General features: G+C 41.5%; 1 protein-coding gene across 3 annotated transcripts; it reads right to left on the bottom strand.

The window, feature by feature from the left end:
• Nucleotides 1-656: 656 nt before the first annotated feature.
• LOC137148041 (USP6 N-terminal-like protein) lies at nt 657-116,303 on the bottom strand. Of its 3 annotated transcripts, none has more exons than XM_067540487.1 (15): nt 116,233-116,303; nt 64,579-64,890; nt 46,259-46,332; nt 45,351-45,436; nt 43,753-43,792; nt 41,844-41,924; nt 31,188-31,295; nt 23,964-24,073; nt 22,700-22,748; nt 20,533-20,653; nt 19,083-19,177; nt 16,492-16,557; nt 13,694-13,793; nt 10,906-11,058; nt 657-7,654 (listed from the first exon to the last, which is right to left on the bottom strand). In XM_067540487.1, exons 3-15 carry the CDS (start codon nt 46,322-46,324, stop codon nt 5,940-5,942), a joined length of 2,790 nt encoding a protein of 929 aa, XP_067396588.1. In that variant the 5' UTR covers nt 46,325-46,332; nt 64,579-64,890; nt 116,233-116,303; the 3' UTR covers nt 657-5,939. The 3 variants fall into 3 exon arrangements, with proteins under 3 accessions (XP_067396588.1, XP_067396589.1, XP_067396590.1); XM_067540488.1 differs by lacking the exon at nt 116,233-116,303 and adding an exon at nt 106,898-107,074; XM_067540489.1 differs by lacking the exon at nt 116,233-116,303 and adding an exon at nt 71,106-71,158.
• Between the last annotated feature and the right edge of the window lie 5,593 nt (nt 116,304-121,896).

Below are 121,896 nucleotides of genomic sequence, written 5' to 3'. Positions count from 1 at the left end.
TATAAGAACCTGAACAGAAAAGACAAGGAAGTTACTTGTAAGTACAATAAGCTCCTGCAATGGTGGTGGGGAGTGCCTGAATCTGACATGGTCATTTGCAGCAACAGCCTGAAATGGAAAAATGTAAGTTGATTGGTATGTAAAACGTTACATTCACAAACAAACAAACAAAAAGTACTATATCGGCCTGTAAACAAGGCATTGCTCCAATGGCTCTGTCTAGGGCTGCACAGAGCTACTTAAAATCCAAGAGCATTTGTGCTGGTCTCCCACAATGGGGCAACTGAGAAACCTCCAAACGGCAGGCCCCCAGCCTGACTTCAGTGGGATTACAAATGGGTTAAATTAAACACCTAGGTAAGAAACGGCAGGATGGGGTCTTTAGGAGAGGGTTAGCTATGAGATTTTCCACACTTGAAGCTCCCCATGCCCTGAGAGGAGAGGGTTGAATGCAAAAAATCAGGGCTGTGATTGGGTCTCATGGACGCTGTGTCATTTTTAGCATGCAAAATGGTTAGAAGGGAGTTTTCTGGGTTTTTCCCTAATAAAGTTCAGTTTGCTTTTATCAGTCAGGGAAGCTCTGCCCCTGAGGCAGCATCTGGGCTCCAGCACAGCCCTGCCTCTTTCCCCTCAGTTTTTCTAAGTTATTTGACTTGGACTCAAAGCGGTCAAGGGATTTGCTTTGTCAGGTCTCACAGCCAATGGGTCAGCACCATAATCTACCCAGCTCCCTGACTCTTGGTCTAAACCACAAGGTTCTGGCTATATATGAAACCTGGGAGTCCTAGGAAATCAAATAAAATAACTACAGGAAGCAGAGTGTCACCTTAATGCAGCTTGTTTGCAAGCATGGACCAGTGCTCATACAAGACATGAATCTTACAAAGGAAGTCCCCATAGCAAAGAGATAGCAAACCCTGTTCTCCTCTCAGTACCTGCTCAACAAATTTGCATTGGTAGTGGGAACCCAGTGTACATGAACTTAGGAGAACTGAAACCAGCCAAGGCAAGTTTTGCAACCCCTGCGTGATCTTCAGGTCATGAGGGCTGGGGGAATGAGACACAGACTCTTATTGGCCATACATCAGCCACAGGCCTCAGTTCTACAGTATGAGGTGTGTTAGAAATGGTGATAGCTGGGGTAGGGGAAGGAACACTGTGAGCACTAGTGATTTTGAGTTCCAATTTGAGAATCTTAGAAGGGCCTGATTTTCAAAGGCTGGGGCCTGAGAATCAGGCCCCTTTAAAGTGTCTCAGAGGTACTAGTCATGTTTGAAAATCTTGGCCCCAACGAGCAGAGAAAGCCTACCGATCTGGTGCTGGGTCACACAAGCCCAGAAGACAGGCTGTCTGCACATTCCACACCAGTACAAGGGCATGAACTAAAGACTGAATAAAAGTTGTAAACCACTTGAACCTTCCCATATACACGTCTCGCCTTTGCCTCTGAAATGCAATCTTTGGAACGAAGTTCCAAGAGCAGTTTAGGTCCTCGGCAAGGTAGCCAGTAAAGCCTTTGTGCAAGGACACTGAAGGAAAAAGTCAAGAGTCTCCACTCTTAACGTTATGGGAATTCAAAGCAACTCCTATTGCTGTGGGAGAAGAGTCACACTGCTGTAGCAACAGCTCCTCGCTCCCCCTCAGAAATGCACTCTGTCGCAGACCAGGGAAACTGCCTTCTACTCACATTTTGGAGTAAGTCCAAAAGGCAGCAAATGAATCAGTTTGGAGCAGGATTGGGGGTTTGCTCAAACTCTGTCCAACTGAAGGGGAGACACTACAAGGACTGATGGCACTTGCCCCCTCACCTTTAATGAGGACTAGAGGTCCCAACTCACAATGCTACCTGGCTGCTCAGACTATGAGGAGCATGGCATGCTGTAGCTACCAATGCTCGCACATTTTTTTAACTGAAGAGGAAAGTGATCCTAAACCACTTTGCTGTACAGCAGCAGTTCTCAACCTTTTTTTCCCCAAGTACCACTCGGGCCAGGTACAGTCAGGTCAAGTACCACTTGACCCGACTGGACCCGACCCGAGTACCACTCAGGAAAAAAAAGGGAGGAGACTTGCGGCGGGGTTTCGCAGCGGAAACAATGCCCACCGCCAAAACCCTTCCGCCGTTTCCCCATTTTCAGCGGCAGAGTTTCGCAAGGGTGGGTGGGAGGGCCCAACTGGCAGCGCCGGATTCAGCGCCGCGCGTACCACCCAGCCCTCCGGTAAGCACCACCGGTGGTCGTACCACCGGTTGAGAACCGGTGCTGTACAGAGATCATTAGCAGCCTGATCCAAAGTACACTGGAGTCAACCAGAGTCTTTCCACTGACTTCAATAGGCTTTCGAACATGCGCTAACCTTCCACTTTGACTCCTATTTTAGGAGAACACTTCATATATATCTCAGCCACTACCTCTGTGAAGTAAGGTCAGAAAAACCCAGATAACTCTTGGATAATACACACGTGGAATTAGCCTGGCTGGCCTCTCCCAGTGAGAGCTTGCAAGAGAACAGGAAATGTGCACTCTGAATTCAAAGTACATTAGATGTTGTCCTAGCTGGCTAGTATTGTGCATTAAGCAACTATTCAATGTTCTAAAGATAATCACCTTTAAAAGTGTGTATTACAGGGTGACCTAGATACTCGCCATCTCTGACCTCACTGTGCCTGCATACACCAGAATGAACAGACATGGTGGGAGGAAGGTCAGGCTAGCAGAAAGGTGAAGGTAAAGGGGTTTAATCTCCTGTCAGATGTATGAGCTCAACTTCCGCTCAGGTCAGGTTAGTGGAAGTTACATGTGCAATTTGAGGAGAAAACAGACCCCAACACTCAAAAGCCAAGCCTAGAGAGAGACTGCAGCTACTTTAATGATTTCCATTGCCCACTGGCTTCTAGAGCTCAAGGGGAAGCACGCAGTTCCTAAGTAAAGGATATTGCTCATCCTGCTGAAATACTGTCCAGGTATTACACACAGACATATTACTCTCCAAACTACTGCACAGTTATTGGGAAATGACCGCTAAAATAAAAACAACTAAAGCACCTTTTCCCTATAATGGAAAATGACCCATGGTGTCTCAGAATCATAATACTTAGCATGTATACAGCGCTTCTACTCTTCAGACTGCTTTACAAACATTAAAACTAATTAATCCTCACAACACCCCTGTGAGGTAGGACAGTAAGTGTGCTTACTCCCGTTTCACAAATGGGAAGAACAGGCAGAGAGGTTATATGACTTGTGCAAGGCTGAAGAGGAAGTTGGTGGGAGATCAGAGATTAGAACAGGAGCTGCTGGCTGTGCTGTGCTGAGACCACCGAGAGAGAGAGAGAAATGGTGAGCTCCCTTAGCGAGCTGTGCTCTACACTGACATGTAACTACCACACACAGCTGGTCGCCTGTAGGGGTTCAGAAAGGAATTAATGCCCCCTACCCCCCCAATATATTCAGGGTGGGGGTTGGTCCCCTTTGGCTGGAGCCAGGACACTGGACAGGGTGAGGGCCAGGGCTGTGAGGTGGCACCAAACAGTCTCTCTCAGGTGCTTGGACAGCTGGTTCCTGCTCATACACTCAGGGTCTAAATGATCACCATAGGTGGGGTCAGGAAGGAATTTCCCCCCGTTCAGGTTGGCGGAGACCCTGGGGTTTTGTTTGCCTTCCTCTGCAGCATGTGAGTGCAGGACACTTGCTGGGATTATCTGGGTTTCTCTCACTAAATCATTTCCCTGCCCTTGCAGGGGCGTCAGGCACTGGTGCACCTCAGTCCTGCCCATTCTCTTCTCTGCCTGTGGCACATAATAGCCTAGTCCCCCATGGGCTGTAATAGTTTAATCTAATTTTGGTTGTTGGGTTTAGTGTGCAGGTGCTGGGTGGTGTTGGCAGCCTGTGACATGCAGAAGGTCAGAATATGGATGATCTGCATGTCCTTTCTGGCCTTAATCTCTAGGACACGTATTTAGGAGCTGATCCAAAGCCTGTCAAAGGCAATGAGAGTCTTTCGATGGATTTCATGGGGCTTTGGACCAGGCTTTTAATACACTTCTATTCCCTAAGGGAGCCTTTAGACAGTGTGTAGGGGACATGTATATATATGCATGCCTCAAGTATGATCTCAAAGCATCCTCAGATGTTGAAGGAGGCATCACCTATACGTAATTTTACAGAATCGAGTGGAATCAGGTTCCCCATGACAAAGCACGGATGTAATAACCATTCCTACATCTCTGTAGATTGTACTACAGTAATTCAACCACCTGGACCAGAAAACAGGACTGGCATTTTTCCATAGTGTGCTATGGTTCATAAATACAGAATATTTTTCTATTAGCTGTAAGCTTGCTTTTAAAGAAATCTGCACCAACTTCTTCATTCTTTAAGGCAAGACATTTGCATCTCTGGATCACAGGCTTTAAGCTTTACAGGAAAGGCCTCTTCTTCTGAATCTTTATGCCAAGATTTCCTTTCTTGGCAGCTTCTTGTTCTGTTGATTTACAGCCAGACTAATTCAATGAGGAATAGAGCCAAGGTTTTCAGAAGTTTGCCCATCTTCCTTTCTAACTCCAGTGTGGTCACCACACTGATACTTCAATTGCTCAACAGCAGGGACCAGTTTTGGCTTGGGCATTTGGTTAGAAGCTATCACAAATTGATTTACCCTCTTGTGACTTGCTAGCTAAAGCAAAAGACCAGCCAGGGCACTGTGCCTTCATTGCTCAAACAAGAATACATCCCATTTTTATTACCATAGCTATACAACAATTGGTCATTTACCAAGGCAGCCGCCTCCTTATTTTTCCTTTCAGTCAGTCGTAAGGCAGTGAGCCCGCTCACTGTCCTGGCTTCACAGAGAAAAGGACAAGAGCAGACAGGCAGGTTGGAAAACTGATTGCCGCTCTGCTTCGACCTTCCATCCCTGTCCCTGTCACACTTGTACAGCCCATTCATATGAGGAGCTCCAGGAATCCAAACAAACATTTAGTGCATCAGCACAAACCTTCTGCAGGTTGGAGGAGCATGGCACGCACAACTTGCCTTCAGCTTGCATTAGAAATTAACTTTGCTTTCTGATACTCCGAGCAAAATTGCAACCCAGAACAAACCCACTGAGAACAGAAGAGCTCTTCCGCACAGAATATTCAGCTTCTCTTCAGGAAGTCTCCCACTGCAAATGGAAGAGCTAGAGAACTAAGAACACTATATTGCCCCATTGCATTCCAAGTGAAAAGATGCAGTCTTTCCCACGGGACGTGAGTAGAGCTCACCTGGATTTCTGAACTAAAGCTGGATGTTGCATAGACTTTATGGAAGGCTGGTAAGAATACTCAGTAGCTTTGTTTGAAGGACTGTTGGCTATTAGGACCACGGAAAAATCTATTGCTGCAAAGGCCATTGAAAAAATGCTACTGGCCACACTGACCAAGTGCTCATTTGTTTGTAAAGAACGCCTCTCTCTCTCTCTCCCCTCCCTCCAAAGCTTCTCTAATTGTTTGTAAGATCAGCTCAAAATCCTCTGTGACACGTCCATTCCCAGGTTGACAGAAACTAAACTCTGGTTTATGAGACAAAGCTCTTGGGTTTATCAAAATGGAGGAAAAAACAGTTAAAACATTTAGCATGTTAACCAGCTTTGGCCTCTCTGCACGCAAGCAAGGGTGGGCCTGAAAATTAAAAGTGAAAGCACTTTGTGATTTGGCCACAGAAAAAAACCCCACCAACTTTTTAACCACCTCCTGGCACCAACGTCTAGCAGCCAGGGATCCAACTCCTACCCACCGAACATTCCCCCAAGCACTCGTACCAAACACAACTCAGCACAGGATCACCTCCTGTCTGTATGCTGGGCTGCACTGCCTTTCGGTTGCAAACCTCTTTCAGGCTGTCTCATGAACAGACAATGTAATTATATTGTTTGTTTCCCCTCCTTGCCTCTACCTCCTGCTAAAATGTCACCGATTTGGACATTTGCATTACGGAGGGGTAGCCTGAATAGAAATTGTTCTCTGAATGGGCTTTGGCAACCTTGGGTGGTATTTTTGGCTTTGGGCTTAGAGAGGGATGTGGCTCTCTCAATGCATTTAATGACTTCTGGACACACTGACTGGCAGCCACAGCCTCAAGTTCTGCAGCTATAGGAAGGGCCCCCTCATCAGCTGGCACAGAGGCTGCGCTCACATGACGACTGCCCTCTTGCAAAGGCAACGCCATCTTTTTTCGGTTCAAGAACTCCTGCTCCGTAGCATGAGCCACGTGAAGCGGGGTGGTGGTCTTTACTATTTTATAGGGGCTGAACTGCCCCTGTAAAGTCGGGGATGACAAGGGTCGGTCGTGTAGGCCCTCTGCCAGCTGAGCTGCCCCCAAGTCAAGCATAGATAAGATTGGCACACTGCCGGTGCCAACAGAAGGTTTCCATTGAGGAAGCGAGTTAAAGGCGGGGTGGCCCAGTCCTCCTGGCTGCTGTGCTGAGTCTATGCTCTCTCCTGAGTGCATCCCCAGATCTGCAATCTCGCTCGCAGATGCAGACTTGGGTACCAAGGATTTTAAACATGGTTTGTTCTGTGGCACTGTACCGCTAAGTTTCTCAGTATTGGGCACCTGCACAGAAGAGTTATCCTCTCTGAACTCCAACTCGGACATGTTATCATACTGAGATATGTTGGAAGGCCGTCGTCTACCATCCTGGAGAGGAAGAGGAAGAGAAACAGGTGCCTTCTCCGTACACAAGACAGGCACTTGTACTTTCTCTGACAAGTCACAAGGAGAAGACAGGTTTTGTCTTGGTGCTGAGAACACATCTGTACTGGGAGGCTGATGCTGCTGCTCTGGAGGCAGCGTAGCCCCTTCTGTCGGTAAACCCACAGGGAAGGTGGTTGCACTCGTGTCTTCAGGACTCGAGACATTTTGCACAGAAGCGTCTGAGGGGCTTTGTTCGGCAAGGGATGGAAGAGACAGAGTTTGGTTTGGCAACTCCTGACCTGCCAATATATTATTGTGATTGACAGGCAGATCTACTCCGGGGTTGTGGCTCTGGTTGACAGTGTCCCCTGCAGGGCTTTCCACTGCCATCCCTTCGGGTTGTGTTTGCTGCAGTGCCTGCAACTGAGCTGCCCGGGGAATGGCTTGGTTTGTGTTGCCTAAAACAGGTGAGGGGCTACGTTCCTGCAGTTCTCCTTTACCTCTCCCTGCACTGAGAGTCTGAGGACTCCCTTGCAAGACAGATTCCTTACTCAATGGAGGTGCATCCTGGCTCTCTGGGAGGACCTGAACCTCATTCTCTTCTGGAGGAGACAGCTCCTGTGATGGGGTTTCACCAGCAATTTTCTTTTGTGACTCCACCTGATTTTCTTCTCCCTGCTGGTTTTCCTCTTGGTTGACCTTTAATAGATTCTGATGCACATCTGTTGCCACTGCTGGTGAGAGAGGCCCATCCTGCTGCAGAGGAGGGGTCCTCTCCTTTCTTGCCACATTTAAATTACCAATTGTTTCATTCAGATGAGCAGGGCTGTTATTCAGAGGTGATTGTTTTGTATCTCTGTCAAGGTCGAGATCAGTGGCAGCCTTATTCTGGCCATTTGCTGCAATGCTGGGTTTCAGACCCATGAGATTTAGAGTATGCTCCAGCCCCAAGGGTTTCTTGGGGAATTCTTCAGGTTTTGCTATAAGGAAAAAAACACACACATTAAGCTCTTTTTCAAAGACTGCTTTAACAAGTCCAGCAGGTTATTGGGACGGATTCTGAACTGTGCCCAGCAAACATCAGCCCCTCAAAAAGAGAGGGGGGGGGGGGGGCGGCTGTTGTAATCACTCAGAATGGTGTTTGAAAACACAAAGATGGAGATCACACAATTACAGCTTTTCGGAGCCTTCGGAAGGTGATCAACCTACCTATGAGTGGTGCCATTAGCACACTGGCAATCTAGGAAGCTCAAGCACGATCCCAAGCTCATTTACTTCCTGTTCTAGCAAGTACGCTGCCTATGGCAGAACTTTCATTTGTAAACATTTAAATGTTTTGTTTTACTAATGGCTAATGCTGGGATTGCCACCAAAGGTAGTTAGGTACCAAAATGTCAATAGCATTTGCGTGCCTGAATCCCAGTCTGAATCTGTATGTAAGCAGATAGAAAATGGTCAGCCAATTTGTAGCTGATCATGGCCCTGCTGCTGTCTTCTTTACTCATGTGAAATAGGATCTCACTCAGATAGTACTCTCATTGTATTCCCTCATTTCCACATAGAAGCACTTTTTCATCTTAATGAAATGATCAATATCACAAATGCAGCCATAAATGAAGACAATGATTTAGCTTGGGATACTTGCTGAATGAGATACAACCTGGCTGGCAGAATCAGTCCTCGATCATTAAAACGTTTACTATTCCATGTTGTAATTATATAGTTGGATTTTTATGCTTAACAGTAACCTGCAAAGAAGAATAATTAGGTGTATGTCCTGATTTTGCTTCTTTATCATGTATAAAGGTGGCCTAAAAGAATTTAACAAAAACCAAAACCTGTTTTAGTCTCCTTGTTTTGTTAACATTACACAGTCAAGTCCTGTTCAGCTGAAAGATTTGACGGTGACAGGAGAACTAGTGAAATGGCAGCATCACAATATAATTATTAAAAATGTGTATTACAATAGCACCTAGAGGTCCCCATTGAGACTGCAACACCAATGTACTACTGCTGTGCAAATGCAGCAAGAAGCTGTCCCTACTTTGAACAGCTTACTAACTAAACAGACAAAACAGACACAGGGGGCAAGAGGGAAAAGAGAGGGCAAGTGACTGGCCCAAGGTCATAGAGCTGGTCAGTGGCAGAGCAGTAACAGAACACAAGTCTCCTGACTCCTAGTCAAATGCCCTATCAGTCTGACCACCACAAGTGCTTTCCCAGGAGTGAAAAGCCAGAACAGCGGAGAGAAGAGAGATTTGAGCCAGAGAATTTCCATACTTCTAGGTTGTTTGGGTTTTATTTTATTGTATCATTGTTAGCACCTATTTTAACATCAATGCTGAACCATCTGGATAAGGGAGGTCTTTGTTAAAGATTCAGAACTCCTGTCCCTTCACTTACAGAGTTAGAGCTCCCAAAAGACACCTTTTGAGGTCTCCTAGAGGTCAGCTCCCAAAAAGCAGGGAACACCAGACTTGACATTTCTGATACTGTCACAGTATAAACAAACAAAGCAAAGCTAAAAAACAAACAAAAAAGATTACAACAAAACATTTTTTAGGCCATTGTTATATATCCTAAAGAAGCAAAAACAAATAAAGAAACAAAAATGGCACAAACCCAAATCAAAACAATCATCATCTTGGACAAAGTGACAACAGACATGGGTACCAGTGGGTCAGGACTCCCGGGTTTTATTCATTGTGTGGTTCTGGGAAAGTCACTTAACCGCTTTGTCTCTGTTTAACTGTAAAATGATTATACTTTGTTGTGAGACTTCAGACAAGATTGAGTCTTTACACAGGGCAAGACGCACCTGATCATTCATTTGCCTGCGCAAAAGAACGGTGACTCGATCCCAGCGCTTTTCTTTGCTCCCCCTCTACTCCACAGGGGGACTAATCTGTGCCAGTTTCCTGCCAGGTGCTGCTAACTCTACTTCCTGCCCTGGCTCATCTCATACCCTGCCTACCTATGTGGGGAGAGAAATGAAGGCCTTATGCAGCCTGCTCACCCTCTCCTCTATGCACATACCAGGAAACTGGGTAGCCTGTAAAGCAAAGCAGAGGAAGGGGACACGCACGAGCATGCAGAGCAAATGACAATCTCATCCTTAAATTTTGCATTCTTTTGTCAGAGGAGCTCAAAGTTCTTTACAGACATTAATCAATGATCATGTTCAATAATGAATTCCCTGTTACCATATAAGAAAAGCATTTCCATGTGTGTTTTGTTGTCTGTTGGTCAGGTCAAACCAGAAATATTAGTCTGAACGTTGGGAGTTCAGATAAAAGTTAAACTGGATGCAAACCACCCTGATTTGAGATTGCAGAACCTGATTCCCCTTAGCCAATCTCTAGTTACAGCCTGACACAAGAATCCCTCAAAAAAGACTTAGTGACAACTGCAGACTAACAGTTCAGTGTAATCATGCTGTATTCATGTACTTATCCAGGTGGGGTTTTGTATGATGCATGATGAAGGATTTATGCTAAAGGGCCTCTATCTAACCACTCACCTGGACTACAGTGGCAATCATCATGGCAACTCCTGCATTATGTGATATACAACATTACCCCTCCCTGCCCTGTAAAGTTTGTGCCAGTGGCTGGGAAGTTCACACACCTAGAAAATAGTTTAACCAAAGCAACGCATGCAGGCCACAGCTGCAACATCTGGCTCAATTCAAACGTGCAAAGACGCTGCAAACACAACAACAAAATAACCAGGAGGAGCAGAGTAATCCAATTTAGGGTTAAAAAACAATGACAAATAGCACATAGGGCCAAATTTTCAAAAAGGGCTCGGGCTCCAATTTAAGTACTGAAATAAGCAGCTAGATTTTCAGAAGAGCTCAGCATGCCTGGTGCAGAGCTTTGATGAAAAATCTAAGTGTCTCCCTAGGAGCTGTTGGCCCAGGGGCTGTCTGATCCCAGAACACAACAGTGACATAAAGCCACCATTACCCAACTCATCCTATCTTTGCACCAAACAGATCTTGAACAGAACAGAGAACTGGGGTCACACAATTGTTTTTCTGCAATTCAGAAGGTGACAGCAGTTAGCCTTTTACTGCTGTTCTGAGAGAAAAGAATCCTGAAAAATTGCATTGCTCTGGTCCTGAAAGATATGGTTAGCACTGGCACCAAGGAGTTAATTTCAACTGCTTGGTCTACTCTGGGCTGTAGGGAAAAAAGTGGAATTAATGTTGCTTTCATGCTCTGCCTACCTGGGGGTGGAAGGTCAAATTTCATTTTACGCAATTCAGCCATGGATGTTTGCAAATGTTCAATAATAATATCATCTTCATAATGCAGAGAAGCAGAAATTCTTTCCTGCAGGAATTCCCGTAAGTCCTCCAGGGACATTTTCAGTAAGCGCTCTAGTGGACAGCAAAAAACACAGCAAAATGAGAGAACAATGTAGTATCATGATTAGATTTTGGGAGGGGTGGGGGAGAGCAGTGTAACTCCAGACAGTGTTTCTACTGGGTCAGCAGTTTTAATTCTATCAGTACAGGAGATCTGGTTTACATTCAAGTTAAAATGCGTGACAGAAGAGACAATGCATGGCTTCCTTTCTCCATGTGTTTTCCTGCCTGGTATTTATGGTTCTCTCAAGTCAATCTCTGGTCCCAATCCTGCAAAGATTTATGTTTGGGTGTAATGTTACTCAGGTGAGTAGTTCTCACAGACTTTGATGGGATCACTCAAATGAGTAAAATTATGCAGGTGCATAAATGTCTATAGGATCAGGGCCTGGGTTTGGTGACAGATGGTGTCTGGCTGTTCCTGAATATTATCCTTTTTACCTCTAGGGGGAGTAAAGCTGCACATTACAGACACCACAATGATTAACAGTGGATAGTGCAACCTAAGGTGGCTCAGCATAGATGTTCAGAGTTGGTGCTTCACACTCTTCTGGTATCTAATACATGATTTCACAGCCATCCATGATGGAGAGCAGCAACTGCAGTTAGCCACCTATCCCACCGCATTGTTCACCAAGGCTTAAGTTTTGCAGTTTTCCTCCTCTCTTTTTCTTTACATACAATACTTCACATACACAAACCAGTTCCTTTTAATTAAGGGCTTGTCCATATGGAGACTTAGTACACAGCAAATAGAGGTGTAACTCTGCCCTGTTCTAGCCTGCCATGCACCAACTGGCTGAGCGGACCCTGCTGCCACACACTAAAAGTTCCATAGTGCACTTTGACCTACTGCACAGATTTCTTTCTTGGTAAGATTTTTAAACAACTGTAGGAAATTGAGGATGGACGCAGATAAATAGCACTCGCCCAGTTATAAATGCACCTACACCGCTAATGTGCTAATAGTATCCACGTGATAAACTGCAGTTATCATGCACCTTTGACCATTTCACCTATACTCCATGCACTAATCCAGGGGTGGCCAACCTGCGGCTTGCGAGCCGCATGCGGCTCTTTGCTCATACAAATGTGGCTCTCGCGAGCCGCATGCGGCTCTGTGTTCTATCAAATGCGGCTCCGCGCATTGTATGGGGCGCCAAACATTTTTTAAATTCAAACGTGAAATTGACAAGCTGCCGCCAAAATTGATGGATCAGTGTGAATTTTCGGTGGAGGGTAAGGTAAATGTGGCTCTTTGCGGTATCTATAGCTATTTTTGGGCTCTTTGTCTCTGACTGGTTGGCTACCTCTGCACTAATCCATCTCTTCGGGATTTATTCAAACATTCTAAAGCTCAGAGCAGGTTCAACCCCCTGCATTTCTCCTGTCCCCTCTCAAAAAGTTACACTGGCCTAAAGCCCCCAATGAGTAATATTTACTCCTGCCCAGTGACAGATCAGATCTCTCTATCCTGTGACCCTGTATGGCTACAAATGAGAGCTTTGTACCATTGGAAAGAGAAGATTCTTAGCTTTCCAATTAGACCAGCAGGGCATGCCTTGAACTCCTGAAAGTCCTGAGGTATCTAACTTTAAGGCAATGAAATTTTTATGTACATAAAAGCTATTTTGGATCATTTTTGAAGTATTGTTATAAATATATTTTATTGCTGTCTCCTCTGAGTCCTGTTTAGTTAGACTAAGGAACAGGACTTTGCAGGAGAGATGCAAAAAAAAAAAAAAAAAAAAATTAAAAAAAACAAAAGCTAAACGGTCCCATTAACATTTTAAATGCTCTGTAAAACGCTCTTAAAATAGTTTTTCTATAAAGTGTGTTACATGTACAGAATACAGTAGCTGGTGTAGGAAAATGCGTTTTGCAATGGTTAGAGTTCTGTAGATTCTGTAGTTTTTTGTTTGATTGTTTTTTTAAGACTTTGAATGTTTCAGCACAGGAACTGTGCCTTCTTTGGTGTATTTACAGCACATAGCACTAACAGAACCAACCAACTAACCACAAAGCATTCATCTGCACCGCCAACATGCACTGAGCAAGGCAGGGCTCCTGGCTGCTGAAAGGAATTTCCCAGTGGCTGATGGAAGTCCTGTAGCAGAGGATGCACTGAGTAACCTCTCTTCTCTCCTTCCCTATACTGAGCAGGGTGGTATTTGGCCCTTAGTGAAAAGGCCAAAGTCAATGCTTGCAAATGCATAATTCCCCTCTGACCTTAAAAAGGGCAAACTTGGGACTGTGTGTAGTAATTTGCTCTCTCTCTGCAATCCTGGTGATGCCTAAAACTGCACCAGTCTGTAATGCCCAGTCGGAGTTGCATGGTATCATAGATGTATAACTCCAATGATACAGAGAAAAAAGCCAAACAGCCGACTGTGGAGCACCATCAGAAGCCAGAAATGACACGCTAACTTCAGACATGATGTAAATGGATGTAGCTTCAGGAGATGCGCCCGCTTTGGTCAGATCTGTTTCTTGGGCCAATTAAAGTAAAAGAAAAACTTTCAAAACAATGCTGGGCTTCTCTCTCTAAGCTCTTCCTGACTAAGGCGGTGAAATCTAAACCCAGGCTCTACCACTGTGATCATCCCTGCTGAATGGGGAAGTCAAACAATTCTGATGAGCAACTCACTTTTGTGCAGCTTCAGGATGGTGTACGCCATGGCTGTCAGAACTCGTTCTCCATCCAGGATATAGATATCCCACAACCGCAAGGTGAGAGTGAAGGGAGTCTGTTCACAAAAAGAAGCAGGTTAGACGATGTGACAATTTGGGGAATCTGCCTGTAAAATGTAAGGATTCTGGTTGAGATTATGAACTCTTTTCCCTGTAAATTTCTTTACCAATCTGAAAACTCCATCTGAGGATCCTTGGCTTCTCTCTGTGCTTTTGCCTTCGCGCTAAATCGAAATTCCAAAGGTGGGTGACAAAGGGCTATCAAAAGAGGGTCACTGACTTAAAGTGCTCTCCCTTTGACATGGAACAGCACTAAACAACCGCCCAGCTCCCAACCAGGAAAACAAATTAATCAGGGAAGAGCGCATCTAGCAACACTCTGTGGTCACCCTGTTGAGGCTGACCAGAGTCTCACCTGATGGAGGAGACTGGAAGGTAATAAAGGGCAGAAACTGCTCTACTTGTTCTGTCTCTTTGGCCATTTTTCACCAGCTTAAGATGAATGAAGCTGCTGAAGGAGCTGGGGAGGCAAAGAGAGGGGATCCTGCCAACATGACACACAGTGTGAGCTAGAGCAAGGGGAAATGCATGTAGGGTGTATTATTCTTGTACGGATCTGTGTATTTCTCATGCAAGTAAGTAAAGAGCAAGAGCACTGTAGAACTCTACACAGAGCGTCTGTGTGTTCTACGCCACAGCTCCCACGTGGCCTGTGAGTTAAACTCTAACCCTGAAGGATCCCACCTTTGGTGGAATTCTGGGAGAGGTTGTGTTTAAATGACAGGGGCAATCTGAGGAGTCAGCACTGGTTCCAAGGGTTAGGCAGCTGCAAGCCCACGGAGAGCAATTCTGGGCCCCAGAGCAGAACAGTCCCATCCCACCTCTTCCACCCACAGCCACACCCACAGTCCACCACTGCTCTGTCCCAGGCCACGCCCCCGCTCACCACCTCACCCCACCCTCCCACACTCCACCTACCCTGCAGCTAGTGACAACAGGGGAGGGGATGAGAGATGTGATCAGCAGTGGGGGGGGAGGGAGGGGGAAAGCAGGGGAGGAGAGGAGAGGTGAGCAACAGCAGGGAGGGCAAGCGGGGAGCATGGGAAAGGTTGCTAGCAGCAACAGTGGGACAGGGTCTGGGGTGAAGTGTGGGCGAGGCCACAAGTGGAAGAGACCCAGGCACTTTTAAATTGCTGGCCCCCTGGGCAATTGTCCCCTTTGTCCCGTCAGTGGGGTTGCATGGTTGCAGCTCTCAGGGGCAGATGATGCTAGACAGAGGGTCTGCACTCAAAGAGCACCAAGACTGGGGCAGTGCCTGGGCTCTGTTCAGACTTTGAGGCTTAAAACACCAAGGGATCCAGATACTGGATTCCTCTCCCAGCACTGTGGTGGTCTGCCAGCAAGGGGAATTGGACATGGTCTATTACAGATGGTATGGATACTTTGCCCCAATGCTATTCTAATTGCTCAGGTATGACTGCACATAGAATGTGCCATAAACATTCCTATTAACACCCGAAGGTAGATTCTTTGTTTTCAGGACAGATTTAGAATTGTGTGTGTTTAATGAGCTATAATTCTGGTTTTAAAATGAATGTTCACATGCTTGGATGGCCAGATAGTTGTAGTTAAGATAGAAACAGTGTTCCTTCTTTGGGACCACAAGGTGAAAAATACTCAGTCTAAGAAAACTTGCAAATGGATTTCCTACCTTGAAAAGTCATCATTATATTTAGTTTTGCAAGTATGTGAAATCTTTGCTATTTTCAAAGCTGGACATAAGAATCACCAGAAAAGCCCAACGGCCTATTTAGTTGGATGATGCTGGACCTGTCTGTCTAGTATATCAAAGCAGCTTTTCCACTGCACTGGTGGCACAAAGCTGCCCCAAAGCCAAGTGTGGGAATTCCACCAGTTTAGGGGAATCTTTTGTGGCACACACCCACTGTAGTGACTCCTATGCTACTCCCTGTGGCTATCATCACGGAGGTGTGGCTGGGGAAAAGAAGTGGAGCAGGCTCCCTTATACTCATTTGATCCTTGCCTGCTGGAATATCCTGTAGGGGTCACTGGCAACTGCTCTTATTTATGCCAGTAACCAGACCAATTTAAACAGAAGTGGCTTGATTGTCAAAGGTGCTGAGCAACCTCATTCCCCAGTGAAGTCAGTGAGATCTGCAGGTGGCTTAACAACTTTGACAATCAGGCCATTTCTGTTGTGATATCTAATTACAATATGGACTTAGGAGCCTACATTTATTTGCTGAAGTTTGAAAATGTTGGCTATAGGAGTTAATTTAATTCACAGTACACAACACTTTACAAAACTGTACTATAGTGCCTTCCATCCAAAGATCTGAAAGCTTTTTACAAATATAATAAATTCACCCTGTTGAGGTAGGTATTCTCCTCTTTATAAAGTTAGGAAGACTGATGCTCAGTGAGGTTAAGTGATTTAGCAGGTTTGTTGCAGAGCCAAAGAAAATAAAAGTTTGATTCCCAGGCCTATACTTTTGCCCAAAAAACATCTTTCCATCTATTATTCATGGTGCGACTGTCTCATTGGCATGCAGTTATTTTAAGCTTATCTCCTGCCGGCTATGTGTTTTATGAAAATATGCAAAATATCTTGGCCTATAAAATATTCATAGAATCTTATTAGAAAAAAAATATGTAAAAATGCACAGATACACTAAAGAAAATCCACTCTGGATCCAGCTTGGCAAGTGGAAGCTCTCCAGGAACAGCCCTCACCCGGTCAATGAAGCACTGCAGGAACCACTTGGTTGTGTAAATTCCTGTTGTCATCTGCTCCTTGTCCTAGAGTGAGACAGCAAGCAAAGAGATGTTTATTTCACTGGACAGATTGCTGGAGGCTTGTGTAAAATTCATGGGTTTTTTAATACTACGGTAATTTCTGGCTGAGGTCCTGGAAACAGTTTGTCATGCTCCTAATGGGTCTATGGAGCGTATTTCAGATGAGATGATGTTTCCTGTGCCTACTTAAATGACAGTAAAACCAACCCAAACCCTTGCCTGAAACTCTTGCTGAATCTGAGCCTCACGGTAGTTACATTTGTACCCCTGGTTTCAGTTGCTCCAGAAATACTTAGCCTCACACAAGTGCCAACATGCCACAGAAAAGGCATTTGGGCTTAAGCCTGTGTCTGTCTCAATTTCCAGACCAAAAAACTTCAGGTGATAGAAACACAAATTAGTCTAATTAATAACACTGGTTTTATGCCATCTTCCATTCAAGGATCTCAAAGTGCTATGAGTAAAGGCTGAAGGAACTGGGTATGTTTAGGTCGGAAAAGAGGAGATTGAGGGGGGACATGATAGCGGTCTTCAGATACTTGAAAGGTTGCCATAAAAAAAGATGGAGAAAAGTTGTTCTCTCTCACCACAGAGGGCAGGACAAGAGGCAATGGGTTCAAACTACAGCACAGCAGATTTAGATTAAATCTCAGGAAAAAGTTCCTAACTGTAAGAACAGTAGGACCATGGAACAGACTGCCTCGGGAGGTCGTGAAAGCTCCTTCCCTGGAGGCTTTCAAAAGGAGGCTGGGTGGATAGCTATCTTTCTTGGATGGTTTAGACACAACAATTCCTGCATTTTAGCCAGGGGGTTAAACTAGATGACCCCTGCGGTCCCTTCTAAACCTGTGGTTCTATTATTCAAACAATCAGACCTCATGATGCTCATCTGACATAGGTAAAAAGAGAAGCATCTTATAATAATTCCATAACTGCATGCTTACAGACAACACTGTTAGCTATACCACATTCACATAACAAGCTCCAAAACAAGCCCCTACTGGATGAGCTAAAGAAGACACAACTAACTGTACTGATATTAGGATTTATTGCCTCTGTGGGCTGCAGGCACTAGAAGGTGACAAGGTCCCACATGCTTGAGCAGCTTGGACACTCTATCCAATAGAGGGCAATGGCACACGGATAAGTTGAGGGAAGAGTACTAGAAACAAGGGGGAACACCTCCAGAACAATTGGTCCTCTCAGCTGCACTCACCATCAGTCCTGCAGGGATTCTAGGGCAGCCAGCTACATTCTCTTTTCCAGCAACCTCCTTTTTTCCCCCAAGAAAAACTCCCTGTATCCCCTCAGAGTCTCTTCAGCTTCCACCCCCACTCTATTACCTTCATTTTCCAAATGATTAGACATTATTTAACTGGATAAATCAGCCAGAAACAAGGATACAACTCTTACTACCAAGTGTTCAAACACAAATTAGTATGATCACATTATTCAAGAGGGTGTATGGTCAAAGTACAGACATAGGCCCCTCTTCTAACAGCAGACAAAGGACTGCACTTTCCCATACTCCATTTTGCAGATGTATTGCATGTTCTCCATTCAGGGAAATATGGTTACTAGTTTTACTAGCATGCAGAGTCTCTCGAATGCAGGTATTATTGTTCCTGTTGGCTGGAACTCAGTATTTATTCCCCCCCACACACATACCTCCATCTCTTTCATGACAGCTGCAATTAAGTGAAAACTTAGCCTGGCTCTGTTACATTTCTACAGCAGGAGCTATTTCAGATGATGGAAATATAAACAGTTTTTCCTGGAGACATGCCACCACGCCCCTCTAGGAATGCAAAAAACCTTTAGGGGTCTAAATATCAAAAATACAAAACACATGCAGAAAAGGAGGCACAAGTGGCACAAAATAGCTGGCTAATTGATAGGCCTCAGTCCCATACTGCAGATGCTACTCCAGCCAACAAATGGCCTTGTACCATCTGCTGGAGACAAAAACAATTGGAGATACTGAGCCAGCAAAATGAATAACAGTGCATCAATTCTCAAGTTTCCTGTCTCCCTCTGCTGGAAGGGAGGAAATGTGGACACAATAGAATTGGCATTGGAGCACGTTAAGTGAAAACAGATGTGCATCATGCAGCCAATACTGTAAGGGGTAAGCTCTGGGCTTTCCAGTATCTATAATGCAAGAAGATGATAATACCTTGTAGGTTTTATGGCCAGCATAACACAGCACTGCCCTTTTACTGTGTGGAATAACTCCTTTCACACACACCCTTGATAATTTTTCCTGTTCCTGCCTTTTCTAGGGAAGTCTTCAGATTTTAAAACCTCTCTCACAAATGCTGGTGGCCTGCCACAAAATCTAAACTGTTCACTTCGGAAATATCTAGGAGACAAATGAGTTGGCTAAATACCTGCCTCTTCAGTGGTTGAAGTAGTTGTACGATTAGGTGTATGGTAGGGTATGTATATATTTAAACAGAACTAGTTAACATTAAAGCAATTAATGTAAGCACAACAATAGTACGTGACTGTTGATGACAAAAAGATACCATGTGCTTCTTCAGCTTCGGAAATAGTTTGCTTAAAATCTGCTCATGATGGGCCTGAAATCTCTGCAGCTTTGGAAACCCGGGAATGAAAAATCCTTTAAAAGAAAAATACACAGAAGCTATTAGAAACAAACCCTAAAAAGCCAGGACAGATGTAGACCATGGGGCTGATTTTCCAAGATGCTGAACATCCATGTCTCCTGTTGACTTCTGCAAATCAGGCCTCAATAGCCTTTTGTAACCTAGGTTATACCCCTTCTACTTGGGCTGTGTCTATAATTCTGCAATATGCCCTATCCTGGCATCCACAACTGGTTTTTCATCCACAGCAGACCAGTCAAACTTTAAGCAGTCCATTACAGTTCCAGTCAACGTGAGCCGGATCCAGAGCCCATTGAAAGCAATGTAAAAGTTGCTGTGGGCTTTGGATCAAACCATTTATTTGCATGACAAGGTGTGCTCATCAGTACATCATCTCCCTGTGTCTAGAACTGGTTTAAACAGTGGTAAAGAGGTTCTACATGAAGAGAACACAGTATGAGCTTCCCCATCACTAGAATTTAGTGGCAGAAACATTTTAACCCAGATGTTGAAGGAAACTTTAATAAGGTCAGAGGCTAGCTCTGTCTTCCATGCATACCCACTGCTAAATCTTATATGCTAAGAGCTTTTTTTTTTTTTTTTTTTTAAAAAGCAAAATATGTGATGGTTTTATGACAGTATAAAAAAAAAGAAGAATTTGAGCAGTTTTTCAGGGCTCTCTCACCATGACCTTCTGTAGCTATTAATTTACACAAACCATCCTTCTTATTTTAAAAAAAAAAAGATCTATGCTTATTTAAAAGAAGATCACTGGGTGGAGACTTTTTTTTTTTTTTTTTTTTTTTTTTTTTTTTTTTTTTAAAACACTTCTTCAGTTTAAAAACCACAATAAGATGAAAGGATCTTTAATGTGGTTGGTGTAAAATAATACACCACATTTCCCAGAACACATCTGGATAAATGCATTAGAGAATGTATTCTATATATGTTTAAAGCAGTGTACTATGAACTCTTCTTAAGGGTAAGTCTCCACTAGACTTTATTTTTAAACCTAGAGTTAATTGATTGCCATGGGTATAGCAGAAATATTTATATCCTGAAACACACACACTTTTGGAAATGTTTTAATTACCTTGAGTCAAGAAAGTCCAGTGTAGATAAACCCTAAGTTATCCAATTATAAACTAGGGCCAAAACCGGCACTGTACTTCGATCATTTTGCACATAATTAAGGCTTTATTTAAACATGTTTCAGACAATCAGGGGACAAGAGCAGGAAGTGGGCAGAATACGCATCTGGCTGCTGATTTCCTCTTGCTGACCAAACAAGCAGCAGCATGAAAACTAATCAACCAAACAGTGAAGTCTACAGGAATGATTGCAGTTCTGCTTTTCTGCTAAGGCTTACCATGCATTGCATGCTTCTGATTGGTCAGTAGTTGTGCCAGTGCCCAAAAGGCATCTTCTTCATTTAAATACATCAGGAGGATGGCAGCAATCTGACTCATCCCTTGGCAGTAGCTCACTTCCTGGAAGGGTCAAGAGGCACATACATGTTTACATGACACTAGTTCTTAAACATACTGAGTTGTGCACAGGCACACATGACGTCCACCATTTTCATTAGCAAATGCACAGCTTTGTTTAAAAACATCAAGACTATTACTTTCAACAACTGGTAAGGGTACCTATGTCTCTAAAGATACACTTTAGGGATAGGATTTTCAAAAGGAAGCTGAGTGATCCAGGAGTACAAATCCCACTTACTTTCAATGGCATTTGTGCGCCTTAGTAACTTAGGTGCTTCTGAAAAATCCACCTGTAAAGCAGCCCCTTCCCAAGGGTCTTTTTTACTCTGTTTATTCTCAAATACACAGCTCCCATAGGATAATACATTATGCTTCTGTTGTTCAACTAAGCCAGCTCCATGGACCTGAACATCAGCTGCTATTCAATCTCTGGCTCTGTCCATACTGCGGTTAAACCCATGATTACAACAACTATGTCATCTAAGAATGACACGGAAAGATTTTCAGAGGTCCAGGACTCTAACTCCCAGGTTATTTCAATAGGACTTAGGTGCTTAACTGCTATTTGGGTCTTTGAAAAATCTCTCTCTCTCGAGTCTGTATCATTTAATTGCTAAATAGTGTCTTGTGAACTTCTACACCAGATTTGTATTAGATCAAAACAGCCAATCATTTGGGACATCACTTGATATCAGTGGATTCTGCACCAAGCCCTTAGTGTCAGCTTAACAGCTATGGAGGTTCAGCAAGTAAAACAGCAGTGCAGGTTTCCCTATGCTTCCTCTAGCTCAGACCTGAAAAGTCCACCTCTAGAGGTGAAAGGGTAGATCAGGCTCCATGGTATCTTTGCTGAGAAAACAAGCCAGCCTCCCAATTATGTGTGGGAGAGATATGGACACTTGACTTTGGGAACTGAACTGACCGAGTGCTAAATTCATGTCACATCATCAAATGTTACAACTTCCAGTCACGAGCTGCCTGAATTTGCCTCAGTAACCCAGAGACGGAAGAAAGTTTAGCTGAGATGAATTTGATGCACTTAGTGTCCAAGGACAATCCATGTTGTCACTACAGAAATTCCTGCCACATAAGCAGGCCTATATACTTGGTTTACAAAACTCTTTTTGCTATTCCAGGGCTGGTTACAACCCTACTGAATTCTACTGGACCTTTCCTGAGCACAGACTGCTCATTGTGCCCAATTGCCTGATGGTTCTGTAACATGGAGCTATACACGCTAGCTCAGTGCCAATCTCACTTTGTTTGCAATGAGTGCTAAAGAAATGTGAGCCTGAACTACAAAAATTCAGTCACAAACAACATTACAGCTGTTTAGGATGATAAACAGTATACTGCTCAGATGCTATTTTGGATTCCCTTAAACATGCCAGTCCAGTAGTAATCCAGTAGTCCCCTAAGTATGCTGGGAGTGCAGGGAAGACGCATTGGTTTTTTTTTTGTCTACAAATCCATATGCCAATCTAGATCTTCTGGGTCAACTGTCCTCCACTGGCAGATGGAGACAATTAATTTTGTAGTTCATTTAAGCATATTCTCCTCTAAGCCCTTCAACTGAAAATGATTAACACACTGTAAGAAGTTATGACCCTTCAATTATGGACGATGCCACTAAACACGGGGCTAGAAATCACGAGAAAGAGGGACAGATACTCTCTTTGGACAATAGTCCAGACTCCCAGGATAATCATTCAGGGGGAAAAAAAAAAAAAAAGATTATGGTAAAGGGCAGTTTATTTTCCTGTGTTGGGCTCCATCCAAATCAAGTATATCACAAGCAGTTGGAAATATGATGGGACTAAAACAGCTGTTTGAAGAACCCACTACCTACTGTATATGTGGCTTCTGAAGATAACTAACTTGGGCTCTTTCCATGTTTGCTGTCTGTAAAGATGTACCATTGGAGCGCTATATCCTGCCATCAGGCCTTCTAATATAAACACTTGGGGCCTCCTGATGGAAGATGAACTGTGAAAGTCACGAAAGAGGTCAACTCAGAACTGCTCACTTTTAGCTGGATCTACTTACCGTGTTGTAAACAGAGTATGCTGAAAGGACATGGAACAATGCTTGCTGCCTATGTAGAAAGAGAGGACATTAAGATTTGATAGTATGAGGAGTTAATATTGCACTTTAGCAAGTATTTCACAAAAAGCAAAGTTGTTTCTTACTGTATCTTCTGCAAGTTCCTCTGCTGAAACAATGCAAAACTAAGAGAACAACCTGAGGTATGCATTGCACCTCTTATGGCAACAGGGCTTGTCTCTCTTTCCCCAGTGGAGGAATAGCATCAGAACTACAAAGCAGTGCTAAACTATCCCATCAAACCAACAGATCGAGTAAGAAGACACGCACAAATATACAGCCTTCCGCACCCTCCCATTAATTTTTTATCAGTGCAGTCAGGCTATAAAACTCAGGAAATCATCATCATCTTGGTTTATTATTAGATATTTCCTCTCACACCTTCAGTGTTTGCTAAATAAGAGCGAGGGTATAAACATACAGTGCAATGAATAGAGGCTTAGCAACATGACTCCCATTAACACTAGTGGGTGCTGTACAGTTAAAAACCCTCTACTCCCAACCGTACCCAAATGTGTGGCACATGTCACCCCTTAATGTTGTCAGTGTTCCTGTACAACTGCCTCAGAAACAGCACAAATATTGCTCTATGCAACCTGGCACGTACAGGCATGTTAATAAGTAGGGTATGTAGCGCTGTTGTAGCCATGTCAGTCCCAGGATATTAGAGAGACAAGGTGGGTGAGTGAGAATAAGTAGCAGACATATGTAAAACACCAGTGCATCAGTTGCTGTGCAGCAACTTCAGTGACTGCACCTACCAAAGGTTTGTATTTTCATTCCATGAATGCAGCTATTTCCTATCCTTTTTGGGAGGCAGGGTAGATCCCTGTATCCTTGCTGGAGCCCTGACGATGTATCCATCCCCCCCCCCACACACACACTTTAACTCCCTGGGTTTCTTTAGGATCTGCATTGCAACCTACAGTCTCCTGGCTAAGAACTAGCAATCACAGAAAAACTGGCACTGACCAGGCATGGAGACCGAGCAGTCCTCTCACCACTAGACAAGGTCCCTCCAAGTCAGAGGCGAGGTGTGCTGACATAGGTACCACACATGCAGCAGCATTGCCCCTGTTATGAAGCCTACACTTCAGCCCTCGGGCGATCAAATTGATACCTTTGTGGTGGTCAATCAAGGGACCAGGTAGAGAATAAAATAAATTCCCAGTTATGAAGAGTTTGGAGACATGTGTCCAATACTCACTTAACTCCATAGCGATCCCGGAACATGATGTGGTTCCGAAAGGTGCGGTTGACATCTAAGTCTATCTGCTTGATTTCTGATGAGAAGCTCCTGGCTTGTTCTTTCATTTTCTGGATGGAAGTGAGGGGCAGAGAAAGGGAAACCATTAGGCAGCCACATATATTGCCTCTAGAAATAGAACATTTCAAGAGAAGAGACCGCTTCATTCCAGAGAGGTAGTTCAGAACCATCAGCCTGTCTGTAACTCTTCAGTATTTAATGATTACAAAGCAACAACCGAGTGAGAGAAACACATGCAGACTTGGAGAGTGAGCACAAAGCTGCAGTCTGTCTATGAATTACGAGTCTTGCTTCCTCCCCTGCAGCATTTTTATGAGGCTGCCGGAAAGGAAAAAACAACTCTTAGGAATGTGTCTGTTTCCATACATCTTTCCCGATGATACTGCACTCATAACAGACAGCATTTCAGGTTCATTCATTTCAGACAAAATGCAATCAAGAAGTCGAGATTTAACAAGGTTGGGTCCCTCCCATTTCTGATTCCATTACTATGGAAAAAAAGTGCAGAAGTGGAAATACGGAGTAGTCTAACAGACAGGAACTAGAGACATCGTCTGCCTATTAGTTTGCCATTTGGAGCATTGAGTCTGAAGCCACTTAACCCTCTCAATGCCGACATATATGCCAGGTACAGTAGAACCTCAGAGTTACAAGCACTTTGGGAACGGAGGTTGTGGTTTGTAACTGAAATGTTCATAACTGAACAAAACGTTATGGTTATTCTTTCAAAAGTTTACAACTGAACACTGACTTAATACAGCTTTGAAACTTTACTGTGCAGAAGAAAAATGTGGCTTTTAACCTCTTAATTTAAATTAAACAAGCACGGAAACAGTTTCCTTGCCTTGTCAAATCTTTTTTTTTTTTTTTTTTAAACTTTGCCTTTTTTTTTAGTGCTTTATGTTTAACACTGTACTGTGCTGTATTTGCTGCCTTCCCCCCCATCTCTGCTGCTGCCTGATTGTGTACTTCTGATTCCAAATGAGGCATGTGGTTGACCAGTCAGTTTGCAATTCTGGGTGTTCGTAACTCTGAGGTTCTACTGTACATGCAGACACTGTCCTCATCTCTGTTCAGAAGCATACCAGAAACATTTAGATATTGTGCTATTCTGTGCAGACACACACAATCAGGTACATTCTGAAGTTCTTGCATAGGAATTTTTTCCATTAAATAAATCCCATCACCAACCCCTAATGCTGTGCACGAGCAGTGCAGCAGGGCTTGTGCACTACGTTTCTTTCATGGTTTCTTTATTACTGAATTATCCCTAAGAAAAGATTAAACTGCACAGTCCTCACGGAAGTCTAGAATAAATCCTCCTCTTCCCTGCTGCTCCCCAAACACCAAATCTGAGCTCCCCAACTGCTCAAAGATTTCTATTAAGGGGCCATTTCAAGAATTTTTTTAGAATGGACTGTTTCTACTCAGATCTCTTAGGCGTATACCACGACCTAATGGATCGATGGTTGCTTATGAAGCTCTGCAAGACTGGGATCATGGTGCTTGACATGACACAATATAACAAGGCGGCTGTTGGTGCTTAGCAAATAATACATATTAATACAGGGGTGTCAAACTTACTTCCTATGGCGGGCCAGATTGTAGTTAAATGTAATACCCTCTCCCATAGCTCACAGCATCTTACCCGCCACCGAGAAATCTCGCGCCGTCCTACCCTTCGGTGGCAGCCAACCGGGGCTGGGTCAAAAGGGGTCGCGGGCCGTATCTGGCCGGCTGCGGGCAGGACCAAAAAGGTTCGCAGGCCGCATGTTTGACACCCCTGTATTAATACATAGCTCACAGTCCAATAGCAGAGACCCCTAAGTATTCTTATGCTAGATGCTATGCAGTGCAAATTTTTATGGTCTAAGCAGTTCCATACTGCTAATTACAATCTCCCTTCTCCCCAGAGAAACAAAAACTATCTAAAGCCTATTAACCCCTCCTGGGGCTTTTTTCCGAGTAGAGACTACAATGAACTATGAAGAGGGGTTCTGGCATATCTGCTCAGGATGAGGCCCAGACTAGTAGAGTTAGGAATAAAAGTTAAATACATAGCAAGAGTCCCTGTTTGTGAAGAGATTGCTGGTTTATCCTCTAAACCGCAGTCACTGAAAACAAAGATGGCATGGACTAAAAGGATTGTAATGCTCAGGGCCTATTATATTTGAAGGAAATCAAACCACTGGCATATGCTCACCTCATCTGAATACAGGATCCTGGCTCAAAGCTCCAGAGGCAGGTGAAAACCCCTCAAGCGCTTAACAAACAAGCCTCAGAGAAAAAATTCCTTCCCAGCCCCAAATGTGGCACTCAGCTGAAGTCTGTGCATGCAGGTAAGAATCACCATGCTGCAAGTAAGCATCTGAACTTAATTATATTCCTTAGATACCACTGGCAACAACGTAAAAATTGTCCTTTTGTTCTTTAAGCCCCTAAGGCTATTTAGTGAATGAGATGTTCTCCAACAGAATTTTGGAGCAGCTTAAAATCTAACCGCAGATTAGAGTGCACAGGACTGAACAGTGATGTCACACTGGAGCCCAACAGGAGGCTTCTCCTTAATATATAAGTGGGAAGCCTTGAGAATCAGTAATAGAGAGGCAGACTGAGAATAGGGAGCCACTGCTTTAAAGATGTTTATGGGTCCAATTTACAGTATCTCTAGGTTGCCATTCCTAGAGCGGCCACATCAATTTGAGTTTTGGATAGAAGAGCCCATCTCACCCAGATCTGGTGTCAGACTCATAAGTGACTAGCAGCACTGAGCTGCCTAACAGCGACTCAGGCACTGGCTGAAGAGCATGTGGGTTTTCCATCCTCCGCAGAAAATGTTCAGAAGCGATTGTGACCTTTACATATTGTGGCTTTTAGCAGTGACATTAACTCTGAACTTGAAAATGGGTTTGTGAAGGAGAGACACAAACTAGGGCCCATATAGAATTAGTGCCAGTACAAGGGAGAATGAAGGGAAGGGAGCAGTAAAACGTGACGCTTAGGAGTGGTTTAGTTTCCTAGCATTAATACCCCAAACACCCTTTCTTGCACCCCTGTGGCTTCTTATATTTTACAAGAAAGCAGTTTACATGAAGCATCTTTACTATATACACTAGGGCACTTTGGTTTAAGTTTACTAACCCATCCAGGCTCCTGCTGGTAGTTCACTCATTAAAGAAACAAAGTAACTCCAGTGTAATCAATGTTTCCTGTTTCCCACAAAAAACATTTCAGTGTCCATTGACTGGGAGTCCCTTAAGATGACACAAAGGGAATGAGGGCTGACACCAGAGCCATCCTTAGCAATGATTCTGACCTGCTGAAACACACCCCCTTTCATGCCCACTAGTGTGTTTGTGTATAATTACATGCTAAATGTACTTACTTGCTCATAGACTGCACTTGCTCTAAGGAGCAGTGTGTGCTCAGTGAATAGAACTGCCCATGGTACAGTATTTAGTATGCAAAGCAATCCTAAAGCCAAAAAGAACAAAGCTACGAAGATGCGAAAGAACAAAGTCACAACATCTTGAGATTTGAATGGCAGACACCTTGCACGAGGCCCTGAGCTCCTGTTTCAATCATGAGGGTTTATCTCCAGACCACAAGCAATGGGTCTAAGTTTTAAAGTAATTTGTTACTGAAGCTGGTTTGTTCTGCTCTGTTGCACTGTTTAACCCTGTAGGATGTTTAAGCAGAAAGAAGAATAGATGCCACTACCTGGAAGCACCAACTGTAAAACCCAACTTGACCAGTCCCATTTCATAAAGCTTTTACAAAACAAAACAGGCAAAAGTTGACACATCTGCACTTTTCCTCTGGCAAACTCCCACTTTTCCTCCCTTCCGTCAGCTTTAAAGCCATCCTGCCGGGGGATAGAGACTGTCTGGCAAAAGATGCATGGGAGATCAAGTTCCACACAGGAGTCATATTCCTCTCATGCTCAAACTCCCTCAGTAGCAGCTAACACAAAGAAACTTGTAATATAAATATATCCAGGTTGCTGCAGTAGCTTCAAGGGCACTACACCCAAATTGGAGGCCATCACTACAGATTGCATTCAGCCCTGTGCCTCATGGTCATAGTAGAATGTACGGGTGCCACTTTGGGAAGTGCTGTAGTGGCAACGTAGCAATGGAAAAAACTGGTAATGATGCTCACTAATCTGCATAGGGGAAGACAGGGAAGGCATTCTAAAGGCGACTCAATGATATCTTGGTAAAAGTTAAGCAACACAAGAGCAACAAAAATCAGAGCTCTCACTTGGACCACTTGGTGGCCAACATCAACAAGGACAGTGAGGTATCAAAACTAATCGAGAAAGAATATTTTGAAAGATAACATCTTGGCTGAAAGGAGGTCAGAGAGACTTAGGGAGCAGGTGAAGCCATAAAACCTGCCGTTGTTGGAGATCCTAGATAAAAAAATAACTGACCTGCTGATCTCCATAGAAGAGTCTTGGTTTGATCCTGCAGGATGCTGAGTACCTGGAACCCCCAGCTCCCACTGACAGGAAGGTACTCAACACCTCTCAATAAGAGCTCAGCACCTTGTAAGTCCTGGCCCTGTATTCAGAAGTTCCTCAAACTGGATATTCAAGGTGTTCCTCGTTATGTAGCGATCCCCATGGGTAAACATGGGAACAATAAGGACACCAGTTGCCTTATTACGATCACCCTGCCCAATGTTAGTGACAAGGAGAGTTCTGAAAACAGCATGAGCAGCTCTGTGTAAAGGAATTTCAAGACAACTCAATATTGGCCTCAATGGGGGCACCGAGAAGTCAATGCTGAGCATTTATGAAAATCCCACACCAAATATATTTTCCTCCACAGGCAAGGAGAGGCAGACTTTGGGCCCTCCAGGAGCAAGCACCATAGAGGTAAGAGCCAAGGCAACTATTTTATTCCCTGCACAAAAACAAAAATCCATGTTTTCTGAGAACTGGACCCTAACCCTCTTCTGGATTAAATTAAAATGAGAACTAATGACTGGCCTCAGGTGGCATCGAGGCGGTGGAAGATTACGAAGAGCTGCTTTCAGGGATTTGTGCCATGCAAAGCCTATTATACTGTGTGGCTTCTCTTTATGGCAGACCCCTAGGAAGTTTATCATTAAACTACTTGTGACTTTCATTTATTCAGATGATTTTACTCACTGTGCGGCATGGCCTGCTGGGGCTCTTCTGTACCCTCTCAAAGAATGGATGGTGAGAAAAAATGCCAGAGAAACCTCACTACCCCTGCTCATTAGAATGATCTTGGTTCCATGTTCTTGTATGTTTTATGAGATTACATACCAGCAAGATTTTTCCATTAATATCTATGCTTAAAAAACTGTAATAGGCAAAGAGTTATTAAAAATACTTGTGTCTACTGGATGAAACACTTAACTCTCTTACCCTCTGCCTCTGAAGTGTAACCACTGGGCTATGCTGCTTTTACTTTACTGTGTTATTCTTATTGCCAAAAATAATACAAAGAAGTTCAAAAGACTCCTGTATTGTACATCTCTTTTCTCTGGCATGCAGCTCCCTCCTGTCCCTGCCAGCATCTCTCCTTCAGCTGGCCAGAAGAAGTTCTAGACAGCATTGGGAGGTTCTCTCCCACAGGCCCTGCATGCTTCTTCTAGAATACTCCTATCCTCTATTGGGTTTGGGGAGCAAAAGACCAAGCATTCCTAGTCAATTGCACTTTGCCAACAGTTCCACATGTTCTGCAGAAATGCTACTGACCTGATGTCTGAAACAGAAGTGAAAGAAAGTGGAAACCACAAATGGATGACCAATGATGGATAGCGGGACAATCACGGAAGTGCCATGAAGGTGGGTGGGGTTGATTAGGATGCAAGAACAATTATTGATCTAGTGATTCCATGAACTGCATGCAGAAAAAGATGCTCTAAAATAGCCAATATGTTTCTTGTTAAAATTATTTCTATTACAATCAAACTCAATAAGCCGTCTTGTTCAACTTCTTGTTTGACACACACGGACAAACATTGTTTATTTCATGCCAAAAGAGCCCCATGAGATCTAGCTTTATAAAGAGATTTAATGGGAGGCAACGGAAACAAGACTTTTCTCCTATTTATAAAAGGAAATCCTGTAAATTGAACAATGTTTAATAGACTATTTCAAGAGGATGTTTCTATATAAAAGGGCCAAGGATCTGAAAATAAAAGATACCAGCCATTTCAACCCGAGCTGCCAACATAACCAAATTTCAGTGATATAGGGGTGTGGGGGTGCTAGTTTGTAAACCAGAACTCCTAAATACACAAATCCTGAAATGAATTTTCAACTATGCAATTTCCCCTTGACTTCAGTTGGGTCATGCTGCTAAAACCCTTTTCCATGTTGGTTTGAAAATTCATCTTTCACACTCCCCTGTGCAATGAAAATATAACAGCAAAAACTATAGTGGAGAAAGATTTTGGGTATCTAAGTTTTGGGGGACTTAAGACACTTTAAAAAGGTGTCAGAAAACGCAGAGCACTACCCTTTAAGTTGTCTCAAGTTAGACTTCCCACTCCCCAAAAACACTAGTCACTTTTGAAAATGTTGGCCACTATCCTCAGTGATCAATTTTATGCTAATACAGCAACAACTAAAATTTCTGTTGGCAGAGTCCCAGCAGTTCAGGTTGAAGTAACTGGTATGCCAGAAAGAGCTGCTGGATTTAGGGTCCCATCGACATCGTGGGGTAGAAGGTACAAGTGGATAAAAAGTATCTATCCTCTTTTTATTTTCACTCTGTACTCTTACTTTCAGCAGGTGTGAAGATAGAGGAAGAAAGGCTTGTGGGACAGAAACCTGACAGTCTCCCGGATCACTAAAGAGAAACAGAACAGTGAACGGAGCAGCAATTCACTCCTTAACCCATTCACTGGTGGGAACCAAACATTAACATCCATTGTATGGTATTTACTACACCACTGCCTACTGGACAGGGGACACAGATGGTATTCAGTCTCCCTCTCCAAAACCCCTCCATCAAGAGAGCACACCCATCCATCATCTCCCACCTTCTGATGGCTCAGGCTGCAAGAGCGCAAAGATCTCAGGTCTAAATTATCATGATATATCAGAATCCCAGCAAACTGGCCACAGGTTTATCCACATACACGCATCCCTTTGTGACTGTTGCTCTGAAGGCATCATACCTCATACTTTCCTTCATTCTCAATCTTCACCTTCTCGATGTCCAGCAGAAGTGACCAGACTTGGCCTCGCACCTGCAGGGGGATACCTTTGTAAACCCTGCGGAACATCTGCAGATTGAAAGGAAAACATGACATTAATGACACAAGCCTCCAAGACACACATATTTCAATCTCGAGGAGACCATAGACATGGCAGAGAGTGATCTGGCAATTAAATGACCCTTCTTACATTCTCAGCCACTGCTAATTCCCTCTATGAGGTCAATCCAATCCAAGTCAGAGCAGGAGCACTCACATTCTGTAAGAGTGCAAGGATCTTCACTGGAATGCTCCTCTGCAGACAGACAGACTGTGCTTCCAGAGGCAGCATGGTGCCATGGGAGCCAAGAGATCTAGGTGTCTTTCCCAGCTCTGACACTGTTTTGCTGCGATACCTTGGGCAAGTCACTTCACCTCATTGTGTCTCAAAGATACTTTCACAGAGATGGTGATAATTCTCCATCTTTATAAAAGCACCTTGTGATCTATGGATTAAAAGTTCTATGTCGGTGCTAAGCATAAGGATCACATTTAAGAACACACAGTCAACTTGAAAAAGAAACGCATTCTGAAATTTGAGTACATATTGAAGGAGCCAGACAGCAACATCCATACATGGATCCCTCCCCATTCTGCAAGAGAGAACTTGGGGACTTTGGCAGCACTACCCCATCCCTCCCCATTGACGCCACAGGCAGCTGTCTGGCACAAAGGTGAGGGTGAGGACGGGGCAAATTGAGCACAATGAACACTGGGTTCCCGCTGGGGAGCTTCTCGGAATGCATCTGCATTGAAGCTGTGCTGTCCAGGAGGAGGTGGAGCTGTGGGGAAGGAGAAAGGCTCAGGGCCTCAGCAGGAATGGCCCAGAGCATGTGAGATACTCCCCAGGGAACCCCAGGTGTGTGAAGCACCTCACCACCACCAGCCTTTAGTGTGAAGCAGTCTTCTCTGTGCCTGCTGTGGCCCAAGGGAACAGTTTACATGCAGCTTGACTAGCACAACTCAGGATCAATCCTTTATAGCCTCACAACACAGAGATACACAAATATAAATTTATTATCAAATATTAAGATTGAAGACATACTGAGTAAGGATACTGGAAAGAGAAAAGGTTACATATAAAATAAAAAGTATTAACACGCTTCTTAGAATCTAAACTTAACAGGCTAAAATCCTTGTCTAAAAGTAAAAACAACGAGAGTCCTGTAGCACTTTAAAGTCTAACAAATTTAATTTCTGCAGGCATAAGCTTTCATGGGCTGCAATCCACTTCGTCAGATTGCAAGAAATAGAAATCATATATATATACACACATACAAAGGTAAGGAACAACAATGGGGAGGGTAGGTGTTAGCGAAGTCCATTCAGTTAGACTAGATGAGGCCTATTCACAACCATTGATTAGGAGGTGAGAATGTGTGAACAGTGACAATTACTTCTTGTAATGAGATAACCATTCCAAGTCCCGATTCAGACTCAGTTTGTATCAAGTTTGCATGAGAGTTCCAGCTCTGCAGTTTTTCGCTGAAGTCTGTTTTTGAAGGGTTTTTTTTGTAGAAGTATGGCACTTTCAAGTCACCTACAGAGTGTCCTGAGATATTGAAGTGCTCCCCAACTGGTTTATGGATGTTACCATTTTTTATGTCTGATTTGTGTCCATTTATTCTTTTGCACAGTGACAGTCTGGTTTGGCCAATGTACATGGCAGGGGGGCATTGCTGGCACATGATGGCATATATTACATTAGTAGATGTGCAGGTGAATGAGCTCCTTATGGTGTGGCTGATGTGGTTAGGACCAGTGATGGTGTCACTAGAGTCGATGTGTGGACAGAGCTGGCAATGGGGTTTGTTGCAGGGATAGGTTCCTGGGTTAGTGTTCTTGTTGTATGGTGTACGGTTGCTGGTGAGTATTTTCTTCAGGTTGGGGGGCTGTCTGTAAGCAAGAATAGGTCTGCCTCCCACAGCTTGAACGAGTGAGGGATCATTTGCTAAGATAGGCTGTAGATCCTTAATGATGTGTTGGAGAGATTTTAGCTGGGGGCTTTAGGTGATGGCCAGTGGTGTTCTGTTTTCTTTGTTGGGCCTGTCGTGTAGTAGGTGACTCCTGGGTACCAGTCTGGCTGTCTATTTATTTCTTCACCTCTCCAGGTAGATATTGTAGTTTTAAGAATGTCTTATGGAGATCTGTAGGTGTTTGTCTCTGTCTGAGGGATCGGAGCAAATCCGGTTGTATGTTAGGGCTTGGCTGTAGACAATGGATCGTGTAATGTGTCCAGGGTGGAAGCTGGAGGCATGAAGATATGTATAGAGGTCAATTGGTTTTCGGTATAGGGTGGTATTAATGTGACCATCCTTTATTTGTATCGTAGTGTCCAGGAAGTGGATTTCTTGTGTGGACTGGTCCAGGCTAAGGTTGATGGTGGGGTGGAAGTTATTGAAATCCCGATGGAATTCTTCGAGGGACTCTTTCCCGTGGGTCCAGATGATGAAAATGTCATCAATGTAGCATAGGTAAAGGAGAGGTGCTTGGGGATGAGTTCTGAGGAAGCAGTGTTCTAGGTCAGCCATAAAAATGCTGGCATACTGTGGGGCTATGCAGGTGCCCATAGCTGTGCCACTGACTTGAAGGTATAGATTGCCCCCAAATCTGAAGTAGTTGTGGGTCAGGACAAAGTCACAAAGTTCAGCTAAAAGTAGTTTCTCACCTAAAACAATCGTCCAGCATCACCATCCACATGGCTGGGATCCATCATTCATGGACGCAAAAAGCACTGTCCTTTTTGCTCCCTCAGTGATGGATGACAGTGTACCTCTAGACAAAAGCTGCTGTTCTTCTCCTGTTGATTCCCCATCCCTCTGTTGACTCACATGTAAATAGCGCTTCCATTGTTTTAGCTTACAATGCTTTATCTACACATGAACCTAGGCAGAGAGGTGAATATACATGCCTTTGTCTGACTCAAAACCTGTTTGTCATTTCTGTTTTGGACAGAAGTTTTAAAACATTTATTTAGCACAGATAACATCTGAAATATCATCCGTACACATATCACACAATGATTATGGAGGATCAACATGATCCTGGCTTTAATTTAAGATCTCACACAACATGCTTTAGAGATAAACATTATGACAGCAACGCATTGGATGTAGTGAGTTTGTCAGGCCCATCAGGAGTTGCTGACAGAGTAGCAAATCCCTTGCCAGCTGGCACCAATGTGTCACATCATCATCCAGGTTTTGGGGAAGATTTTGTCCTGGGCGGTGTCTGTGAAGATTCCCTGACAAATGGTTTGTTCCTGTGACTTTAAACACAGGAGAGGATGACCTGGGCTAAGATACAAGGAACATTGATTACTAATACTAGGAAGGAAGTAAAATATTCTAAGATAATTCTAAAATAAGAAAAACAAAAATGCAGGATTGTTTTTAGTCTAATCTAGTCTCTTCCATTTTTCTCTTTTTAAGGTCAGTTTTTCTTGATGAATCAATTTCTTTCTTTAGTCATCAATGGCAAAAAGACAAAAAACATTAACAAATGTTTCATCCCTTCTATCAAACACAAATGTTCTTTAAAAAATTCAAAATGTTTTTGTGATGCTGGCAGGTTAGATGCCAGCTCTTGCCTAGCCTGCAGATATTAGCTAAGAACTGAAACTCATAGCTGGAGACCAGACAAGTTCACCTGTGTTAGTTTTGATCAAAATAGATATTAGTCTCATAAGAATGTATTTAGTATTTAGACTCTGTGAAGTGCTTGTAAGCTGCTGTATGCATTAATCTCACTTGTATCGTCCGTATTCCAGGCTATAAGAAAATATGTAAGTTTTGCTTTGTAACTTTGAAAACATTTGGTCTGAACTTGTGAACTCATGCAAGAGAATCGTCCCCCATGCCCATCCCGGAGGACTATCAAAATTTAAGTGGGCCATCAAGGAACACCATAATACAAAGGATTGGTTAATAGCTTTATCGCACCCATGGAGGAGTACATGCAGAAGGCCATCCCATCCCATTACTCTGAATGCTGGAAGAGGTAAATAAAAATAGTTGATATGAAGATTTTTCATCTCCTTGCTGTTTACACTCTCTCAGGGCCAGAGAAACCAAAATGATGCCAGAGATTCTCAGGGGTTACCTCCTGGGTCCACCCTGAAGCTGGTACTGATTATGACAACAGGTTTGTTAAGTTGAGAATTTTGCCATTAGCACATGAGAGCAGTGCTCAGTGATCTGCATGTTGGCTGTCTAATGTCCTCCAAAGTGGAATTTAAAGTGTTGGGTCTGATTTATGGAACTCTCAACAGCATGAGCCCCTCCTACCTCGGAAAGACTGCATCTCTTTCTGTGCCATTCTGAGAGCAGCGGTGACACTTGTGCTGGACCCACCTTGCACATAGAGTGAGCTGCTAGCAAGGTGTCTTCTTTGACAGCACCACATCTTTGGAATTCACTCCCCTCTGGCTGAAATAGCCTGAACCCACTAACATTCCAGCCACACTACAAAGCTCACCTATCTGAGGAGGCATACGGGAAGAGAGGAGAGGAGCAACATAAAGGATGGGAGATGATGCTTTATGATATGTGGACTTTTGTTTTCTGAAGTGGAGTGGCCAAAATGGGACAGGGATCTCAGTTTCAGTTATGTGATTTTGGTACTGTAATTTTTAGTTAGTGGAAAGGATACACCTAGAGTCCAAATCCAAATAAATAATCACAGTCCATAATTCAAGTGGAACCTTTGGCTTGCTCTCAGATTTTGATATCAAGATTGTTCAGACCTGCAGAGGGCATTAGACTCCCCAGGTACAGACTCTTTTTCCCAGAGCAATGCAGTTTTTTAGCATACATCTGCACTGCAACAGAAGCCCTGTGGCACAGCCACAGCTGGTCCAGGTTAGCTGCCTCAGGCGCAGAGGGCTAACAATTGTAGTGTAGATGGAGGTCTCAGAGCCGGACCTGCAGCCCGAGCCTAAACATCTGCACTGCAATTTTTAGCCCCACAGCTCGAGTCACACAAATCCAAGTCAGCTGACCTGGCTGGAGACTCGGTGCCATGAGTTTTGTACTGCAGGCCAGACATACCCTTAGACTGTTTGGTTAGGCTTGAAGCAGGTAGGAGTTAATTAAACAATTAGCAGACTGAGGGAAATCTCCAGCACTCAGAAGTTTATTCCCAAGGGAACTTGAATTACCCTCTACAGCCCTGTGCAGTCCTGAAATGGTTCAAGGAAATTTTATTTTCCTGTAGGAAGTTAAAAGCGGCCTAGCTTTGAACTAGGCAAACAACTAATTTATTATCCCTGATTGTGATAGCAATGAGAGCCCACTTCCTTCTGCCAGCCACAAACTACTCCTTGCAGTGGGATCAACAGGATTGTGTGTGAAAAGCTAATAGACACCTCTGGACCTGAAAGAGCAACAGGGAATGGAAGCGGGTGGGTAGGAGGACTTTCAACAGCTGACAATATAAGCTGACAATGAAATCTCACAACCAGGGTATTTACAACAGTGTTAACAAGTTCGCAGGTCTCAAGCAGCTTAGATGGATGTCAACACAAAGGTGAGTTTTGCCTTGTTAAAAATAAAATTCCAAGGTGTATTAGCAGCCTTCATAGGAGGGTGATGAATATAAAAAAGCTAGAAAAATAATGTATACAGGGGAAGAGATTTAGAGGTGAAGTTACTTAAGATAGAGAAGTCTTCCAACGCTGCTTAAAATCAAATGATTTATACAAGATTTTCTATTAGTCATTATAAAAGCAGAGTCAATCAGCGTGACTGATTTAGTTTAGCATTACTAATCTTATTGCAAAGAGAAGGTAGGCCTTTCCATTAGTAGTTTCCCTAACAAACTGTTCCGCTCGCTATTGATGTATATTACAGAGATCATTCAGGACAACAGGTTGGAGGGTGTCAGTGAAGTGATAGGGAAAGGAGAGCATTAAAAAAGCAAATATGGTATTATAACTGCAGTGGAGCTGGAGCAAAAATGATTGACTGCTCTTCACAATCAAATTAAGCAAGTGGATTTTACTTTTGTAATTTATTTATTTAGAAAAATTTTTAGAGTTCAGAGTTAGAGTTTAGAGTTCCAAGTCAGCACATTCCCACACTGGAATAGTACTACTTAGTTTCATGGTTCCCAAGCCCAGCATCTGAACTGCTCTCAGATATCCACTGACATCCACTGATTCCAGCAGAGGGAATATCTGTGCAACTTCTAAACAAACAATAAAAATGCATGAGACCATTCAGCCCTCTGGGCCAGGTGATCTCAGCATCTTTAACCTGAAAAGCAATGCAAATGTTGTACTCTCAGTGAAAGGATATTACTGTAGATAAGGGAACATCTCTCTGCTTCTGAAAGCAGAGCTGAGCTTTGGGTTGTATTCCCTGTAATTTTATATTTAATAACATACTGCATGACAGTGTAGCTTGTTCTGACACGTATACGAACCAGCAACACCAGCTGCACAGGTTTCCCCATGTATAGCATAAAGGCTCTTTCCAAATCTCTGCCAATGGAAGCATCCATTGGAATTGCTAGGGTGGAGTGGGAGCAGAACCAAAGATTCTTTATGTTTCTGTATGTCATCTGGCTTATCCTTTCCCCACTCCCTCACTGTTTAGCACTTAATGTTGCTCCTTCTGAAGTCAATGGGAGCAGAATGTCAGTTCTTTGGCACTGGGACAATGTCTTATCTGTCTGGAAGAGTCATGAACGTTTATGGTTCATTATAAATAATTTCATTTATTCCATTACAAGAGCTCTATGCTTTTCAGTCACTGAAATAAAGGAATGAGAGCTCAATCTCTCCTTAGGAGGGGGCAATTTAGACCCACATTTATTCTACTCATACAGAAATGCTGTTAGCCCAATAAGTTATTGTAAATTGTTGATCTCAGAAGTCATTAAACTAAGGTCACAGAAACACTTGTGTTAAAAAACTGATCAAGACCCATGTTAAACTTTCTGCTCTATTAGGGCCCCAACCAGTTGCAAGGTACAAAAAGACACAATACCATCTTTGCTGATGGTACAGATGCAGTAATAATTGCTTAGGACAATGTACAGCATGAGCCAACGGTACAGTGGAGCAGCTGGCTACTGAGTCTCCCTGAAGAACGGTCATTCAAGTCAGATTCAGACTTGCTTGCAGAGATATGAAGGATCCGCCCACACAATCCAATGTGACCAACAAATTGAAGCTGGATCCTATTCAGGTTTTTATATAGTCTCATTACTGTTGTTTCTGAGAATCTCACAAACATTAATTTATCCTCACAACACTCCTGAGAAGTCAGGAAGTATTAACCCCATTTTATAGCAGGGAAACAGCGTCAAAGGGAGATTGTAATTTGCTTAAGGTCACAGAGACTGACACAAAGCCAAGAATTGAAGCATTGAAGACAGATTTCCTGAATCCCAATCCAGGGCCTTCACCACAAGGCCACCTTTTCCGAAGGATACTACCTAACAGTGCCTCAGAAGACATAGCTAAGTGGCTCTCTCTGCTTAATTGTGCAATGCCTTACACAGGGAGAAAAACATTCCCTGCTGACTGCAGCAGCAACCCATTTCATACCCTGAAGTGAGAGTGCTGATTACACGCAGCCTTAGCCTGCTTAGCTATAAACATTACATTTCATGTCCTTTAATTTCATCAAGTGACCCCCTTTGCATTATGCATCAAGTTGCCTTTAACTTTGGCATTTAAGTTGCTAACCCTTTTCTAGCCAGGCTATTATTTTCAGATATTGCACTTTTTCTAATGTGCATTTGTATTTACATGTAAAGGTCCATATTTTCACACTTATAATTGTGGGTGCCCACCTTAAACTCCTTAGAGAGCCTGGCTTATGCAAAGGTGCTGAGCACCCACCATTGGAAAAATCAGGCCCCATTAAGATGTCTCAAATTGGACATCAAAATCACTAGTCACTTTTGTACATGTAAGCAGAAATATTATTGCGTCAGCTCTTTCTTCTTTCAACTTGAAATGCATGATAAGAGAATTTAAAACTGTATTGATGGTTTAATCAATCACTTCAATTTAGAAGTACAGATGTGAACTCTAAGCCAAATATTGCAGTCTTTACACAGGCAAAACTTCCATTTAGGTCAATACATTTTGTGTCAATAAAAACTAAGAGCTAAAGAACCTGGCTCAATCCTTTTAGAACAGGACACTATGTCCAATAAGATAGCAACTAGTTATTGCTGATTTTCATTTAGAGGAATTATCATGGCCACTGGAGGGCTCCCATATTTTTCCCTACTAAGGTTACTGAGTGATACAGAATGACTAAAAGAACACCGAATTGAACAGAAGGGCTATAAAATTCAAACAAAGTGTGCCTCTGCCCCATTCATACTAAGAGCGGGATCAATGTAAAGTATGAAAAATCTGTGTTTCATTCCTTCAATAAAATTGAGAATTTTTAATGCATCTTCACTACTGATTGCTCTATAACTACAGCTCCTATTAAAATCATTTTGAATGTGTAATCACGTGACTGTTCTGATGCTTGGTAATGTCAAGGTCATCATTGTCCCACAGTCCCCCATCTATTTAGATCCTGCACAGATGGTCACAATAATGTTTGTTCTTTAACTGGATTCAAGTCCCTATAAGTTTCTATAAAGACTAGAAAAAATATATTTTTCATGCTTCTATTGAAGGTCGTCACTCAAGAGCAAACAGTTGTGTAGTTTTTTGTATCTTCCACTGCGGAAGTAGAAAAAATATATCATTTTCATACTACCAAGTCTAGAGAATAACAGGGAGGAAAGAGCAATGGAAATCTTTTTTCTTTAGAGGGAAGAAAATTAAAGGAAACGGCTAATATCTATAAAATTATAATGGAAACACTACTATCGCTAAAGGCTTCAGATGTCTGGAGTGCTCTGCTCAGGATTCTGTCCCAGACCAAAGGCGGTTGAGAAGGAACTGAGGGTGGTTGGACTGCACAACGCTATTTTTTTATTTTATTTTATATATATTATATATATATATATATGCGCGCGTGTGCCACTCACGACATGAGATGGGGTGGAGCACACGTGCAGTCCAACAGGCACTGCTACTGAAAACCTCTGATCTCAGGCACAGGAGACGCTACTGCACACACAGTGGCGCACCCATAGGTACACTACTCAAAAAACATGGAAATGTTGGGCTGGAAGAGACCTCAAGAGGTCATCTAATCCAGTCTCCTGTGCTGAGGTACGAGCCAGTATATCTAGGCTATAGGTATATGAATACTGACAGATTTGGAAACTTAAGCACAGAAGAGTTAAATGACTTATCCAAATTCTGAGTAAGTCAAGCAGCATAGCTGAACTATAGAACCCAGGAGTCCTGTCCCCCAACTATTAGACAAGGCTCCCTGCACTTTGTTAATTAATGTTATGTTGATACTAATCAGAGTTACGCACAAGCAAGAAGAGAACAGATGCATCAACAGTCTGGACTCCCTGCTAGGAAGCAGCTGCAAAATGACAACTGTCAATGAACACCCACCACCGTTCACACATACAGAGATAGTGATGTGGTGACAGGTTTTTCTTTTTTCATTTGAAAATTCAGTTAGAACACATACATTTCTTTTAGTAAGTACTTGGCTGAGGCATGAGTAATATTTCAGACATATAAAGCGCAAAGAATTCAGAAGTGCTTCACACATCTCACATACCACCAATGAAATACAACCATTTTTGAGTTGGAGAGCAGTAGGACAGTAGGGAGAGGGGAAAAGAGCAGGAGAGGGTATTTTTGCAGAGACACCAGGAAAAATTCCTACTTTTATGAGAAAAGTTATGGGATACTTAAGGTCCCCACGGAGCACACAGGACCTTGGGTGTTTGAATTCTTATCCAAGGTTATGCGCACATCCTCACAGAGTACTCTCATCAGTGCAGCTTTGGTTTAATGTTCCCCTCCTATTCCACCTACAACCTAGAAGCTGAGTAAATGTTTTTGTACTTGCACTGTGATTTTTAGATGACCCTTAAAATAGCTAGTTTTTTCATAGCCGTTCTGCATAAAATGTATTCTCTCTTATATTTTGGCATATTTGTGATGTTCACACAACAACCCAGTTAGCAGCTAAAGGGATTCAGACAATCAAATTAGTAACAGGATACATAGCATACAGGTAAATCCTAGGCAAATAAAAATATCCCCCATATTTATCTCTTAAGGAAAGTGGCTTAGAATTCTAGGCTTTTACCCACATTTTCAAGGGGCTTCCTAAATTGTGCATGTACAGGAAGCTGTGCGTATGCATGCAATGTCCATTTAACATGCACAAGAGCCCAGTCGGGCTCACAAGCATGGCTTTTTTTTTTTTTTCCTTGCACAAAATGGACAAGTGCAAAATTTGCAGGCAGAGTTTAAGAGGCCCTCTTAAAGTTTGGCCCTATATGCCATAACAGTCAGCACTCCTACAGGTAAACCACTGATTTAATTAAAGTTTAAAAATAAGAGACATTTTTCAACAGGTCTCCAGTTTCTTTATATACCTTTAGAAAAAATGTCTAGCACAAAGGGAAGAACCTCACCATCTCTCCCCTATAGTACTACAAGTGTTTGTTTTTTTATCGCCTCACCTTGTCACTGTGTCTGTATTTGCCCCATTTCTTCAGCATCTTTAGCCATTTGTCCACTCGTTCAATCTCCTGCAGCTTTTGCTGAAAAAATCAGTTAAAAACAAACATTACAGAAGAAGGTTTCTCGTGAAGGCACAAAACTCCTCATCCTCATTCAGTTTAACTTATGATAATGATATTTCATATTCAGGGCCTCACTCCACCCCTTTTGCATCTGCGATAGAGGAAATAATTCAGGGAAAGTACTTAGAAGAATAGACTATTTTTACACATAGTAGTGGGAGGAGAGGGGAGGAATAATCTTGATATACAATTATTTCAACAGGAAAATTCCTTGATAGGTAACAGACACTTCACAGTTCATCCAGCCACAAATTACCCAGTGTTGTGTCTATCTGGTGGTAATTTAAGCCCAATCAGAGTCCTGGTCTCGAAAATGGACATTCATGTTACCACAAACCAGAGTCAAATCAGGACCCTTGCTCTCAAACGGCAGCATCTTTACCAGCTGAGATCACTCAACCCTTACCATTCACAATCCAAGTATGTTATAGGGTTTTTTGTTTTGAGGTGAACTCTAGTTTATTTCCAACTGCAGTGTAGTTGATAAGAGGACACCACTTAGAACCTTTAAGCTCTGTGATCTCAGAATAAAAAGTGTATTTTATTAGTTTTATTCTTTTTTTTTTTTTTTTTTTAATTTGGGGTTTTTGAACTTGTAGAGACTAATTGCTCAGCAGTAAACTGGAGCAATCTAGCCCCTCCTGAAGTGACGGAATGGGATATAGCATCGCGTCTCAGCTGAATCAAGATGTTTAAAAATACTGCATCTGAGTGGAGCTCTCCTAAGCTTCATTAATGTTTCAAAATGTGGGCTCCCAATACTTCACTCTAGAAGCTGATCCTGACTCTCTCTCACCGCAGCACTCATTTAATCTACACAGAGTAACTAGCCGTGCCTGGAGAAACGCAACTAGCCAAATGGTTTAGCGCTCATCACAGGAGGATCAGAAACACAGAAAAACTTGAAAGAGACATGAATGGGGAGCAGGGTACCCAAAAACTTTTCAATTTTTCATCCAAGGAGGATCTAGCATTTAGGCTGAGACTTTCAAAGACTTTCAAGGCATATGGACTGGATGCCCATTTGATTTTAAACTGTAGTCTGTTTAACTCTGCCACCCTGCTCAAGGAGAGCAAGAGGCACAAGAGATGAGACCACTCTCCCAGCAGGGGCTGACTGTTAACCTCTTTCCTACCTCTAAGTCGTAAATAAAATTTTATGATTTCATTGAAACAAGAAGAATAAATTATCCAAAGTCTGGAACAATGAAGTAAAAATATCTAAAAATAAAGAAACAGAAAGGGAAAGGAAACCAGATTTGAAAGAAAAAAAGAAAAAACCATTAACTGGAAGGTCTGATCAGGCCTGTTGTGAACACCTCACTTCTCCTTTATGCTCTCACACTGCTTCTAGTAAGGAAATGTTCCGCAACTTCATGGCATTTTCCTACCCTCCAGTCCCCTCCATATCAGAACTGCTGCACAGGACTAGATGAACTCTCCAGCTTCCCCCTCTCCCTACACTGCAAGCTCAGCTGCCATATTGAGAGTTCCATTGCTTTCCCATGTGCCTTCTAGGCTCTCCTACAGAGCTCACATCTGTATCACAACATTATGAAATCTACTCCTCACCGAGCACTGACTTCCTGTTACTGTGCTAAGGTGTCGCGCTCCATTAACTTCACAGCACCAGCTTAGAAGATGCTGCTTTGTGTATTTTTTGGAGCAAATCTGATTAGTGGGCCATGCTACAAGATCTGTGTTTGCAATTTAAAAAGCGGACCCGATTTACCACCATGTTTTGCAAGGGTTGATCCACATAGGTAGTAAAGCTAACTGCTCTTACCTTCTCTTCCACTGCACTGCGGGTTGGCAGCTCATGCTCACTGAAAGATTAAGGATTTGATTGAATCAACAAGCAAAAAGGGATACAGAACACAATATGCCGTAGAGTGCAAACAGGCAGTCTAAAAATGACTACACCCGAGGAACCAAGGAAAAATTAGTTGCCTTATAGAGATAGTCACGCAAACCTTGCAGCTATTTTAAAGAGGCTGCTTAGTAGAGCGGATCAGCAATTTTCTGTCAATGGTTTTTCAACAGAAAAATGCAGTTTCCATGGGAAAAATGTTTGATTTTGTAAAAATTTTTATTTTCTGTTGGGAAAATTGAAACAAAGTATTGAGTTTCAGGTCAGGTCGACAATTCAAAAGTTTTGGTTGGCTCCCATTCTCCTCTACAGGCTGGGTGGGCTCCCTGGTTGGACCACATGGTGCACTCATCTCCCTTTGGTGGAACTGCTGCAGCTCACCATGGAATTCTCATGCCCACATCCTTTGAGATTCAGTCCAGCTGGGAAGTCTAGCCGCCCAGAGGGGAGAACTGCGACATGCGGCTCCTGAACTACAACTGCCATGGTGAACTGCACCAGCTTAAATAGATGTCATACAATGTTGAAATAACCTGAATGTTTCAACTTGGTTCAATAAGCAAAAATGTTTCGACCTGGGAATGTTGAAAAGTTTACTATCGCTCAAAAGCACCTAAACAAGACATTGTGACATTTCTGAATAGAAATTCTTCTGAACTTTTCATTCTGCAAAAAAACCAAAACAAAAACAACCCCTCCCCCCATATTATGACTTTGCTCACATTTGAGACAAAAATAAATGTCAAGATAATGGTATTTCCTGCAGGATGGACATTCCAATTTTTACCAGCCTAATGCTTAGGATGGGGGTTTACTATTGGTTATTGGCCCTTTGTGCAGGTTTCAGTGTCATTGGTACCCTCCAGGAATACTCACAGCCAGTTTCACACAGCGTACACTTGGTGTACTCTGTTCACAGTTAAATGCAGTATACAGAAGGGACAAGAATATCTGAATGTTGTCTCCTCTGTTAATTCTTATACTTGCATCCTGAGGGGCAAGTGCAAAATGCTCTACTCCACAGGGACACCGTTACTCCAAAGGAGGCATGCTTTGTAGCAATGCAATGCTCCACTCTAATTTATGAAGAGCGCCACAGAAATACTAAGGTATGTGGAGTATGACAACAGGCTTCTCTGTTAAGAAACAGCCTCTCTCAAATTGGCCTAAGTGCACAAGGACTCCCACGGATTTCTTAAGTCCTGTGGTTTTGTCACTTCCCTCACTTGTTCATCTGAAACCTTTTAAAGGAAAAAACTACATTAGTCTCAAGGCCTAAAAAGCATGCATTTTGCTGGAACTTTGGTCACATCAGAAGGTTTCCACATGCTTGGATGCAGAAGAAGATGCACTTTCATTCCTTTCTAGACATTTGGGATTGATCAAATATGGCCATACAGCAGCTCGCACTGCGTTTGCTGGAGCTGTTATAGGACACCCTCCTGCACAGAGTGTATGAATGCACCACGTCCATTTCATTGAAGGGTGGCTGAGAGGAGAAACGAGTAACTTACTGCAGAAATCCAAATCTGTCTGTGACTTTATACAGGGTGAAGTCAGCATCTTCCCATGGGTCAATATGAGCTCCTTCCTGCCTTCCCTGCAAAGAAAAAGGAGGCACAAGAGTTATGCCTGGTGGGAAAGCAACAGTGTGAGGCTATCACAGCATGTGCACGTTTGTCTTTAGCATTCAGATGTTGGTCCCAGATTGACAGCCCTGGTGATTAAAATCCACTCAGTCTATAGAACTGATGCAGCACAGGCCTCAACCATGCAGACGTCCCTCCATTCTGTCCTGCTGCTGAGTCAGCCCTGAACTGGGAGAACCATCTTTGGGGTGTTATCAGGCTTATTCCATTCCAGTCGGTAAGGTGACACTGAAGGCCAGAGTACTATATTAGTTTTAATTCAATCCCCAGACCCATTCACTCTCTGTGCTGAGACGGTCACTTTCTTGGTCACAGATTTTGTGGTGTGCACCAAATGATGATTATACCCTGAAGGAGAGATGAGGTCTGAATAAGAAAAAATGGGGAGCCCAGAGTGAAAGGAGAAATAGGTTGGTGATGGAAGCTCTCCACTTTCGTTCCATATCCTGAGTAATTGCCATGGGCCTACTCTTTTGACCTTGTTCAGGTAGAATAGGCAGAACCTGTATTTGGACACCTGACCCAGGCCTTTGAGCTTATCTATTGAACACCCATCACGGATGACTAAATACACACAGTCACATCACCTGTACTTTTTAGAAGTACTGCAGGCAGAAAAAAAGACTATGGTTTTGTGTAGTTTGTTACTGGCGTGATGTCTGAATGAAGACCTCACGCTCTGCCTGACACGTTCCTGCTTTCCCCAGACGGCTAAGCTATCAGGAGTCCCATGACTGGTGAGCAGATTAATGGAGGAAAAATTAGGTCGGTACCTTTTCATACTTGGCGATGATCTCTGCTCTTTCCTGTGCTATTAAGGTCTCTATATCTTTCTTCATGTCAGAAGCTGTAAGGTAAAAAAGGAGATAAGCAAATGTGTGTACAGCCAAGGGAATATTTTGGGAAGGCGCTCATAGAAAAAGCTTCGCTGACAACTTCAACTTTCAGCTTTATCCTAGGACTAAAATTAGGCTGAGGATGAAAAGCTGAAAGTACAAAGTGTATGTGGTAGTCACACATACAGAGTATATCTGCCAATTCTGCAATCCTTGCATGAGCACACAGTTGTATTTGAGGAAGTGAAAGTTATGTCTACATGAAGGACTGCAGGACCAGACAATGCATTTGTTCAGCATGTGCACAAGCATGTACTAAGATCAAGTTTTTATGGACATTAAGATTATTAAGCAGTCCTGTTACAGCACAGCTCTTACATTATACCAGATTGCATGCCAGCTGTATTGCTGACTGGCTGAGCATTTACCCTGACACGTACAAAGAGGTCATTGGGAGCTCCACATGTGTATCTGAAGACAGATTTTAGGTCAAAGAAAAATCAGAAAAAACTTTACCTATTAAAAAACACATGTATTAAAAAACAGATAACGGGTGTCTAGTTGGTTAACAACCACAACAGATCTGTAAACGAATCAGGATGTAGCAAGTACATAACAGTACAGGACTCACATCTTTCACATAAAATGATTAAACGGTGCAGCTGGAGTAACAGAACATTGTCATGCTTTGTCACACATGTATGTATAGTACTAGCAAGACAACTTGCCATTTCACATACATCATTTTAATTTTTAACCCCCCATACAAACCCTAGCTCATGGAATTGCCTTCCAATCAAACCACAGCATATTTCCAGACTAGCACTGGAAGTCTCCTAGATACCTGTGCTCTACAGTACCTGCTAGATCAACGTCAACATTTAATGCAATCTGAAGAAACCCAATCTGAAGAAACCCAGGGATAGGCATTAACAATATGATCTACTGTGGAAAGGAGGAGTGGGGGAAGAAAATGGCCATAGTCCACAAACAATTTCAATTCTGAGCTACAGAGCTGCAAAGCATAGGTTTAATCACTGAAGGGGATATGTTCCCCCCGCAACTTTTTGCTATCCTTCTGTTCCAGTTGCCGTGAAGGGGGGCACAAGTCTACTGCATTCTCACTTAAGATCCCTCTGAGCTTTTGTCATTTCACTTCTGCTGCAAAGTCTATAAGAGAGTGAACAGTCGTTAATGAGGCAGCCAAACTATTAAGGGCATCTTTAGAATAAGTTACAAAAATATGGGGCCAGATCCTTTAGCCAGTAGTCAATAGGTAAAATTATCAAATGGTCTTAAGTTACTTTGGAACTTAAGTTCCACTGTAAGGCAATGGGACTGAGGCACTTTTGAAAATTTTACTCAGTGGGACTACTCATGTGAAGAAGGATGGCAATATTAGGCCCTAAATTGGAAGAGATCAACAGTTGCAATGGAACAATTTATGAGCAGGTAGCTCTTCCGGATGAGGTATCTATGTGAACAATTACTGGGTTAAATGCAACTGACTTGCTCATCATTCCACAGTGATTTGTAAGGAGATAAAATCTTCAGCCCACTCCAGAGTTAAGCATCCTTTTTTTTAAACTTACGATATTACTTAAGCTGCCTTACGTCGTCCTAACTCTGTAGTGTGGACCAAGCCTATGTCCATCTAACTCTGTCAAAGTCTACACTACAACGTTGCTCCCACCGATGTAAGTGGCCCACTACACCAAACTAACAACTATACCTCTATGAAAGGCGTAGCTCTTAGGCTGATGTGGTTAGGGCGACGCAGCATCTGTGTAGACGCTGCATTACTTACATCGGCTATCAGCCCCCAGCAGTGGGGGGAGGGACCCAGGGCTGTCAGTGCCCCACAATGCCCCACACTGCTAAAGTCAGTGGAAGCACTTCTGATGAGGACACGCATCACCAACAGAGGGGGCGTAGTATGGACATGAACCTCCACAGTAATTACTGCAGTGTCCATATGTCGACCTAACTTAATTTTGTAGTCAAGACAAGGCCTTAGTATTATGATCTATAATTCATACCAACTACAGATAATGCAATATATTTTCCAATTTGAGCAGTAACACCTATGACTAGGTACTTCAGATTTAACCAGACAAGCAGATTTCTCCAGACCAATATATACAGCTAAAACTGGAAAGCAAGGTGGCATTTCAAGAGCAGAAATGCATTGTGGTCTGAGTGTAATTATTTCACAAGTGGCTTAATTTGAGAAAGTTTAAAAAAACTAAGTATCACAAAACCTTTCAATAGTTTGTTTAAAGGAGGGGGAAAAATCTTTTTGTGTGTTCCAAATGGATTCAGCAGTGAGGAAAAATATAAGAGGTACTGACGTGAAACAACCATTCTCTCCCACCGCTACAAGCTGAATTGTGACATATCACTTAAAGCTCTAAATAAGTACTGTATATCTATAAACTAAACAGCTTTCATAGTCCCTATTAATGCAGAAGCTTTAAAAGTAAACTTCCCGCAGCTCTTTCTTGTAGGATTTTTAAAGGGATTCCCTGGAGCACATGAAAAGCCCTAGCGGCACTGACTTGGAAAAGCCTCTTGGAACAGGGTTCAAAAGTAATAACTCAGTAACAAACACCTGTTCCTACATGAAGAAAGCTAAAATGTCACCTCCTTCATTTAACAGATACACACACGCTCTATCCTTCTCCATCTGCATACAGAACTATTAAAGTTAATGGAAACCACACACACGGATTAAGGGGACTAGACCCTTAAGAGCAATTTCCCAAAGCACATATTCTAATTTAAATAGGAATTAACATGGACAATCACTGGCATTACTAACATGCTAAGGAATGGGAAGAGCTACTAAAATACTGGTAAGTGCAAAAATGAGATGGAGTAGTGTAGTTTTATTTCTCTGTACAATAGCTGTCCAGCAGTTGGGGGAAAGCTCCTTGTGTAACCCTCCCGTGCACTGCAGACATGGGGTTAATATGGGATGTTTCAGTTTCACATCCAAGCTCTTCCAAAGTGCAACACTGGACACTGTTCTACTCTCTCCTTAAAGAAGCAGCTGGCTAAAGCAGAGGGTTCTATTCTCCTACTAAAGGAAAATACAACAGCAAGCCAGACAGCACCTTTCAATCCACATAAAAATTAGTCACTCTTCATAGGTTTCCACAGGGAAGATTATATTTCCCTCTCCTACTCTCCCTGCAGGGCGCTTCTCTCTTCCTGCTGCCACAGGAGGTATTGTGTTATGGCTCGTGCTGTGGAAACAGCACAACAGCCTCAGCACAGCTTGCTAATGAAGTTATCAGAACCTGAGGTACCTGCTCAGCCAAGAGTAACAGCACTAGGATGATTTGAAGAGCCTGACCTCCTTCGCACAGGCTCTCACAGTAGGAGGAGATGTGGTGAGCAGAGCCTTAACCACATTCTGATACTCAGCTTGTTGACTCTCCTTTGTGCCCTCAAGCATCATTAAGTGATAATGCCTCATGTTACTGAATACTTAATTACAAACTGCTCATTGCCAAATATATCTTCACTTCCAGACCAACGCCTTAAAAAGGTCCATCCTTCACATCAAACTCTTCATTTTGAAAGCCGCTCGCAAACACAAATGATTGCCAGTGATATTAAATGTATGTACGTTAACCATCCATTAGCCTCAGTATTCACATTTTAAAAGACATTACAACGTTTATTCAGTAGTTCAGCTTGGTTTCTGAGGAAAATAAAACCTTAAAATGTTTCTGAGGCAGCAGCAGCAACAAAAGATTGATTGTGAAGGTCTCAATATTGAAAGGATTTAACTTTTATATTACTGCTGCTTAGAGAAACTGCAACATTATGGCTTTTTTGTTTTGATGAGGTACAATTACAAAGTAAATACACATAAGCATAATAAACAATCCTCCTGGTATGTATGTCTTCTGCCAGCACAGTACAGGTATTTCACTGCTTAAAGTTCATGAACACAGACTCCTAAAAAGGTAAATATAAAGGCCAATGGAAGAATATTGTTAATTCACACTAATGATGGGAGTGATGTATGCATTACTGAATTGATAAAGCATGAATAATCCATTGGAAAATGTATTTTGTTCATATATTTTCCAGTTACAGCTTAGTTTTATATATAATATTTCCTAACATTTTGGATACTGTAGTAAAGTAGACTTGGAAGAATTTGATTTTTATTAGTAAATGTCAGTGAATATTAATATCACTGTACACACAAAAACTCATTAAACAATATTTCCAGCAATAACAGAAACTTACAGAGAGGTAAAGAAAAATGCTGCTTGAGAACTTACTAGAGTCAAAATCCAGTGACTTAGACTTTTGAATTAGACTTGCTACAAACAGACTACCAAATGAGTAGTAAAAACATGTATGATTTGTGGATTTAAGGATATTTATTTTGTATATTCTGATGGGATGTTGACAATGTGAAACCTTTAACTTTGTGAATCTCAATGTCTATGGTCATTAAATAATTATGACTCCCCCATAATTTTCCGCAGCTGTGAACATTTAAAATCAATACAAACTGAAAAAAATGCTTAAAAACAAACATTGATATTATCCATTAAAATTTTAAAAAACCCAAATTGAGTTTCAGTCAAGCATAAGCATAAGCAAAAACTGGGTAATATACCTTACGACATCACCTGCTTTAAATCTTTGCTAGAGGTATTCACGGTCATCTACTCCTCCCTACACCCCCAGTTTTCTGCTCCAACTGTTGTATCTTTTTATAAGTTTAGCTCTTTGAGGCAGGGACTATCTTTTTATTATACAAGTACAGTGGACCACAATGGGACTATGGTCCTTGACTAGGACCTCTAGCTGCCTACTGCAATACAAATACTAGCAGTGGAGGAAGAATGACATCTCCTATGCTGATTTAAATGCACGGATTAGCAACACACATAGGAAGCAGAAACTATTCTGAAAGCCTCTGACCACACACCAACAGAGACCAAGAGGAAGATCTACTGGGTAAATGGAGGTTATTTACCTATAACTGGAGGACCTTCGAGATGTGTGGTCCCTATGTGTATTTCACACATGAGCATCATGCACCTGAGTCTGGAGATTTTTAGTAAGCAGTGCCCATTGGTCTGCTCACACACAGTTCTCCTCATGCTCTGATCTGAGGGTATGAAAGGCAGCACAGACTGATGCCACTCCATTTCCTTTTCTTACTGCAAATCTGGTTATGATCCACAGCAGAGGGCATGGAGGACAGGTAGTGAATACAGATAGGGACCACACATCCCAAAGTAACTCAAGTTACAGGGAAGTAACCTCCATTTCTTCTTCAAGTGATGGTCTCTGTGTATTCTACACATGGGAGATTAGTAAATAATAGTCAAACAAGAGACAGGTGTGAGGATACAGATGATATAGATATCTGTATTACTACCATCCCCACAGCTGTGTTTGCTTTAGATGTCAGAACCAAAGCGCCATGTCTTGTAAAGATGTGTATGGAGTTCCAGGTAGCTGCCCTACATCTATTTAGTAAGGGTATGTCTCAGAGATGCTGTAGGGTTTGCTTGCACTCTGACGGAATGGGATCTCACCCCTTCTGGGATGGGGGGGAATTAGAGCTAGTTGGTAACAAAGGATGATGCAGCCTGAGATCCACTTAAAGTCTCTGCGCAGACAGAGCTTGACCTCTTGATCGCTCTGCTAGAGTGATAAAAAGTCTAGGTATTTTCCTAATTGCTTTTGTTCTCCAAGTACAACACCAGAGCCCATCAGACACAGAGTGAAGCCTTCTCACCTCACCAGAGGCATGAAGCTTAAGAAAAAAATATCAGTAAGTGGATGTTTTGATTCATGTGAAACTCTGAAATTACTATAGGGATTAATTTGGGCTCAAGGCAAAGAGAAACCTTCTCTTTATGATAAATGGTGTATGGCAGATCTGCCATGAGTGCCTCCTGGCCCTTTAAACCCTCAGGTGTTTTGAAAACCAGAACTGCCTCAGCCAGTTGGGCACGATGAGGATGATCCGAGCCGTGTCATGACAGATCTTTTGATGGACTTGCAGCATTAGTGAGATGGGAGGAAAGGTATATCTGAAGTTGTCCAGGGCACCGCCCTTCAAGCTGCAGCCCAGAGCTGCTCTATAACAGTGTGTGGTCTTGTTCTCCTGTGAGGCAAAGACATCCCAAGACGGTGTTCCCCACTGGGTAGGAATCTCATTGAGAATAGAATTGCGGATCTCCCATTCATTGTCTGTGGAAAAATGCCTGCTGAAACTCTCTGCTAGGGAGTTCTGCACACCTGCTAGGTATACTGCTGAGAGTATTATGTGGAGGCGACCAACAGATCTGGGCAGTCCAATGGTCTAGTATTTGGAGGATCTCACACGGAGTGTGTCAGGACCATCAAAGTGGGTCCAGTGTGGAATTCCCAGATGAGACTGATGGGTACTGATCTTTTGATTTCTGGGATGGAGTTGGTACCATCGAATCCTTCTTCCTTTGTACTTTACCCTCTTGAAAGGAAAGTTTATGCAGACCTAACTCCTTAGGACCCACACACAAGGACTCACCCATCTTGGACTGAGATGGGGAGGGATCCTTTGTCTTAGAGGCAGTTCTGGATGGGACTCTGACTGTGTGTTTATGGTCATGTCTTCTACTCTAATGAAAGGGTGTCTTAGGCTTAAGCAGGGTGGATTTATTTAAATCAAGGCGATTTAAACCACTGATTTAAATCACTAAGAAAATTATTGATTTAAATCAAGTTCCCCACTGATACTACTTCTCATATTTCTTAAACAATGGTGCAAATCTGATCATTAGAACATGTTCTTTTACAACTCAGTACAGCATTTTATAACATCTAGAAGGGTATACTTTGATTTTTATTAATTTATGAAATAGTACATAATACTCATTACACGTGTCAAGCTGCAGATGCAGCAGCAGTACATTAGGAATGGTAAGAACTAAATTACACACACACAAACACAATAGCACTTATATTTTATTAAAGTGAATCTTAAATGTTACATAAATGTTTCACATTTGCAATTGCAGCAGTCTCCTGAGTTGCTGGCTGATGGCAATCCTTAAACTCCCCTCCCCCCCCAAATTTTATTAACTCTAACAGGCAAGTCATCACAACACTAAATGTACACTGTCCTAAAACTTCTACAACTAGCTCTCATCTTCCCCATTCTCACTGTCATTTTTATTCATAGACAAACAAATACAAGTTTTCCTGCTTTTTCAACTCCCTGTTGATTTCTTAGCTTTGAGTGAATACCACCAAACGATGAAAATATTCTCTGTGCCTGCAGAGGAAGCTACTGCTGTGAGAAGTTGGCTTAGGAACTCTGTTTCAAGGTGCCTGGCTAATGATTGCCACCATTTCAGGGGAATGACTTTGTTCAAAACATAATCAGTAAATATGTACTCTTTAAATGGTTCCACTCCAGCCCTGAAATTTATTATGACTGGCATAACTGAGGAGTGATTTTGAGGTGCCCATGCCATGGCGACATCATTTTCTTCAGAAGTTAGGCGCCTACCTTTATATCTGGGGTTGAGAATGTTTTCAAGAAAATGAGGTGGAGTCAGTGCTTGATCTATTCGATTCTTTACTGCCTGCAGTTTAAATTTTTGGTGAGGTATTTCTTTCTTCAATATCTCTTGAAGTTCCTTCCAAATTTCGACAGCATCAGCAATGCGGCAACAATTTCTCTGAAGTTTGTTTAAGGCTATGGATATAGGCTTCAATATACTGTCTTCTACATTCCTCTTTAATCCAATGTTAGATGCTTTGGATGAGATACTTCATCTATTTTATCACGGTTTTCTTCACAAAGTTTTATGAGAATAGGCCAGCTCTTAATAAATTGTTCAGAACAATCAACCACAGAATTCCATCAAACATCTTGAGGGAGAATTAGTTTGGATTCTCCTGTTCTCTTCAGTGAAGACGATGCAAAATGGTTGTTACGGAAGTAAAATGGCTGTTGCAGAAGTATTTTGCAACTTCAACAGCATTTTCTTTTATTCCTGGAGAAGACGTACTTAAGTCTTTGGCTAAAAGATGCATTAAACGGGCACTGCAGCCGTATGTTATTAAGGAGCATCCTTCCATTTCGTCTTCTAAGGATCTTCTCATCTTTGCCACATTTGCAGCATTGAGTGAATAAAACCAAATGATGAAAATATTCCCTCTGTGCCTTTAAGACAGTGTCTTAACTAACTCCTCTGCCCCGCTTGGCCCAGCTCCAACACCACACACGCACAGAACAACAACAATACTATCCAGCCTGTGTCTTTCTTTGCACGTGTGACTTTAGTCTGCTGAGAAACTGAAACAGAAACTGAAAGCTGAGAACTTTCAAGAAACAAGAGCTGATAGTTAGGCTGGACAGACTAGAGCCGTTAATTCATTTTTATGAGACTAAGTGTAGGTTTAGCATGTTTGTGATGAGATTTAATTGTAACTTATTTTTTAAACAAGTGAGAAATTTAGTATTTTATTGATTTAAAAAAAAATCTGATTTTTAATTTTTTTAAAAAAAATCATTGATTTTTATCCACCCTGGGCTTAAGTGTTTTGGCCTCTACTCCAGAGCGCATGCTCAGAGGTGCTCCTCACGGTCTGAGGCCACTGTACAGTGGGGCTTACCCCAGCCTGGAACCAAATGGGGCCTCATAGCCTGCTCCATGAGGTGCTTCCACAGGTGTTGCTCTCCTTCATGAGTTCAAGGAAGGAAAGAGCAGCAGAGGCTGCACTTGATGACAGTGTGACGACCCTCTCCAAGGCAATAAAGGCTGCACTGGTGTTTGTGACTGACAGAGAAGGAAGAGGGGAAGAAGACAGCTCCTAGCAGAGTCCCTCTTGGCACAGTCCCTCTCCACAAGGCAAAGCGCCCTGAGGCAAGGGAAACTAAGCTAACTATAAAACCACTAAAAACGCTAAGTCTAAACTAGTAAAAACTATTTACAACTTGTATTTACAGGTATTAAAGTAGAGGAAGATCAAGGCAGGCACAGACAATTCTGACTCAGGCCATGAAGCAGTAAAAAGAACTGGAGAGGCATTGGTCCACACTGCCCTTTAGATTCTCTGTTTAGAGCACAAGAAGAACAACTGCAGATCAACAGACACTGCTTACTAAAAATCTCCAGACTCGGGTGTCTGGTGCGCCTGCAATCCTACGGGTGGAATACACACAGGGACCATCTCACGAAGAACAAGTGGCTATAAAGGTAATGGTGGAAAGTGGACTGGGCTAATGCAAAAACATATCTGATCAATTGTGAAAGAAATCCAATTCTAATGCTATTGACTATGTCAAACTACAAACTCTTCAGTGGTGGTGGTGGAGACAGACTTCTACCTCCTTGTCACATAGGGCTGGAACATGACTAACAGTTTATTCCTTCAATTACCCGAATATGTGCCATAAATTCCTAATACAGGCTACAAGTGAAGCCTCAAAGGAGTCTCAAATGATAAACATGTGAGTAGGACAGAGAAAGAAATTTAAATGCAGCTAGAAAAACCACGAGCACAAACAGGCTTGGTTTGCAAGTCATAGGTACAGTTGGTACAATATGAAAAACGTTGTAACTTGTTACCTTTCTGATCTGTCAGCCTCAAGTATCTCCCAAAAATCTAAAGCATTCATTTAGCTGAAAGCATTGTCTCATACAACATTCAGCATGCTGGGGAATTCTGACTTACTGCCCAGTACCTTAGTTTTCTCCTAGCAAAATGCTCAAGAGAGGGATATAGTACAACCTAGTGACTGGGAGCCAGCATCATCTCACAAATTCTAACCTCAGCTGTGACGAGGACTCATCCTAAGGCTTTGGGCAGGTTACTTCACCTCTCCACCTCAGTTTCCCCACACGTACAATGTGGACAATACTACTTGCCTATTGTGTAAGAATGCCGTGAGGCTTAACTGGTTAATAACTGAAGCACTTTACAGATGGAACGGGCTTCTGAGCTTTATTATAGCATTCGTATTAATGGACTATTTTTATTGCTCGATCCTGACCAAAAACAGGCTGCAAAACAGTTTGAGATATAGACACATATGGTATGATCAATGGTCAAAATATTCACCTTGGAGACTAAAACTTTCCATATTTTACTTCGAAAGTCAGGAAAAATTCCTTCCTTAGTTTGAGTAATGACAGACAACATTGCACTTTTTCCATTGTAAAGAATTTTTTTTCTAACCTCACATGGTCATAACTGTTTAGAACCCCTAGTGACTTTTTTTGATTGAAAACAAACTGGCTTTGGATTTGATTTAAACAGTAATTTGAAAATTGCATACTGAACATGTGCAGTGGAAAATGTCTTCAAATGTACAAATGTGCCTTCAAACTAGTTGCTCTGTGCCACCGCTTAGGTAAGTAAGTGTTCACTGGTTGGTACAAAGAGCTTGTGAGCTCTGCTGGTGACTGTGGAGGAGCTTATAAGCTCTGCAAACTAAATAGCACCACTTAGTCTCCATTCCACCTCAGAAAAAAATTCTAGAAAATAAAAAGCAACAAATAACTATGTAAATTTTAAGTCCAAATATTTTTGCTTACCTCAAGGGTTATTTTCATGAGCTTGGTTCCCATATCTCCCCTCTCATTTCCTTACTTTTCCCCCAAGTGTGGGAATTTCCTTATTTTAAAAGTATGCAATGAATTGTAGGTCCCAAAGCAGCTATGAATGTCCTCAGTGAAAGCAGAGAATTCATCTGAGATAATGGCAGAAAGACTGCCATAACAGCAGGTAAAGCTGTGCACATGACTTGGGTTAGGAAATAACCAAGTTATGCACTTGTTTCTTTTAAAAATTTCTCATCAATTAAGGAGGAGATAAAAAGTACCTAGCAGGACTATGGAGGCTAAACTTCCAGCTCCCAACATCAAGAGTGAAGGAATTATAGGATTAAGCTGTAACTGACCCAAGCAGAAGATCAATAGAGACTTGAATAGAATACATGTTACTGTTTATCTGCACTGAACACTATCCATCAATCAATATGCAGTCTGAACTTTTCAACAAACTTTTCTACAAACGACTTTCCTAGATGACCTAGAAAATTTCCAGGCTACTAATTCAGCTGAACGGGGATTTCAAACAATGTTGCCCACAAATCTATTGCCCTGAAAGAAAATCCAAGGCAATTTCACATAAAAGCATATAGACTAGGCAGGGCAAGTTAGCCTACAAGTCACAATGAGCTATTATGATCCCAAAATAACTGCCGGTATTTTATAATTTAAGAGCATTCCCCCTTGTATGGTCTTTTATTGCTACCTACATGTACACACCTACGTAACAATGATTGTCTAAACAGAATCTGTGTTCCACGTACTTTCCTTTCACTTTACTCAAAAAACAAATTGCCCTTTTTTCATTATTTTTCATTAATGTATAACTGGATCACTAAAAATATATTTAACAAGAAAATCCAAGCTTCTTAGGAAATATCACCTACTTCTCTCCTCTAAACTGGTGTAGCAAGTTAAATGATAGCATGCTGTTCCCTATTTATGCTCTCACAGACTTGCAAGATGGAATGTGATCAATTTACAAGGCAAAAGCTGATTTTTCTACTTCCCAGTCCTGAAAACTCCACTAAGTATCTGAACATCTGAGTGGGAATCATCCTGCCTTATGCGCTGTACCCTAGTGACTCAGATTCTGCAAATAGCATTTAGCTAGCAGTATTGTCTGTGAGGCAAAGCAGAACTCCGCTCACTCTTCCATCAGTGGATTGGTTCTGCAGAACCAAACAGGAGGGAGGTTTCAACAACAAGGTGAGCAGATGTGGCTCAAACCACAAGAAGGGAAGTTGAGTAAGAGGTGATCTCTTTTACTGCTAGTATTCTAGCTAGCACTGAAATGATTTGTGTGTGTTAAAAGGAGATGCGGGAGTTCATAAAAATGCTTGGGATATAGCAGCTGGCATAGCCAAGTTCAGCTGCTAACTGGCAGGTGTTTGGAACATTGGAAGACCACAACACATGGACTTATTTCTGCTGTACAAAGATTCAGGGCATTCTTTCCAGAAATACTTTCTGTACAAGCATCTGTCCGATCTGTGAGGCAGAGAGAGAGTTCTCTGGCTTCCAACAACGGGGCTGAGAAGAAGGGTGCTTTTATCACAATTTAATATAATCCACCTATGGACGTAGCAATAAGTTTCTTGCTCTGCCCTCTCTTCATCAGCTGCTTTGAGACAGCTTTGCCAGCTGTTTGCAACCACAGCTGTAAGCAACATCTGTCTACTTCAGCAATGTTTAGTTATTTCCCCATGGTCAGTCATCAGGTTACACATTCTTTGCCCTCAGATTAGACTACAAGTGAACTGAAAATGGGAACTATTTATTATTTTGTATTAAAATACCACCAAGGGGACCCAGTCAGGTTGGAGTGCCATTGTGCTATGCACAGTACAGACATAACACCAGAAGACATTGTGTCCCAAAGGATATACTATCTTAGTTTAAGACAAAATGCACCAGGTGGGAGAGGAAACAAGGCATGTGAAGGAAGAAGGATGAGAAATCAACAGCAATTTCTGTGCATATGCTAGCTGTGTGCAACATTGTAGAAAGAGACAGGGGTATACATGGAGTTGCCATTACTGCTCCCTATCTGCCCATCATTATAAGGACAGTAGCTTTACAGATTTTTCTCATATTTTATACTTTTCATATATAAGAGGGAGCTTGGGAGAAGGTACAAAGGTGATTGTCGAAAAAAAGAGGATAAACAGGCAACAAAGTGGAGCAAAGGTGGTAGTGGATAGGGTAAGTCAGGGCTTAACTGTGGAAGGCCTTAAAGGTAAGGATACGGGTGAGCTGTGGAGAGACTTGAAGTGGATGATGTGTCAGAAAGACTGGCCAGAAGATGTATGACACAGGCAGACCAGGTGCCAGCTCATGCCAAACCCCCTCCCCGTTTCAATTGGACACTGACAAATACATAGCTGGAATCACCTGCGCGTTAGTATAATTAAAATAGGAATTAGAACAATAAGAATGTGTTTAGACTTTATCGAATGCTTGTGAACTGCTGCATGCATTCATCTCACTTATACCCTCTGTACCCCATATTTTAAGGTAATATTTGAGCGGTTGTGTTGTGAGTCTCTGTGACTATGAAAGTCACCAGATAGGACAGAGACATTAACCAGTGTGCAGTGCTGATCTCCAACAGAAGGTGTTACATCCTGCCCAACAGGAAAAGTCCATCACCACCAGACAAGACTATTGTGGGATGTAAAAGACGACCAACGTTGTTTGTTCTGTCCTCCTCCCCATGAAGAGGACTCATACAAGTGGATTCCTTCCATCAGCTGAGTTTGCAGCTCAGAGCACGTGGCAGGAGAGGGATAAAAAACGCCAAACAAAAGGAACTGATTATCTCGATGATGCTTGGATTCTCTAGGCATGAGTAAGAGGTCCCCAGCTGCTTAGCCTTGGTTAGCACCGAAGGACGTATAGAGCTTGCTGAATAGAGACAAGTTCTTTTAACTTTGAAAAATGATTATAAAACGAAATTTGTGTATATTTATTTACCTGCCTCGATTTCCTTTCCTACTTAATCTTTATATAGTTTAGTATAGGCTACAAGAGTTGTCTTTGGTGTAAGATCTAAGGTGCAAATGATCTGCGGGTAAATGGCTGTTCTTTGGGACTGGGTGTAATCTGAATATTACAGTTATTCTTGGTATAAGGGATCATCTATCACAAAGGTATGCTCACCTGGATGGCAAGACAGATCAAAGTACCCAAGGAAACTGTCTGTGACTCCATCTTTAGGCTGTTACTGCCTGAGAAGTTCACACTTGATAGTTGGTGAAATATGAGGTTGGTACTCACACTCTTGAGTCACTGAAGGAAGCTTTACAAGATGATCTTAGAAGTGTTTTAAAAGGATCTAATGAGGGTAAGGTAACAGCACTGAAGACTGGAAAGGCAGAGGTTTCAACAGTCACAATGCAAGACAAAGAACTAGAGGAGTATAAAGAAGAAGGGTCAAATCTGAGAAATGTGATTAGGAAGAAGCAGCAGGATTTAGACACAGCCTAATGTTTAGATCAAAATGCTGCTGCTTGTGTTCTCTTCACTGTCAGACCTTTCCTCCACACAGAGATTTTTCTTGCATGTGGCACTTGCATCACCATTGCCATTCGGGGAACTTCAGTGTGAAGAACAAGAACAGCAGCTCTCAGCCACATGGATTGGAGAGGAACATTTTGCTCTTAGATTTACTTTTGTTTTCATTTGATATTTACAGAATTATAGAAATTAGAGATAAAGGAGTGGTGGCAAGAGTGGGACAAATACCATTAGCTCATTTGTCCGCCCTCTGGGCGCCAAGGAAGGATTGTTCTCTATAGTCTATTTTCTACTGCTTTTGTCTAGCCTAGTATTACGATAAAATCCCAGTCAATGGAGCCTTTACAGGTATGAGTACTACAACTTTTAGATTATTTTAGAAATCTCTCCCTTTCCACGACCCACTGCAGACTGTTAAAAATAACGGGAAAAATCAGTTGCTTTCAGCAGGTTCAGAATGAAACACAAGATGGAGAGGAGAGGATGTGATGACTACATCTGTGTCAGATGAATTACTCAAGCTCTGCTTTTCACCTTTGACAGTTCTACATCATGCCAGGCAGATTACTTTAAAATAATTGTTTTAAGTGACTGATAAGTGGGAGAGTAACTAGATTCACTCTCCTCATGCTCACAAGAATGCTGAGTCATACTCCTGTAATCTTTCATACATCACCCCTCTTTGAAACCGAGGGAGGCTAATAAGACTCTCACAACTCGAGCAGTCGAGGCTGGATGATATCTTGGAAGTAAGATGGGGACATTACATTTCTATAGGCAACATGGACCCCTTGTTCTCTTCCTTCTTTTGTGGGAATGGGAATGGGTTCTGTTTCCCACTTCTTTTGGCCATTACCATATTATACTCTCCTTGTTCTCTTACAGTAGACTATTATGAAAGGGCTCTGCTTTTATACTGATCCTGTTCACTTTTAATGAGGACAGAAATGGCTATATTCTGTCTCTTCAATGGGAAGGAGCCTGGCAATCCTCAGCGAGTCTAATCCTAGCAGGGTATCTCTATTTGGATATAGTCACCATTTTGCCTTAAATCAACAAGCCTTTGCCGTGACTATCCCTAGGGTTTTCAAACTCACTGTCCATGGAGCGTTTATTTCAGCTCTTTCCATCCCATTTAAAAGAAAATGCAGCAATAGTGTATATTCCACAAACATTTTCTGGTTTAAATGCTGTCAGGAATCTCATGCCCTTTATTTTTATTAAATAATGCTTGTTTGTTTTAATTTTTACTACTGTATTTTCTTTTTAGATTACTTGTTTTGTGATTTTTTTTAAGTGTATGTATAAACAGCTAAAACACAAAAGTCCCAAGCACTTGGGCAGGTGAGGGGCTTTATAAATCAAAGTATTACCTAATACAGCATCGTCTTAATTACACTATAGTGTCCTCCTTTGACTCAGACTTCATTTTGGACTAACTAGCACATACCAATAATTTTTTTTTTTAAATATTTTATACACAATCTGATACAATGAGCAATTTGTTTAGCATCATCTGTAGAAAAACTACATTTACCAATTACAGCAAATGAAATTAACCAAATGCTTGTAATTCTTATAAGGCAAGCTGCAATATACAGCATTATAGAAGATATTCTAATTATTACATCTATTTACAAAGAACAAATCACTGAAATAACTGGTGTCACATATAAAGACAAAACAACCATGACTTTAAAGTACTAAAATGTTAAATTAAAAAAGTAGTGTTAAAAAACACTATTAACCAAAAATTGGTAAGTTACTTCTTACAAGAACTTTGACGAATCAGGCTTCTAACTGGCATCCTGGTTTATATCAGACAAACTCTTGCCAGGAAGCAAGAGTAAAAATGTAATTTATTCAGACACACACTATCCACAATCATGAGATTGTGAAACAGAAACAGGGATTTCTAGAAACTATTTTAAAAACACAATCAAACATATAATTTGTAAAGGTTTAACTGTCTAAGGTATAAATTAATCCCTGAAATTTTGCTTTGAAAAACATGCTTAATAAAGCAGGCCTCTACCGTTTAATGAAGTGGAAGTGCTTATATATCATTTATTATTGCTGAGAAAAGAAAGAGACCTATAGTGAACAAGGTAGATCTGTATTCTTCAGCTGTCCCACACAATTGCTACTCTTCTCCAGTAAAACAATAACTTTCACTTGTAAAGCTGTTATTAGCTGTACCGAGTGATCACCACATTTGCATGCCATGGAATAAATGCAGCCATGTAAAACAAGTCATGATATGCTAACTATTGCCATTAAAAACTAGCTGACTGAGCATAGGGCAAATAAAGTGCCTAGATATGGGTTTATTAAAGTACATAAAACAGATCTTCATATGCTTCAGGCCACTGTAGACATTAATTCACAACAAGAGCAAACAAAAGTTGGTAAAATTCTCTCACTGGACTGGTCTTCCTACAGGAGCGCCAGACATGTAATAGAATAACCTCAGATTAAGAAAATCCTTCAAAACAGTAGTGGAAGAGTTGAACTATTACATACACACAATATATATAAGAAACAAAGCTCAAGATCTGTTTAGACACCAAATGCAAGCATGTTTGGGTACCCAGTTACAACTCCATTATCCCTGATCTGTTTCTAGCATATTGCTTAGAATGGATTTTACCCATGTTTCAGAAAGAGATTAAAGCTTTGGCAATCTCCCAGGGCATTTGAGCATTGGGTGGATCAAACAGTGGCCTAGGTGCACCAGGATGGCAATTCCTTCAACTAAGGATAAAGCTATGTCTTACCAGAAAGGCACTCCACACCAGGTACATTGCTAGCATAGTCTGGGAAAGATTATGAACAGAGCAGCAGAAAATTAGGGCTGTGGCTGCCTGTGAAAAACCTGAGAGTTCTCAACTACATGGAGAGCTTCTACTTCTTCTGAGACCACTAGCTTTATAGCAAGCATCAGAAATATTTCCTCTACACAGATTTGTAAGACAAAATTTCCCTTCATTTTTATTATGGGCCTACCTACTGGCATTGCTCTGATTGCAAAGGTTGTCTCAGTAATTTTATTAGAAACCCTGGATGAGATTTTTGAAAGCCAATAAGGGAATTTAACCACAGAACTCTCCTTGTGGTAAAGTCCCCTAGGTAAATCTAAAAGACTCAGGCTCTACTTTTAAGGTGTTTCCACATCTGGACATTAAAGTTTTGATATGAGCTGAAACGTCCCCTATGGCACCAGGACTTTTGGAGCACAACCCTACCCAATCCACTACAACTGGGTGTGGAACTAAAATATTGATTAGGTGCATCAGCCACATAAATCACCACCACTACAACAGCACACCACCCCTGAGAAATATGTTTTAACCCAATTCTGGCAATTGTTAAGTTACGGGGAGAAAAAAGAAAGACTGGTTTCTGGTAAGGATGGTTACCTCTTTAGGGAAGGAAGCAGTATTTACAGAGATGAACTCATAAGAAACAGAAGATCCTGTTTTGATGCAAATGTCACTGACAACTATCATCATCAAACCAGATCTTCAAAAAGATACTTAAGTGGCTAAGGAGCACAAGTCCAGATGACTTTTCCTGAGACTTGTGCTCCTAAATTTTCTCAAACATTTGAAAATCTCACCCACAGACTATGAAAATTTCTTTACACACACACACACACACACACACACACACACACACACACACACACACACACACACACACACACACACACACACACACACACACACACACACACACACACACACGTGGCTCATTAAAGTTACCTATACCAATAATTTATAAATTTTTAGCTAACAGTCACTAATAATGTAAGTTAAGTGGTGTAGGGAATTAGTGGTTTCTCAAGAGGAGTTTAAATCCTGACTTAGGTCGCAGGTAAAAATAAGCATAGTGGTCTCATTTAGTACCCATTTATCCACATTGCAAGGCAACACAGTTAGTACATCTAAGTCTTGGGAGTCCCAAAACCTGAATAGCAAGGGATTTTATAGGAAAAGACTGAGATGTTCAAAGGAATCCTGCACTACGAGTGACTTTCACTAATTCATTTAGTTCTTTCAAGAGCACCAATTTCACACTTGATTTTATAATTTAGAAAAAGGTGGCACAGAAATGCAATACAAACTTAAGCTAGGTTGGCCTTACCTGAGCTGGATATTAGGTTCCGCGCTGCATCAGTTCAGGCTAAGTTGTCCTCTCCCCATTGGGCCTAACTGGTAGAAAATATTTCCAGTTCCAAAATGTTCACCTACATGACTCTTAAATTAAGTCTTCTGTCTGTAGATGTCACCTCCAGGCAATCCAAGCTCTGCTCACTCTCTGTCTCACTCACACTCCCCCAAGTCAACGCAGCATCATCTCTCTCTCTAGTGCTCCTCCACAAAAGTGTTCATTGCAGGGGGAAATGCAGCGCTGGAAGATGTCACTATGCAGACTCTCTTCCCTCTACCAGGCTCACTGCAAAGAAAACAAGAAGAGGTCAATCAGCTTTGTTTCTTAAACCCTGGATGTATTTTTGTCAAACTCAGGATCTATTTGCAAACAAACGTTTTAAAACATTCTATCTATGTGAACTTCCAAGTAAATACACTCAGAACTTGTCTATAGGGGGTTACAATGGCTGTAACCCTGTAGTGTCAATGCTACGGAGAAGTTACTACATCAATGGAAGGAGTTCTTCTATAGTGATAGTAATTCCACCTCCCAGAGGCATGCCTACATTGCAATAAAACACCTGCAGCTAACCCATGTCAGCTGACTCAGGCTCATGGAGCAGTAAAATTTCAGTGCAGACATCTTGGCTGCAGCCCAAGCTCTGGGATCCTCCCCCCATTATGGGGTCCAAGAGCTCAAGATCCAGCCTGACCCCAAATATCTACACTGCAGTTTTATAGCCCCACAGCCCAGGTCAGCCATAGGTGTTTTATTGCCATGTAGTAACACTCTGAGCAATGGTAGCTAGGCTGACCAAAAATGCTGCTGTTGACCGACCTACATCTACACTGGGGTTTAGGTAGAATAGCTGCAGCACTCTGCACCAAAGCTATGTCCATCTGGCCTCACGATCACGATGCCTCAACTACTTTGTACAACATTTTAAGGGTGTAAACCACCAAGGATAAAATGAAGCATTAAAGGTGGTACAAAGGACCGTAAATAACAATGGCTCTGAAACTGAGCAATTAAGGATTAAGGCTGAGTTTTTATAAACATTTCCCAAGCTGCATTGTCTGAGAAACTGTGGAGTAGTCTCCCAAAGGAAATGTAGGGAGTTCCAAGGTTCAAGTATTGAACAGTGGGCTGGACTAAGCAGTAGAAAATATATCAAAGGGAGAATCCTGAACTGGCCAAGGTGGAGGGATTACATGCCTCACTAGGTCTTTCCATTTCCAACATTTGCTTCTTTGTGGATGCACATGAACCGGATATATCTGTGCAGCCAAACAGCTGTTAAAGCCAGTGGGCAGTGATGCAGTCACTCAGCCAGTAATTTCACAAAGCAAGGGGCAGAATATAGAATAAGAGCACACAACTGGCCATACGTTTAGATCTTAGAAGCAACACACAAAAAGAATATTTAAAACAGTCATGACCTCATTTTGTTCATTTTTGGCAGAATTTTGTGATCTGACCAGACGCTCTGGATGCAGTAAAATGCAGCCAATGTGCCTACAGCCACATGATGTCATGTGCCTGTAATTTGTTTATCCAGAGAGGCTCAGTTCAAACACAGCATCTGTTTTCAGTGGGGTCCTGTGTTTTACCACATTTTCTGGCTTGGTTGACTGATTCAGTAGGTCAAGTGGATTTACCTAGATTCAGTGGTTCCCAACCTTTTTGGCTCGAGGGCCACAAATATCATTTTTACAACCCTGAAGTGCCACGAGTCTATCAACTCATAAAAAATGTATTGACGTACACACCATTAAGGACTACAAATCACTACGTATTTTAAGTAAACATTTTGATGCTACTGTGCTCATTTTTACATTCACTGTTTTATACCTACAAATTACTCTCAGTCTGTCACGCACTCACAGACAAAGCGCTAGTGTAGATAAGTGACTGTCACTACACACTGAAACACATGACCTGGCAGCTAAGTGCAGGCCAAACTGTAAGAGACTAATTTTGAGAGTCCTGCCCCTCCTCAAGCATGGTAGGTCCTGGCTGCTCCACCAGCAGCTCCCCACCCCACTGCAGCCAGACGGAAGGAGTTCGCCGATCTCCCAGCCCCCTGGCTGCAGCAGGGAAACTGCACGTGTCCTATAGCCCTGTGCACTCCAACTGGCTCCCTAGGCAGTGGCTCCCTTCTGCAGCCAGTGGGACGGGAAATCAGTGCTCCCCACCCTCTGGCTCCAGCAGGGACCTCAGCACCTATGGACCCAGGAGAAACACTTTGCCGTGCTCCCCGCTACAGCCAGGGGGAGTGGAGCGCTGATCTCCCATCCCCTTGGCTGGAGCAAGGAGCCTGCACCAGTCTTGTAGCCCTGCGACAATGCGCTCTGCCTGATTCCTTGGGTGGCGGCTCCCTTCTGCAGCCAGCAGGAGGATAGAGGTGGGCCACTTTGAATGATCCTGCAGGCCACTTTTGGCCCCCGGGCCACAGGTTGGGAACCACCAACCTAGAAGTCTCAAAGCGAGTTAACCTATGGAGACGGCAGACACTTACTATATAACATCACCCTCAGTTTTCCTAGAGGAAAGCACAAGACCCTCCTAGTCCTTTGCTCTACTTCACTATCCCATACTGTTAACGAGAGAAGAGTGCTAATGGAAAGACAGAGCTGGTTTCCCAGCTCTTGCAGCTGCTACCAGCTACATTTTAGCTGGAATTATCCTGGCCATTTGCTGACAGATAACACGACAATGCCCAATGGCACAAAGAAATTGCCTGTCATCCACAACATTACAGGAAACTGTTAGACCTTCATCCTGCAATACTTTCTCAAGACACCAAAAAAAGATGTTAGATTGTAATCTGTGATGTGTACAACACACAAACTTTGACAGCTGCTTAGTATTCTCCAGCTGAGAACCTGAAAAGTATTTTCCCATCACTAGCTAGGCTTTGAGGGCAAAGATTAAGTGATTTGTCAAAAAACACACAAAATAATACAGTGAATTACTCCATGGAGTCCTGCACAGCAGAATGCAGTACCTTCACTTTACTTGGATTTTGTAAAATGGTTGCTGCAGCAAATTGTTTACCAGGGCAGCTCAAGATATTTATTTCACTAGAAAAAATAAACTCATCATTGGCAGAGACAGCAGAAGGAGGAGGAGGCTTGGCAAGCAGAATCATTTTTAATAGTTCCTAGAAAAATGTACAGTTTTGTAGTTCTTACCTCAAATAATTCAGAGAAAGAAAAAGCTGCTTTAGCAGGCATAAAACAAACAGTCAGTTTCTCACAGTGTGAAATTTTTATGTGAAACTGACAAGCCACCTCAAGGAGAAAATTTGTGATTGTGCCCAGAAGAAGATGTAAAGCCCATTTTCAGTATGAATAGGCTGTATTAATGGTGTGACTTCAATCTCATTCACAAGTACTTGTGAACACACTTGCATTCAAAGTGTCAATCCCAAGGCACCTAAATCCCCAACATTCACAATGCCCTCAGTGACACCTCCCTCCATGTTTCTCCAACCACTATACAGCCAAAAACATAATGACCAAAATAAATAGCCAGTCTAGAACACTTTACACATTCCTCCTCAGAAGTGGTTGCATTTATTGTGAGTAGTGCTTTATGTTTTTTTATACGTGCCTACACTCACCACACAGTGTGTATATAAAACACTTTGGAAAATTTTTATCACAATAATAATCTTTTTCTGTAAGACGGCAACCTTAGGTGAGAGTGATTCGATGGATAAGAATTTGCTGGAAAAGACTTTTACTTACAGAAATGGTAAAAGCAATCAAATGTCGTAGGTGCCTTTGACATAACCTAAAAAGATCCCAAATATGGAAGTAAGATTTAAGGTAACCTACAACCAATAAGCCACCAGGCAACCAATTTCAAATCCGCCTCCCTCTCAAACATTTCGCATGGTTACAATTCACTCCCATTTTCCATTGCAGGAGGAAAGGGGAGGAGGCGGCGGCACTTTGCAATGTGCGCTGAAGGTCACCAGATTCAGCCCATCTCAGACCAACCGTTATGGGACAGCGAGGTAAGAGAGATACAATTAAAAATGGGGGGGCTCATGCAGAGAACACCCCAGTAGCAGCTTCCTCTTGTTTATATCATTGAAGCTCCAGCTTGAATGACTCTGCTGATCTTAACTATGGTAGTGTGGCACAGGGAAAGAGATGGCTTTAAATGAAAGCTAGACACTGGAAGTAGAACTAAGTTTCTTGTTGTGAGACTCCTGTAGCAATTCTTCTGCAGCATCTATTTTTAGACCTCAGAGAGAATAAACAAATACCAAAAAACATTGTTTTTGTTCCCCTCCCCCAGGGAACCTATCCTTCAGTTGATGAGAGTTCCAGATATGGATTTTTTGTAGCCTCATAATATTAAAGATTTCCACTTGACCCTATTAAAATACAAGCAGCAGACTGGAGAAAGCAGAAAACTACAAGTTTTTGGGAAACACTCAAGAAACTAATTTTTTTTTCCTCTCATGGCTGCAAAAAAAGAGACAGTGAAACCAAAAAGAACTCCCCACTCTCCCACACACACAACATTTTTTGGAATGAAAAATGCATATTGTACTTGAGTGGAAAGAAACTGTATAAACATGGCCTGTAGAAGTCAGATTCTTCTTGCTTAAGACAGGATGAGAAGTAAATCAAAATTTCTCTAATTGCAAATTTAAGCCAGCCAGAGGGCAACAAAAATGATTAGGGGGCTGGAGCACAGGACTTATGAGGAGAGGCTGAGGGAACTAGGCTTGTTTAGTCTGCAGAAGAGAAGAATGAGGGGAGATTTGATAGCAGCCTTTAACTACCTGAAAGGGGGTTCCAGGGAGGATGGAACTAGACTGTTCTCAGTGGTGGCAAATGACAGAACAAGGAGCAACGGTCTCAAATTGCAGTGGGGGAGATCTAGGTTGGACATTAGGAAAAAGTTTTTCACTAGGAGGGTGGTGAAGCACTGGAATGGGTTACCTAGAGAGGTGGTTGAATCTCCATCTTTAGAGGTTTTTAAGATGCGGCTTGACAAAACCCTCGCTGGGATTATTTAGCTGAGGTTAGTCCTGCTTGAGCAGGGGGTTGGACTAGATGACCTCCTGACATCCCTTCCAACTCTATGATTATATACTAGACCATGTGTCCAAGGAATGCAAACAAATCAGACAAATACAAAGTGAGACTGGTGACTGATTTACTAGAACATCAACCAAGTGTTTTAAGCGTCCGTAACATAAAAAAGCAAAGTGAACTAGAGATTGCTGCTTCACATCTTCAAGAAAAATTTGTAAGAATCAAGTCATAACCCAAACTGGCCTTTTGTCTGCCAGGTCAGACACACCCAACTATTTCATCTCATCTAATACAGGGGAATAATAAGAGGCAAGTAAATGGACAGAGAGTCTGCCAAAACCACACTTTCTTCCCAGAATACATTCCTCCCCTAGATATACTTCTCCACTCTCGTCAGTCCATGCCAAATGGATCACATTACTTCTCCTCCCAAAATCCCAGCTCATGTATGTCATTTGCATGTGACTGCACAGAGCAGCATCTGGTAATGTAACGCCTTTCACTGCATTTCCTTTTCCTACACAGTCCACCTGCTTCCATAACCGAACACACAATTAGATGTACCTGGCCTCAGCCAATTACAGGCTGCACAACTAGAACCAACCACTAAGTGATGTATATGATTGACAGCCATCCTCTGGCTAACATCTTTGATTAAAATCAGGCTCTCCAGAGCTAAAAGCTTGAATCTACACAGCTTGCACTAAACAGCCAGGCTCTCTGGTTTAGCGCCTTAACAGACTCTCATCCTGTGTGGATCAGGCTACAGAGAGGCACACTTGCACACTGAAGAGGGTGTTACAGTGGCATTCCCAAGATATTCAGCCCCTGACATCTCTGATACACTGGTCTCTTGTGGGTAAGCGGAATACTATCATATAGCAGCTGAGAAGAAGAGCCAAACAGAATTTTTTTTTTTTTTTTTTTTTAAATATGTACCCAAAACTTGCCCTCTCCTATACTCAAGAAAGGGCTTTCACTACAGAAAGCAAAAATAAATTAACATCACCAGAATCTTGAGTCCTCTTTACTACTAGTGGGTCTGTTTACTTTTAGAAAGAAGCCCAGTAAGAGGAGACACGATGCAAGTATATAAAATAATTAGTGGTATAGAGAAAGTAGATTAGGAGCATTTGTTTCTCTGGCTTCAGAATACAAGAATATGGGAACAGTCAATGAGAAATTCAAAACCTGGTAAAAGGCCATTTTTTTTACACTAGGTGTGATTAAACTGTCAAACTCGTTGCCACAGGATATTACGGAGGGCAAGAATTTAGCAAGGTTCAAAAAGGGATTAGATTTTTAGATGGATATCAAGAATCTAAAGTTATTATAATTAATGACAATAAAAGTTTTGGAAGGGTTATTAAACTTTGTGCCTCAGGTTTTAAGCCCCTCTGCCTAACAGAGATCAGAAAGAGAACAATGAGGGGTACAGATTAGTCCACAGGTACTTACTGCCAGGTTTACACATCCTCCTCTGTGGCATGTGGTTCTGCTCACAGTCAGCGACAGGACACTGGACTAGATGGACCACTGCTCTGATCCAGTCTGGAAAATTATACTTCTATGAAAATACACATTTTAAATTATCTTTTCCCCTCAGACCCATCCTTATTCTTCAGACGAGACCTTACAGGATTTAATAATCAATGATATATGCCAAGAATGGATCCCACATACTCAGTCTCAAGCTTGTTTTTTAATCCACAAAGTATATTTTTCATATTTGGCTGCTTTCCCCCCCCATATTTGGCTGCCTCTGCTGAAGACATAATTCATTTCCTTTTTGCTGGCAATGCCTTGGATTTCCATTGCCTCAGTATTACTATTCTGGCTACCAATATGCTGATTCTGGTTAACTCTTCTTTTTAAACACCCAAGTAATCATATCAAATAACAGAAAATTTTACGGAAACCGGAAGTGTTAAATCCAAGATCTGAATTGTGCTGAGACATGATCTTCCAGCATTCTGCAATCTTTGTATAACCCTGAAAGATATAGCATCAGCATATGAAAATCGCCAGAATTCTTAAAAGGGGCATCAACTTAAAACTACTCTTTCAACCATTTTTTTGCCTGCTACAAATCCTAAAATTACTAGAACTAAAAGATCAGAAGAATTTTTTTTCCATTTTTGGTTTATTTTATGCAATTGAAGCCCTTTTGACTAAGCAGGGGAAACAGTTAAATGAATTACATACAATAAATAATTTCCCCTGGTTTTTGTGTGGATCTTTCACACAGCAAAAGGAGAGAAACGACTGTCTAAAAAAATAGGAAAACTGGTAGGGGAACTCAAAGACAGATACAGTACTTACCTAACATTTTTTAAACTGACAAAATGTCAATAGCATATTTGCCAAGCAGAAGATTCTGTTAAGCACAACTCACAAACTTAAACCCTATGTTACTTTGGTTTATTAATTTTAAAAAATCTTGGCTCACTATTTTTCATCATCTTTAAATCAATTTCCATATATATTTGGTCAGTCCTGCCAAGAGCACCTTACAACTCATGCTTGGTGTCTGCCACCATTTTAAAGCAATGGTAGCCAAAGCTGTTAGCAATCTTTAGCTAAGGAGGATCTAGTAGTTTAATTGTGTCTGAAAAATATGAAGACTGACTACATTTACCTTTCCAGCAGAATGAAAGGGATTTAACACTAACTTTTAGGTTCTGCTGAACAGAATATATTGATGTTTTGAGGCATGTGATGACATCACAATATTGAACATATCTTTTAAATAAATATGCAATGGAACTGCATAACTCAGAAGGGTGGAACTATAAAGCCTTGAAGACTGATGGGTTAACATCCAAGCAGCTGAAAGTCTCTACCATCTGATGCTATCTGAGGTGACGTTTGCGAAATGTGTAAGTACTCTCAGTCCCACATCACAAACTGGTACCCTAAGTGAGACCCGAGATTGAAGTCTGAAGATGGAACTCTCCCTCTGACTCCTAATATCAAAGAGGAGGTATAGTAGTGTAGCAGACAGGATTAGGGGTTAAGATAATATGCACTCCTGCTACCTGTGCTGCATCTGTTCTGGAGATAGATACTACTTGTCTCTCTCTAAGGCAGTCAGTTCAGCACCACTTACCAGCAATAAACACTTATAAATATGAGTGTTTTTAAAAATATTTTTTAAAATGTATTTGGCATTTTGTGCATTTCTTAATTAGTTAAACACCACCTCTGAGGCTCTATGCAAGGTTTAGTCATGTCATATGCTGCTGTCTCCCCACCTCCCACAAACTTCATAAGGATCTCGCCACTGCTGTGTTAGCACTTTACTTCTGCTGGCAAGTGCCAGTTTGCACATTTACGAATGCACAGTGAAGCCAGAGGCTGTGAGAGGTGAAGGAGAAGGCGCCCCCTCTTTTCACAACACCTTGAGAGAGGGAGTGCAACAGGGACACTGGAAGCAGTGTTTACAGATCATAGCATCCTCTCACCCTGCTAGCAGATGGTTCTCTTTCCATATACTAGAGAACTATCAGCATTGGAAATTTCCCAGCTCCTCAAGGCAAATGGCCCTTTGGCTGTCTTAATAAAACATCTCTGTTGCTAGGTCTGCAGGAGTAGAAATAGATTATAGAACACAACACAAAAACAGAGCTGTACTGTTACAGTCTGAGGCTGTTAACCCTCATCTGAAGTACTGTGTGGAGGCTTAGTCTCTGTGCCCCAGGAAATCTATTATTGCCTGGGAGTGTGTGGGAAGCACAGGGCTGATACTAGCTTTAACCATCTAAAAAGACAGAGGAGCTGGGCTTTTTATTGGGGGAGAGAAGACTACGAAGTGCCCTGATGTAGCATTTAAAACATTGAGATTAATAAAATGACAGATTACACGACCACTTTAGAGATTTTTATGTCTGTGAGAGGTTCAGTCAGAAACTAGGAGTAAAACAGATAAATCTATTAGTTCTATTAGCCAATTATTTAAAATTACAAGAACAAAATGCAAGAGAGAGTCAGCTTGTCCCTTTTAGTAACAAGCAGCACATAATCCAGTACTAACAGACTCTATACCCCAATACCTCTCTTCACATGCCATACAAAACTAATATGAACCAGAAATCTGGTTTGCCAGGTCAGATATTCCCCACCCCTGAGTTTTGAAGAAGTTATTATGATCACAGACTTGTAGGCTAAACAGAGAACAAACAAACAAACAAAAAAAAGCTATCTTCACATGTGGCCTAAAACAGAATTTAAACTCTGGCCTTTAGACTGAAGATCAGTACACTACCTCCCTAAATTCTTCATTATACAAGATGAAAACAGCCCATTTCTCTCAGAGCTGCTCACTGTGCCTGAATTCCTGCTAGGAGCTGGATGACTGCAATGAATTCTGCTTATAACTGCAGCTCTCAGGAGGCAGTCGTGCCATTTGAGCAGAAAACCGTTCCAAAAGCTCTATAACGAGACTCTTGCTACTTACTGCCAATGCACCATAAATAAATATTTACCAATGGAAAGATCTCTGATTTTCATAAGCAGTGTGCACAAACAACAAGCATCCCAATTCAATTACAAGCAGCTAAACTGCTAACGGAAAAGATGTTGCTTTTCCCTTCCTGAAGGCAGTCACAGGGTAATATGTGCTTGAAGAGACGCCATCCTCCGCCTCACATGACATCAGCTATTCAATAAATGAACTAAACCAAGAGACTGAGGAGTAATGAGGTTTGGGATGGTGACACTAAGCTCTTGGGAACAATAGCTCAAGTGAGTCCTTGTGTTGTTATTCACGGTAGAGATCACTGGGAAGCTAGCCGTTACCCTGAAGAACCTTGTAGTAAATGCACTCTGCTACAATGTACATATGCTATGCTGTCAGTAGGTCACTGTTTTCCAAAAACCTCCTAGCTTGCTCCTACTGTAAGAACAGAATCATCAGACACATAAATGAACACAATATGTTGATGAAGAGCCAACATGGCTTTTGTAAGGGGAAATCATCCCCCACCAATCTGTCAGAATTCTTCGAGGGAGGTCAACAAACATGTAGACAAGGGTGATCCAGTGGATATAGTGTACTTGAACTGTGTCTGAAAGCCCTTGACAAAATCCTTCACCTAAGGTTCTTAAGCAAAGTAAGGAGTCGATGGATAAGAGGGATGGTCCTCTCATGGATCAATGACTGGTTAAAAGCTAAGAGACAAAGGGTCCCCCCCCCCAGGATCTGTACTGGGACTAGTGCTGTTCACCATTCATAAACAATCTGGAAAAAGGGGTAAACTGAGGTGGCAAAGTTTGCAGATGATACAAAATTATTCAAGATAGCTAAGTCCAATGCTGACTCTGATGAGTTACAAAGGGATCTCACAAAATGTCACTGGGCAACAAAATGAAATACAATGTTGATAAATGCAATGTAAAGCACATTAGAAAATAGAATTCCAACTCTACATACAAAATGATTGGGTCTAAATTAGCTGCTACTTCTAATGAACAAGAGCTTGGAGACATTGTGGACAGTTTTCTGAAAATATCTGCTCAATGTGCATCAGCAGTCAAAAAAAGCTAACAATGTTAGGAACCATTAGGAAAGGGATAGTCAGAAAATATCAAAACGCCACTATAGAAATCCATGGTATGCCCACAGCTGGACTACTATGTGCAGTTCTGGTTACCCACTCTCAAAAAAAGAAAAAAAAATTAGAATTGGACTAAGTAAAGAGAAGGGCTACAAAAATTATTAGGAATATGGAAGAGCTTCCATATGAGAAGAGGTTAAAAAGACTAGACTGTTCAGCTTAGAAAAGAGATGACCAAAGAGAGATATGATAGGGGTCTATAAAAACATGAATGGTGTGGAGAAAGCGAATAAGGAAGTGTTATTTACCCCTTCACATAACACACGAAACAGAGATCACTCAATGAAATTAATAGGCAGCAGGTTTAAGACAAACATAAGGAATTATTTCTTCACACAATGTGCGCTCAACTTGTAGAGCTCATTGCCGGGGGAAGTATAACTGGGTTAAAAAAAAGAATGAGATAAGTTCCTGGAAGATAGGTCCATCAATGACTATTAACCAAGAAGCTTAGGGATGCAATCCCATGCTCTGAGTGTCCCTAAATCTCTGACTGCTAAAAGATGGCACCAATAACAGGGAACGAATCACTTGATATTTGCCTTGTTTTGTTCACTCCCTCTGAAGCATCTGGCACCTGCCATTGTCAGAGATAGGATACAGGAGCAGATAAACCATTGATCTGACTCAGTATGGCCACTTTTATGTGTACCCCAATATTTACTATCTGATCTGTCTGTGGGTTACTCAGGGGAGCAAATCTAAGGCTGTCTAACATGTGACCTGCTTAGTCTGGAAAGTCCTAGGTAAAGCTATCAGGGTTACAGCACCTCGACATTTACAGAGGTAGAAGGGGAAAATGAGAGCTCTGCTATTCTCAAAAAAACCCCACTCTTCCCAAAGTATCCCTGCAGTGGGTAAAGCTAAGAGAAGGCAACTTAACTTATTTCCACAAGGAGAGCAGAGAACACAGCAGCTGTAAGGAACTAGTGAGGTCCCAAAAATTCTTAGTATCTCATAATGCCTTTTTTCCCCTCAGACTAAACCTGGAGTTATTTGGATAGTTTGGGATGGAAAAATTGGAGAAAGTCCAGAGGAGAGTAACAAAAGATATAAAATATTTAGCAAACCTGACCCATGAAGAAAGGTTTTTAAAAAATGGCCATGTTTAATCTTGAGGAAAGAAGACTAAGGGGGGGGGGGGGGGGACGACGACGACGACACACCGTATAACAGTCTTCAATTATGTTAAGGACTGCTATAAAAAGAATGGAGATCAATTATTCTCCATGTCCACTGAAGGTAGGACAAGTAGTAATGGGCTTAATCTGCAGCAAGGGAGATTAAGGCCTGGTCTATGCAAGGAAATTTGTTTGGTATAACTACATCACCCAAGGGATGTGAAAAATCCACATGCCTGAACAACAGTTAAACCGACCTAACCGCTGGTATAGACAGTGTTAGGCTGAGGAGAGAATTCTCCCCTTGACCTAGCTACCATCTCTCAGGGCAGTGGATTACCTACATTGACGGGAGAACTCCTCCTGGCAGCACAGACAGCATCTTCACTGATGCACTATAGCAGCACTTTAAGTATAGACAAGCCCTTCGAAAGTATTTTCTAATATCTAACCTAACGTTAAGGGTAGTTAAGCTCTGCAATAAGCTTCCAAGGGAAGTTGTGGAATCCCCATCTCTGGAGGTTTTTCAAAACAGTTTAAACAAACACCTGTCAGGGATGATCTAGGTTTACTTGGACCTGCCACAGAACAGAGGGCTGGGACTTGATGATTTCTCAAGGTCCCTTCCAAATCTACATTTCTCTGACTCCTCTGTCATGGCAACTATATCTGCAGCATTCTAGGGCTCCCCTTTTCCTCCCTCTAAAGGAAAAGTTGGGGAAGGACATGATAGTCTGGGCACAAACAGTGCCCGACATGTTGTCTACGCAGAACGTTCACGACATCCACCAGGGTTCTGAGTAACAATAATTAAGAGAGCAGAGGCACCTTAGTAACAGCTGAAATGACCAAGTACAAATAAGAATTTAACTTAACTGATCCTTAGGAGAGAATTTCAAACTTGCACAAAACTTAACCCCCTCAAGCCTATTCAGCGACAACACACACAAACAATAGAGCACCATGTTAGAAATGTTACACAAAAGTTAGTTTGTAAAGCTCAGTATTATCTTCAGAAGTCAGGGCACGACACTTACCTTGTGGAAGCTGTTTTCTCCAAATAACCATTGTGCAGTGCAATGCAAACACTACTGAATCTTCTGCAGCTTTAAAAACAGTGACTGTAGCCCCTCAATTGTGCAAAATCAAACCTACTTTTCTCCCACTTACATTATCTTCTTTGTAATTCACAGGTCTCCAGATGTGACTCTTTTGTAGTTAAGCTTCTGTTTTACAGCCAATCAAGTGATTTTCTACCCTCTTGGTAAAAACAAAAGGAACTTCTTAGTTCAGTCAGGAACCACGATGGGTTTTGGTATTACTTCAAGTATTCTGCTTCCTGACTGAAAAGGAGGCTAGATAAAAAGGGGCTCTGCTGTTTCTCAGCAGTGAGGCAATGAATCTTTAATTCATCCATATGATTACAGATGAAGGGAAGATGGGAGTGTGGCAGTGGTATGTATGTTCACTCTCCCATTACATTGGTTTAAAAATTAAGATGATGATCTCAGCCATAGTACGGGAACTTCACCCTTTAGAAAAGTTACTAAAATTAAAAAGTAACTTTAAAAAGAGTGGAGACAGGATCAAGAAAATCCTGAATTTCATGACTGATGTTATTTTACAATCAAGTGGTAATCAGAGGAACAAAGAATTGAAGACTGGAGGGTGGTATGACTAGCAGGACAGCTTAAAGATTGTTTTGGAGGGGCATGCTTTTGAGGACAATGCATGCATTTTGAATGGGGCCATATGAAGATAGTGTTTTCTATAAGAAGGCTTAGCAGAATTTGATTTTTATAATTCCGATGGATATCCATCTTTATTTTAAAGCATTTTTTAAATTTTAATCTATTTAAATTTTCACTGTTGTGGGAAATTAGAGGGTCAGATGGGAATTATTGAATAACAGTAGACATTGAAATTCAAAAAGGCCTTAAAATGCAAATTTGTCAATGTCACATCAAAATATACAAAGTAAATATGCGAAAATCACTCTGTAGTAAGCTCTCAAGCAGTGTTTTTCTTTCTTTGCCCATTGATCCGTAAAGCTTCAAATCATCATCATCATCTCTGGAAATATTTTTGGCAGTTTGTGGGTGTATAGTCAAATTAATATTTACCAATAAAAATCTAAGCCTTCCAAGCTTACCGATAAATTGTTGATTTAATAGAATCATAGAATATTAGAGTTGGAAGGAACCTCAGGAGGTCATCTAGTCCAACCCCCTGCTCAAAGCAGGACTAACTTCAGCTATATCATCCCAGCCAGGGGTTTGTCAAGCCTCAGCTTAAAAACCTCTAAAGATGGAGATTTTACCACCTCGCTAGGTAGCCCATTCCAGTGCTTCACCACCCTCCTAGTGAAAAACTTTTTCCTAATGTCCAACCTAGACCTCCCGCCCTGCAACTTGAGACCGTTGCTCCTTGTTCTGTCATCTGCCACCACTGAGAACAGCCTAGCCTCATCATCCCTGGAACCCCCTTTCAGGTAGTTAAAGGCCGCTATCAAATCCCCCCTCATTCTTCTCTTTTGCAGACTAAACAAGCCCAGTTCCCTCAGCCTCTCCTCATAAGTCCTGTGCTCCAGCCCCCTAATCATTTTGGTTGGCCTCCGCTGGACTCTCTCCAACTTGTCCACATCCTTTTTGTAGTGGGGGGCCCAAAACTGGACACAATATTCTAAATGCGGCCTCACCAATGCCGAATAAAGGGAAATAATCACTTGCCGTGACCTGCTGGCAATGCCCCTCCTAATGCAGCCCAATATGCTATTAGCCTTCTTGACAACCAGGGCACACTGCTGACTCATATCCAGCTTTTTATCCACTGTTACCCCCAGGTCCTTTTCTGCAGAGCTGCTGCCTAGCTTGTCGGTCCCCAGTCTATAGTTGTGCATGGGACTCTTCCTTCCTAAGTGGAGGACTCTGCACTTTTCTTTGTTGAACCTCATTAGATTTCTTTTGGCCCAATCCTCCAGTTTGTTTAGGTCACTCTGTATCCTGTCCCTACCTTCCAGGGTATCTACCACTCCCCCCAGCTTAGTGTCATCCGCAAACTTGCTGAGGGTGCAATCTACCCCATCCTCCAGATCATTAACAAAGATTTGTTGCTGTGTGAGGTGTCTGACACAATTCCACTGTGTTATCCAAGAGGTAAGAGAAAGATGAGTAGTGTGAGTGCAGGACTGGGCTGAAAAAGCAGCGAGAAAGATGCACTTCCAGTCTAGTCTCCTCTGCCTGCCCCTAGTGGTAGGTTCAGCAGCTGTTGAGAGGTGGGGGAACAGTAGTGAGAGTGCAGCTGTATGATGAGTAGAGAACTATCAATCCAGGGAGACAGGAGGTTTGGGGGGAAGTTGAGATGACCTCCAAGACCTGTAGAGCTAAGGGAGGGCTTGCGTAAGTGGGATCAATGAAGTGGTAGAAATGGCCAAGAGTTGACAGGTAGGGAAGATGACACAGGAGAGTAAAGTGCATCTGGGAAAGGAGCACAGAATCACAGCGGCATGCTGGAACCAACACATTATGAAGAGTATAGAAGATACAGGGTAAAAGCAAACTACCTTCTAACTTTCATTTTTCAGAGTCCCCTGAAGAAGCATCTTCGGAACAAACATGCTTGAAGACCCAAAAGAAGGAACATAAAAAGAGAAGCTTAGAGAGCAGAGGATCTGCTTCTTTCACACAATTATAATTTTCCATGTCCTCAGCATTTCTGACAGCAGTGTACAGTAATAAAAGTGGGGAAAAACAATTCAGTGGGGACCAGATGTGCACTTCACTCCCTACAGAAGGGTTTTTTCAACATAAATAAAGCTGTCTAGGGTTGGGTGGAAATGTGTAAGGAAGGGTTAGATGGAGATGAGGAATTGTTCTCAGATGACTAAAATTTTCTCCCTTGACTTTTACAGTAGATGAGTCACTGTGCAGTACATACAAGGCACAGATTTAAAGACAGGCAGTTGGTAAGTAAAATGACAAAGAGGCACATTTTGAGCAACGCTTCACCTACGGCTAGAGATCTATATACAGCCTGAAGATAAATCTTCTATTCCTTTAACCCAACATAAACAGAATATAACAAACTTTTCCTCTTCCCTGGAACAGTGCATTTAAGAGTAAGTGGCAGTGTTCTGCATACACCACTCTCCCCGACATGGAAAAAAAAGGTTAATCCAGGTATCAACTGTGCTGTCTAAAAGTGAAGAGGGTGACTGAGGTGCTCTGGATTACATACTAGTCTCCGATACAGAATAAGTTCAACTAAAATATATTGATGGTTTATCCTGAAAGCCATCCACTTACCTACTGAAACAGAAATCCAGTTTGGAAGAGGTCACATTTCATCCAAGGAGATATTTCTGGGGCAAACAATCATGTTTGTTTACTGGCCTTATTCAATATTTGTGTTGCCATGAGAATGTACACAATTTCCCCCAACTGCTTCCAGCTTTCATGCATACCAAATCTAAAATCAGAGGCCAATCCTGAAAGGTGCTGAGCACCTCCTGATATATGCTGATCTCCCTCAACTGCCATGGACTCTGCTCTTTGCAGAAGGAGCTCAGTACTTTGCTGGAATGTGTCCTAAATGATCAATAGTAAATGAGTGAGAAGTTGACTGGCAACAGTGGGGTCGAATTTTGTTTGGAAATGTGCACAGAAAAGGGTTTTTTTTTAAATTTAAAACAAAGTATAGACTAACAGCTAGGAGATAGGCGCCACACTTCTGTTGGAACTAAAACTGCATGCTTTGAACTGAGACTTTGAAAAGTAAAAAAGAGAAAGGTATTTTAAAGAAATTGTGGATTGGAAGGACTGATGGAGAGTTAAGATCAGAGCTAGTTTGTTCTTTATAGTCAGATTGCAGAATCACTATGAGGAGTCTCTTTCTAAATGGAATTATGTAAGCAAGCCCCATAGTTAAGGTCCCCTCCATTTAAAAAAAAGACCATTTCCTAGCAGTGAATTTTTTAGGCCTTCATGCAGATTTTTTTATACACAACAGGAGTCAGAGTTTGAAACCATAATATGCCACCTAACAATGCATCTAATTTTCTAGGTACAGAGCGCGCTCAGAAAAAGGTCCCACTGAGAGAGCTTCTGTTTGGTAAAAGAGCAACCTTATGTTTTCAAACCCAATGCTGGTTTGCTTGCATCTCCTCAGACACCTGTCAAATTCCCCAATGAGATTTAATGGTAGAACATGCTGCAATATTGCTAAGAATCATGTACCATCCTTCCCTTGATAATTTAACCTTGCAAGAGCACTTTATGGGCACCAGGTCTATCAGTTAAACTGGCTGTCAGATTGTTTTACACTGGTACATTTTTATTTGTTGTTTATATAATGGGTTGTTTGTGCTCACCCATATCTTTTGTGTTGGCCCAAAGCAGGAACCCTAGTGTCATTTCCATCTCTTCGCTCATTTTACATAGGCCATGAAACCACTCACTCACATGATCTGGAGAATCTTAGTCTCATGGCCCGGTGGAGGAACTCAAATCCACAGCCACCATCTCATGGCAATCTCAGAAAAGAGTCCAAAAACCGAGTAAGCATGGTGACATCTTCCTAGAAGCAATTTAGTCAGACTGAGGGCAACACCTCATGTATTGGTGCAGGAGTGTAGAGTATATGGCTCAACAATGATACTTGGCTCTGAAACATGTGAAAGGCAATATGCTTATATAGCCTACAGAACTGCTAACATCACAATGGTCAGCAGTAACATTAAGATCTACAAAGATGTCTGTCTATCTCAAGTAAACAAATGAAAAAGTTGTAGTTTCAGGTCAGATTTTTAGTTCTTTCCCACTTCCTTAGCATCTCGGTGCTAAAAGCATCGAAGTGTGGACTCTTCCTTGCCTTATCCAAGAACAGTGCTTTCTTTCCCAAGGCAGGGATATCAGTATCATGACTGGTCAAAGCAGGAATTGTGGAAGTTGACTCCTTGCATTTCCCCCCCCTTTCCTCCTTCAAACTCCCACTGCACATGTCATAATGGGTTACTGGTCTAATTTTGAGCTAAAATAGCCTATGTCTCCAAGACTGCACAATTACTAATCTAGCAGGTGGGTAGAGGGATGAACCAGGCAGCATTCTACAGAGGTGAAGAGTGACATGTCCTGTGAGGATAGCAATAAGTCTCCTCTGCTACACCACAGCATGCAATGCACTGTAAACCACTGAGGTCATTCCCACTTCTTTCCATTGAGAAACAAAAGATTGTGCTGCGGCTCACCGTTATCACAAAACACTTGCCTTTCAGGGAGGTTCTCTCACCTCCCTCCTTATAAAGTATTTTTTGAGGAGATACCAATTACAGTACAATTGTGTACTACACCTTCAAACCAGTAGCATACAACTCTGATCAAGCATTTTACCATTATAGCAACCGACAAAAGAATCTCTCTTGCCAACAAGCAATCCAACCATGGCAGAACAGCGCACCAGATTCAAATTTCTTTCTACCTACTTTCCAGGTAAGAAATTTGGTTGCAAAAGAAGAGTTCTGTTCAGGACCCATAGCGCCGTCTGAGCAACTCTACACTGAACAACGCCACCGATGTGCCTGGTATAGTTCCCTTGTTTTGTAGAGAACACAGTCTCAGGTATGATAATCTCCCCAACTTTGCACACCTTCACTTTTTTCAGTTGTTCTCAACATAGTTCTTGCCTGAGCGCATCTCCCTCCTTCCTTCCTTCCTCCTGGCCAAAGGCCCCATATCACCATATTTCTTCACTTAGGTCATCTGAAACTAGCACTCCCCACCAGTACACATCAGCCTTGCTCCTGGCTCAGAACGGGGGCATGTGCTCGCAGACCAAGGGGACTGGGTACACAAGACTGGCAGCGCTCCAGCCTGAGCAACCATACAAGATCAGGCCCTAGAAATGAAACCCAAGTCTCAAGTCAATAAAGTCACTACAGGTCCAAATCTGCACTTCCCAAAAATACCACACCACCTCCCCTTTACTTAAATTGCCAGTAAGTGCAACTAGGTCTATACTGTAAGAACCCAAGCCAAGAAATTATAGTGAACTTTTTATATTGCTAGAATATTAGCAGGGGAGGAAGAGATTATTTATTCAGCATATATGTGTGCAATTCTGTTCATATGAATCGCAAGATCTACATTGAAACACATCTGTTATGGATATCATAATGTCCAGACAGACTTTCCCCACAATTGCTGTCCAGTTGGTGTATCTTTAAAAAAAAAAAAAAAAATCCATGATAAACTCAGGGAGTTGACACTCTTTATTTAAGTCACTGATTTCATATTAAGGCGAATCACCACCAAGGAAACTGTCTGTAGGTTCCCTCCTGAAGTGAATGCTAGCCTTGGATTATTAACAGATATGCCAGGTTTATACCACAACCCAGTGAACGCCTTTCCAGGACAGCCTAAAGGAGGGCACACTCTTCTCTCACCATATAGCCAGGCATGAGATTCCACTGAAATCTGTATGGATTTTGAGATAGTGCATTTTCATTTGAGGAAATTTTGGTTGGGCTCAGACTGCTGGAAAACTCGTCATTTTTCTTTACTTAAAAACAAAACAAAACAAAAAAAAACACACTCCACAAGACGACATGCCAAAATACACAGCTAGGCTGTGTCTAGAAAGTATTTAATAAAATGATTAAAATAGAATGGGCAGTGTCCACAAATGACAGCTTGCTAACAGTGTTAGAAAGGGGAACGGTGTTCCCTATTAACGCCCACTCCCCAATATAAAAACATTTGCATTTTTTGCTCTGTGCTAGGTTAAATGCTACTGTGACCAGTACATTATTGTAAGGTTTCATGTTTCCTGCAACCATACCATCTTGTGCTGCAATTATGTTAAACCTCAAATTATGGTAGGACAGAAGTTACATGTAAAACATCTGAAGTGTTGCAGGAAGTGGTGGTGATGATGATTCAGGAGGTGATATTCTTCTGTCTAACTCGGAACTGGACCTGCGACCAAGTGTGGGTGGTATTTATAAGAAGGGTTGTACGGACGACAGTGTCATCTTTTTTAATAGATGCAAAATCAAGAACTTAAGTACTTGTGGTCATTAAAAATGCCATGACACCTTTTTAGGTGTTAGGATGTAACCCTCAGCCTCCTGGTCCAATTTTAACTCCAATAATTACATTTTGCCTCCCTGAATTCCTCTTATTTCTGCTGGTTTTCATATTCACTTCCTGCCTTAAATAGCTATAATAAATTATCCTAAATAGCTGACACTTTCACCCAAGTACAGCAGTGGCTGAAAGTGATCTCTGATTGAAATTTGTATGAGTGTTTGTTCAGATTCTTCAAGATGAAAGGTACAATTACAACCTTAAGTTCATCATCACCGGACCTGAAGTTTTTGACTCCCATGGGTAGCAGCCTAACAGAAGTGGCAAGAATACAGGGTATGGTTATGTTAAAACAATCCTAAATGTCTTTCTTTGATTAAAAAGAGCATGAGTTTCATATTTGTTTGGAAGGCTGTGTCAGACTGATTAAAAATACTCTAATTAGGAAAAGCCATGCTTACAAAGAATTCTCTTTTTAGTGATTTGAGTGTGCACTGAATGCCGTTATCTAGAAGGCTGCTCATTTTTACCAAAAAAATATTTATATTTCACAGTAAATATATGGGGCTCTTCACAGAAGACCCGTGAGGCGAGGGACCAACCCCTGAACTGAAGCTTTAAGTCAGTTCTTTTTTTATTACCTTCTGAACACCCTACATAGGAATTGGATCATGATCTATAAATTCCCCATACTCTGACTGCATTTGGCCCCAAACCCTAAAAGTTCAATTTAAAATGTCTTTAGAGGAAATATTTTTTATTTCCTTTTCTACAATTCCAGTAAGCAGCAGAAGTGACATGAATCAGGGACTTTAAGGTAGATCGAATACGGAACCAATAATCATTCTAGGCCTATTTTTTATAGGGAACTGAAATATCTCTGACATTATAAGTTCTCAGAGACAATTACTTTATCGCAGACTGGGAAAGAATGTTAAGAATCAGCTAATAACCAACTAATCCACTTTTATTTTATGCCATTGTCTGATGGAGATGTCTTAGCTGAACTGTTGTACTACTGTATTCAGCAAAACGGAAACATGTGATGCACTTCTATTTTTTACATTCAATTTAATAGGACATCATACAGTACTAATCAAATGCAAGTAAAATGAAGCTACTCAACATACTAAGTTTTCAGTTTACTTTTAAAAGCCCAACTATTTCCGGTTAGGTAACCGCAGAGATATTATCAGCAGCTTAAACTCCAAGAGCACTTCTCTCACTCATCAAGCGGAGTCTTTTTAAATAGCCTTTCCAATGCCATCTCCATGTTCACTAAGAAAAATGGTTTTCTGTGTTCTCACCTGCCCCTCCATGATTTATGTTTGCAATTCTAGTTGCAGATGTAAGGAGAGAAACATAGCAGCCTGAAGACTGATGGAGAAGGCCTTGAGGTTTTATACAGGAACTTGGCTATTATCTGTATCATATCAGTAAAACATTTGCGAGAAAACTCTGTCTCTCTACACACAGCTAATTACAGACAAAGCCACCACACAGAGACTGAAATTTAAATGGGCTTTTCTCTGTGCTGGTTCTAGCTACAAAAGCTGCAATTTAAAAAAGCTAAGCCAAACATCATTGTTATTATACAGTGTTAGAAATGGGAGGTCACAGCACAGCAAAGACAAGAGGGCAGCTACTGCCCGGAATGTCTGAAACTGACACCCACTCTTCAGGGACTAAGTTTATCAGACACTCACTTTTCACTGTTACCAGGCGCTTTGTTCAAAATGTTATTAGATCATGTTAAGTTATTTTCTTTTGAGATTTGCAGGTGCTAGGTTCAGGGTGCTCTTTATTACCAGATTTTGAAGAGTGAACCCTTCTTTTCAATCAATAGACACAAGAAGAGAGGTCTCAGGAAATGGCAGTAGTAGCAGTTATAAGGAGACCTGTTGGCTGCTGCCTGGAAGATCCAGTTTTCAAGACAGTCTGAATCCAGCATCTGCAAACTTTAAGAGAAAGTTATTTAAATGATCTAATAACTTTGCAAGACACAACTTCTTAGGATGCCGGGATATTTTGTCTGCATATGTTACAAGTCGCTACTAAGTTGCAGAGGCAGCCTTTATAAGTAATTTTTTCAATACAGAGGCATACCAGAGCAGAGAAAGTGGGGACAATACTAATGCCTGGGTTAGTAACAGTGGAATAGGCAACATGAACAAGTAAACAAAACACTGGCAAAGGAAACTGGTGAATGACTATGCTGGAAACCTCAGCTTGCCTCATTTAAAAACAGGCTAGACAAATGACTGGAAGATATTGTATTATGGATGGACTAGACAACACACAAGATCTTTCCCACCTCTAATTTTATCATTCAGACTGGTACAGAGGTTTCCCTAGCCTCTTATATAAAGACAATATTTGAGAATGGTACTTCCTAGGGACTAGAGAACACTATGAAAAAAACCACTACTGTCCCACAGGGACTCCACAGGACACTAGGACTAGGAGGTCACAGGGGCTGTTACTCAATTTTTTTCCCCAGCTGCATCCTGGAAAAGCGTGGGTTATATAAATATTGGCACAGGCACCGAAACATGATGAGCAACCTGTCATTAGGTGTGAAATTGCACAACCTGGCTGCACAGCAAATCTATTAATTTAACAGATTTACTCTTTAGCAGTCATTTGTTTTCAAAGGAATGCATATGGCCTAACTTTATAAATTAATGTCTAAGTAGCCTTGTTCATTTCATAGGATTCTCTGCCTTAACAAGTCATGTAACAATTCTGCATGACTGATTAACTTGTATTTGTCTGACAGTTAAAGTATCTGCTTTAACCACTCCCTCTAGGAATGAAAGTATTCAGTGTTAATATCTGCACTGCAGTAGGACTTAGAAGCCCCAGCAGGAGCTCTACCCCCATTGTGCGAGGCACTGTACACACACACACACAATGAAAAGATAATCCCTGCCCAGTTTAATTATATGAATGCTAATGCTAAAACACCATCCTTAACTCCCCTTGGTTACCCCAAGATGACAGCAGATACAGAAAGCCATCACCTGTAATAGTAGAGCACAGCAGGGCAACTAAGAACGATGCTTCACTTTGAATTCAGTTTCTTAATTCTTGTAGTTTTAAGTCAGACCCTTATGAGTTTAAGTTGTGCTGCCAGAATGGATAATTACACACACATTCACAGTTTGCACATTCAAGTTTTAATAACACAGTTTAGGCTTACGAAGAAGGTCTGACTTAAAACCACAAGAGTCAAGAAATTCTCAAGGCTCCATCCAAAGTCAACCCAATGAGTGCACATGACAGATAATACATTGTTTAATGATCTAGAAAAAGAGGTGAATGTTGAGGAGGTATCATTTGCAGATAATACAAAATTTAGGCTAGTCAAAACCAGAAAAGACCGAGGAACTTCAGAGGGACCTAACAAATGCAGGTGATTGGACAGCAAAATGGCAGATTAAATTTAATGCTGCCAAATGCAAGGAATATTTTTAATCACTCCAATATATAGCTAGGTTCGAAGTTCACTAACTACTCAGGAGAAACACCCGGGCATTATTGGACACAGCACAATCAAAACTTCTGCTTGTCTGACTGGTGCTAGGAGTTGAGCAAACAAAAATTTTTATTTATATAAGAGTAAGTCAAAAAACATACTATAAATATTAAATGTGACATTATACAATGTAATAGTATTTCCTCAGCTGAAATACTATATTCAATTGTGAACCTACTATCTTCAAATATAAGAGAGGCAAAGAAGGGTGATGAAAATGATTCGAGGCATAGAAAGACTTCCTTACAGAGAACAGATGAAAAAGGTTAGAATTGCTTACTTTACAAAAAAGATAAATAAGGGGGAACAGAGGATACAAAGTAAAGAACAGAAAAGAGGAAACAGGTCGTCTTCAACTTCTTTGACTTTGACAAATGAAATCTTGTTCCAATTATATCCATTCAAAACAATGCTGGAGAGATCATTTGCTTGTTCATCTCTTTGACCTCATCAGCTTTGTCTTTGCATCCCTCCACTGATTTCTCCTCCTCCATTGCCACCAACAAAAACTGCTGTCTTCACTTTCAGGGTTTTTCATGGCCCTTTTCCACACTACCTACAAGTTCATACAATCAAGATGTTGACTTCTGTCTCTGCTCTCAGCGATACCAGTTTTCATCACCTATTTGTTAAATTTTCAAACAAGCACCTTTGCGTTTTCTCCCTCAGGCATGGGAAAAGCTCCCAATAAACATCCATCAAGCCACCTCATTTTCCTCTCTCAAATCCCTCCCTAAAACTCTCCTTTGCCATGATGCCTGCAAAAAACTTAACAATGGGTAGGCCATCAACGTGCCAAGACCACTACTTCTCATACCAACCAGTGATGTTATTTCCTTGTGGTCTGTCTGTCCACATTCACCTACTGTTGCTTGTGTTGGATTGCAAGCTCTTTTGGGCAGGGACCATCTTTTTGTTTTATATTTGACCAGGGCTCCTATGTCCTATTATCGCTACCACAATAATAAATAAGAATGAATGGGATGGGCATTCCTATACCCTGTGTCAAAACACAAGTGGACAATTAGAAGGGCAATGAATTTAGAACTGATAAAAGGAAACCATTTTTTTTTTTTTTTTTTTTTTTTTTAAACCCATGGAAGTAACTGGAGCTAAGAGCAAGGCAAGATGAAAAAAAGGATTAGACATTTATTTGGCTAAGAATATTCAGTTACCTAGGATAGGATTTTTAAATTTAAGAAAGATCTATGCACCCTCAGGTTTCTGGGCATGCAATCACCACTAACCGACAGCATTAGGAAGCCTGCTCAACAGATACAGTATTCCATAATTGTCCACTATGATGTTTCTTGCACCTTTGCTTGAAGCATCTGGTACTGGTTACTCTCAAAAATCAGATACTGAACTGGGCCACTGAAATGATCTGGAATGGACATTGCTAAATTCCTGTAGGGATGCATACAGGACTACCAGCTTTATGTGCACTAACTCTTCTTTGTGGCGTTAGTTTTGATGATAATCTTTGCAATTTGACCCACATCAACCCATTTCATGATTAGACTGCTTTTTAAATAAAGGAAGTTTATCAAAGAATTTCCCTTTAACAAATTTCTACACTCAGTTCATAATGACCAGGAATTTGTTGAGGGGAAGGGGAAAAAATAAGCAAATAATTGTTGGGGATGGGGAAATAAGTCTAGAAAAATCAGTTTTCTTTTTTAATACCCTGAGTTCAGAGCATATCTATAAGTGCCTGCATTTTGGATGCAAGACTAAGTTAAGGGCAACCCTAGCCAAAAGAGGTTTCTATTTTTAACTGCCCTGTCAAAAAGAGGTCCTGCCTATTTCTGTACTGTGAAAAAGCTTGGGACTGGGAGGTATTTGAATTATTGCTCAAAGCAACAAGCACACTAGCATCGCCTCCGAGATGATTTTCCAGCTTTATATTCAAGTGGCAACTACTGTGTTTTCTAAAACAAACAGATATGTTTTATATTCAGAGAGCAAAGAAGAAGAAGATTCAATGTAATTTCTCACATTGTGATGATTAGTACATATTGTTGCTGGGGCTTTTAGGAAGCATAAGTAAGAGTTTTGCGAAGAGAACAAACCCTTTGGTAATTTAGACAGGTTTTGTGTGCATCATCCTCTTCATAATGGGCAGGTCTACACTTAAAATGCTACTGAGGCACAGCTGCACCGATGCAGCTCCGCCACTGCAGGCTAAGTGAATACGTTCCTATGCCAATGGGTCTCCCGTTGGTGTAGTTAATCCACCTCCCTGAGAGGTGGTAGTTATGTTGACAGAAGTTCTCCCACCAACATAGCCCTGTCTACACTGGGAGTTATACTGACCTAACTACATCACTCTAGGGTGTGGATTTTTCACACCTTTGAGTGATGCAGTTATACTAATATATGTCTGTAGTATAGACCTGGTCTATGTCACATCATTTCTTCAGCACTACAGAGTAGTCCCCCCATCTCCGCTCCTTAGCTAGTGCTCAGACTGTTTCTTATAGTACTGGTCAATCAAACATCCACATGTAGAGGAACAGCTTCAATAGCCAAGTGACTCATGCTGCAGTAATGTGGGTGGGAAATACTCCAATGCCCATTTTCTAAGGGCATATTGCCTTTTATGGTATTTGTAGAGTATAAAATAGCTTGTAGCACTGTCTTTTGTCCTACACGAAATTTTAAAGAAAGCAGAACATGCTTTTCAGAGTATAATGCATCACTGAAGAGTCTGTGGGTCATGAGAAAGCAAACAGCATATTCCAGTTCATCCACTGCAGGAGTCCAATAGATTGTAAATACTATTTTAAGATCATGATGTAACAGCACTGCAAAAGCACCCCATGAGACAAGCACCTTGAGAAGTCACCACTTGACACTACCAAAATCAAGCCTCTAAGCCTAGCTAAGATTTTGGCTTATTTAAAGTCTCCAAGATCAAATTTTTACATCTTTGTTTTGAAGTTTCATAAGGTTCCATCCTTCCACAAACTCCTACCTCCAAGCCTGATGGGAGGAGAAAATGAACACAAGAAAATAAATTAATAGAACAGAGGAAGCTATTTCACACAGCTCTCCAGTGACTGAAAGAGCGGGCAGTGACAAGGAGCTCTGAGAATTACTGGATCCAGCTCTCCTCACAGGAGGAAAAGAAGCCCAAACATAAAGGTGAAGGGGGAAGAAAGGATACTGAATTAGATGGACCACTGGTCTGACCCAATATGGCCATTCTTATGTTAGTGAAATGGAAGAAAGCAGTGGACCACATGTGAGCCCTACTCATCAAGGTTTATGAACAAGTGAATCCACCACCCTCAAACCATTTCCTGTTAAGTTGCCACTTTCCGACATGGCAAATCCACCATTTTGAACTACTCAACTGTGTCAGGATACCCACAAACTCAAGTCCACATGTGTGATTTAAAACACATCTCAAAACTTTACTGCATGTAGACACCCGATGAAAAAACAAATCCAGGTTCTACTGCTCACACGGCAGTGCACTGAGCACTAAGGCATAGTGCTTTATGGTGAGGCCATCATCTCCTTCCACCTTGGGAGCACACACTGCTCTAAGAGCAATATGCCTCTGTTTGAAGGAATATGAGAGCTGCTTGATTTCTCATGACTCCTCTACCATAACTCCAAGTAATAGCTGAATTTAATACTTTTAAAACTGCAAAAAGTAAAAAGAGAAATACTGCAGAGAACACATTTCAGGTGCATACTATTTCCAGAAGCCTATCTCAAGGAAGTACTTGGTTTACAGCCGCCTTCTTTATTTAAAATAACGAAGAGGGACCAAAAGAAAAAATAGTTCTCTTCCATTTTTAGTGGTTGTGGTGTGATGATTAATAAATGCACAGAGAAGTCACAGACTACTAACGACCAAAGCATTACCATTAATTTTTAAGGAGAGCTTTTCCTTTTAAAGTCTCCCGGGAACAGCCCAAGGGGTGGCAGCCTGTGCTTTAGGTAACCACTGCACAGGTGTCAACATTCTCTGCCTACCAGTCCGGCTGCAAAGGACACAAGACAGAGTTGCCCAGCAGTCTCAATTCATGTCTAGGGGGCCAAAAAAATCAAGCAGAGTTTTGTAGGAGGTATGTTTTAGCTAGCACTACACAACTGACTGAATAGCCTGGAGGCTTGCCAGACAGACAAAGCTTCTGAACAAAAGCAGATCCTGCAAAAAAGTGTAAACCTAATGGAAGTTTAAAAAAAATCCTTGATGGTGATCCAACGCATTACTCTTGGCACAGGAATCTATAACATCTGCTAAACACAGTAATCCCCAAAAGATGCCCCATGTAGGATTTCCAACGGCCCTGTACAGCATAACTTTGTGTGTACGATCTATGGTTTCCCTGAAAGGTTCCAAATGAAAATTTCTTCCTCTGATGCTCAAGTCCAAAGCAGCTTTTAAACCAGCACGTGGCTGGCGCATGTTAAAATTCCTAATGCTTCATGCAATGGATGATTTTTCTCTATGTAATTTCAAGCAAGCCACCTGACAGCTGCTGCTTTTAACCCCTTCAAATTTCCCTATTTCCAATACAATTACTAAGATGAGATAATGTTGTCTCTCCAGGTTGCTACAGGAAAAATGAAGCCATTAACCACCAAAACAAAATCTTCAACCTTCATTTCCTGCCTTTTTGACAGCTCCCCAAGCTCATGTCTCTCTTTGGTTTTCAATTGCCCAGCCATGTCCAAAGGCTACTTATCAATTCCTCCTGGGACTTTTATGTTACACTTGTCTTAGGTTGGCAGCAATGTCCTTTAGACTGCAAGATTCCTTAAGCAGGAACTTTCTCTCCTCACTGTCTACAGAGGGGAACAAACGTCAGAATGTTATCAAAAGTAATACTACCTCACTGATCTGGAATGATACAGGGAAAAACTGAATTTCAAACATACATGAACATCCTCTACATGGACGCCAGGTTTGTATAAATTTTGGTGGTGCCCAGAACAGGTCCAACTCCCACCCCCCACACCTGCCTTGAAAGCCACTGGGGAGGGGGAAGGGAGACTGCCGGTTGGGCCCACATGGGAGAGGGGTGGGGCCAGGAGATGGGGGCAGCCACCGTGCTGCTTGGGGGGCGGGGCTGGCGCCAGAGCAGCTCTTGTGAGTACGTCCAGGAGGGCGCTGCCTTTTCCCCCTCATGGCCAAGTGCCACTGGAGGCTCCGTGACCGGCCCTCCAGCAGCACGGAGATATTGGTGCTGAATACTGGTGGAGCACAGTCACCACAGGCCTATATAACTCACCGCCCATGATCCTCTAGTTAAATGGCGGATTGAATTTACAGTATTATGGTCAGGAAAATGACTATGTAAAAATAACATCTCCTTACTCAATGCATACAGGGTGTTCTCTGAAGGCCAAATTCTCCCCTTTGCATTCAGTGGGAGCCATGTGCACATGTGAAGGCAAAATTTGGCCATGTGTGCCACTGAATCATATCCCATTACTAATTTATGGTTAATCCCGGACAGCCAAGTCTGTCATAGAAGAGTAAGGTGGATTCTGTTCAGCCTCTTGCATTGTAAAGAACACTGTCAATTAAGTGCCAATTACAGAATCTCTCTAACTGGTGATGGTCTAAGACGTAGAACAGACTGATTTTTTTTTTAAACTCTGCTTGAGCAGGACAAGCAAATTTGATCTAGAAGTCATTCAGAGAACACAGGGAAAACTCATGGTGTGTTTTTTTAACCACCAGTTTTATGACAAACTATATCCAATCAAATACAGCTGAAATCTCATACACAATATAGGTACTTAAACACAGTTACCCCAAGTCTCAGGTTACAGTATTATACAACAGCAATGAATTGCCTGTAGTCCATCTTTATCCTCCAGAGAGTGTCACCGGTTTTGTTCAGTCTTTCCTTGAGTACAATATGAAATCAGGAAGTGCTTGACTTGTCCAGATAACCATAAAATAACACATTTTGGTTTGCTATGAGGCCATAGACTGCTGCTTTATGAAACAATGCTACATCATCTAACACTACAGGATTACTCTTTAACATGGAGTTATGCTGCTAAGACAGTCAAACAACAAACATTTTATGTTAAAATATGATACAAGTGCCTAGGGCTGAAAAAGCTTCCCAACGGTTGGTGGATTTCTTGACAAGTTCAGGAGCTTCAGCCACCAATTTCTGTTGAATATAAGGTCTTACTGAATTTTAAAATAGTAAATTTCTAGCCTTTGTGATTGCAAAGAAAGCCTGCAAATGCAAAACAATACAGTGCACTGCAGCCACATTTCCAGTGCCTCTGCTGCTGTGCTGAGAGAATGTTTACACTATAAACTTAAGTCAACCTAAGTTAGGTCGACTTACAGTCACTGCAGTAACTATTGCAGTGGCTCATGTCCACACTATCCTCCTTCTGTCAGTGGGGCACATCCTCACCAGGAGTGCTTCCAACAACTTAAGAGGGGCAGCATGGGGGGCTGAGGTGGCTGCCCTCTCATGGCTCTTGGCTCCGTGCTCTATGTCCGGAGCCTAGGTGGCTGCCAGACTCCCAGCAGGGAAAGGGAGCCTGGAACCCACAGGGCAGCGCAGCTTGGAGCAGGGAGCCGGGACCTTAGGGGACAGCAGGGTTTCCAGCAGAGAACCTTGGCAGCAGCCCAGATCAGATCAGGGAACCTCAGTGCAGCCAGGTTTCAACAGGGAACAAAGCCTGGAATGGGAACCCCAGGTAGCAGCCCAGCTCTAGCTGGAGCCCCCCGCCCTTGGGTGACATCCTGAGCTGCGACTCAGGCTTTCTTGTCAATTTCATACTCCAGGACACAGGGACACTGCATCACCCTACCTACACCATCATAAGCCTCATGGAGATATGATGTTGTTGCAATAGGGCACTTCCATCGGTGGGAGCAAGGTTGTAGTGTAGACACTGATGTAATTAGCTCAAAGTAAGCTGCCTTACACATCAACCTAACTCTGTAGCATGGACCAAGCCTGAGTGAAGTTGGCAAGAGTTAGTTTCCCTGATGCTATTTAGAATCCTTTGGGCAACAATGAAAGTTAATTTCATGCTACTGTTTGGAAAAGCAAAAAGCGGTAATAAATGGTAATGGAATTAATGATAGGGAAAGGCCTCCCCAGAAAAATTAACTGGGAGAGGCAAAGGAGACTTGCCCCCACACAACAGCCATGGGGCTCTGGGTATAAGCCTCAATCCATCAGGTTTCTACTAGACAGATGACAACACAAAAGACAGAGGGTGAAATCCTGGTTCCATCGAAATCGAAGAGACCTTTTTCATAGATTTCAGTGGAGCCAGGGTTTCACCTACAGCTTTCAAAGAGGATCCAGAAACAGCAACTCAGTAGAAGTCACAGAAGAGCTAGGTAGGGGTGTCTGCGTGTTTGTCTAGCTAAGGAGCTGAGCTTCTCACCAGGCTATTGCTCCTGGACTTTCCTGCCCACCTTTTCATCATTTCTTCTTCTCCTCAATATTCACCTCTGATTTAGACCTGTAGCTAATAGTTTTCTGGTAACTTTCTTGATCTTTTGGCACCATTAGGGTTCAATGATGGAAAATCCTGATCCTCTAGCCACTAAAAAGCTAGGGATTAGAACTAATGTATGAAAAATATAACCCAAGAAACTGGATATTTCAAACCATCTGCAGACAATGTATTACTCAGTATGAAACAACACTTGTTTAAAGCAGACAAGAGCCTGCAAGCAAAAGACACACTGCATACGGATGCAGTAAGCCATTTACATCAACACAAAATCCTTAATGATAGGTCAACATTCCTATCATCTTGGCTATTGGAAATGAAGGGAGGGACAGAAGAACATGACACAGGAGGTGGTTAAACAAACTGCCTGCCATCTTATGAAAAAAACTAGGAGAAATGTCTTGCTGTGGGCCAGAGTTAACGAGCTATTACCGTCATCATTCCTCCAGGAGACTGAAGCTTTACGCTAATGAAGCAGCTTGCTCTTTCCATGATGGCAGACACCTCACGCTGGCATCTAAGGAGAGCAGCTCTGGCTCCAGAAGTAATGTATTCCTACAGTTAATTACTAAATTACATGTGTATAGTTGATTGCCAATAGACAGATCATGGCAGTCCCCAAATGCAGATTGCTCATTTGAGACACGAGTGCACTGCTGGTATTCCAGAGGAAGAATTTATTTTGCTTGTCACTGACTGAGCCTGACTTGATCTAACCTAATTTAAGTGTCTATATAGTTAGATCTGCTTAAACTGAATCAGTTTGCAAATTATATTTTATTTTGAGATTTAAAAAATCTTCCAATTAACAAGTCAGCTGGGTAGATTCTCTCTTGGTCAATTAAAAATTTTCATATAATGCAGCAAGCTGTACAGAACAGAGAAACGAAACATGAACTGACTAGATCTTCTACAGCTGAAGACTGCAATTGTCACTGCACTGATACCACTATGGAACCCTTTTTGAATGAGCCCTTTTAGACAGGAGTAGGCAATGTAAATCAATGGACAACTAGATTTAAGGCCATAAAGTCTGAAGGCCAGAAGATGACCAGAAAAAAGGTCTCCTGTCACAGTGCAACCAGTTTGTTTTTCTGTTTTCATTTTGCTCCTCTGATACGGTATTGACATAATCCAGTTCTTTAACTTTCCATGTACTATGAGTGCTAAACATTCTTTTGTACCATCCTCTGAAATAGTCTGCATAAAAACCATGGTAACTAGGACCCTGGATTCAGTTGCACTTGAAAGACACTATTCCCGTTTCTCTCCACAGGCTCTCTCAAGACCCAAGAAAATAACTCTCTGGAAATTAGAAAAGTCACCCATTTCAATTTCACTTCTGCCACAAGAGCTGTAACTGGGCAACTCCTATACAAGTACTGGGGCATGATTGTACAGAATGAAGAGTTGACACAGGTCAGAGGCAGACACTAGGATGAGAATGAAGCCTAATTACCTGCTGAGGAGTCCCTTTAACTTTGTACCTGGAATAATACAAGCAATTTTAGGAGATGTGAAAAAAAAGCTGCTATAGCCTATAGATCCTACAATTCAGGAATATTCAAAACTCCTGTTAAAATAAGTGATAGCTGAGTGCATAACTGCAGCACTGAATCCAGAGAGTTTACACTACATTTTATATCCTCTGACATGATTTGAAACTCACCCATGGCTCCTATTATGAATCACCTAGTTATTTTATTACAAGTTATTCAGATAGCATTCAGATGCAGAGATGAGTGAGAGATTAAAGACAATTCCTGATACCTTTAAAGTCACACTACAGGCTTGTTCAGGGGTTACTGGGTGTTAGTTGTTTGGATTTGTTTTTTGGGGGGGTTGGTTTTGTTAAGCTTTAAAGGCTTTTGGCATCATTTCTTCACATCAGGATTTGTGAAGCACGCCTGCTGCACCTATGTACCCTTTCGTTCTGACTGCAAACATTCAGATGTGCATGCACAGAAGTTGGATGGGAATAGTCTTGCTCATGCTAATGTCATTCATTGAAAGAAAATGCAGTGAAAAGACCAAGTGAAGAGACCTACTTAATAGGGACACTGGTCCAGGCTGGGAGGTCCATAATTTGTTCTTTAAAAAAAGAGAAGTCAAAGGTGGGAGCTTTTATTATTTATTAAACGTCCAAAAGCAATCAATTGTGCACCCACAGGAAAATACTGAGCACTTAAACATTGCCTAATGCTTACACCACACCTGTTTATATTATATTATATTATAGCCAAAGTTCAATGGTTTCCATGATACCATGATCACCACAGAAATCCACCACTGCTGGAGAACTGCATTCCAGAATCTAAATTTTGATTTTTTTAAAATGGACTTTTTAGCCCTGTTGAATTCAAAGAAAATCCATAAAATGTACAAATATACACAACTTAAACCAAGCCTGATCTTTAAAGGGTTTTTCTACACTGCAATTTTTTTTACCCCAGTGCAGCTACCGCAATGTTGTACCAGTGCAAACTCAATACACCAGCGTCAAAAGTGACTGGAGCCAGTGGCATGTGTCTACAGTAGTGGCCTGCATCAATGCAGCTATGCTGGTGCATAAAAACACAATCATAAAACACATACCAGCCTAGACAAGCCGAAGAGCTGCAACAAGACAGCCTGAAATGATAGCTTTGATGTGTGAACTGTCCCATTCATTTCTTGCCCTTTCCCCTGAAGCATCTACTATGGAGCACTTTTAGGGTGTCTCCCCACTGCAAAGAGAAGGTGTTTGTTGCATAGCTAGGCATACCCATGCTAGCTTTCATCTAGCTAGCAGAGGTAACAATAGTAGTGCAGATGTGGCAGCACATATCCTTAGATATAAGACAGATGAATCACTGGTCGCATCTAATATGACAATTCTTATGTTCCTGCAAACAAACGCTTACAACCACTTAAAATTATGGTTGTGTTGTAGAATTCTCAGAGAGAATCAAAACCTCCATTCCCCAACGCACTGGACACCGCATCAAAGGCAACTTCATTCCAGGCTTGTTTATACGAAGCTGCACCAATTTAAATTAGGGTGTTATGTGAAATTGGTGCAAAAGGGTAAATTTCCATTTAAACAAGGAATATTTTGGTTTGTTTTAAATAGATGAGGAACAGGTTTAAGATAAATCTAAATAAACCTTGTTTAAATCGAACTGTACGCACACAGCTTTTTGCACCAAATTTCATATCACGCACACTTAAATTGCAATAATTGTCTACACAAGAATCTGCACCAGCTTAACTAAAGCCAGTGCAAGTTTATGAGTAGACAAGGTAACAGTGATAGCTAATGCACTCTCAACATTACTAGGGGGAAAACTAAGGCACAGAAAGCTTAACTGATGCAACCAAGGGGTCACACAGGCAATCAGTCAAAGATGGAATCATTCTAGCAGTTCTGACTTCAAACCTCTACTCCCACCACTAGAAAACACTACGTTCCCACAAAAAAAATGAAGCATTAGAGACAAGAGATAAGCTATACCGGTCATTGTATTAATGAATGCTGTTTCAACATGCCTAAAACAAAAAAAAATGCAAAGTGTGTGTCCAATCGTAAGTGCTGACTAGTGTGCGAGTCACAGCTCTCACTAGATTTCTTGTGGGAACACTCAGGATGTGGGTAACTGTAGGATTAGGATTTCCATTATGTCACTACTTTATCCAACTACTGAGACCATAAAAGCTAAACACAGCTCACACAGTAGAGAGAAGAACTCAGCATTTGAATTCTTTCTTTTACTGATCACCAGGCAGCTCCTGCATTTTGTTTCTGTTTAGAAAACAGAATTTCTGTAAGGCTGACAGAAATTAGTTATCTTCCACAGCCGCCTGACTTAAGGAAAAGAAGCCAAAAAATGGGTTGAATTAAGGACAGGATGTCGTCAGTGAACTTTGAATTTCCTGGCTTCTCTCATCTTGTATCATTATCTGCAGTGTTATTTTTATGCAGGAGAAGGAGAGGAGGATTTTTTATTTTCTTTTAGATTTCTTTCAATCTTTTGGGAAAGTTCTCATAACCCATATTACCCAACTATGTGCCAGCCTATAAGGTCAACATGTAATTACTTTTCTTATTAAAAAAAGGCATAAATTTTAGTGTAAACAGGAACTGGAAGTGCAGGCACAACATTACCTACAACAGTACAAAAAACTCCTCTATACGAAACAGACTTAAACAGAGGTTGCACTCCTGCTGATGGGGATACCTTTGAAGAATAAGAGGACAGTTAAAAGAAAGTATAGTTTCACAAGATGGCACCAAATTATGGAATTATCTAAGATTTTATTATAATAACTGCAATACTTTGCACTTTGGAACAAAGCTACTTCCATTTTGCAGAATTAAACTAACAATATTTAGTGACTTATGCGGTGGTGTTAGTCCAGTTTCCAGGGGACAAGCACAAGTACGTCACAGAAACCACAAGCAGAATCCTCGCTAATGGTCTCACTAGAAAGGCAAAGGATTGAAGGCATTTGGAGGCTGAACTACCTTATTCACCCTAAAGGTAGGTCCTTCAGGTCAGGATAGACATATATTGGCAAGGCGACTGTGTAAAGTTTGCACTCCTACTGTTGGACATGCGAGTAAATAAAGGACTTCAGCATCCAGCACTTTTCACCACTATTTTAATTTAATAAAAGTGAGAGTTTTGGTTTTTTGTGTTCTTTAAAGGCAGTACTATACAAATGAAGGAACAGAAAATGTCACTGAGGATGAAATCAGTCAATCTAACTGACCTCTGCTACTTTACTACTTTGGAGACAGAAATTATTGGAATTTCCAGGGTCCTATGCCTCCATGTCAGTAACCAGCGCAATTGACTCTGTTCCTAAAGCAGCAAGGAGACATGGAGAATTAATGGGTAGGATCACGACCAGAACAGCCAACTCCCCAAGCACTCTGATCCTTATGAGAATGAGTCAGATTACTTACTCCCATCCCCCACAATGCACAGGAAAACTATTCTTAGTTAGTTTAGTTTATTCTTAATTTAATTACAGGCAACTTCAATTTACCACGTGGCTGGGACCCCTGCCACGTTATCTGACTGCCCGAGCAAATGAAATGTTCTGTTTGTAAACACATTCTGACAGACACTTTAGGAAGCAGAAATATAATACAATAAGTATAACGGCAGATATTACAGATATTACAACATGCAAGGGGGCTGCTAGCTGGAGCATTCTGCTACGCCACTGAGGGGCTGGAAACACAAACTTCTGTTAAAGCATTCAATGCGCAGGTCTAGTTCTGAAGTCTGTTCACTTTTTACTTAGGCAAAACTCGCACTGATTTTAATGGATTGGGCCACTGTATTACTCTGAAAATAGCCTGCCCCAAGAATGTCAACGAAGACCACACCTCCGGGTGCCCCTCTACCCATGGGGCTGCATTACTACCAGAGTCACTGACACTATCCTGCATACAATTTCACTACAACAGGAAAGGTGTGGAGATGGGAAGATGGTAGATCAGCAAGGAAAGCCGTGCCTGAGAACATTCAGACAACCTTACATAAACACTTGTTTAAAAGCTCACACTTGACAAAGGGCTTTTTGTAATGCAAAAAGCAACTCTGTCCACCTCCCCTACAAGAGAAAATACCCCTTTTTGGCTCCAAAAAAAGGAATCTTACAGTGATATAAGAGCTTGGAGCTATTCTATTCTATGGAGGTTCTCATATTGCCCTCCCCACCATGGAAGTGCCTTCCAGTAGAGCAGCGGTTCTCAACCGATGGTACGCGTACCACACCGCCGAATCCGCCACCAGAAGTGCCCATCCACCCACCCTCGTGAAACCCTGCCACCGAAAAGGGGCAAACGGCGGAAGGGTTTCGGTGGAGGGCACTGTTCCTCCCATGTAACCCGCCGTCGCGAAACCCCGCTGCCGCCGAAAGTCCCTCCCCCCCTTTTTTTCCCCGAGTGGTACTCGGGTCAGGTACAGTCAGATCAAGTGGTACTTGAGAACCACTGCAGTAGAGCAATAAGCAATGTGATCAACATTTGCCACATGTGGTTTATTCCCTCTCTTACCCTCTCCCCAGGGAGTGGAATGTGTGTGCAGTGGAGCCTTTTGTTTAGGGAGAGTTTTTTGTTTTTAACGTAAATGTTGCTATGTATGCGTTGAAGAAGCTCGCCTTGCATGAGGAATGGAAGGTGAAGTTTGTCATTGTCCTTAGCTCCTGTGGGGGTTCACTTCACAGTCTTGGAATAGCACCTGAGAAAGTTCAGCCTCCTGCACAGATGACAGAAAATTCCATTGTCCCCCAAGAGAAGAGTTGTCAGCCTGAATTTTCACCCCGGAGCACAATGCCACCATTTTGATATCCTGCACGCAGACCACGGAGCACCCTGAAGTTAAGGACTGAGACTCTGAACTTGACTCTATATTTATGGGAAGCAAATGTAGAGCATGGAGGACAGGTTTGCAATAACCCACATTGATGAGGAAATGTGCTGAAACCTTCTGTACTAGTTGGAGTTTCTTAAGGGCTAATGGCTTCATGCCCTAATATATTACATATATTGTAGTTCATACAGGAAGTGACAATGGCATGTGTAAATTAAGCCAGGTCAGTCATTATCTGCCAGAATGGAAAAGAGTCTTCTAGCCAGCCAGAAAGATCAGAAAGAATTACTGATGAATGCTGCTATGCAAAAGTGAGGAATCAAGCAGTAACTCTTAAATCACAGACTGATCAACTGCAGGTTTGTATTGTCAATCAAAGGATACTGTACCATGGCTGCAAGACCATCAGGCCTCACCTCACCCAAGGAAAAAACCCATGCATTTTCAAGGGAGATAAATCAGGGATAAGAGAAGGGGTAATATACTGCTACAAAGTAGAAGTGCATGCCTCTCCGGGGGTGCAATTTCTTGCAAATTCAGCTCCTTAGCCACAGCTTATCATAGTAATCAAAGTAACACCTTTAGGTAACAATAAACCTGGCTTCCTGCTGCTGATACCATTACTATTTGTCATGTTTTTGGTCCTGAGACACAGATTTTTGCATGTAGTTTGCATTTTCCAGTTATGGAAAGTCCTTCATTCTAGTTGTATATTCAGTCTTGTTGCCATATTTGTGGCACTTTCAAGGAAAAAACAACAAGATGTTGCCTGAAGGCAACAGATACCCCATAAATGTCTAATAAATTACAAAAATGATCTCAGAAAGGTTAGGCAGTGAACTCTCAAATATGGGCTTCCAAACATGTAGGCCTATACATCTACCCATCCCAACTCCAAAATACACCACTAGACACACATACCAGAACTCCCACACACAAAATACAAAGCTCACCATCCCCACACTCGCTGCCACCATCATTACTCATAATGGCTCAAAGTCACTTGTTTTCCTTTCAAAAAAAAAGGTCAGCATTGTTTTCCAATTCCTTTTGCAAAAAGTGGATCAGCATGTGCAGTCAGGTGTCCTGTGAAGTTTACTATAGAACCGACCCCTATTGAAGCGAGGGAGGAAAGAAACTGAATAAAGGTTCCAGACATACCAAACAAGAGTTAGCCAAGCAGACAGTTGGTTTCTTTGGTTAGGGCCAATGCATCTGATCAACAAACTTGCACAATGCCTCAGACTGATGCTTAATTATACCTTGCTAGTATTTTCCATATAGTTAAAGCCTCTTAGGTATAATGTTATAGCCAAGATTATTTTACTTCTACACAACAGTTGTACTATTAGTATTTATCTAGCACCTTTCATTGGAGGATCTCAAAGCACTTTAATACTAATTGATTTAGTCTCACGGCACTTGCAAGGAGGCAATATGGTAGCTGTGAAGAAACCCAATCTGAAAGAAAAGCCAGGACAATCAAGAAAAGATTTCCAACAACTGCTGTTAAATTGATCATTTGACATTTTAAAGACACACTATTTAAATACATATAATTTGCATTCCTACTGTCCAGGTAGCTAGAAGACTTTCAGCTTTGCTCAATGAAGAGAAAAAATAGCCTTGACATTATGGTGCAGATCTGGGAATCTGCAGGTCTAGGTTCTACTCAAATGACTTGATCTGTGACCTCAGGCAAGACGCTTAATCTCTTTCGGAGTTTCATCATCCATAAAGTGGGTATACAATTTGCTTACTTTAAAAGGGCATTACCCTGCTTAATACACGCAGGTCCGTAGGCGCACTGAGACCCATAGGTGGAAGAAGTTACAGAAATGCAAAGTATTCTTGCTGAGAAAAAAATGTGTCAGCAAAACATACCACCACCTAGGGTGACCAGATAGCAAGTGTGAAATATCGGGGGGGGGGGGGGGGGGGGGGTGTGTAATAGGCGCCAATATAAGACAAGGTCCCAAATATCAGGACTGTTCCTATAAAATCAGGACATCTGGTCACCATACCACCACCCTAAAAACAAAACAGATACAATAGTAACTACCATTGTTTCAGGAGGCAACTAGCATTTAGTGTAAAAAATTCATCCACGCTCACCATCTCAACTTGGAGACAGGAGGGTTGTGAACAGTTCTAGTCCTATCAATTTATTATATACATTACTGTTCCATCTTCATGTCAGATGGATCTTCAAACCACAGTGATTTTTGATGCCCCTGCTAGGGACATGGTGGACGATTTTGTTTTTTACTTTAGATAGATGGTAATTGTAGGACGTTGAAGCATGAAGTGGAGTTGGTTGTTTTACTGTTACAACATTTAGGAAATTCAAGTCAGTTCAGTTTCCAGTATTTTTAAATCAAGTCACTCAATAGCAAAAGCAGCCAACTGCTTTATTCATTCAAAATAAACAAAAAAAGATAGTGCCTGACTCCTCTTAAGGGCTAATTTATGCTTTTACTCCAAATTATAGAAAGTGGGCCAAATTCTGTGCTAGAGATAAACCTGTGAATTCAATGACGTACTTTTAGTGTAGCCAGTGAGACCTCATCTCATACCCAGGCTGGAAAAAAAAGTGTTAGCCAAGAGACTAATGCTGAAAACCAGCTACCTTGCCCAGTTTCAGCAAGAGGGTAAATAAGTGATCTGTGCAATGAAACACAGGCTGACAGATGCAAGTGGAACCATAGGGATGCATTTCCCAGTTCTTCTTCAACAGAAGTTCAGCATCTCTCCAAGCAATGAAGACATTTCAAGGGAAGCAGGAACATGTCATTAAATATGTGAAGCTTATTTTGTGTGGCTTAAAGATCAATTCCAGTCTTCTTAGCATTCCCCAAGCTTTTAATTAATTTGCTTAAGAAAATACATTAAAGAACTGTAATGTTCTATGCATATAGCACAAAAATATCAAGTTTCAGACAAGCTGTGCTATCAATGAACAATATTGTATCTGGGCTGCCACAAGAAACAAGGCTGTCAGCAGAAACTGCCAGGTCTGCAGTAATTATGTTTCATGTTTGATTTATTATTTGTATTATAGTAGTGCCTACAGGTCTTGCCTGAGACTGAAACCCAAACGTACTATACACTATTCTAGCACAGAGACAGACGCTGCCCTGAAGATGTAATCAGATGAAACAAACCACAGATGGGAAGGTCAACTGATAGTTTTCCACTTTCAGCAAGTTGAAGTGACTTGCCCAGCTTCACATAGCAGGTCAGTGACAGATTCAGGTCTCTGAAGCTCCAGCCTAGTGCCCTATGTGCTGGACCACACAACTTTGAATTTGTTTACTGAAGTGTCACACTGAAACACAAACTGCAAGTGCTCTTCTGAGTGGGACGGAGAGGTTAAGTTTCACAGCATCTCACCAACTGAAGAGAAGATCACATTCAAGGTTCTTGTCTCCATCTTCAAGCCCTCAATCAGCAGAGCCCAGTCCAGTATCTGAAGCCACCCTTTTCAGTGACCCAAGCTACCACAAATTGCATTCATCACTGTCATATTAAGCACCTGAAGATCTTGGCAGATAATACACAGAAATGAAATTTCCTTGCAGGAGATTGGGATGATCCTAATCTTACTCCTTTCAAGAAGATCCATCTCTTTGCCATAGCTTCCCACAATAATTGCATACCAAAAAAAAAAAAAAAGTAAAATAATATATAATACTGGCAGAGAGAAAAAAGAAGGAAGATGTTAAAAGCCTCCATGTGTACATCAAAAGAGGAAAGAGCACAAGAGATGAGCTGCTTGAGATTACCTGCGAATAGTATTTTTATAAATCCCAGGGATGCGTGAGAAGAGAGTGCTTCTGTAACATCTACTGAAATTCTCACTAACAACACTTCTCTGCAAATCTAAATAAATATCCCCTACATGTGGGGGGAACCTTTTCTTCTCTCCAACAGTGGAAGAACACTTGTCACAGAACTTTGCTAAATAAGAGTATTGTCCTGTTTACACTAACAGAACCTTACATCTCAAAGTGCAAACGTATCATTTCAATGTTTACTTTGCTTCTACTTTTTTTCCCCCCTCTCCTCCTCCATCAGCATACTTTAATAGCAACCTCCAACACAGAGTCTCACCTTCAAGCACCAGGCAGCTTCCAGTGCAGTCCTAAAACCCTGTCAATCACTCCCCAGGCATCAAGGGCACTAACTCAACTCATAAGTAGGCATGGAAGGATTAGATTTTTATCAAAGTCAGTGAACATCAATTCCACTATACCCAACCCACAAAAAGTATTTCCATTGATAACAACTTAAATTTACGGATATGCAAAGTAAGAAAATGCAGCTTGAGAATTGTATTAGAATCCCACCTTAATGTGTATAAAACATATTGTAACGAATGCTGTACAAAGCATATTTACAGCTCTACTAAAACAACCAACTTATAAAGTTTTCACTTTTTGAATCTTAAGGTCTATAACTGTCTGACCCCACCCTCCCATAGTTTCCTGCAACTGTGAAAATGTAAATAGATAAAAGAAAAAAAGCTTAAAATAATATTTGCTGAAATTATAAGAAAAATAAAAATCAAATTCTTCTAGGCCTACTCAAAATACTACTCCTATTGACTTAGAGCAGGAGTCTGGGGAAATCTCTTAACACAAGGAAGAGAAAGCAGCTGCCACAGCAGAGAACTAGCCAACCAAGCCATTTTAACATGTTTTTGAATGCACCTTTTCTCCATCACATGAGGTTATCCATACGTTCTTCAAACGCTTTGAGATGGCTTCTCTTCAGGAGACACCCTCTGGTGAGAACTAAATGGCAGAACCTATTGACTAGTTTCAATTCAAAGATGAACTTAGCTAGGTGGTGCTTATATTTAGAGGCCTGAATGCCTGGTTATTGGTTCTTATGCAACACATGACACCACATACTACTCTAATTACCTCTGAAGAAGAGGCAATTATATTGATAAACAGTTCAGAGATCAACTGGAGTTGGTTCCTTTTACATCAAAAAAATTAACATTCCCCAAACAAAATACATTTGAAGACATTTGGAGTTAAAAGAATTAAAACCTGGTTAGGAAGGCAACCTTCTTGTTTAAACTTCATTCTATGTTTAAAGGCTTCTGTCCACCTCCATCAGGAGAAAGAGCCTGTAGCATACACAATCAGATTAGTCCTCTGATCCTTTGTGAGGCCGCCAAGTTGCCTGGTCAGCCTTCTGATTCTCACTGGGGAGGCCAGCTGCAGAAAAACATACAATTAGTTAAATGGGAAGGCTTGGCCAGGTTACCTATGTATACAGTATACTTCTCTCTTGCTAACAACCTCAGTAGCCACACAGACTGTAAGAACAGGCAGACTTTCAGACATGACATTACTCACTTCATTGCCGCAGGACATGGGGCTAAAACCTCCCAGGGAGAATACCAAGTTATACAACCAACTCAGAATATGCATCTGTAAGAAATTGCTAGCCCTTGGGGGAAAAATATCTTAGATGGTTGAATCTTAGGTAAAGAATAGTGCTCCAAGGAAGACAGGTGGGACAGAGCTAGTTACTTTGGGGACTGGATGGTCAGAAGAACAACAGGATATGGAGTCTTTGACCTCTGAGTCACTGATTAAATGGGACCCAAGTTGGTAGTGACTAAAAGCTGTGACCACCTTTGTCTGGATCAGTCACAGATACAAACATTTTAGACATTGCCAAAATGCAATGCAATTCTTTCTAAGGTTCAGTGTCAGGGCACAGAAGAGGGGAAGCCACACCAAATCAATGAAATGCCCTTGAACAACAGTAACTTCTCAGCCCCAGTGTGAAGGCCCATGCAAAATGCGTTGCGTTACAGGGCAGACAAATCCCCCATCTGAAACTCTTAAAACCAGGACATCCTGTTTATGGGATCTGTTTATTCATGATCTCTGAGCTGTCTGAAAATGAGAGCTGACAGCAGAGTCAATGCAAGCAGTCTGTCATCTCCATCCTGCACTGAACTCCATGTACTGGCAACATATCACATTGGCAGATCAAACCTACTCCCCTTTACATTTGGCACCCAACCTTTCGGCATACATTTAATGTCAATGTTTTCCTTCATTTCTTCTCTTCCCCTTTTCCAAAGTGTCTTCTATCAATAAAGAAAACAAAAAGAAAAAATGGCCCTCCTTGCTCTATTTTACTATATACCACAGGCAGAGTTATTCAGAGTTACGGGACTCATCTCTACCGAGACACACCCATTAAAACAATAGTGACCTCCAGCACAGGCCTTTCTTCAGAGTTAATGATTGGCTGGAGGAGTTAAGGACCTGAGCAGTTTGACATCAAACCCTCTACCTTTCGGCTGCTGGAAGCACCCAACCCAGAAGTCATTATTGTTATTTCTGACCCCAACTATCTTCCATATTCTATAGCACCCTGAGATGTGTGTGATGCAGGTGCATTTTGTGTACTCAGCCAGAGTTTCTAGCAGAGCATGACCAGTAACCTGTGGATAACGGTTTAATAATGAGCAATAATAATTGGCTCCACAGTGTTTGTTGACCCGACTACAGAACTTAATAGCTCAAAGCAGACACTGGAGCACCTACTGTACCATGACTGAATAATGGTCACAGCAGTAACAGCAATGTTAGTCCTTTCCCATCTGTGGTGCTATGTCCAATATTCTCTTTGGCCTCCATTACTGACTCGCTTCCATGATGTGAGTCAAATATTGGGGCCAACTTCATCTCTGGTGTAATTCCAATTATTTCACTTAAATTGAATCGGGATGACTGGCTCTTGAAGCCTAAATTATGCTGCATTGGAGGCGGCTTAGGTGTGTTTTAATTAATCCGACAAAGACGTAACGTTTCTGTTTTCATTTTAGTCCACATGTGTCCCATATTCAGCATCTCCCTCCCACCAGCCCTCTATGTATCTGCTTTCATCTCAGTGAAGTTCTATTCCCCGCGACAGGCTGGGTACAAGGCCACTAAGTGTTTACAGTTGGGGGATTCACTCAGTTAACTAGACTGATTGGTGAAAGTCCTAAACATGATTGACATGATCCTTCTGTCACTCAATCACCCAGCCTGATTTGCACCTGAAGAATATAGCAAGAGGGCATGCTACAGTTACAGGTGGGATCATCCGCACCATTTCCCACCCCAACTGTTGTTCAGGTAACACTACAGAGTTCACCAAAAAAGTGATAGGGCTCTGACATAAAGGCACATGGCTAACATTTGCAACCCTTCAGTCGTTTTGTTTTTTCCTCCCCAATGTATATTAGATGATCTGTATAGCAGATGCTTCCTTTGTTAGTTTTGTTTTCGTTTAAAAAAAAGATTTGAGTTGCTCTTAGCAATAAGACTATACCCTGGAGCTGGGCTCTAATTGTACATTAGTACGGCTGGCAGGCTGCCCTTTTTAATCTGTTAATAACAGCGGGCTTTTTTCTTAGTTCTGGGGAATGCAAGTAGTTAGGCCTCTGGGGAAATACAAAGATACTGTATCTCTCTGAATTTAAGTTGACTGTGTAATTACAGATCTTATAAAAATGTGCACCCGATTCATATAGGACTGATCTATACTCATTGTCATTTTTTCTTTAGCCTGAGCCAGGGAGCAGCGTGGGAATACGCTTCCCAAACTGAAAAAAATAGGACTAGCAATTTTTTCCTTTGTCCACCCAAGGGCGTGGGATCCCCAGAAGGGTTCCGATTGCATTATCATAAAGGACTTGTGTATAAAATGAGCACCCTCATGCTACTCTTCCATGTCTGATGAACACATGGTAAAAAATCTAAAACTACATGAACAAAGCATGATACACATACTGTGTAGATATAAAATGTCTGCTACAGCCCTTACTTCAAGTATGCAAGTAACTACAAGTGGTGGTTATACTAAAACCAAACAGTTGGGCGAATTAGTCAAGAAACTTTAAGGTAATTAAGGAAACTGATTATTATTGCCTTAAATCTGTTTTAGCCACATTATTTTTGGAACATGTTCATCTTGCATGACTTTGATATGATCAGGTTTCTTATGAAGACATACGCATTGCCCATACTGGGAATACCATTGTTTTATTGACACTATTAACGCTTATGGGAGAGAGAGTCTTAATCACAACATGCTGTAGGGGTGACTGCATGATTTTATTGTTTCTCATCCCAAATTTAAAGAATCCATGTAGGATGCTGCACTCAAAATGCTTCATCTATTTAAATAGGGATTTTTCCTTTTGATTTGAAGAGTGTTGCAAATTGAGGTTTTTGTTGATTTTTAATATAGATCACATTACCTTTGGAAGCTACTAGGACCTTGAGAAACTTTCTCTCAATATTATCTGGTCATTTATTTTGATGGCAGGTGGTATTATTTTATAACCTAGAAGGAAACTCCCTTTGTAATACTCTGAGCATGTTATAACTCAATCCATAGTAGACAAAAACAGAATAAAAAATGCCTGAGAAGTCCAGCCAACCACATGTTTTGAACACTCTCTGTGTGATTCCATAAGCAGGGACTAACCATTTAGACAAATCTAAAATTGCCTCGTATGAAAAGAATGAGTATATTTCTTGATTTTGAGGGCTCATGAAATGTTCAGTTAGCATAAGCCACAAAGCTCATCTCCAATAAGGTCACATTTTCCAACAGGAAGTAGACTGTGGCTAATATACAGATCAATAGTTCATGGAGTTCTTCTAATGCTCACTGTAGCTTTTTAAGTTTACTCTGATATTTAAGGTATTCCATTATTTCCAATACATATGATTATAAACATATTTATGTTAGAAGTCTAACATTTTATTTAATCATGATATATACATCATACCATATATTTGATACCGTATCAACAGTATCATGCAGTAATAAAAATATCTATGTACACTCCGCTGAACATGAAAAATCACAAAACATATTACAGTTGCACACATAATCACTGAAAAGAAGCCACTTCTAGGGTGGAGACCAGCAGCCAACCATTCACAGCACCCTGCAACAACAGGGGGGAAAGGAATATTTTGCCCAAGGACACAAAAGCAAATCCCCTAAATCTTACAAAGAGTACCAGATGACCACTGATGTTCTCACAGCCCAATCAGATCTCCTGTTTCTTCCCCTGTCAGTTCTAGTTTTGAGTTCTTCACAGTTAATGGACTGATTTGGGCAAAGGATAAATCTAAAGTCTGTTCTGGAGCCAGGAAAAGGAGGAGGGAAGCAAATATGCTGGCATACAGAAATAATCCAATGTGTAGTACACAGTTTCATTCCAGCTAGCATTAAATTCATTATCATAAAGTTTATCCAAGGTAGCTATTACAAACCACCACCAAAAGTAATTCTAAATTTGATTTAAAACTGGAAAATACATATTACCAAAAACAGTTATTACAAATAAGTGAAGAGGGATTTCACTGGAGCGTTAAGAACGTGCTGGTTCCCCTCAAACTCCTGCTGCTCCCAAGAATGAGATGCAAGATCAAGGGAAGTAAACACTACTTATATGCTAGATCACAACTGTTATATATCAACCATTGTAATTATACAATTCTGATTTTGTTCTTGGCATTTCTGTTTTTTGCAGCCTTATCACCTGTGGGTAGCTCTAGATATGATTAATAAAAAAACCTACATGGAGACCTTTAAGTAAGGAGACAGCTCTCATTTGTTCTGAGTATTGTGTACTACTTCTGTTCATCTACCGAGGTATCCATAAGACCATCACTATAGATTCTAATCACCAGAAAAATCACGATGGAGTTATTCTCACAACACCTTTGTGAGACAGGAAAGTGTTAACTCCATTGTACAGATGGGAATAGAGGCACAGAGAAATTAAATTACTTGCTCAACATCACACAGGCTGAAGCTAAGCCAGGAACAGAACTGAGATCTCCAGCGTCCCATTCCAGTGCCCTATCCACTACACTATCCTGCCTAGCCTAACTGCACACTGACTCAGCCTCCCACATTTTTTCTGCTGTCCATTTCCTCTACCATATACCCATTTAGTTCTCACACGTGGACTAGTTTCCCCCCCCCACTGTGGGAAAGATCAAATTTTGTAATTGGCAACACAGTAAGTCTTAGTTCTTAGGCCTGATATACACACAGTTTTTGTACCTGAATAGCTATGTCAGTTAGGGATGTGATTTTTTTAAAACCACTATAGGTATACTGGTACAAGCCCACTAGTGTGGGCACAATTATACCAGTATAAAGTTATTCTTGCAATTTAGGAATAAACTATACTGGTATTACTGTATTGCTTTAACAAATACCAGTATATCACTTTAGTGATACCAGTCATACAACTTGTGGGTTTAGAAAAAGCCTCAGCAATAAGAAGTTTAGTTGCTGACCATGGTAGGTAGCTATGCTATTTCAGTTGATCACCACCATAAAGGCTCTGGACACAGAGGATTTATAAAGGATAAGCATTCCAGTGTTGGTGTTATATACAGTTATTGGAAGAACAAACCTTGAAGTAGGTCCTCTGAAGTCACCATTCATGAACAGTAACAAGTCACCAATAGAAGCTTTTTCTACAAAAGTCAGGGGACATTTACAAGTCTTTACATGCAACAAGCCTCGAAACATAAAACAAACCTAAACAAATCATTTCCACTGGGGGAAGCAAGGGTTCTCTTCCACAACACAATTCTCCCCTGACAAGTCTCTACACTTTTAGAGCTCAAGACACTTCTAGGATGACCACCACCTAATGAGGTGGGATCCCTTTCTCTGCAACTAACCTGCTTGTATCCTTGCCATCAGGCTACTTTCAAAGCACACTTAACTCAAAGCTAGCCCTAAGTTTAGAGGCTATCCCCACACAAACATTTAAAGAGATCCAAAATACTTCCGGGGTTACTTACAATAATCCTCAACACCCAATAGAATAGTCAAAGATGGCAGATCTGCTGCTAGAGTTCTCTGTGATCTGGAAAGTGCCACCAATTGTGGTAGGGGAAAAGGGCCATGGAGATGCCTAGCTCAGCAGTTCTCAAACTGTAGGTTGGCACCCCAAAGTGGGTCACGATCCTGTTTTAATGGGGTCACCAGAGCTGGCATTAGATTTGCTGGGATCCCAGGCTGAAGCCAAAGCCTACACTCCACTGCCCGAGGGCCCCAGTCCTAGGTGACGGGGCTCAGTCTTCAGGCCCACTCCCGAGATCATGTAATAATTTTTGTCATCAGAAGGAAGTTACGGTGCAATGAAATTTGAGAACCGCTAGCCAAGCTCATTCTGAACTAGTCTTAAATGATAATATATTTAAACAGCTGTCAGCCAGAGGTCATTTTCACATAGGCCTCTAAAACTGTACAGATATTGCATGGGAAGTGCAAATTTAGCAGTCCATTTTAGAATTTTACACCCATAAAAGACTAAAGAAATAAATTTAGTAGGGAAGGGATCTGTCTATTACCCTATATCATGGCATTCTGGCGATACTAGTAACTCATCCTTTCCAGGTGCTGTTACATTGAGAGAGCGGTCTAAACGGAGGGACATTTTAATGAAGTAAAGTACAGGACTTCCCATTTTTTAAGGCTGTGCATTATCATCATTGGCTGGCATTTAAAAATGGTTGTAGGAGATGCTTATAGCTATTTTAGTAACAAAGGAGTGTGCAAAAATGCACCTTTTTCTGACAAAATAATCTTTACCATACTTACATATAATAATACTAACACAGATTCTTCAGCATCTTATGGGTAAGTCACCAACAGAATTTTGAAGCTGACTATGAATTTAGTCTGAATCTCTTCCATGCTCATCACAACACCACTACCGTCTGTCAGGACTGCAGACACCACTTGAGAGAGGCCTAAGACTGCAACAACAGGATATGGTTGAAGAACATTGGCAGAGCTCTATGGGATAAGCTTGCCCAGACCCTTGCACTACACCCGTCTCTAGACAATGATATTGCTCTTTCAACTTCACAAGCACAAGATTTTAAGAGGGTGGAAGGTAACCAAGACACAAATAGATCAAATAAATAGAATAGAGACGTTTGATGATATAGTCTATTAAAATAGCATCTAACTGAGGGGGTGGTGCTATGGTAGGGGTAAGATAAAGAATGAAATATTTAACCCCTTACTATCATTAGAGCAGCACATCAACAGCTCCTAAACTCAGGATGCACTATATGCAATGGTTCTGCCCCTCATAATGCAGGTGGCATCTTATGAGTAGTCATCCCCTCATGGGTTCTATATTCTATCTTGCTTGGGTACTTAAATGCCTCTCCTTCCCTCCTCCCCCCACACACCCCATTATCCTAGCATCTGAGTGTCTCATAATTTTTAATGTATTTATCCTCACAACAGCCCTCTAAGATAAGGAAATGCTATTACCCTCATTTTCACAGAACTGAGGCACAGACACACTAAGGGTACGTCTACACTGCAATTAAAAACCCAGGGCTGGCCCATGCCATCTGACTCAGGCTTGTGGGGCTCAGGGTAAGGGCCTGTTTAATTGTGGTGCAGACGTTCGGGCTCAGGCTACAGTGTGAGCCCTGGGGCCCTCCCACCTTGCAGGGTCCTAGAGCCTGGGCTCCAGCCCGAGCCCAAATATCTACACAGCAATTAAACAGCCCCTTAGCGCAAGCCCCACAAGCCTGAGTCAGCTGAAACGGGCCAGCAATGGGTTTTTAATTGCAGTGTAGACGTCACGCCAGAGGCCACATAGAAAGCCTAAAGCAGAGCAGCACAACAAATTCACTTCTCCTAAGTCCCAGGCTAGAACCCTAACCACTAGGAGAATCTCTCTCACCACATTGGATAAGGAAAGCCAGACTTCAGATATGAAAGCATAAACGTTGGGTAGAGCAGTTAACTAAGAGCCAGGAGCCTAAATGCCTTTTAACATTACTAGACTTGGGTGGCAGCTCATGCTGGGGATGTCTTCCCTAAAACAACATTTCAATCTTCATGAAACTTGAACAATAGTGTTCCAGAGAGATGTTTCATGAATGACTGGTACATGTATTTCAAACAGACTTTTGGAATTTTAAGTGGCCTCCCCTATATGGACATTTAAAGAGATCAACAAAAAAAAATCAACCCAAATCCAACATATGAATACCGCTAGCCTTCCACAAAATCTGACAGAATGATAAAGTCTCAGACAAGAGTTTTTCATTTTGATGAAAAAGTACTTGAGTTTGCAGTTTTAAATGCATGAACTCAGAAGAGGTACTTTGTGTAATGTTTCGCTCTTATGTGGTTTCTTTAATGGAGCATTCATTATGCCATGAAAGGGAAAAAATCTTAATTCATTCAACATGTTTTCAACCTCTAGCTGCTTAATCAAAATCTTTCCCCTTGTTACTATTTAATATTTAGAAGACCACTTTCAATGTGTTTTGACTACGAGAAGCGCCACCAGTTTTTCACATGTGGACTTTATTGCAAAGTCCTCTGCTGGAAAAAAAAATCAAAGCACATATGCAGGCAATGACTTGGGGAAAGACTTTCCAACAAAGGCTAAAAAGTTTTGCAAGTATGGATTGATTGATTTATTCTGAGACAAGCTATAGCAAAACTACACAGTGCTGCTATTCCTTAGCAGCATGTGCTAACTAAGGGTCTTCTCTAAGAGATATTCAGGACTAATCTGAAAAAAAAAATTCCCTTCCTCCAATAAAAGTTGTATTTCTGGCCTTCTATTCCCTATGGCACAATACAATAAGAACATTTAAGTATATGCATCTTCCCAGTTACATATATTGGCATATTATGCACAAGAATGAAATATTAGAGTCCCAGAACAATTCCAGATATTCTGCCAATGACTACAGACAATACTCTATAGTTTACTACCTCATTTTCCTGGCTACAGTGAAGGAAAAGGTTTGCCCTGGCGTTGAGTGGCAGGTCTATTTCTAAAAACTACTACTTCAAATACAAACCGTTCTTTTGTATTCAGAGCTTCAACTTTAAGATGAAGAAAGATACTGTAATGCCACAAGCCAAAACACCATATATATGTGAGCAGTAAGTAGCTATGTTTGCATGTAATCTATCAGCGTGTATCTGATTTTCATTGTATTGAAAAACAATTGTCACCCTTAGAAACTGGCCTACTTGACAAATATACAAGTGGCAATTGGGATTGGATGGTTCAAATGAATGGAAATAAGACTCTGCAGAAGACAGCCTTTCACGTCTATGGTGCAGCAGGTCACCAATTCCAACCCAGTGCAAGGTCACAGTACTTACCAAATGTTTAAGGGGCTATGTGGTGCCTTGCATGTATTGAGTTGACAGCTTCTGTCTGCTAGGAAAAGATGTAAGTCGCTGTCACAATCCAGAACCACAATCCACACCTTTCTTTATGGTTTCAGCAGAGACTTCAAGTACTGAACAAGTACAGAGACAAATCTCTTACCTTTAAGGGGTGCCATTTGAGTCAGTGTTGATGCACATTGACAAGGACAGCAGGGGGAAAGTTAGTTTTGCTGTAGCCAGACCTGTTCAAAGATAAAGAACACCAAATCTGGCAACTGATGTAATACAATACCTTTCACCAGCACTAGATTTATTTTTTTTTAATAAAGAAAATCCTAGCAAAGCCCACTTCCAGAATATTTAACTTAAGATCACTGATTTTTGTTCAATTTGGAAATACATAATTGTTTTCTAAGATTAGTATGCATTATGATTTTAAATAAGGAAATGGCTCTACTTCTTGGCACAAAACAGAACAGTGTGCTTGTTTGGCAAAGTAACATCCTTGATTAGTGTTCTGCTTATGAAATTCCATTTCAGAATGACAAAAATAGAGTAGGCAGGGCATTCAGAGCAGTCACTGTGCTACTGGAGTGAGTAAAATCACTGATTCCCCCATCGTATCTTAAAACACCCTTAACATAGGCTGCAATCTCCCCCATCTGAGTAGCCAAGACAATACTTCAGACATCTTGTCTTTAAAGCTGGGAATTAGACTAAACAGGGTCATCCTTGCCACATCATCTCCATAAAGCAACTAAATGGATAATTCAACTATCATTCTGATAGTGCCTGTATGAACACCATTTTTCGTGCTTGTGAAGTACACCAGGGGCTAAAGAAAAGCTTTCTAAACACCAACTTATTCCAAGCCCGGTGCTCAAACAAAAAAAAACAAAAAAAAAAATCTAGCACTAGAATTTTTTTTAAAAAAAGAGAAAGTTTTGATTATAAACAATGTAAGAAATGTTGACCTATTCATTCAGATTAAAACTCATGCTGTGAGAATAGGGGCCCCTGCTCATTCCCAGAGCTTTTGGAAAACACAAGCCAAATCCTCTCAGAAAAAGAAAAAAAAAAAATCAGACTCCTCAATCATTACAAGTTATGTATAGATTTCAGGCGCTTAAAAGTACTCGAAAATGAGATAAATCAGTCATGTACTAGAAATTAATGATGGAAAAGACCTTTAGGTCATCTGATGCAGTCTCCACTGATCCAATTCTCTTATTCAAATTTTCATCGGCTGATATTGTCTTCTTCTTACTGTCCAGCAGGGCATGTACAGATAGCGAGAGCTGAGGCAAGATTTGGAACCTATGTACACCCAGGATGTAGGCCTTACACCCAAAGCCTCCAGTTGCTGCAGTACCTGCCACTCTGCACCCCAGTACCTAAAAGGAAAAGGACCATGTTCCACATTGCTTCTACCACTCCCTCCTACATATTCAGAATAAGAGAATAGTAACCAGGGCTGGCACTATGTATCTACCGATGCTGTCTCTGCTTAATACCAAGCCACAGGGAAAATAAGGAATGAATGACTGTTTGTCAGGGGGAGGAGGAGATTTCTACTTGGCTGTGCAGCTTGTGCTCAATCCTCAGTGATTCCTCTTTGTCCTAATTAATGTGATGCCAAAGGTAGGAGCCAAAACCATAACATACCAGAGGATAAAGCAAGCTGCACAGCATACGGTATATGTAAGACCCAAGGAATTCCACAGGAAAACCACTCTTAAGAAGAGGCAGGCCAGCTTTTAAGACTGCCGGAAAGGAAGCTTTTTTTTTTTTTTTTTTTTAAAATGAGTACGCATCTCATGACTGACCAGAAGCTAGTTCTTACTTATTGAGTTACTTTGTTCTTCCATTAACCCATTCTTTGGGCAGAAGAGAAGGGGTTTATTTACAGCTCAGGATTTGGCCCTTCATCTTCCTATTCTATAAAAGACGATATTTTGGATGACTCCAGCATCAGTCACCCGTGAGTTTTACACATACCTAATTGAGCTCCACAACTCCCTGGGAGATATTCTCCAGCCACCATTGAAAGTCAGCAGCTGATTAATTGAACAGCAAGGCAACTTAGTATCTTGCTATATGAAGTGAATGCTGCTATGTCTTGCTGAACCATTAGAAGAAATTTTAGAAAGCAAGAGTGCCTGCTCCCTAATGTGCAGTGCAGAGGGAAGCAAATACATGGAAAAAGCACGCAAGTGGACATATAGACAAGGAAGTATGGCTTGAAAGATATTCTCTGTCCCTTTCCAGGCACAGAACCACCTCTGTCCCTTCCAAACCATATCAAAAGCCCAATCGCCAAAATAGTGAGCATGGACAAGGAGGGTCTCTACGCAGACTTGCAGTAGTCACTTCTTCATGCTGGGATTCCCACTGGAGTAGGCAGAGTGCAACCCACCAGCCAGCTATATTCTTTGCAATGGGGCAAAGGAGGGCAAATATGAGTACTGCTTCGGCAGGTCACAGCAGAATCTCAGGTTCTCCTTCAATCTCCACGTGCCAAAATAAATAGGAAACGAAGTGCAAGTTCTATTCTGAAATACATGTACTCCTTTATTGACCTTCAGGGCTGGTTTTCTTGTCACTTTCAACTTTGGTCTACTACATTTTGAAGGAATTGGTGGATTGAAAATTTGCAAGCTCCATGGCAGCTGATAATGAGATATTGCTCTAACAACTCCTTGTCATGGTGCATACACTCACATTCACCTACCCTATTAGTTTTCAATTAGTTTAAGTAGTTCTGAGTGGCCCAAAGACCTAAAATTGCCTATTTAATTGATGCCCAGGAATTCTGAGCCTGAATTATGAAACTGTTGAAGAAAAAAAAACCTAGAAACTCATCCTGGTAGAACTCCAATGCACAGCACTAGCCTTATCAGAGATCGAGCACCACTCAGACGGCATTATACCACAAGCAAAAACACCTTGATTAAGATTAAGGATTAGGATTAGGTGTTCTGTTTTAATCTGAGTATCAATAATTAACTGAAGGGGTACTGCCAAAATGGAATCTCTGCATTCCTCTTCTAATGAGCCAACTCATTTGTTGCACTGGAACAGATAGCCTGCTGCATTTCTAGCATGTAGAGGGAAAAAACAGATTCCTAGGCAGGTGAGAATTTCCCTTCTTGTATTTTCTACTGCAGGAAATGCGCCTGGCATTAAATCTTTTTTTCACCTTGGGGTAGGCAGAGCAGAAGGAACATTTTAAAAACTCATATGAATGGCAGTAAGAAACAGCAATCTATTTAGGTGCTTCCCTTTCCAAATCTAAACACACAGTAAGATGGGCTTTCCATAGGCATATAGGGAGCCAAAACGAGAGATTCTTTCTGAAGAAAGTTTCAGTAGGATTAGGTTTGAGAGTAAATTTTGCCTGAATTTAGGCCAGACATCCCCGTTCAAAAGTTCTATTTAAAAAAAAAAGTCTTCAGATTTTACTACCCTTGCTTGGTACAATACTAGGTTGCTGCCTAAAGAGGCTTCCAAAAAGCAGCAGAAACTAAGGGAATGTCATTCATGGAAACATATCTGGTTTATGTTAAGTGTTAAAATCTAAACCATAAATTCACAGTGACAATGAGCTGATTTTACCAGACTTATGATCATAAATGAAGATTATCTAGATCTCGAGTCAAATGCTTTCAGACTACACAAAATTACAAGTTTTACTTTTTTAAAAAAAAACCTGAATGTAACCAATCAGTATAAATTCCTTTCAAAGATGTCATTTATTCCACAAAGTCAAGTGCATTGCCTCACTTTGGATAGGTACTTAGAACACAGCACTAAGAGCCAAAGGAGGTCAGAAAGAGTCTTAAATAGCATTCTCTTTAAATTAAGTGCCATTATGTAGCCAAATAAGTTCATTTTATCATCTATTTATCATTGTGTTATTTAGCAGTATGGCCTTTTCATATATAGTCAATGTATGCTAAATAAATATAAACTGTAGGATTATAGAAGTACAAGACTGACAAGTATTTAGCAGTGATGAGTATGTGTTAGGTACATAAGGAAAGCATGGCTGTAACACAAGGCTTACAGGCTGAGGCCCATAAGATTTTAGCTTAGTCATACTAGGCCATAGGCTTTAGAATGCTTGACATGCATGGGCCACCTAGGAATAATCCTATGCCAGTAAAATTACAAGATTACTGGAAAGAATATGCCAACAGGTGATGTCATGGAAAAATAGATCGCAATGTATTGTCCAAGACCACAAAACACCTGACTGTAACCTCATAGGACATTCTGCTTTGACTGCAGGTTACCATGGGCACATGTTGTGCATAGATGATAATGATGAGGAAAAATAAGAACCACCACCCATGAAAATGGAACACCCCAATATTCATGGAGTGTGGAAGTACAGAAAAGGAAAAGAGTGTTGAAACCTACGTGCATATTTATAAGGCGTTAGGCCTGGTCAGCACAACAATATAAAAGAGATTCCCTGGTTGGGTAAAAGTGGGAAGGCCCCAAGGGAAGATCCACAGGAAACCCCAGCAGGAACTACCTCTATTGATGATCACCTGTTGAGAGATTCATCATATCCTAGAATACCTTTGGGGATGTGAGCATGACTACAGTATTAGTCATTGCATGGGTTTTTGATTTATATATTTATATATACATGGACAATTGTAACTTTACTTACTGCTTTAATAAAACTTAAACTAGATAAGACTGGGCTTGCAACCGTGTCTGTGGTCACTATCCTTGGTCTTCGTGTTTTCCTAGAGTCTCCAAATTTGAGAAAAGCACCAGAGGTGATTTTCACTTCAATGAGCTTGACACCGTAGCAACAGGATCTGAACTCATGGTGTTTTAAACACAGAACCATTCATTCAATTAGCATAAAAGGCTACAATTGAAAGAGACTTTATGATGGAAACAACAATAGGCAGCAGATGTCTTCAGTTCTTTACACCTTTCTACATAAGCCATGTTAAAACTGCAGTAAAGATGCTATAGAATATATAAATTTGTAACTCAAGGTACAGAATGGCTTTTCCTTGTATCCACTAGCATATAAAGCCTGAACATTATGTCAAGCCTTCTTTAAGTAATTCACATACTGTATGTACAATGACTTAATCATTACTTCAACACAAAAAATTAAGGGGAAGCATTTTTGTCACATCACAGATCTTACTGCTGCTGCCAAGTGATGATGTCTTGGCTGATAATTATATAGCAGGCAAATCATGGAGGAGAGGAGAACCCCTTAAGATGTGCTCATTGCACAAGGGGGGGGTTAAGACAGGCAGTAGAAACTGCACTTCACTGAATAAATAAATACAGATTTTACACATGAAAATAAATTCATTCAAATGCCTTTATAGAGTTACACTTCTATAGCAACACTAAGCTAGGTAATTAACTTGCCAGTGTGCCTTAAAGGAGCTATATGTATGCACATGATTGCTGTTCTGATTTAGGGAAAAGTCTGTTCCAGTTTTTAAAAGGCTACATGTTCTGGGTAAAGGAACCATAGAGCCATGGATATATCTTCACTGCAGAAATAACTCAGGATCTCACTCAGGTGCTGCCCTAAACCTCCCCATCCACATTTACAAACACCCCTCACCCAAGCTGAGTGACTTTTAAACCCAGGCTAGCTGATTTGTCTGGGGCTGCAGGTTGAAACCTGAGTGAGGCTTTCACTTGGGCTGTAACCCACTCCATTTGCAATGTGGACAAAGACTAAATCATTCACATGCTGATAATCCTCCAGTGCCTTCCAACAACTCCTCCCATGTGCCCAGAACAAACAAGTTCTCCCACAATTCATAGAAAG

The sequence above is a fragment of the Emydura macquarii genome, unplaced genomic scaffold (assembly GCF_026122565.2).
Source record: "Emydura macquarii macquarii isolate MOO-44397 ecotype Brisbane River unplaced genomic scaffold, CSIRO-AGI_Emac_v2 contig_587, whole genome shotgun sequence".
Taxonomy (NCBI): domain Eukaryota; kingdom Metazoa; phylum Chordata; order Testudines; family Chelidae; genus Emydura; species Emydura macquarii.
Note: the sequence above shows the minus strand (reverse complement) of the source record. Positions and strands in the feature narration are given on the sequence as shown.

Coding starts and splice junctions, on each gene's coding strand:
- LOC137148041 (XM_067540487.1), bottom strand. CDS start 46,324: ATGAAGAAAGATATAGAGACCTTAATAGCACAGGAAAGAGCAGAGATC. Junction 31,296..41,843: donor AATACAGACACAGTGACAAG/GTGAGGCGATAA, acceptor TTCAATCTGCAG/ATGTTCCGCAGGGTTTACAA. Junction 19,178..20,532: donor TCAGAAGCATGCAATGCATG/GTAAGCCTTAGC, acceptor TTTCTTTTAAAG/GATTTTTCATTCCCGGGTTT.